This window comes from Lepus europaeus, chromosome 4 (assembly GCF_033115175.1).
Source record: "Lepus europaeus isolate LE1 chromosome 4, mLepTim1.pri, whole genome shotgun sequence".
In the NCBI taxonomy this organism is placed as follows: Eukaryota; Metazoa; Chordata; class Mammalia; order Lagomorpha; family Leporidae; genus Lepus; species Lepus europaeus.
The window spans coordinates 120246281-120372873 of record NC_084830.1 but is presented as its reverse complement, the minus strand read 5'-3'; the positions used below and the strand labels follow the sequence as shown (position 1 = coordinate 120372873).

At 45.4% G+C, this 126593-nt stretch overlaps 3 protein-coding genes across 5 annotated transcripts; all 3 read right to left on the bottom strand.

Moving 5' to 3' along the window:
* Positions 1-45760: 45760 nt before the first annotated feature.
* On the bottom strand, positions 45761-98070 carry C1QTNF2 (C1q and TNF related 2). Of its 3 annotated transcripts, none has more exons than XM_062188729.1 (3): positions 97991-98070; positions 50908-51160; positions 45761-46535 (listed from the first exon to the last, which is right to left on the bottom strand). In XM_062188729.1, exons 2-3 carry the CDS (start codon positions 51149-51151, stop codon positions 45922-45924), a joined length of 858 nt encoding a protein of 285 aa, XP_062044713.1. In that variant the 5' UTR covers positions 51152-51160; positions 97991-98070; the 3' UTR covers positions 45761-45921. The 3 variants fall into 3 exon arrangements, with proteins under 3 accessions (XP_062044713.1, XP_062044714.1, XP_062044712.1); XM_062188730.1 differs by lacking the exon at positions 97991-98070 and adding an exon at positions 65668-65731; XM_062188728.1 differs by lacking the exon at positions 97991-98070 and adding an exon at positions 58904-58978.
* On the bottom strand, positions 93577-98068 carry FAM200C (family with sequence similarity 200 member C). The gene is made up of 2 exons (XM_062188727.1): positions 97991-98068; positions 93577-95941 (listed from the first exon to the last, which is right to left on the bottom strand). The coding sequence occupies exon 2, from the start codon at positions 95890-95892 to the stop codon at positions 94114-94116; it is 1779 nt and encodes a 592-aa protein (XP_062044711.1). The 5' UTR covers positions 95893-95941; positions 97991-98068; the 3' UTR covers positions 93577-94113.
* Positions 98071-101906: 3836 nt separating the features above from the next.
* Positions 101907-120423, bottom strand: SLU7 (SLU7 homolog, splicing factor). Its single transcript, XM_062188726.1, has 16 exons — positions 120332-120423; positions 115330-115515; positions 114735-114888; positions 114248-114328; positions 113808-113972; positions 112596-112664; positions 108482-108529; positions 108189-108320; positions 107856-107953; positions 107626-107693; positions 107352-107491; positions 105219-105380; positions 104772-104876; positions 104545-104616; positions 104315-104431; positions 101907-103721 (listed from the first exon to the last, which is right to left on the bottom strand). Exons 2-16 carry the CDS (start codon positions 115497-115499, stop codon positions 103539-103541), a joined length of 1764 nt encoding a protein of 587 aa, XP_062044710.1. The 5' UTR covers positions 115500-115515; positions 120332-120423; the 3' UTR covers positions 101907-103538.
* Positions 120424-126593: the final 6170 nt, after the last annotated feature.

Sequence of the window (126593 nt, the reverse complement as noted above, 5' to 3'; positions counted from 1 at the left end):
CTGTGCAAAAGTTGCAGAGAAAGTTGCCTCCTCCGCCCGAAGCTGGGGCTCCTGCGGCGGCCACCCGCTTGCCCGTCCCGAACTCCTCCCCCGCCGCCCAGCCTTTGTCCTGCTCCCACATCCTGCCCTCCAGCCCGGGGCGAGACTCACGCATCCCTCTGCAGGCGTGGGGGGCTGTGGGCACCCAGCCCCTTCCGGGGCTGAGCCGGCTGTGCCCTCTGGCTTGGCTGCACGCGGCTGGACCCCGACCCAGCCCGCTCCGCGCTCTCGCCGGCCGCCTCCACAGCCCGGCTGGCCCCAGCCGCCGCGCCCCTGCGTGCGCTCGGGTCCCGCCGCGGCTCGCAGGATCCCGGCCGCCGGGGGCCTCCCTCCCTCGCTGGGGGAATTGGGGGCCGGGCCTCGCGCATGCGCCAGCGGCGCCCCGCGCCCCGCAGGGCGGGGGGCTGGGACTCGGAGTCTTTCTTTCCGCGGCTCTGGCCGGGCTTCCTGTCCGCCCTCCGCCGTCGCCTCCGCGGAAAGCTTTCTCTCACCTTCGCGGAGACTCGCCGGTGTGGGCGGGGAGTGGGCGGGGGCGCGCGGTGGAGGGGGGCGCAGGGCACGGCTCCACCTGCGCGCACCGCGCGAGACCACGCGGGAAGGATGCCCCCCAGAAAGTTCTGCCTCGCGCGCGCACCGCTCCAGCCCACGCTTGGGTTCCACCTGCTTTCCTTTCTTTCTTTCTGGACTTGTTCTGCCATGGGAAGTGGGATTCCAAACGGACCGTTCCCACGAATGCTCCAGGAAAGCCCTGATGGTAAAGGCGCAGAAGTCAGGGGTAGTAGTTGTGCCCCCTGGGAAGTATCGACCCACGCCTTACGTTGGGGGCAAACCCACCTACACGGGGAATGAAAAGCATTGTCTTTTTAATTTGATTGTTTTCCGAAAGGCGCTTTCTTGAATCACCCTGCTGAGCGCGCGGCTGGGAGCTGTCCTGGTTTTGGGGATATTTTTGGAGGTTCACTAGCTTGGGATCGAACCCCACCACCACCGGCCGCAGCTGGGTGATTTTTGCCAATCAGAGCCTGGGACCCCTGCGTGTAAACTGGGCATAAAAGTTGCCACAAGCTGCTGGAGATGTTTTATTAAATGATTTAATGCATGTAAAAGGGCAGTCACCATCCTGGGTTTAACCGAAAAACAACGGTTGCCGAAGAGCCTTGATTATCTGACCGATTTCCTCCCAAGTGAAGACCCATTTGGAAAAATTTTAAAGTTCACTATGATGAACTTTGAGCCTCGAAAAGCAGTTTTAATGTAAAAAACAAATGATAGAAAATCATGTAAAATACTTAGAAATAAACAATAAATGTTAAGGCTCTTAATGAAGATATTGTAAAGGTTGAAACATAGTAAGTCTTGAAAAAATAGCAGGAAGTAAAAATGCCTTTACCTATATTATTAATTCCAAAGGTTGTGGGTGACATTTTTTTTCATGTTAAAAATTGTGCAATGTCTATGAGAAAAGCTAAGACATTTTTATTTTAAAAATTTGTTAGACTTCTATTATAAATTTTAAAGCAAACAGCAAAGCTATAATCAAAACTGGTATTGACAGAGAACTGATGAAGTTATCAGCTGAATAATCCGAAGTCTAGAAACATTTGATATAATTAATTCACTGTAAGATAAAGACATTTCACTTTGGTTGGGGGAAGGATAAACTGATAAACTAAGTTGAAATTAATTTGGGAGAAAAAGTAAAACAGAATTTATTTAAAACATCATCAAAATAGATGTAGGAGAAGTAGAAGAAAACATAGGTGAGAGGAGGAAGGCCTAGCTGTTAAAGCAAAGGAAGATACCAAAAGCAAGGATGAGTTAGTAACTTTGAATAGATATGCAAAACCTATATACATTAAATGCCCTCACCAAAAAGGCAAATGACAAGTGAGGAAAGATGGTTTTAACAAACGTGACAACAGGTTGGTCTTCCTATATAAGCCACTTAGAAGTCCCTAAGTCAAACACTGATGCTGTGCACGTGGAAATGAAAAAGGACACGAACAGACTTGCCACCTAAGAAGAAATTGATGTGTGTAATGTCATTTTTTATATGCCTACATTCACAAGCAAACACATTAACTTTTTCTTCTTATAACAGGAGCGTATATCTTTGTCAAAGATGTTATAAAACTTAATACACAGGTTGTCAAACAGTGTTGTTGGAAAAATAATTTTGTTTGTGAAAGACACATAAATCAAAAAGTTGAAAAATGCGTTATCTGATCCAATTATTCTACCTCTGGGGATTTAATCTAAAATATATGAGCTGATAAGAGCAGACACTGATTTGCAAGGGGTTTCATCAACTTGTGTGTGTGTGTGTGTGTGTGGTGAAGTATTACATCAGGGGACTGATAAATAATGATTTGTCTCAAACATTTTCAAAAAGAATGCTAATATGTTGGGAAAGTGTTCATAATGTATTTAAAGATGAGAGGAGCCGCTGTGTGGCATAGTAACTTAAGCCACTGCCTGCAATGCCAGCATTCCACGTGAGAGTGGGTTCGAGTCCCAGCTGCTCCACTTCCCATCCATCTCCCTGCTAATGTCCCTGGGAAAGCAGTGGAGGATGGTCCAAGCGCTTGGGCTCCTGCCACTAACATGAGAGACCCATATGAAGCTCCTGGCTTGGGCCTAAAGAACATCTCTCTCTCCCTCTGTGACTTCTGCCTTTCGAATAAATAAAAAATAAAATCATTTACAAAATGAAAGGAGATTAAAGTATGATCCCAATTATGCTATATTCACACTCATACACACTCCCACACAGGTGAAAGAAATAGAAAAACATCCATGAAAGTAACTGTATAATCAGAGTGTTAGGATTATGAGAAACTTTTCCCTCTTTGCTGGTGTATTTTCTAAATTTTCCACGGGATACATGGATTACTTTTGTAACTTAGAAAAAAAGAGACTGTTACTTTAAAATAATCTCATGGTCTGTTTCCCCAAGGGCCTCCATTGACCAACAACCTGCACTGCTACCGCTTCGCTTTACTTTCTTTTTCATAGCAGTCATTTCTGTCTTTGTTGGGGCCACTGGAAAAAGAAAGGCCTTTGTTATTCTCTAGTCTGTGGACAGACCCCTCCCCTCAACTTCAGCTACCAGGAGTTATCAGTTATCAGCAGTTCTGATAACAGACAGGGAAGCTTTTCTCCAGGGTCCCTGTTAAGAGGATTCTAAACACACTCATTCCATTCTCCTTTGTGTACTGTTCTCAGGAGTCCCTCATTTCCCCAGTATCTCTGAAGAGTAACACCACATTGCGCCAATAAACTGATGGTTTTGGAGGTGAGTCACAGCCCACCGGGCCCTTTAGCTTCCTGTGCTGGACAGCAGGGGAGCAATGCCATCAGAGTTACTACCCCCACCCGCTGCATCAGCCAAGCCAAGAACTAGTCACTCATTCAGAAACTACGCTTTTAGTAAGTGCCTACCCTGAGTCAATGACCATCCTCGTGTGGCTGTAAGTCTCAGCTCTGCTCCAGGCTCCAGCTTCTTGCTAACGTACACCTGGGAGGCAGTGGACATGACTCAAGTAATTGGGTCCCTACCACCCACATCGGAGACTCAGCCTGGCCCAGACCCAAAGCTTGCAGGTATTTGAAGTGAATAGGGAGATCTCTGTTTTTCTCTCTCTCCCTCTTTTATTTGGTTCCTCTGTCTTTCAAATATATGAATTAAATTTTAAAAAATAAAAGCCAAAGTTTGGAGTGTGAGAATATTTCTAGCAAAGGCAGTGGTCTGAACAAAAATAGCTGGGAAACCACAATATCTTTTTTATTTTTAAAGATTTTTTTTTTTACAAACCCTTGTGTCGAGGGCTTTCAATAGATGGCAGCCAGGGAGCTGCTCTGCTACATATGAAACCCCGACCCAGAAGCAGGTCATCTACGAATGGTTTAGCGCCAGGTTCCCCACGAACGTGCGGTGCGTGACGGGCGAGAGGGTGGCCCCCTTTCCAGCCACACCCCATAAAGATTATTTATTTGAAAAGCAGAATTACAGGAAGGTGGAGAGAGAGAGGTCTTCCATCCATTGCTTCATTCCCCAAACAGCCAGAGCTGCACCGACCTGAAGCCAGGAGCCTCTTCCGAGTCTCCCACGCGCATGCAGGGGTGTGGGAGCAGCTCTCTTCTACCACTTTCCCAGGCATTAGCAGAGAGCTGAATCAGCTGTAGAGCAGCTGGGACTCAAACCGGCACCCTTATGGGATGCGGCACTGTAGGCGACTGCTTTACCCACTACACCACAACACCAGCCCACACAATATCATTTTAAAAAGATTTATTTATTTGAAAGGCAGAACAAGAGAGAGAAAAGGAGAGACAGACTTCCCATCCTCTGGTTAACTACCCAAATGGCTGCACAGCCAGGGCTGGGCCAGGCCAAAGTCAGGGGCCAAGAACTCCAACTGGATCTCCCATGTGGGCGGCAGGGCCTTAGCACTTGGGCGACCATCTTCTGCCTTCCCAGGTGCACATGTGACGTTTTGTCATTTTAGAAGAACAGTAGCACACTGTACACATCCTTCCACATTTCATTTTCTCCACTTGGTTGTTCCCTGGCATTGTCCACAGAGCTGCAATGTCTGCCACAGTCTTGTAGTGTGGATCCATCAGGGTGTATGTGACCAGTCTCCTTGGGCTGGATGCAGAGGCTCTGTCCAGTGACTATGATAAACAGGTGCCTCAGTGAGATCATTTCCTGCAATCCTCAGCTTTTCAAAGGAAATTGAGGCACATACTTTGTAGCGTTTCCTCAGGGTCCTAATGGTTTGCATTGCTCTATTAGTACCAACAGTGGGAAGAGTGGCTCGACTCAGAGAGACAGAAGGAACACTTCTGCCTTATTATCACTTTGCTCTTTAACCAAAAACCAAGCCAAGTAGCTGTGTGATCTACACAATCAAGACAGCATTTGCCAAATCCTTCATGATTCTTGCCTAGAAATATTTTTTTAAAGATTTATTTATTTGAAAGTCAGAGTTACACACACACACAGAGAGAGAGAGAGAGAGAGAAATCTTCTATCTGATGGTTCACTCCCCAATTGGCCACAATGGCCGGAGCTGTGCCGATCCGGAGCCAGGAGCCAGGAGCTTCTTCCGAGTCTCCCATGTGGGTGCAGGGGCCCAAAGACTTGAGCCATCTTCTACTGCTTTCCCAGGCCATAGTAGAGAGCTGGATCGGAAGTAGAGCAGCCAGGACTTGAACCGGCGCCCATATGGGATGCCAGTGCTTCAGGCCAGGGTGTTAACCTGCTGCGCCAGAGCGCCGGCCCCTAGAAATATTTTTTTAAAAAATATTTCTGTTTGAATGGTAGAGTTAGAGAGAGAGAGAAAGATGGAGGTGGGGGGGATAGAGAGAGAGAGAGAATCTTCCATGTGCTAGTTTGCCAGGTTTGATCAGGTTGAAGTCAGGAGCCTGGAACTCCATCTGGTTCCCAAGCACTTGGGTCATCTTCCACTGCTTTCCCAGGCACATTAACAGATATCTGGATCAGAAGTAGAGCAAGAGCCGGTGCTGTGACAGTAAATTAAGCCTCTGCCTTTGGTGCATGCATCCCATATGGGGTCTGGTTCAAGTCCTGGCTGCTCCACTTCCAATCCAGTTCTCTGCTATGGAATGGGGAAGCAGTAGAGGATGACCCACATCCTTGGGCCCCTGCACCCATGTGGAAGGCCCGGAAGAAGCTCCTGGCTTCTGGCTTCAGATCAGCCAAGCTCTTCTGTTGCCGTCATTTGGTGAGTGAACCAGTGGATGGAAGACCTCTCTCTCTGTTTTTCCCTCTCTCTGTCTCTCTTTCAAATAAATACATAAATCTTAAAAAAAAAAAAATTGAACAATTCTTTAAAAAATTTCAATGATTCCACATGTGAGTTAAATGTTCTATTTTTGCATTTGGGTGGGCATTTGGTACAGCAGCTAAGACACATCTAGGGATGTTTGCATCCCATATTCGAGCGCATAGGTTTGAATACTGACTTTCTGATCTAGCATTCTTGCTCATGGGTACCCTGGCCCAGCCCTGGCCATTGCAGCCATTTGAGAAGTGAACAGCAGATGGAAGATACCTCTCTGTCTCTCCAATTTTTCTGTAACTCTGCCTTTCAAATAAACAAATTTTGAAATTGTAAAGAAAAAAAACCAATTTTATTATTTGTGGCATTATTACAGTCCTTTTTAGTGTATTCTTTTTTTAAAGATTTATTTATTTTTATTTGAAAGAGTTACACATAGAGAGGAGAGGCAGAGAGAGAGCGGTCTTCCATATGATGGTTCACTCCCCAGATGGCCACAATGGCCGGAGCTGCGCCAGTCCGGAGCCAGGAGCCAGGAGCCAGGAGCCAGGAGCCAGGAGCTTCTTCCAGGTCTCCCACACGGGTGCAGGGGCCCAAAGACTTGGGCCATCTTCTGTTGCTTTCCCAGGCCATAGTGGAAAGTTGGATGGAAAGTGGAGCAGCCGGGTCTTGAACAGGCGGCCATATGGGATGCTGGCGCTTCAGGCCAGGGCCTTAACCCACTGCGCCACAGTGCCAGCCCCTAGTGTATTCATTAATAACTATGAGAACATCTACCACTGGTGGAGTGCTTGGCAGTGAACCAGTTGTCCAAGCAGCCACGGAGAGCAGGCATCCTGAAGAGTTACTCTCCATTCAACCTCACATGGTCTAGGCACCTTGAAAACAAAGGTCTTAAAGTGCCAGACAGCAAGTCATGTGACCCTAGACAAGCCACTTAGGCTCTTCAGAGCCCACTGGTCTAATTAGTCAAATGAAGGATCTACTGTCCGTAAAGAATTCTTGGGACAATGAGACAAAGAAACACGAGTGGAAGGGTACCTCCTTTGCTCTGCACTATGACTTGGCATTTGTAATTCTAACCAAACATGCTAGCACCTCCCTATGATGTTGCATTCCCTGTGGGACTTGAGCGAGCATTTACATGGGCTTCGCTTTCACTTTCTATGACAGGAGCCAGTAAAAATAGATCCCTGAGGGTCCTCACTCAGAGGGAGTAGAAGCTCAGAAGACAAGCAAGGTGAGAGGAGCTTGCTGGAGGAAAAGTCATACCACCCTCCTGGTCTGACTCCTACCCCTGCCCACCTTTGAAAGAGACAGGTGTCCGATGTTTAACCTGGCAGCCCAGGCACCTTATCAGTTGGAGTTCTGGCTCCAGCACCTGACTGCTGCGGGCTCTGGGGGGCGGCAGTGATGATTCAGAAACTAAGTTCCTGTCACCCACGTGGGTGACCTGGATTTGCATGCTAGGTGCTCAGGTTCAGTCTCTGCCCAGACGCAGCTATTATGGGCATTCGGGGAATGAACCAACTAACAGGAGCTCTCAGTCTCTCAATTTTTTTTTTTTTTTCTTAAAGGAGAGAAATAAAAGAAAAAACAAAGAGCCGTGTGGATAGAGATGGATTTCTCTTCGTGAGGAAATCAGCATAAGTGTGATGGTCAGTGGCAAAAAGCAGGATAGAGTGGTGGGCTCTGGGGGAAGCCAGGGTGTTGGGGCCACATCCAAGGTGAGGTCCCCTCTGTGTCCCTCAGTTTGTTCCAATTTGGGACCCCTATTTCTAGATAGACTTTTCAAAGAAAGAAGAAATCGAAGTATCTTCTGATTTTAAAATGAATTGATTTTTTTTTTTTTTTACGCCCCATGCAGGCCACACATAGCATCAGCCCTCATTTGGGAACCCTGGCACAGGTGTGCCTCGGAGCCTTCCAGTCTGACTAGGATTGCGGGAGGTACAATGGAACAAGACCCGAGACCGAGACCGCCTCAGACTCGGAGGAGGAAATGAGAGGAACCATTCACTTCAAAGCTGCCGAGCCTGCCAGACCTCCCCTCCTCAGACAGACAATGAGCAGGAAGGAGACTGAGCCCGGACAGTAAACAGTGACCCAACAAGCCCGCCCTGGCCAGGGCGACCCTCCAGCCGAGCAGGTCTGAACTCCCAGAAGCAGGCCACTGCTTTCTTTGGGCCACCAGATGCCATGCTATGAGGGGCTTCCAAAACTTTCCGGAGTGCAGAGACCCAACGAGAGCGACTGCTCGGTGGAGAAGACCGAGTCTGGATGCTGCCTGGCAGTCTTCTATTTTGGTATTTTTTGATCACACAGGCATTGCTCTCCTTGTAACACTGTTACAGTATGATTAAAATATTATTAAGATCTTCAACAACCCCCCATTCCCTCCTAGGTAACCACTGTGACACTGGAGTGCTGGCATCCTTGGCCGGGTACATGGACAGGTAAGGTCTGAGACTCCTATAAACACCCAGCCTAAAGAAGGCAGTGGCTTAGACCAAGTGGAAGTAGGAGAGGGGCCAGACTCTGAAAGGAGTTTCAAATAAAAGCTGACAGGGTCTGCTGATGGACTAGGGGACGGTGTGAGACAAAGAAGGGAATCTGCACGACCCCCAGTTTTGGTGCTGAGCATCTGAAATGTGAAGTTCAAAGTTACTGGGATGGGAACTTAACCCCATCTCACGGGACATTTTTGACACATTGTCCTCCTCCTGTCTTCCCACCATTCCTTCCCCATCCTGTCTGCCTGCCTCCTGCCTGTTTAGTGGTTAAAGCTAAGCCTACTGTAGGCATCCATCTTGGCCTTTTTTCTTTATGGCTGATGATCTCAGGCAAGTTACTTAGTCCCAGATTCCTTGCTTCAAAATGAGGATATAATAGTGCCTCCTTTATAGGAGTCTATGAGGATTACATGATAATAATGCCTCACACACAGATGGTATTGAATGACATGGGAGCCAAAATTACTATACAATCATTACATTGTCATATGTATTCATGGTTTGAGATCCTGTTATGTCTAAGTCTAACATGATCTCATGAGCCTTTTTCTAGAGATATCCTAAATGCATCTTTCGAAATTAACTTCATAGCTATATAATAGTCTACCATGTAGGTAGTTATTCATTTAACCAGTCTTCTGTTGTTATGACTATGCAATACACCAGCCACCGCATGCAACGCTACCATCTCATACCAGCGATGGTTTGAGTCCCGGCTGCTCCATTTTTGATCCAGCTCCCTTCTAAGGTGCCTGAGAAGGCAGCAGAAAACAGTCCAAGTGCTTAGGCTCCTGCTACCCCTGTGGAAGATCTGGATGGAGTCCCTGGCTCATGGCTTCAGTCTGGCTCAGCTCCTGCTGTTACAGCCATTTGGACAGTGAACCAAAGGATAGAGTTTCAATTTCTAAAAAACATTAAAAAGCAAAAACAAAATTGGCAAACTTCTGTTTGTGGAATTTGTTACACATGTCTTACTGTCTTTAAATTTGCTGTTGGATTTTTATGACCTACAGGACATGTGCAGTCAACCTCACTGTTTGTCCTTCTTGAGAGTATATGCCTCCAAAGCACATTGGTGCGGGTGCTCACGGGAACACAGGTGCCAGGCCTGCCTCTGCCCTAGCTTGCCGTCTAGCCATTGGCTCCTGACATCTCTCAGATCACAGCTTCTCCATCTGGCATTGGAGTGGAGTCAGTCAGACCTCTGAGCCTCCTTCCAGCATTGCTGGCATTCTGTGACTCTAGTTCCAGAGTTAGAAATGGGGCATGTTGACTCCAAGCTTATTTCCAGAAGCTGCTACTGCCTTCTACTAGGGCTCTTAACTGGTCTCCTGTTTGCTGTTGTTTCCGTTTTTAAAGATTTATTTATTTACCTGAAAGGCAGAGATACAGAGAGAGAAGGAGATACAGAGATACAAAGAGAGGGAGAGGGGAGGCAGGTGCTGTGGCTCGCTTGGTTAATCCTCTGCCTGTGGCGCCAGCATCCCATATGGGCACCGGGTTCTAGTCCCGGTTGCTCCTCTTTCAGTCCAGCTCTCTGCTGTGGTCCAGGAAGGCAGTGGAGGATGGCCCAGGTCCTTGGGCCCTGTACCCACATGGGAGACCAGGAAGAAGTACCTGGCTCCTTGCTTCGGATCAGCGCAGCACCGGCAGTAGTGGCCATTTGGGGGGTGAATCAACAGAAGGAAGACCTTTCTCTCTCTCTCTCTCTCACTGTATAACTCTGTCAAATAAATTTTTAAAAAGGGGGGGGTGGGGAGAGGGAGAGTCCATCTGCTGGTTTACTCCCCAAATGGCCATAATGTCCAGGACTGGGCCAGGCCAAAGCCTGGAGCCAGGAGCCTCCTATGGGTCTCCCACATGGCTGCAGAGGCCCAAGCATGTGGGCCATCCTCCACTGCTTTCCGAGGCACACCAGCAGGGAGTTGGATCCAAAGTGGAACAGCCTGGACTGGAACTGGTGTCCACACATGATGCCAACATTGCAGACAGAAGCCCAACCTGCTCCACCACAATGCCAGCCCAGGTCTCTGGTTTGTAGTCACTGCACGCCCTAATCTTTAATGGGCACTACCAACATCAGCCACTGTAAGGAGCAGTTCTGAGCATGCTCCTTAGACCAAACTTTGTCTTCCTTGACAGCATCCATCTATCTCCCTGCTTATCTAAACTGATTGCCTGCTGCCCTGGTCTAAGAGAATATTGTGGTTTCCCAAATATTTTTGCTCAGACCATGGCCTTTGTTAGGAATATTTCCAAACCCTAAACTTTACCTTTTATTGATTGAAAAAAAATTTTGTTTTATTTATTTGAAAAGCAGAGGCAGGGGAGAAGGAGAGAAGACAAACAGGGATCTCCCATTCATTGTTCACTCGCTGAATACTGGCAAGAGGTGGTGCTGGGCCTGGCTGAAGCCAGGCGCTGGGAACTCAATCCAGTCACTTCAGTCATGGTCATTGTCTCCCAGGGGGCACTGTCTCCAGGGAAGCTGGAATGTGGCAGACCTGAGACTCAAACCCAGGCACTGCAATGAGATGCGGGTATCCCAAGTAGCATCTTAACTGTCTCTCCAGACACCCACGCCTACCAAACCTTTAGGACCCAGCTCCCTGCCACCTCCCCTATAAAGCCTTTAGTGCTGCTCCTAGTCCAGAGAAATTTTTCTCTCTTGGAAGTATAATATTTTTCACATGCCCTTGGTAGTATGTTTGTGGAGACTTGTCTCCTTTTACTGATGAGAAGCATACACACCTTTCAGGTGATATGGCAGCCCCCTGAATCAGGAACTACAGGATGGCAGTGCAACTATCTTTTCAGAATTGGTAAATGGTACAAAAACACCAAGTTTCCATCTTCTCTTGCAAGACCAGAAGGTCTGTCCTACAATCCTAAATTAGGCAGGTGGGCATCAGCAAACTATAACTTGTCCCTGTTCTTATAAAGTTTTATTGGAACACAGCCATCTGCATTTTTCTATCTTTTCCAGAGCTGCTTTCCTACTACAGTGGCAGAGGCGAGCAGTTGCAACAGAGACTGCCCAGCCTGGAAAGCCCATTTATTATCCGGCCTCTACAAAGCCTGTTTATTATTCATGACCTCTTCTCTAAGCTGCCAACCGCATAGCTGGTAGAGGCTCCCTGTAATTGAAGCTTGTGCTCCACGACTACCCACGCCAACCCCATGCCGAACCTAGCCCATTGAGTGTTTATCCTGTCTTCCCGGGCCTTTGAACCATGAGTTTTTCATTCCTATTAGTTCTCTACATCACATTCTAGTACAGTATGAAAGCCATTATGCCATGTAAGCAAGGTAATCTCTGTACAAATACCAAGGCCATTATACACCTAATAAAAAGTTGATGATTATGCTAATAATATTCCCCAGTAATTATAGCTTCTGATGAAGGAGGGTTTTTTTGTTTGTTTGCTTGTTTTCAAGATTTATTTATTTGAAAGGCAGAATTACAGGGAGAGAGGGGAGACAGCGACCTTTCATCTGCTCCTTCATTCTCCAAATGGTCGTTAACAGCCAAGACTGAGTCAGGCTGGACCAGGCACCCAGAATGCCATCTGGGTCTCCCACGTGGGTGGTGGGAGTCCAAGCACATGGGCTATCTTCCACAGCTTTCCCAAGTGCATTAACAGAGAGCTGGATCAGAAGTGGACTGGTCACACACTCAGGATTCCAGCATTGCAGGTGACAACTTAACCTGCTGCATCAGAACACTGGCCCCAAAGCACATTCTTATAGTCCAAAGCTTGAGGTCTAAAGTCAGATCACCCAGGTTCATATTCCAGCTATGCCACTTGTATGAGTTAGGTGAGCCTAACAAACAAGACTTTTAGTTATCTTATTTAAAAATGAGGATGGGGTGGGCATTTGGTATAGCAGTTGACTCTGCATGGGGCACCCGCATCCCACATAGGAGTGCCTGGTTTGAATCCTAGCTGCTCCACTTCTGATCCACCTTCCTACTAGTGGGCACCCTGGAAAGCAGCAAGTGATGGCTCAAGTACTTGATCCCTGCTACCCATGTGGGAGACTCAGATTGAGTTCTTGGCTCTTGGTTTCAGCTTTGTCCACCCCAGTTGTCATGGGCATTTGGGGAGTGAACCATCAGATGGATTTCTTTGTTCCTTTTAAATAAAATAAAATGTAAAATTTTTTTTAAAAAATTGAAGATAGCAACAGTAGCTATCCCTGGATTGATGAAAGGATTATGTTTATCGATACCTACTGTGTGTCAGGGGCTACGCTAAACTCTTGGACAGGACTGATGGACAGAGCTGACAATGTCATCGCTGGTGCAGAGCTTACACTCTAACAGGGGAACGGATCTGGCAGCTGACACCACAAGTGGCTGCTGTCGGCTGCTGGGCCACCAGCGAGTTCCTCCACAGCTGTGGTGGGAAGCTCTGACTCCCTTCTAGCTGCCAGGGCCTTTTCCAATGCAGCAATGCAGCTGGACCTAGCTTGCTCCTCAGGCGAGCACAATCCACGATGGAGGAGATGAAAGCCTCAGAGGCAGTCCTCTGCCAGAGGGGACCAGGATTCCGTGATAAAGGCTTTGGCCTCCCATCTTTTCCAAGGAGGACTCTGGCAGGTCCTGCTTCGCTGCTCACAGTCCTGGTGGGGTAAAGTTCTCAAGTATAACAGTGAGGTTGGTAAGGAACCTTGACAGTGACTTTGCATGGTTCCTGTCTCTTTTTTCCTGTTTTCTAGAAACTTAACTTCTTCCAAGTAAGACTACTGGCATCCAAATCTTTTTTGCAGACTTTGCTTTGAAGGAAATTCATAGCAGAACAAATCACAGACAACAACCCAAAACAAGAAGATACAACAGAGTAGTAAGTACCAAGCAGAGAATTACAAAGGTGTGAACAAAGTGAGTGATCACAGGCCACATGACATTGGGACCGTGGAAGGTCTGTGCTGCGACCCTAGTGACAGGAAGAAGCTAGCCATGCACAGACCCAGAGGGCAAACAATGTAGGCCAAGGAAGAGCGGGTGCAAAGGCTCAAAGCAGGCGTGTGCCTGGCATGTTAGTGAAGAGAAAGGGCAGCAAGCCTGGGATTATGTGGGGGGAGAAATGAGAGGAGAGGAAGGCCGGATCATGAGGGACATTGCAATTCAGGTATTGTAACCTGGTACTTGGTTCTAAATGCCACAGACAAGAAGTCACTGGGAGTTTTTAAGCAAAGGAATAACACGGATTGCTCTGCAGTTCCAAAATATCCCCCTGGCTGCAGTGAGACAGAGGGTTGGAATGGGGAGAGGAAAAGGGGCCCATTAAGGAGGCTACTGCAGGGCTCCCAGTCAGCCATGACAGGGCTTGGACTAGCTCTTGGATGGCAAGAGCTGGTGTTGTGGTGCAGTGGGTAAACCGCTCCCTAGTTTGAGTCCTGGCTGCTCCACTTCCAATGCAGCTCCCCAGTGAAAGATGGCTCAAGTACTTGGGTCCCTGCCTGCCACGTGGGAGACCTGGATGGAGTTCCAGGCTCCAGCTTCAGCTAGGCCCAGCCCTGAGCTATTGAGGCCATTTGGGGAATGAACCAATGGATCAAAGATCTCTGTCTCTGCTTCTCTGTAATTCTGCCTTTCAAATACAAAAGTAAATCTTAAAAAAAGAATAATGAGGAGGCCGGTGCTGTGGTACAGTATGTTAATCCTCTGCCTACAGCACCGGTATCCCATATGGGTGCCAGTTCTAAGTCCTGGCTGCTCCACTGCCAGTCCAGCTCTCTGCAATGGCCTGGGAAAGCAGTAGAAGATGGCCCAAGTCCTTGGGCCTCTTCACCCACATGGGAGACAGGGAAGAAGCCTCAGATCAGCGCAGCTCCGGCCATAGTGGCCATTTGGGGAGTGAACCAACAGAAGGAAGACCTTTCTCTTTGTCTCTTCCTCTCACTGTCTATAACTCTACCTCTCAAATCAATAAATAAAATCTAAAAACAAAAATGAGAATGGAGAGAAGTACATTTGGGATACGTTTTATAAAGCACAATGCAAACACAAATAGGGCTTACTATATGCCAGGCATTCTTCTAGCATGGAGATGAATGAAATCATTTAATACTTATGAAGAGGCATACTTTTATTAGCCTCTTTTTAAACATGGGAAAGGAGCCAGTGCTGTGGCATAGAAGGTTAAGCCTCAACCTGCAGTGCTGGCATCCCAATGGGTACCGGTTTGAGTCTTAGCTGCTCCATTTGTGATACAGCTCCCTCTAATGTGCCTGAGAAAGCACATGGTTCAAGTGTTTGGGCCCCTTCACCCACGTGGGAGACCCTGAAGAAGCTCCAAGCTCCTAGCTCCAGCCTGGCCCAGCTTAGCCCCAGCCATGGCATCCATTTGGGGAGTGAACCAGCAGATAGGAGATCTCTCTATCTCTGCCTTTCAAATAAAAAGAAATAAATAAAAAGAAAAAACTAAACATGGGAAAACCGATGCACAGAAAGATTGAGTAACTTACCTAAGCTCACACAGAGCAGAGATTTGAACCAAGATCATCTGGCTCTACAATTCATTTCTTTCTTTTTTAATATTTATTTATTTAATTGACAGACAGAGTGACAGAGTGAGAGAAAGAGACAGATCTTCCATCCACTGGGTCACTCTCCAAATGGTTGCAACAGCTAGGAGCTAGGTACTTCATCCTGGTCTCCTGCATAGGTGGCAGAGGCCCAAGCACTTGGCCATCTTCTGCTGCCTTCCCAGGTACATTAACCGGAACCCAAATAGCTGGGACATGAATAGGTGCTCTGATATTGTGGCAGGGTGGCTTTAAGGTTAAGGTTTTCCCAGGGGACATAGCCTGCCCGGGTGGTTACATGTTATCTTGCTTGGTTGCTTCAGAGCAGGGACTGTTCCTTTGAGAGAAACAAGTTATAGTTATCAGTCTGCTCCTCCCGCTGTAACCGGCATATTTCTGGCTTCTGTACTCTGCTTGCTTGCTTGCTTGATAATGGCCAAGGCCACAAAAATGTAGTTTCTGCCTTAAAACCCCCCTGCCATTGCAATTCAGGACTGTCTTCTCTGGACTTACTCTGTTAGAGGGCAGTTGCCAGCTGGCTGATAAAGACTCCTAATGTGACCTCCAAAGTCTCGCTGTGTCTTTAATCTGTGCACCCCACAACATTTGGAGGCCCCAGCGAGATCTTCCCTGTCCCTCTTGAGACAGGTGGGCCAGCTCCGACAGACACTGTGGTGTAGCCCAAGGAGGAGGCTCGGGGGGCGGCTGCTGAGATGTCCCTCAGCCCCAGGCTGACATCTGGCACTTCGGCACAGTTTCTTGGACTCTTTGCTAAACTTTAATTAAAGGAGTCGTCTGATACCTCACCAGTGAGTAGAAATCATTTTTTTGATTTCCTCTGGTTTCTGGTCCATGGGTCGACCCGTCTGGGGTTGCTGGAAGGCTGGACTGGAAGGCTGGACGCAGCACTACTTCCACAACCAGGTCTGAGTTCAAGACGTCATCTCAGACCTCTGGTTTGGGTCCTCTGGCTTTGGTTAAGTCTTATTTGTGTAAGAGTCGTCTTTGTCTATTTGTTCACTGTATGTCTTGTGTGCTTGGTAGTCTACTTGTTAAGAAAATGGGACAGGGGTCTTCTCTTCCAGCCCACCCCCTGTTGGGTTTTTTCTGCAAAACTTCGATGAAGTCAAAAAGTATGCAATTGGATCTTTTGGATATGATATAAGTGCTCTTGATCTGCACCTTCTTTGTGAGCAGGAGTGGCCAACCTTTAATGTTGGGTGGCCACTGGAAGGAACCGCTAATCTCTTTATAGCTTTACAGGTTCAAAGGGTGATTTTTGGGAAACCAGGTCATCCTGACCAGGCCCCTTGTATTGCGGTCTGGATGGATTTTCTCATCAGCCCCTCAACATGGCTGAAAGCCAGACTAAAGAAACAGATAAGGTCATCAAAAGGAAAGAGTGTTTGGCAGCCAGAGGGAAGGATAAGTCACCCCCTCCGGTCATTCCAAGTCTGCCAGAGGATTCAGATGTCCTAGACTCTCCCCCATATGGGATCAAGCTAACGACCCCAGCTGCCCCTGACTCTTCCACTCCAGTGTCTCCTGCAGGCCTGTTGACACCTAAAACTCTGAGGACCTCAGAGCATCCTCAGTCGACTGATCAGGGTCAGGGGAAACTGGCCTCATTAGCCCTCCACACACGTAGAGTGGGCCAAGGTATCTGCTTTACCCACAGAGGCCGGAGGTTCCAGCTTCCATTCAATCCCTAGCTCCAGTCCTCTCTTTGCGTCAGGTCTTCTCCCCTATTGTCTATGTTCCATTTTCCACTAGCAATCTGTGTAACTGCAAATAGCAAAACCCTTCATTCTCGGAAAAACCACAGGGTCTAATTTCTCTTTTTGAGTCCATTTTCTTCACTCACCAATCTACTTGGGACGACTGCCAGCAGCTTCTTCAGACCCTTTTCACCCCAGAGGAGAGATCGCATCAGGCGAGAGGGCCAGAAACTGGTCTTGGGCCTTGACGGACAGCCTTCCTCTGAACCCATCAGACAGGAGAGAGTATTTCCCCTTGGCTGCCCTGATTGGGACCCAAATGATGATAGAGGTAAGGAGGCCCTTGACTGGTATCGCCAGATTCTCATACGAGGGTTTTGCGCAGCAGCTAAGGAGCCAACTAATTTATGCGAGGTAAGCAAGACCATCTAAAGGCCAGGTGAGTCCTCGGCAGCTTTTCTTGAATGGCTCTTTGAAGCACACTGTGTGTATACTCCCTTAGACCCAGAAGTCCCTGAGAATAGCCGCACCAATAATATGGCATCTATATCCAAGTCAGCCTCCGATACTAGATGTAAGTTACAAAGATTGGAAGGGTTTGAGGGAAAGCTCCTTTCTGAAGTGGTAGAGGTGGCTCCATGGGCCTATAATAATAGAGATGACCTTGTTACAGCCCAGACAAAAAAGATGGCCAGAATTATGGCGGTAGCCCTTAAAGGACAGAAACAAAACCCTGGAGGTCAGGCCAAACAAGGGCCCACTAAGGCAAGACCGCCCTTTAAGAAAAGATCAGTGTGCCTTTTACAAGGAAGATGGACATTAGAAAAATGAGTGCCCTAAAAGAAAACAAAGGGAGCACAGATCAGTCTGCCCCAATTTTGGTGGAAGAAGGTGTCTGACGGGGCCGAGTGTGGTGGAATGAGAAGGCCATGCCAAGATGGCCACTGGCAATGGAAACTGCCTGGCAACAGGCTGTGATTGGTTAGGGCATAGACTATCCCTGGACCAGATTGGCTGCCTTGGCTATTTAAGCTGCTGTACCAACTGAAAAAAAAAAAACGAGTCTGCGGGCTGCTCGCCTCTGGCCTGCTTTCATCCGACTCCGGGGGTCTGTGTGGTGACTCCACACCTCTTGCCCCCACCACGCTCCTCCTCTCAGAAGGAATCCACAGCAATAACCAGGGCTCCATATCTTTAAGCCCCCAGGAACCCATGATCATGTTAGATTTTTAGTAGACACTGGAGCAACTCATTCAGTGTTAGAAAAAGCAGAAGGACCAGTTATAGAGGAAAAGGCTCTTATCCAGGGGGCTACAGGAAAAAACAAAAAATACTCATGGACGAGGACTCAGATCACCAATCTGGGAAGGGGAACTACTATTCCTTATTGGTGATGCCGGATTGTCCCTATCCCTTGCTGGGGAGGGTCTTGCTCAGCAAACTGCAGGCTACCATATCTTTCCATGGAGACTCAGCTGAACTTTTTAAATTCAAGTCCACCCTCCATCTTGCTTACATGCCCGCTGTCTGAGGACTATCTTTTGATGACCAGAACTGAATCCATTTCACTAAACACTGAGTATCTCCAGAGATTAAAAAAAAAAAAAAAAAATCCCTGAGGTTTGGGCAAAGGACAATCTCCCTGGGCTGGCTTCCCACCGGCCCCTCGTTGTTGTCCAATTAACCAGCTCTGCTGAACCAATCCGGGTTTGGCAATACCCAATAAGCCTAAAGGCAAAGAGAGAAATAGCTGTTCACATTGACAGACTCCGGGAATCAGGCATCCTCATTCCCTGCCAGTCAGCATGGAATACAACTCTGTTACCCATCCAAAAGCCTGGGACTTCTGATTAGAGACCAGTACAAGATCTACAGGAAGTCAACAAATGGGTCAACACCATCCACCCAGGGGCCGGCACTTTGGCGTAGCGGGTAAGGCCGCCACCTGTAGTGACAGAATCCCATATGGACACCAGTTTGAGTCCTGGCTGCTCCACTTCCGATCCAGCTCTCTGCTGTGGTCTGGGAAAGCAGTGGAAGATGGCCCAAGTCCTTGGGCCCCTGCACCCACATGGGAGACCTGGAGGAAGTTCCTGGCTCCTGGCTTCAGATCGGCGCAGCTCCACTGTTGCAACCAACTGGAGAATGAACCAGCGGATGGAGGACTTCTTTCTCTCTGCCTCTCCTTCTCTGTGTAACTCTTTCAAGTAAATAAATAAATCTTAAAAAAAAAAAAAAAAAGACCACCCACCCCACAGTGCCTAACATGTACAAGCTTCAGAGCTTCTTGCCTCCTAGCCACCAGATGGACTCTGTCCTCAAACTTCTTGAGACATCCTTTAAATTCCTCCAGAGGAAGCTCTGGCCTCAGTAAGTCAACCTATTTTTGCCTTTGAGTGACAGATCCTGAAAAGGGTTCTTTGGGACAATTGACATGGACTAGATTACTACAGGGGTTTAAAAATTCTCCCACCCTATTTGATGAGGCTTTGAGCCAAGACCTGACCTGCTTCAGGCAACAATACCCGGAGGTTGTGTTGCTACAGTATGTAGATGACCTCAGCAAAAACTGAGGCCGAGTGCTCTCAGGCCACTAAGGAACTGCTCCAAGAACTGGCAGGCCTAGGATACTGCATATCTGCTCGAAAGGCTCAGCTCTGTATGCCCACAGCCACCCACTTGGGATATGAGCTAAAGAAAAGGAGGTCATTGTCTTCCAGCCCTCGTAGAGGCCATTCTCAAAATACCCCAACCAAAAATAAAACGTCAGGTCAGGGAATTCTTAGGGTCCTTAGGCTACTGTTGCCGTAGGATTTCAGGCTTTGCAGAAATAGCCCGACCCCTATATGCCAGCACCGGGAGATGAGAGGACACTCTCCAGTGGACTGAGACTGAGAGTGAGGCCTTCCAAGCCCTAAAATAAGGCTCTCATGAGTTCCAGGGCCTTATGCTCCCAGACTTGTCAAAGCCTTTTCAGTTGTATGTGGCAGAAGGTCGTGGTGTTACGAAGGGAGTCTTAACCCAAGCCTTGGGACCAGGGAAGAGGTGGCCAGGATGTTTAAGGGCTGTGGCAGCTACGGCTATCCTCACTAAGGAAGCCTCAAAGCTGACTCTGGGTCAAGACTTACAAATAGTGGCACCTTACCGGTGGAAGCTTTATTGCGGATCTCCCCATGGAGGCGGCTCTCTAATACAAGAATCACCTACTACCAGGTACTGCTCTTAGATCCACCAAGAATCAAATTCCTAAAAACTTCTGCTTTAAATCCTGCCACCTTGCTTCTTGATGATGACCTGTCAGAGCCCATCCACGATTGCAAGGAAGTGCTGGGGTCCTGACTGACACCCCACTGAAGGACCCAGATGCTGTTTTGTTCACCAACAGGAGCAGCTTTATCTCCAAAGGAGTAAGGTACATGGGTATAGTCGTAGTCACTTCCGCAGAAGTTCTTTGGGCTCAGGCACTGGGACATGGAACTTTCGCTCAGAAGGCTGAGTTAGTAGCACTAATTCAGGCCTTAAGATGGAGCAGGAAAAAATCTGTCAACATCTACACAGACAGCAGGTATGCTTTTGCCACTGCCCTGGTTCTGGGGCTCTGTATAAAGAGAGGGGCCCGTTAACATCTGGAGGAAAACAGATAAAGAATGTATCCAAAATCTTGGCCTGGTTGGAAGCAGTGTGGCTACCAAAAAAGGTAGCCAGCATTCACTGCAGGGGACATCAGAACTCAGAGTCCCTAGAGGCCCCCAAAAAATGCATTTGCAGATAAAACAGCCTGGGAAGTTGCCTTAAAACCAGTGGGGCCCCTCCAGATTCTCCCTGTTGTGCCCATCCAAATCTTGCCAAAGACCCCATCTATAAGAAAGAGGGAAAAATAAAAGGACAGTCACAGAGGGCTACAATTGACCATGAGGGATGGATGAGCAATCCTGATGGGAGGCAGCTCTTCCCAACGGCAGCTGGCCAAAGACTGATAGAACAAGTCCACCACAGCACCCATCTAGGAAGCACAAAATTAACTGAGTTACTATAATGTCACTATTACATTTCGGACTGGATCAGCAGACGTGCCAAGTCTTGTCCCGATGTCATATTTGCACCCAGGTAAACCTGGGACAAAGAGAGGAGTTGGTCCAAGGGATTCGACTGAGGGGAGAGGCCCCTGGAGAACACTGGGAAATGGACTTTACTGAGATATTACCTGGAAAATGTGGTTACTGTTACCTTCTGGTTTTTGTTGATACATTTTCTGGGTGGGTAGACGCCTACCCTACCAAAACAGAAACAGCCCAAGTAGTACTAAAGAAATTAATTTCTGAAATTGTCCCCAGATTCGGCCTCCTGCTAACAATGTGGTCCGACAATGATCCTGTGGTCATCACTCAGGTGACTCAATTACTAGCTAAGGTGTTAAATTGAAAGCTACGTTGTGCCTATAGACCATAGAGTTCGGGACAGGTAGAAAGAATGTGTAAGCCCCTAAAGGAAACTCCAACAAAATTAAAGTTAGAAGCTGGTGAGAACTGGGTAAGCCTCCTTCCTTTCGCTCTATTAAGGGCATGGCATACTCCCTACATAAAGTGTTGAACCCCTTATGAGACATTGTTTGGGAGACCGCCACCCCTACTCCCCAAACTAGGGGAGGAACGGCTGGCAGAATTGGATAATGACTCCCTTCTTAAGTCATTACAGGCTCTTCAGACGGTCCTTCAACAAGCCCATACCCTGATACCATACCACACGACCGGATCTTCCCCAATTGACCCCTGGTGCCAACGTCTGCAACTTTCAACCCAGAGAACTGGTGTAGATAAAGAAACACAACCCCTCAACCCTTGAGGCACGATGGACTGGACCCTTGCCTGTAATCTTGAGCATGCCAATGGCAGGCAAAGTAGTGGGAAAATATCGCTGGATCCTCCACACTCAAGTGAAGACAACCTCATCATCTGAAGCCCTGGAGCAATGGACTACCAGCCCTACAGGAGACCCCCTAAAGATAAGGCTTTCTCGAGTATTATAAGTATTTTGGTGTTTAATGTGCTAAAAACAGGGCAGAGTGTGGACACATCTCATCCACACCAATTGGTTAGCTATACCTGGGAGTTGTGTAGGACTGGGGATGCCACTGTCATTGTGAAAAACTCCCCCTTTGCACCTCCTTGGTTTCAACTTGACCTTTGTTCATTGTCTGGATCCAGTACTGAGAAATTTGCTATCACGAAAAAGGGGACCAAGCCTATGTTACTCAGCAGGGCCCTACCCGCCAGCTCCGCATTGTGGGGAAGCTTGAGTAGAACAAGATCTCTCAACAGACCGGTTCTATGTCTGTCCCCAAGGTTCTCTTGAGTGTGAGCGAACAGACCAATATCACTGTGCTAGCTCAGATTGTGAGACCATAACACACTGGACTAGTAAAGATCACTTTATAAGCCTCTCCTGAGCGCCAAAAAACAAAAACAAAAACAAAACAATGGTGCCAAAAGGGCTGGTGTACTCCCATTATCACAAAAGTAAAAGATGGACAGGGTAAGGGCAACTGGAGACACTTGGGGACTTAGACTGTATGTATTTGGCTATGACCCAGGAATAGAATTCACCATTCAACATTACCCCCCAAAGCAAAGCCTTAATCCCATCGGGCTGAGAAGGGAGACAATGCCACGGTTACCACCTGCAAGGCCCCCTCCTGCTCCCCAGCTCACACCAGGTAACTCTCTGGCCCTTCTGCCAACATCATCTTTAACATCTTTACAGAGAGGCCAACAAAGCAGAGTTAAATGCACCCCATCATCCACTATTGGACATGCTGACTTATGTTTTTACCTTCCTAAATGAAACTAATCCTAATGCCACCCAAGATTGTTGGCTATGTATAAACCCAGAACCCCCTTATTATGTAGGTGTGGGAACTAATGCTTCTGTGGGCATTAATTCTTCTGACATTCAGAACATCACTGCCAGTCAAATTATGAGTGCTCCGAACTCACTAAAACAACTAAGTCAGGACAAAGTAGAGCCTCAACGAGAGTCAGTGGTTTGACTCTTGAGTGAAACCAGTGGGGAATGCGACAGGGTGGCTTTAAGGTTAAGGTTTTCCCAGGGGACATGGCCTGCCCGGGTGGTTACAGGTTATCTTCCTTGGTTGCTTCAGAGCAGGGACTGTTCCTTTGAGAGAAACAAGTTATAGTTACCAGTCTGCTCCTCCCGCTGTAACCGGCATATTTCTGGCTTCTGTACTCTGCTTGCTTGCTTGATAATGGCCAAGGCCACAAAAATGTAGTTTCTGCCTTTAAAACCCCCTCCGTGGCAACTCAGGATGGCCTTCTTCAGACTTGCTCTGAGGTGGCAGTCGCCAGCTGGCTAATAAAGACTCCTAATGTGACCTCCAAAGTCTCGCTGTGTCTTTAATCTGTGTGCCCCACAACAACACAGGATGCCGGGATCCCAAGTGGTGGCTCAGCCTGCTCCACCAGGATGCCAGCCCCATAGTCTTCTACATTCCCTGCCTCACTAGAGCCCACCCATTTGATGAGGGTCAGTGCAGAGGGGTGGGTAAGGGCAAGCATAAACTAGGAGCCAAGCAAGAGCCCCAGGTACCGAGGTGTTCAATTAAAATTCACGGGAGGCGGCCGGCGCCACGGCTCACTAGGCTAATCCTCCACCTTGCGGCGCCGGCACACCGGGTTCTAGTCCCGGTCGGGGCACTGATCCTGTCCCGGTTGCCCCTCTTCCAGGCCAGCTCTCTGCTGTGGCTAGGGAGTGCAGTGGAGTATGGCCCAAAGTTCTTGGGCCCTGCACCCCATGGGAGACCAGGATAAGCACCTGGCTCCTGCCCTCGGATCAGCGCGGTGCGCCGGCCGCAGCGCGCCTACCGCGGCGGCCATTGGAGGGTGAACCAACTGCAAAAGGAAGACCTTTCTCTGTCTCTCTCTCACTGTCCACTCTGCCTGTCAAAAAAAAAAAAAAAAAAATTCACGGGAGGCCATCGTTTTAGACTAGCCTCCTGCACTAGTCCCAAGATACCACACCAAACCAGAAGGATGGCATTAGTGCTAGGGGACACATATTAGACACGGGCCACTTTTTCAGAAAAACAGGAGACAGCAATCAACACAGCGGCCCCGTCAGTTTTGACCAGCATACAGACAGCAGCACCTCTAGTCTTTAAGGAAAGCAAGTTTCAAGTGACCAATTTGCTTTCTGTTTGCTGCTTCTGCTTTCTTCAGCCTTTTTCTGCCCATAAAGCTGTCCTCGTCCCATCCCTGCTCCCAACCCCAGCTCAGCTCCTCAGAGCATCTTTCTGCTTTGTTGATTGGAAGCTGCCCATTGCATGAATTGCTCATCAGACCCGATTAGGTCTTGGTAAGTCAGTTTATTCTTTGACACAGGTGTTGGCCACCCCTAGGCCTCCATAGCTCCACTGCCTCTCCCCTACACTCACAGCCACGCCACCCCCATTGGCCCTGAGCCCCTGCTCCTGTCTGGGACTGCCAGCCCGACTCGATTCGCCATGCCCTCCATTCTCCCTGATTCTGATCCAGTCTCCTGGAACTCAGTGTGCTCTGCAGCAAGGCCTGTCTTTTCACTCGTCCTTTCTCCTTCTAGCTCTAGTCCCAGGCTGCACATTCAAACCACCTGGAGGGCTTCAGCACGTCCTGCAGCCCGGGGTTCTAACCAGAACAATCAGTCTTGAAACCTCCCACGTGTTTCTAATTTGCAGTCTGGTCGAGAACTTCAGACTGCACTGTCCCTGGCTCTCCCTGGCAGCTCAGCTTCTGCAGCAGCTACCTCCGGAGCTTGCTGGGTTCGCTCCCTGAGGCCTCAACTGTTGGACCCAGAAGTGGGATCACTGCCACTGTTCTCTGCATCGTTGTTCCTGTGAAACCTTCCAGCCTTGAACCTTATGTCACTGGGTGCACCTTCCACCACCTCTGTTGCCGTCACCTCCAGGCTACCAAGTAATTCCCTGCCCATTGCTTGGGGGATTCTAGCTCCTGGCTCCCTGTCTAACAATGCTCCTGTTTTAATGCTCCGTATTTTCTTCTTTTTTAATCTTTAGAATTGATTTGAGAGGCAGAGACTGTACTCGCATTCACTTATTCACTTCCAAATGGCTTGCAATGGCTGGGGTTAAGCCAGGCAGAAGCCAGGAATTAGAACCTCAGTTCAGGCCGGTGCCGTGGCTCACTAGGCCGATCCTCTGCCTGCAGCGCCGGCAACCCGGGTTCTAGTCCCGGTTGCTCCTCTTCCAGTCCAGCTCTCTGCTGTGGCCCAGGAGGGCAGTGGAGGATGGCCCAAGGGCTTGGGCCCTGCACCTGCATGGGAGACCAGGAGGAAGCACCTGGCTCCTGGCTTTGGATCAGTGCAGCGTGCTGGGCCGTAGCAGCCATTTGGGGGGTGAACCAACGGAAGGAAGACCTTTCTCTCTGTCTCTCTCTCTCTCTCTTTCTCTCACTGTCTAAATCTGCCTGACAAAAAATACCTCAGTTCAGTTGTCCCATATGGGTGGCAGGGAACCAAGTCCTTGAGGCATCACTGCTGACTGCCAGGGTCTGCATTAGCCGGAAGCTGAAGTCAGGAGCCTGAGCTGGGACTCAAACCCAGGTATGATCTTAACCAGCATCTTAACCACCAGGCTAAATATTTGCCTCACTTTGCAGGAGTTTCAATATTCGAACCAATAGATGGACCTTTCAAGACTGACCCCCTGTCTTCCACCACACCTCACGCTCCTAGCTATGGTCTCACCCCAATCACAATCTCAATTTCCAATCATTCTCTAACCACCAACTTCTACCTTCAAGCTCACTCCCTCCATGGCCCAGATTCCCAACATCCTTGAAGTCCTGGGTCCAGCTACCTTTCTACTGTGCCGACTCCTCTTGTCTCACCTTGTCCAGATTCGACTCCAGGGTCAACCAGTGAAATCACTGTGTCGCATCCATCCTTCACCCTCTTGCCTTTCTCCTGACTTGTAGCTCTCACTCGGCCAAACCTTCAGCCCACGGTAAACTCAGCTGCCCGCTTTCACCAGCTCCTGTGCAGCTGAGATTCACTGGACCAGGACACGGCCATGCTGATGACTTTCCAGGAAATTCACAATTAAGCACACAAAAGCTTTCCCTTCGGCCAGGCAAGCCTACCATTCTCTTGTTCCACGTGGGCGTGGGGTGGGAGTGTCCCTGGATCAGCAGCAGCGGCATCGTTGGGGAACTGTGCTCTCCTTGGACATATCCTTGACTCTGCTGCCCACTCAGGCTTTATGACTTTCACCTGCCCAGAGCCCTGCCCTGGCCAGCTCTCCAGACACTCAGCTGCTGCAGCACAAGGTGTGCTGATGGCCTCGCTTTCACTACAAGAGCTCCACCCGTTGTGTCCTCCACTATCTTAATAAGTCATTGAATGCTCACAGCAACCCTCTGAGAAACTATTATTATTTTTGAGATGAGAAAACTGAGGCTCTAGAAGGTTTGCCCAGGATTGAATAGCGAAAGAGGAGGAGTTAGAACAAAACTTGGCAACGTGCTCTGGAGTCTACACTAAGCAGCAGCCCGCATGCCCCTCCGGAGCCACGGGCTCCACACAGGTGCTGTCGGGCAGTTACCTCTCATTTCCTCGGGCCAGCCTTTGAGGGTGGCTGGCCCCACCTGGGTTTCTGAATCCATGACTAGAGAGCCTGGGCCTTCCCAACAGGTGCCCAGGTGATGCTGGTGTGCTGTTTGGGACCCACTTTGAGAACTGTGGCCTTAGTTCACGCCTTTTCTGAACCTCACACATCTTGTCCCTGTCCTCGCTTTTGACTGATGCCTTTGCTTCCCACCCCACTGAGAGAACAGGAGCAGATGGAAGACAGCTTCGGTGAGCTCCCCGTCCCATCTCCTCCCCTTTCTGTACCTGAGCCCCTGCTCTTACAGAAGCACTGCCTCTCTTCTGGATCCTTCCTTTTCCTATCTGAAAAATACCTCAAATTCCCCCTCCAGTTACTTCTTTCTGTTTGTAATGGAACTTCTCAGAAAAGTTGTCCGTACTGTTTCCAACTCCTTTTGTACAATTAAGGTTTTATTGTCATAGAACATGTGTAACATAAATATGTCTTTTAAGCCACTTTCTTTTTTTAAATTTAAAATGTCTCTTATTTGCAGTTATATATGAGCATTTAAATAATAAGAAACCAGTGTATAAAAGAAAGAGGAAAAGGGTAGTCTGAGCTGTCTGTAGACACAATACAATACAATACAATACAATGCAATACAATACAATATGTATTCTACGCACTTCATGATAGCAGTGGAATGCAGTGATTGGGCAGTGTGTTTTAATTCCTGCAACAAACTGTGGAAACAAACATACACTGAAACCAAAGTCAAAATTTCTGAAACAAGAGGAGAAAATGCACATCAAGGCTCAGGAAAAAGCAAAACATCATTATAACATTTAATTTCATTATGACACAATATTCAAGTTATGTAGACATCAAAAAATATCTATTAGAAAGTAAACGGCTTCATTTTCAAGAACTCTAAGTAACCAACCTGTTTAGCCTCTTGTGCGTCCTTCCAGTGTTTATGCAACTACATATCACTAAACACACATTTATTACTTTTCTCTCTTGTATGTGTAGTTGTTGGTGCACACTTAATAAACGTCTAAGAGCTTTGCATATCTCCATATGGAGAACTTCCTCATTCATTTTTATAGACATATAAGAAAGGACTGTGTTGACTACCACATTTTATGCAATTAAGCTACTACTAATGAACATTTGGAGTATTTTTCCAAGATTTTGCCATTACAATCACATCAAAAATGAATAAATAGACTTTCACTTTTGTGACTTCACATGTGAAGGTACAACTTTAGAATAAATTTCCAGAACTCAGATTGCATGGATCTATGATTTTAATAACCACTGCTAAAATATTGTTTCTATCCATTCAAAGCTATTTTGACAGTAATTTATTTGATAAGAATATAGAAAAGAGTTCTAAAGTTATATTCCAGTTCATATATTTCATATTTATAAAATCAAATTCCTCTCTGAAAGCTTGGGTACTTGAGTGACTCTCACAGAGTGATGGCGCAAATTATAATGGATGCTATCTTTGTTTATTCAGTTATTTAAATTGACAATAAAACTTGATGTAACTGAGAATAATATAACAGTTCATATCAAGAAACATGCAGCAATCATATTCTGTTATAAACAGTGTCCCCACCTAATTCCTACACTGGAGCCCCAAACCTCAATGTGACTGTGTTTGGAGATAGGGCTTTAACGACTGGAAAAAGAAAATGTGGTATATATACACTATGGAATATTACTCAGCCGTAATAGAGAAATCCTGCCTTTTGCAACAAAATGGATGTAACTGGAAACCATTATACTTAGTGAAATAAGCTACTCCCAAAAAGACAAATACCATATGCTTTCCCTGATCTTTGATAACTAAGAGTACAAAAAATGTAAAGTATTGCAATGCAAATTGCATAAAATTATTCCTGTGTATAATTGTTGAAAGGAAATGGCTTAAAGTCTAAATGAATTTATTATCTTATAACTATTCAGTAAATAGTAGATGTTATATTGTCATGGGTTCTATTTCATTGAAAGAAATTGCGAATGACTAATTGATAAAAACAAAACTATATGTGGTGGAATGCTCATTTTTCCATTTAATTATTGTTTATAGGCATTGTCTGTATTCCCACTAAACCAGGGTCTTTTTGCTGTTAAACTTATTTGGTGAATTACTAAGCCTTTTCACTGCAAAGTAAATTTATTTATTTATTTTTTGACAGAGTGGACAGTGAAAAAGAGACAGAGAGAAAGGTCTTCCTTTGCCGTTGGTTCACCCTCCAATGGCTGCCGCGGCCGGCACACCGCGCTGATCCAAAGCCAGGAGCCAGGTGCTTATCCTGGTCTCCCATGCGTGTGCAGGGCCCAAGCACTTGGGCCATCCTCCACTGCACTCCTGGGCCATAGCAGAGGGCTGGCCTGGAAGAGGGGCAACTGGGACAGAATCCGGCGCCCCGACCGGGACTAGAACCCGGGGTGCCAGCGCCACAAGGCGGAGGGCTAGCCTATTGAGCCTCGGTGCCAGCCAGCAAAGTAAATTTAAAATATGTTATCTCAAAAAATAAAAGAAACAAAGGTAGAAGGAAGGAGGATAGGAGGAAGGGAATGTCATTAAGTTCTTGGACTTGTATTTACAAACCTTACAGAATCTGTTAAAAATTAATTAACATTAAAATTTAAAAAAAGGTGAGGAATGAACAAGGGTGGGGCCCCAATCCAATAGCTCTGATAAACCACTTTCAATTGTACACTTTAGTGGCGATATCTTCAAAATGTGTGCTAGGTTCACCATTATTTCCAAATCCTTTCCTATACATAGAAAATTCTGAAGAATCCACAAGAAAGCTACCGGAGTTAAGGAATGAGTTCAGCAAAGCTGCAGTCTCCCATTGTCTATTGAACCTTTCTCAGTCATGTTTGTCTGCGTCCCTCCACCCAAAGTGCTCTTCCAAAGCCGTTTCTGAGCTCCACTTGCTAAAGGCAATAGTCAGTACTGGGTCCTTGTCTTCACTCTCCCATTGCATCACCAGTTATGGACGATCACTTCTTTCTTTTCTCCAGCAGGATCTCCCCTTGGAGAAGGACAAGGGCCACCTTGTCCTTCCTGCTTCTCTTCTACATCTGTAACCACAACCTCTCAGTTTCCCTGCTAGTTCCATAAGTACTAGAGTGTCCCATGACTCAGTGCTTGGATTCTCCTCTTACCTGCATTCACTCCCCTGGGAGTTTCTTCTAAAGCCATGGCTTGAAAGTTGGAGGTGGGGAGGTAGATCTTCTATATGCTGGTTCATGCCCCAGATGTCCAGAGGTAGGGCTGGGCCGGGCCAAAGCCAGGAGCCAGGAACTCCATCAAGTGTTTCTCATGTGAGTGGCAGGGATCCAACTACTTGAACCGTCAGCTGCTGCCTCCCAGGGTGTGCATTAGCAGGAAACTGGGTTGGAAGTGGAGGCAGAGTTCCATTCCACACACTTGCTAAGGCATGCAGGCATCTCAAGTGGCAACTTCACTTGTTGCACCACAACGCCCACTCCAAGACCATAGCTTTAAAGACCATTTATATGTGGCTAACAGGTACAGGAGTGCAGCAGGACAAGAGAAATAACCTCCAATGTTCTATAGCATAGTGGGGTAGCCATAGCTGATGACAATTGTATTTCAAAATAGTTATCTAATAGAAAGGATTTTTTAATGTTCCCAACACAAAGAAATCATAGATGTTTGAGGTGATGGATATGCCAATCACCCTAATTTGATCATTACATATTGTATACATATATTGAAATACTGTACTCCATGAATGCATGTTAACTTAAAAAATCATCTATAGACAGAAGACTTGTAAATTTATATTGTCAGGCAAGGTTTCTCTTCTGAGTTCCAGAATCATATACAGATTATTTCAGGGGCTGGTGCTGTGGCGTAGTGGGTAAAGCTACTGCCTGCAGTGTCGGCATCCTATATGGGCGCTGGTTCATGTCCCAGCTACTCCACTTCCGATCCAGCTCTCTGCTATGGCCTGGGAAAGCCCTTGGGTCCCTGCACTGGCATGGGAGACCTGGAGGAAGCTCCTAGCTTCTGGCTTCAGATCGGCACAGCTCTGGCCCTTGCGGCCATCTGAAGAGTGAACCAGCGGATGGAAAACCTCTCTCTCTCTCTCTCTCTGCTTTTCCTTCTCTCTCTCTGTAACTCTGACTTTCAAATAAAAAATAAATAAATCAAAAATTATTAAAAAAAGATTATTTCAAATAGTTCAGAGCAAAATGGAATTAAAATTTAGGTTTATTTTGGTGCAAAATATTTTTAAATCCATGCATAGTTTTTAAAAAATATTTATTTATTTATTTATTTGAAAGAATTACACAGAGAGAGGAGAGGCAGAGAGAGAGAGGGAGGGAGGTCTTCCATTGGCTGGTTCACTCCCCAATTGGCAGCAACGGCTGGAGCTGCACCAATCCAAAGCCGGGAGCCAGGAGCTTCTTTCAGGTCTCCCATATGGGTGCAGGGGCACAAGGACTTGGGCCATCTTCTACTACTTTCCCAGGCCATAGCAGAGAGCTGGATAGGAAGTGGAGCAGCCAAGAATCGAACCGGCGCCCATATTGAATGCCAGCACTGCAGGCGGCAGCTTTACTTGCTACTCCACAGCACCGGCCCCCCATATATAGTTTTTTAAAAGTTTTTAAAAATTTTTTAAAATAAATTTATTTGATATAGTGTTCCTATCTACTACTTCACTCCCCAAATGCCAGCCATGGCTCTGGGGAGAGGGATTGGGGGCTGAAGTTGGGAGCCCGGAACTCAATACAGGTCTCCAATGTGTAAAAGACAGGGACTCAATTACTCGAGCCATCAACACCATTTCTGAGGGCCCACATTAGGGGGAAGGTGGAGTCAGGAGCCAGATTTGAGTACTAAATCCAGACATTTTGATGTGAGATGTGGGCTTCCTCATTAGCATCTTAGCTGCTAAGCCAAACACCCAACTCCATAACTTTTTCCCAATATATGTTTTTGATTAATTTTTTCAAGAGCCCTCATATATACAACTACCCATTTGCCATTATAACTTGGATGTTGATGATATCGGTGATGCCCCCACAAAAAGATGTCTGCAGAAAATCTCTAGCACCTGTGAATCTGACCCTATTTGGAGAAAAGACCTTTGCAGGTTTATTGAAGGATCTTGAGATGAGGTGATCTCGAAGGTGGGCCCTAAATCAAATATAAGTGTCCTCATAAGAAATACACAGGAGACCATGTAACCAACGAGGCTGAGATTGGAATGATGCAGCCACCAGTCAAGGAAAGTTCACGGCCGCCAGAAGCCAGAAGAGGAAAAGAACCAATTCTCCCTGGGGCCTGCAGAGTGAGCACAGCCCTGCTGACACTTAGCTTTCAAACCTGTCTTCTGGAACTGTGAGAGAATCAACTTCTGTTGTTTGAAGCCAAAGTGGCAAGTTGCTATGGCCGCCCTGGAAACTAACACAGATGTCTAATAGACATGGGCAACTCAACATATTTAAGACAAACTCTCAATTGACTCACTTCCCACTCCCAGCCCTGAACTTGCTCCTCCTAGGGGTTTATTTTACCCATGCTGGTAAAAGGCAAGTCAAGTCTTAAAGTAGCTCAGGTCAAAACCCTGATGCCATTGTTGACCCTTGACTCTCCATCAAACTCCACATCCAATCATCAGCAGAGCCTTTTGGAGCTGTGTTCAAAAACAGCTAAAATCACATCACTTCTCACCTCATGTCCTGCAAACACCTGGGTCCAGACCATTATTACCTCTTGTATGAATTATGGCAATACTCTGTCTCCTGCTTTTGTGCTTGTCCCTAACGGTCTGTCTGCAAACCAACATCTGGAGTGCTGCATTATACTCTCAGCTCAAAGCCCCTCCTAGGAGCCCCCAACCTACTCAGTATAAAAGCCAAGTCCTTGCAAAGTCCTACAGGGGCCTACAGGATCTGGACACTTGTAACCTCTGATGTCATTTCCTTCCACTCTGTCATCTCTACCAGTCAGCTCCCGGAAGCAACCGCATGGTTTCCCTTCTCACGGATTTTCCAAGGAGAATGTTGGGAGTTTGAGAGGGATTTGGTAGGAAGAGCAGGTAACGTTTTGTGCCATTTAATATGTGTAGACATGAATTTAAAGTTATCCCATTCAGCACAATTGAGTGTTCTCAACGCTGGTTGGGAATTAGTGAACAGAAAAGAAAAGTTACACTTGCCCTGATCAAGGTTTTGTTTGAGAAGAGGGATGGAGAAGGGTAAGGACATTAAGGCCATTTGTATAAAGGAGTGATTGTCATGTTGGACCACAAGATCTCCTTGGAATATGAAGGAATTAAGTTACATCATGTATATAAAACACTACACAGCCTGGTACATTGTAAAGGCTCAATAAGCATGAGCTGTTATTAACGCAATAATTTATTCTAACACTGCAAGTATTCTTAAGCAAAAAAAAAAAAAAACAAAAAACAAAAAACAAAACAAACAAACAAACAAAAACCTGGTAGAATTAGCTTTAATACCAAACGGTAGCCTCACACTTGTAATTGAACCTCAATCCCTATAAACAAGAGATGGCTCTGAAGATAGAGCAATAAGATCCAAGATAAGGATGACATTTAAGAAATATATATATTAGGTATAAATAATAAAATAAGTAAAAGATATAATTTGGACTTCACTACTACCAGAATGAACATTCTTTGTTGCTTTCAACTGAAGAATTTATAATAACATGCCAAAAATGCATCTGAACACATTCTTTAACTTTAATACATAAAGATTTACTTACTTTCCAAATTTTCCAGCCTGATAATACTGTGGTTTTCTTGTAGACGTATGCCCCCTTTTGCAAATCTGCAATGACTTGCTTTCAGTTATACATTAATACTGACACTGAAAGCACTTTTTTGTCTGTTGCCCATATCTGCCAAGTAGCAAGCTGTGGTTGACTAATTGGAAACACACAACCAAATGGATCAACTTTATCAGTATGTTCCAGGTACCCAAGGCCATGGCCCAATTCCTTCATGCTTCAATATTTTTCAAAGATTTGGCTAAGAAAAATATTTTCTCTTCATGTTCATACAAATAGAGATGTTAATAAGTAGAATGTCAAAATCACATATATTTTAGAGATTAAAACATATCAGCAAAATTCAGGAGCTTGGCCATGGAGCAAGAAATCAACAGATGGGAGTTGTAGCAGGAGGCTCCATCTGCTGATTCAAGGTCCTGCTAATTTAGAATTTAGACAAAGCTTTTGTGACAACACTGCTGTGGAGGGAACAGTCTCTGCAGTTTTGAGCTGAGCACCTGGGTGGATAGGGTGGCCAATTTTGAAGTGGCTGGGGCTGGAACAAATTGCTGTAGGTTCAAGTCTGTGAGTGTTTATTTTTAAACATGGGAGCTTCAATTTCATTGTCTCTGAAATGGATGTAAGAATGAAAATTTACTGAATTCTATCATTTGCTTTTTGACATTTCTGTTACTAAGAATGATCTTTTAAAAATGTATTTATTGGGTCCACTATTGTGGTGCTTCAGGTTAAGCTACCACCTGCACACCATCATCCCATATCAGACTGCTGGTCTGAGTCCCTGCTGCTTTGCTTCCGATTCAGCTCTATGCTAATGCAGCTGAGAAAGCAATGTGGGTAAGATGACCCAAGTATGTCCATGGAGTTCCAGGTTCCTTGCTTTGGTCTGGCCTGGACCTGGTTGTTTGGCCATTTGGGGAGTGAATCAGTGGATGAAAGATCTCTTTCTGTCTCTCCTCTCTATCACTCTACTACTCTACTTTTCAAATAAATAAATCTTTAAAAATATTTATTTGAAGGGTAGGGGGAGAGAGAGAGAGAAGCTCACATCTTCTGATTCACTCCTTGAATACCTGCAACCCCTGGGACTGAGCCAGGTCAGAATCAGGACCTGGGTCAACTGAGTCTCCCATGTGGTGGCAGGGACTCAAATACTTGAGCCATCACCTGTTGCGTCCCAGGGTGCACATTCTCAGGAAGTTAGACTCTGAAACAAAGCGGGGTCTTGAACCCAGGCACTCTGATATGGAATGCCAGTATCCCGAGCAGTGCCTTAACCACCGTGCCAAAACTGAGAATGCATCTTAAAATTAGTCAGTTTGAAGAGGCAGTGTTTGTCTATTAATGGAGAAACTTAAAATTGAAGGCATTTCTTTTTCATGGCTTGATAAAATGTAATAGGTAGTGAGATCCCAGCTCATCAGGTTTTGTGAGGATTAAACTTGTTGAAAGGAGTGGTTGTTTGGAAAGCACTTAGGAGAGTGCTTGGAACCCGGGTTCAGGGGAGGAAGAGGGTAATGGCTGCCACCTGAGGACACCCCCCTCCCCAGGCCCACGTGCTGCCAGGTTTCCGTTGTCCGTTCATCAGAGCACAGCAGAAGGAGAGGGAAGACATGCCCACCTGCTCTTCAGGATTTTTTCTTATCTGTCCTGCTGTAATCACCAAGGGATGTGCATTTCCTACTGGGCTCCTGCCTGTTCGCCTGCCAGGTTAATCACTGTGAAAGCTACTTCAGAACAATGTGGGATTCCAGCCTATCCTCTCTGCATTTCTGCAGGGGGATTTGGGGCTAGCATTCATTTCCTGTTTACATGTGGGTCCTTTATTTAAAACCATTGTTCAAAACACTTCATGGGCCAATGTCAGGCCAATGGTCCACAAGGCCCCTGAGTGTCAACTCCAGCCATGGTGGTCTCTTGACTGTTTGTCTCGCACCCTTGGCATGGTCCTGTTTTGGGTTGGGCTGTGTCGTTTAATGTTTGCTCTGTCTGCAACAGTCCCTGCTGACCTCACCCCTGTACATACCCTCCCTTACTCTAATCTGACCTTCTTTTTTTAATTTTAATTTTTATTTAGTAAATATAAATTTCCAAAGTGCACTTTATGGATTACAATGGCTTCCCTGCCCCCATAATTTCCCTCCCACTCGTGCCCCTCCCATCCCCCACTCCCTCTCCCATTCCATTCACATCAAGATTCATTTTCAATTATCTTTATATACAGAAGATCGTCTAATCTGACCTTCTAGAAGCTCTCACCTTACTCAGACATCACCCTCACAGGAACACTTCTCTGACCCACCCTACACAAAGTTGAAACCCGCCCCCAACGGGCCCCCTGTTCTCTTCCCTGCTATACAGTGCTTTGGTATGGTTTGCATGTTGGAAGCTTGGTCCAACGCGTAGACGTACTGAGAAACCACGTGGAACCTTTAGGAGGCAGTGCATACTGCCCCAGAAAGGAATTGATGTGGTTCTCAAGGGACCATGTTCGGTTCTCCAGAGAGGGTTGTTGTGAAAGAGCAAGAGCAGGACCAGATTGAACCCCTCCTGCTCTCACCCTATGATCTCTTGCTCTCACAGGCGCTCCCACCACAGATGCCTCCTGCCATCATGTGATGTATCCGAGCGGAGCCCTCACCAGAGCCCATGCTTGCTGTTTGGACTTTCAACCTCCAAAACTGTGAGCTCAATAAGCTTCTTTTCTTTATAAAGTACTGGGCCTCTGCTCTTTTGTTATCAATGGAAGTAAACGAATATGTTTACTTTACTTCTCTCCATAGCATTTTTAACCTTTTAAGGTGGTGTTTTATCTGTTGACCTGGTTTATTGCCTATGACCCTATTAGACTAAGTTCGCAAAGACAGGAAGCTCTCTCCATTTTACTCACTGCTTTGTCCCCAGTACCCAGAGCACAGCCTTGCACAGTTAGGTGCTCAGTAAGCATTTATTTCAGCAACTAGTCTGTATGCATTTTGCATTTCCCTTCTTTATGTTGGGTCTTTGGGCCAAAAAGATGAAATTTTTTTTGACAGTTCTTCATCTGGGTTGTTACACACATCAGTGGTTTGTTCCTCTTTATTGCTGAGTAGTATTTCATGGTTTGGTTGCTCCACACTTGTTCAACCATCCTCTCATTAAAGAACATCTGGGTTGTTTTATTTTGGAGCTATTGTGAATAAAGCTGTTAGAGACAGTTGTGTATGGGTTTTTGTGGGAATTCAAGTCTTCACTTCTCTGAGATAAATGCCTAAGAGTATAATTGTGAGCTGATTGGTAATTGTGTGTTTAGATATTTTAGCAAACTACCAAAGAGCTTTCCAGAGGGTCTGTCCCATTTCACATCTCCACCAGCAATGTTTAAGTGATCCAGTTTCTCAGAGTCCTTGCTAGAATTCGATATGGTCACTATGTTGATAGGTGTGTGGTTAAACTGTGATTTTAATTACATTTCTCTAACGGAAAATGACCTCGAACATCTTTTATATGCTCATTTGTCAGAAGATTTTTGCCACCTGTATATCTTTTTCATTGAAATGTCTCTTCATATCTTGGCTACATGGTCCGACTGGATTGTTTGCTTTTATACTGCTGAGTTTTGAAAGTTCTTCATTGACACTAGTCCTTTGTTGGATGTGTGGCTTGCAAATATGTTCTCATACTCTGCAGGAGTCTTGTTCAGGATGAGATTATCTTCTCATTTTTTTTTTTTAAGATTTTATTTATTTATTTGACAGGTAGAATTACAGAAGGTGAGAGAGAAAGAAAGGTCTTCCTTCCATTGGTTCACTCTCCAAATGGCTGCAATGGCTGGAGCAGTGCCGATCCGAAGCCAGGAGCCAGGTGCTTCTTCCTGGTCTCCCATGCGGGTGTAGGGACCCAAATACTTGGGCCATCTTCTACTGCTTTCCCAGGCTACAGCAGAGAGCTGGATTGGAAGAGGAGCAACTGGGACCAGAACCGGTGCTCATATGGGATGCCGGTGCCGCAGGCAGAGGATTAACCAAGTGAGCATGGCACTGGCCCCCTCATTCTTTTTTTTTTTTTTTTAAGAGATTTATTTATTTATTTGAAAGGCAGAGTTACAGAGAGGAGAGAGAGAGAGAGAGAGAAGAGAGAGAGAGAGGAAAGAGAGAGAGAGAGAGAGAGGAGAGAGAGAGAGAGAGAGAGAGAGAGAGATCTTCCATTGGCTGCTTCACTCCCCAAATGGCTGCAACAACTGGGGCCAGGCTGGGCCAAAGCCAGGATCCAGGAGCTTCATGCGAGTCTCCATAAATCTTTGGCTTGTTCAAGTAACAGCAAATTGCCGTGACTAGAGAGAGGGAAAGGTCAAGGTCATACATCCCCTGCATGCTCTGAGCAGCAGGCACAAGAAGCCATAGAGAACCAGGAGCAGGTGAGAGGGGTTCCCTTGGGTTCTTTTTACTACTGAGCCCTGAGACATGGTCACCCTTGACCTTTGCGGGGACTTGGCCTTGGGAGGAGTCCCCTACCTTCCACAATCCCAGATCTTCTCACAAGAAAGGGTCAGTTCCCGGCCAGCAGCACCATGCTGGCTTCATTTCTTCTCCCCTCAGCTTGCAGCAAGCTGGGTCTCGGCCAGAGGGAAGACACTGGCAGGGCTCAGAGACGAAGTCGTGAGGACTTGGCTCTCCCTGCCCAGCCATCAGAGCCAGCACAGTGTTACCCAGGTCCCTCAGCCTCCATCTGTCGGTTCCAGAAACCCAGTCACCTTTGGGGGACGCCTTCTGGCAGCAGAGCTGCTGAATCAAATGCCCAGAAGGTCTGAGCCGACAGGAAGCTCGGAGGTCACCTAGTCCAGCCCGAGAGGGGGCTCTTTGCGGAAGGAGCTGCGGGCCAGAGGGTCTCCACCTGGCGGCACAGCAGACCTGTGGCGTTCCCCACATTCCCGGAGTCCAGGCTGCACTCCAGTGAATTCCATCAGCAGCTCTTGGTGGTGGTGGGTGGGGCGGGGGTGGGCTGGACAGGGCTGGAATTTGTAGCACCCCCAACATGAGGCCCTCCTGGCTGTCACTACAACTGGGGCCTGCAGGGCCAGACAGACTTGGATTTGAGCTTCTGCTCTGCAATGAGCCCCTGTGTGCTTCCTCCCCACCTGCAGACAGTGCAGCAGAGTAAGCCCCTACCTTCCGTGCTGTTCTCAAGGCCAGAGGGGAGAAGCCACGAGCAGCACAGGGCACAGTGGCTGCTTCAGTCCGTAAGAGCCCAGTAAGGTCAGCTTTCCTTGCCATTGCTTTCCCAGGTCAAGCATTCCATTCATAAGCTGAAATATTCTTACAACTACAAAATCGATCTTTTCTTTTTTTTCTTTCAATTTTAAAATCTTCATTAATTTGAAAGGCATAGTGACCGAGAGAGATCTTTCATCTACTGGGTCATTCCCGAAATGACTGCAAGAGCCAGGACCGGGTCAGGCCAAAGCCAGGAGCTTAGAATTCCATCCAGGTCTCCCATGTGGGTGCCATAGGCCCAAGCATTTGAACTATCTTTCGCTGTTTTCCTAGGTGCATTATCAGAGAGCTGGATCGGAAGTAGAGCAGCCTGCACTTGAACTGGCAGCCATATGGAATGCCAGCATGGTAGGCAGCAGGTTAACCTTCTGCACCATGGCACCAGCCCCAAGAGTGGTAGTTTCAGATGCCAAGTCTGCCCACTTAAAATCATTTTGTGGTTTTCCTTTATTCTTGGGGTCAAGAGAGAGGACTTTAGTTTGATTCATTAGCCTTCTCATCTTGTCTTGCCCAGCAGCCCTCCAGGTCTGGACTCACCCTTTCCCACCATGATCAAGGGGATGGGGCTTCTTTGACCCCTCTACCATGCTTTGGCTGACCACAGGGTCTTTGCCTATGATGCCCCCTTCCCTGGCATTCCCTCTCTATCCAACTTGCCCTGGGCAACTCTACTCAACCTCTAATGATCTGTGTTTGTCACCACACCAGCAACATTCTCTCTGACACAGCTCCCAAGGGCACTCCAAACTTGCCACTCTCATGGCATCATGCCCTTGATTTACATGGGCATTTGTCCATGCAAATAAAAGGACAGAGACTATCTCTGCATCTTTGCTCATCCCCATGTTCCCAGCGCCTGTTCAATGCTTGACATATTGGTAGGTTCTATAAGTATTTGCTGCATAAACAAACCGGCCGCACGAGCCTCTGGATGGCGTCCCCCAGGTGCTTGGGTCCTCCTCTCTGGAGTCCCTTGAAGCAGTCAGAACTTGCTTATACCAAAGATCACCCTGCCGGGATGGACAGATGCCCTCGGGACCCTCCCTCTCTACCCAAGGCTGAAGAGCCATGGTTCCTCTGTCAGGTAACCCTGCTACACCCTCACACCCTCCTCCGGCCAGGTGCAGACTGTAGAACGCCTGGAACAGGACTCCACACTGGAGCGGGGAATTTTTCTAAAGCGATCTTCCTGTACAGTTCTGCCGAGGGTCGGGGCAGCTGTGATGGGGTTCAGGATGCGTAGCCTTGTTACTCTTTCACTCCAGAGGCCCTTGATCTGCACGGATTTAAGCTCATCCATTACAGGGACTCATCCATTACATTTCTGGACTTGGGGAGGCCCAAGTGGAATATAGATGTTTCCGGCCGGCGCCGTGGCTTAACAGGCTAATCCTCCGCCTTGCGGCGCCGGCACACCGGGTTCTAGTCCTGGATGGGGAGCCGGATTCTGTCCCGGTTGCCTCTCTTCCAGGCCAGCTCTCTGCTGTGGCCCGGGAGTGCAGTGGAGGTTGGCCCCAGTGCTTGGGCCCTTGCTACCCCATGGGAGACCAGGAGAAGCACCTGGCTCCTGCCTTCGGATCAGCGAGATGCGCTGGCCGCAGCGGCCATTGGAGGGTGAACCAGCGGCAAAAAGGAAGACCTTTCTCTCTGTCTTTCTCTCTCACTATCCACTCTGCCTGTCAAAAAAAAAAAAAAAAAAAAGGAATATAGATGTTTCCCACCAGGAAACCGTTTGGAGCATTGTCAGCTGTGGCTTGCACACCACGTGAGGCAGGGATGGAAGGGTTCGAGTATTTATAAAGGGATCATCACAAAGACTTTCCAGGGCTGAAATTGAACTTTTCTGCTTTCAAGTCAGGGCTTCACTGGGCAACATCATAAAGGAGATGTAGAATTCTTTCTTTCTTTATATTTTAATAAAAATGCTATTAGCTCGGAGTCAGCTCCGCATGCCTGGAGATTGTCTTGGAGCCTGTGTCTCTGTCCCAGGAGAGGGAGTGGCTGCGGGTTCCACAGAGGTGGAGCAGTGCACAGCCACCACCTCCTCTCTCCATCCCTGAGGCGTCTTCATTGCCACCCTTAGAGCTGAGGCCTCAGAGTTTACTTAGACCCAAGGACAGCTGTGGAAGTGACACCAGGAAGGAGAAGCAGAAGGCACACGGATGTCCCGCCCCCTGCTGTAGAACAAAAAGGGAGTCCTTCCTGTTTTAGTGTCCTGCAGGCTGGGCCAGGCATCAGCAAGGCTGGCTGCACTTTAGGGTTGGGGAAGAGCTTGTAAAAGGCCTGGGCTCACAGGGCCACCATGCAAACTGTGGGGCCACAGGAAGCACAGCCGCCCCTCTGGAGAGTCAGCTCTGGCTGTCCTGTTCAGTTGCAGGACCGGGTAGACTGTGGCCCCTCACCCGGCTTGGGGACCGTGGAAGCATTCCCGGGCTCACCACAGTGTCTAGGAGATGCCTGCTGAACCAAAAGGAAACCTGCCATGTGTTGGACAGGAGCCTGCGTTGGGAGGGGAAATGCTTTGAATTCAATCTCCTTACATTCAGGAGGACCTCAGAGTCAGTGCACTTCTCATTTCTCTGCCTCCAGACATGGGCCAGCTCCTGGCTATTGTCACTCCAAGTGCAGTTTGTGGACTACAGAGTGCCCAGTTCTGGGACCGGCGCTGTGGCGAAGCAGGTAAAGCCCCTGTTTCTGATGCCGGCATCCCATATGGGTGCCAGTTTGAGACCTGGCTGCTTCACTTCTGATCCAGCTCCTTGTTAAAGTGCCTGGGAAAACAGCAGGAGGTGGCCCAAGTGCTTGGGCTCCTGCACCCACGTGGGAGACTTGGAGGAAGTTCTGGGCTCCTAGCTTTGGCCTGGCCTGGTCCTGGCCGTTGCAGCCATTTGGGGAGTGAACCAGCGCATGGAAGATCTCTCTCTCTTTCTCTCTCTCTCTCTATTTTAAAAAAGTGCCCCGTTCTAGTCCTGGCTATGCTACTTACCAGCCAGGTGACCTTTGGCAGTGAACTTGCCTTTCTAGAACTGCACCTGTGGAGAGAGGACACACCTGCTTCCGGGGATGCTGGGAAGGTGGGAAGTCGATGCTTGTGAAGTGCAGCCTGTGGCTAACGGTCAATGAAAGCACCTCGTGGGCTTCAGCTCAGGAAGCCTGGTAGCAGCGGCTGCTGAGTCGTCTCTGGAACAGTGGAAGCAGAAGGTCCACGGAGAACACCCAGCCCTTCAGAGCAGGCTGCACTGTGCGTGTAGCTTAGTTCAGTTGTGTCTTCGGAGTCTTAGGCTCCTTTTCTGGATCTGCTTTGGGTTTGGAGATTATCTAGCCCAGCCCTTCCTTTTATGGGTGGGAAGCTGAGGGCGCCAGCTGTTCCATGATGTGGTCAAAGTCACCCAAGGAATCTGACGACAGAGCAGGTTTGGAGCCCAGCTTTCTAGCTTCCTGCCCACCAGCAGCTGTATCCCTGTGCTAGCCCAGGCTGCCTGAGCATTTGACAGTTAAATCTGGCCGCATGAGGAGCAGGTGCACCTCTTGCTTCCTTAGTCCTTTCCTTTTTTCCAGCTCAGCGCCATGTCCACAGAGTACTGTGGGCCTGGATCTCTCGTTTTTGTCTTTGAAAGCAGAAATCAGTCTGCCTAGGAGACTAGGGAAATCTTCCAGCCTCGGTGCCTCTGGGCTGGCGCTTAGAGCAGTAGACGTTCTCCCCCTAGTGGCACCACAGAATATGACAGGCAGGGTGAAGATGAGCATCTCCCTCTCCAGTCTAATCCCAGCCTTGTCGGATCCTGTCTTCACTTAAAATTCTGATGTGTTTGTCCATCATTGAACCTGCTGCCGTTACTTTTACCTGTGAAAGTACTGAGTTCAATATTATTTATATAGATGACTGTGCGTGTTGGGTGTGTCTCCCAGTCACGATTCTGATGCTGAGGTCAGCACATGGAGACCCCCTAGGTAGATGGAGTGCACCTCCCTCACCTGTCAGGTGGGCCCTGAGGTCCAGGGAGGGGCAGGGCAGGCTGTGGTAGCTCAGTGTGGGTCTGGTGCTTTGTGCACTGTAGGAGCCAGTGGGGCAGGGTTTCCAGAATTTCTCCGGAAGGGGACAGCGGCCTCTCAGAGGGTCACGAATGAGAACAGATGTTTTGGTCAGGGTGCTTTTACTGCCCAGTGAAGCCCTGGGCTCTGTGTCCTCATCATTGGCTCTACCTGTGAAGGCTGAAAGCCAGCTTGGCTGCTGAGGCCCACAGGAAGTGGCCAGAGGGGGCAGGGGCCCCAGGCGCCTGGCAAAGCCACCTTCTTGGGACACTTGCCTCATTGGGCCTCCATTTGGTATCATCGGCCTGAGTACTCCAGATGGCCCCCCAAGGCCAAGGAGGTGGCCACCCTTGGGTGTGCTAGGCGGTAAACGAGGGCCCAGCCTTGCCATCAGCACAATACCAGAGTCCCCTCAATGTCATCACCCACTTCTGCTGCAAACCCGCCATGTCCAGCAGCCCCGGACTGTATCCAAGGACACCTGACCCCAGCCCCGGGCCCTGTACACTCTCTGCCTCGGCCTGCCCCACCCCACGTAAAGTGCTGGGCACCCCCCACCCTCCATCCCTCTCCCTGAGTGTTCTCGGAGGCTGTCACGGGTGGCCCGACTTTGGAGGCCAAGCCCAGTAGTGCAATTACAAAGCTTCAGGGGCCCCTCCAACTTGTTCAGGCTGAATTTATTACCCAGGCTACAAAGGGTTAAATTGACTGCCTCCAAATAGGAACAAGGAAGAGAAAGTGCTAAGGGCACTCTTAAAAACTTTTTTTTTTTTTAAGGGAGAGAAAGGGAAAGAAAAAAAAAAAATCTGTTCACAAAGGTGCCTCTCCGTCTCAGAGGCCGACTCCTTCTGGCAGGGGCTTGGGGGCTCGGGGCAGGACCCCAACACACACATTGATCCCCCTGGGCCCCAAACTCCTGCCTGGGCATCTCAGATTCATTCTGTTCTGATCCTGTTTGTGGCCCAGTGAGAGCGGAGTTATTTGAAATAAATCCCATCTTACTTACGTTGTGCTCTGCTGTTTCCAGGACCACCCTGAGCAGTGTCCCCCATCCCTGGGGGGTCAATCAGGAGTGGCCAGGGAAGTGCCACTGCGGCAGCTGCCCTGTGGGGCTCTGGCAGCACCAGCCACTGTATGGTGGCTTCGTTGGCCCTCACATCGCTGCACGCTGCAAAGGAGTGGGCCGGGAGCGAGACTGCCTTGTGTGCGATCCCCATTCCTGCTTTCTTGGGGCCGCGGTTCTCGCGTGAGCATGAATACCCTCAGTGAGAAGCAGGCCTCCAGGTGACCTGTGACTACCAGTGAAGTGTTCACGCCTGTGATGGGCAACTCGCGCTGTGCCTGGGCTTCAAGGTTATCCCCAATCGATGCCACGCTCACTCTTGTATTCTCTCGAGTGCCATGAACTCTGCCGTGGCCTGTGAGGTTCTGGTTCACCTTGCAGCCTCACATTGCCTTTCTGTTTCTCATCTTGCCCCTCGCTCTGCCCTCAGTCACTTATTTCTTGTGTTGAGGCCTCTGCACTTGCTGCTCCATTGGCCAGAAGACCCCTTCCCTAGCCCTTCTCAATGCTGTGTCCTGCTTCAGGACTCCACTTAAAAGTTCACCTCTTCCTGGGACAGATGGATCCCTGGTGTAGGATGGTTTGACTTACAATTCTTATGTCTTATTTTATGATGATGCAAGAACAACATGCATTCAGTAAAAGCTGTATTTCATGGGTGGGTGTGGGGCCCAGCTGTTAGGAAGTCCACATCCCATATCAGCGTGCCTGGGTTCCATATCCCACTCTAGCTTCATGCTAAGGTGAACTCTGTAAGGCAGTGGTGCTGATCCCTCAAGTAGCTGGGTTCCGGCCAGACCTGGATTGCATACCTGGTCCGGTCCCAACTATTGTGAGCATCTGAGTAGCAAACCAGCAGATAGGAGTCTCTCTCTCTCTCTCTCTCTCTCTCTCTGTCTCTCATTACAAATTTATTTTATCTTTTTAAAAGATTGATTTATTTATTTGAAAGAGTTACACAGAGAGAGAAGGAGAGGCAGAGAGAGAGAGAAAGAAGTCTTCCATCTGCTGGTCCACTCCCAATTGGCCAGAATGGCCGGAGCTGCGCTGATCTGAAACCAGGAGCCAGGATCTTCCTCGGGGTCTCCCAAGTGGGTACAGGGGCCCAAGGACTTGTGCCATCCTCTAATGCTTTCCTAGGCCACAGCAGAGAGCCTGATGGGAAGTGGAGCAGCCAGGACCCAAACCGGCGTCCATATGGGATGCCAGCACTGCAGGCGGTGGCCCTGCCCGCTACACCACAGCGACAGCTCCTCATAACTACAAATTAAAATATAAAAAGTATCCTTGTGTTCAGATGGTTTAAGGAGAAAAAAACGAGTGGGCATCATGGGGCAGTGGGTTCAGCTGCTGCTTGGGATGTCCACATCCAGTCCTGGAGAGCCTGGGTTTAAGTCCCAGCCCCTCCGCCTGCAGTCCAGCTTCCTGCTAACAACTTGGGAGGCAGCAGATGATGGCCAAATTGCTTGGGCCCCTGCTACCCACATGGGAGACCCAGATGGAGTTCAAGGCCTCTGGCTTTGGCCTGGCTGAGCCCAGGATCTTGTGGGCACTTGTCTTTGAAGTGGATGAAATAAATAAAATATACATTAAAAACCCTGTACTTTATGTGTTGAATTTTGGTCCTTTCCTGGGCTAGTGAGAAGTTGTTGTATGCTACTGTTGGTATCAGACGGCGGCAGTCAGTTCCACGATCACAAGAGGAAGGAACCAATGCTCCAGGTACACTGTGTTGCTGAACAAGGATGTTCAGCAGGTTAGGTGTATAAATGCATGCTAAACATATTTATTTATTCACTTGAAAGGCAGAGCAATGGAGAGAGAGAGAGTAATAGAGGACTTCTGTCCACTGGTACATTCGCCAAATGGCCACAACATCCAGGGCTGATCCAGCCTGAAGCCAGGAGCCAGGAACTCCATCTGGATCTCCCACATAGGTGGCAGGGGCCCAAGAACTTGGGCCACCTTCTGCTGCTTTCCCAAGCACATTAGCTGGGAGCTGGATCAGGAATGGAGCAGCATTCCAATATAGCATGCTAGCACTGCAAGGCTGGAAATAGTTTGCTCTTTAGCTACAAGGCAGTTACAAGGTGTGCACATGAAAATTTGCAGACTCACTGTAAGTGAGAAAAAAAATTAGCTTCTTCCCTGTCTCCTGTTATTGCTGTTACTGTCAACCATGGCGTGTTCATCCCCATCCTGGCATAATAGTTGTGTTGGTTGCTTGTTTATTGATAAATTGGATCTCCCCCTAGAGGGGGAGCCCCACAGAGACAGAGACAGTCTGTCCTGCTCACCACATATTTTCCAGAGTATAGCACAGTGCCTGTTACACCGTAGACACACACACACACAAAATGAATGAACGGATGGATGGATGAATAAAAAGGCTTGGATTTAATGATGAAGGCAAAAGAAGTAGAGGTCAGCCTGAGGCTAGAAGCCCCCGTGCCTCCCAGCCCCCAGCCCCCAGTTTGGGGGTTTTGCTCGGTCAGCACAAGTCCTGATGCTGTCCCCTGCCAGGAGGCCCAGCACTGCCCGTCTACACCTCATTGGGGTTGTCCTGGTCAGCGTAGATGAGGAAGCCTGTGAAGAGGCTGTCGGTCCAGTACGGGTCGTAGAAGAGTCCATTCTGCTCTGAGTAGAAGATTTGCAGCCAGACCTCATCACCCTGCTTGAGAGCAAGGATGGTGGAGCCCGAGGCCACGTCGTGGTTGCCGGTGTTGGCGTCAAAGGTCCGGATGCGGTATTGGCCGTTGTGTACCAGGCCGATGGCCAGGTGCTTATTGGCCAGCGTGATGTCATAGGTGAAGTAGTAGATCCCTGGCACGCCGCAGACGAACTTGCCGCTGGATGCATTGTAGTGGCCACCCTCGTTCATCAGAATCTTGTCAAACTTGATGGGCAGCCGCTCCCGTGGGTAGCTCTTGGTCACTGCCACCGAGAAGGCCGACTTGGCACGGCCACTGCCGCAGCTGCAGGGGCCTGGGAGGCCCGGCTCCCCCTTCTTGCCCTTGGGCCCCTTCTTGCCTGGTGTGCCATGCTTCCCGGGGGCACCACTGACCCCCTTGGGGCCGCGAGGGCCAGCCCGCCCAATGGCCCCGGCTTTGCCCTTTGGTCCTGGCTTTCCCCGGTTACCTGTCCGGCCAGGTGGACCTGGAAGACAGAGCAGCTGGTGTTATGGAGGGGCCCTCACAGGCCCAGACACAAGCTGTGGGCCTTGGCCTTCCATCCTTGGTGCAGGAGCCTCTGGGTAATGGAAAAAACAAGAAGGCTTTGGAGTCACTCAGAAATGGGTGCACATCTCGATGGTGTAACCTGGGCCACTCTCAGTCTGATCTGGAAAATGGTAACACTAATACTTATGTGGCAGAGTTGTCGCGGATGGAGGCAAAAAGAACGGCTCATTACAATTTGCAGAGTCTGCTTTGTCTGCCGGATCAGTCCTCCCGGGGACTGTGCTAGTTGAGAAGGGAATGGGAGGACTCTCTTGGCTTCAATGTATCGATCTTGGTACAATCCCTGCCTGGTGCACAAGTGTCTGCACGATGTGCACAGGGTTTTTACTGCAGCCTTGTCACAGTAGCAAGACAGAACAACAGGGAGCAGGTGTTTGACCCAATGGGTAAGGCACCTGCACCCCAGATTGGAGTACCTGGATTCAGTTTCTGACTCCAGCTTCTTGCCAGTGCAGACCCTGGGAGGCAGCAGCGATGGCTCAAGTAATTGAGTTCCTGCTTCCCAAATGGCAGAGCTGAATTGAATTTCCAGCTTTGGCACTGGCCCAGCGTCAGCCATTGTAGACATTTGAGGATTGAACTGGAGGAGAGAACAACTAAATGCCTACCTGGAGGAAGTGATTGAAGAATTATGTTCTATGCTGTGGAATTCTATGCAGGAGTTTAAAAAATGAGGTAGATTTTCACACACTATGGGAAGCTTTCTTTATAATATAATATACTGTTAGGAGGAAATAGCAGGTGGCTGAACTCTATGTTGAAAGGAAACCACAATGCTAAATACTTCTATACCCATGTAGATGTGTAGAAGAGTGCCTGGCCTGGGGTAAACACTCACTGAGTCACAGATGGCACGTCCTACAGAACATCTGTTCCACAGTGTTTTCCTGTAGAATACCTTTGCTTTTTCATGTTCTTTTTGCATAAAATGTAGGTTTCTCTCAATGCAACATTTTTGGCCATTGGTTATATAGAGGACATTATATTTGTGACCTCTCAACGTAATATTTTATTTTAAATATTTATTTATTTTGGAAGAGTTGCAGAGAGAAAGGGAGAGACAGACAACGATCTATCTACTGATCCATTCTCCAAGTGGCTGCAGTGCTGGGCCAGGCCAAAACCAGGATCCAGGCGTTTCATCCAGGTCTCCTATGTGGGTGGCAGGAACCCAAACACTTGGGCCATCTTTCACTGCTTTTTGCAGGCCATTATCAGGGAGCTGGATTAGAAGTGGAGCAGCTAGGATGTGAAATAGTACCCATATGTGATGCTGGTATCATAGGCAGCAGCTTTATCTGCTATGCTACAATGCCAGTCCCAATATAACATTTTAAACCAAAAAATATATAAGGATTTGCATTACATCTGAATACAGTTGCACACATGGTAGAATGGCAGAATTGGGTGTAGATGTTTTGAGAAGCAGGCTGGCTGCCAAGGCAGGCTGCTCTGGAAGCTTGCTGGAGCTGCCAGCCTCCCACTGTCACTGGACAGGAGGCAACTGCTAGTTACCACCACATGGGGGATCAAGGAGCGATATTTGAGGCATTTTACATCCTAAAACACTGCTTTTTTTTCTTACTTGTATTATAAGGCACTTCAAAATGTTTGTAGAAAACAGAATTAAAGATAGGTTCATTTTGCTGGAAAAATTTAGAAATCCTTGCATACACAGCATCTTAAAAAAGCTCAAGAAAAATGCATATTATGAAAAAACTGTGCATGGATTTCAAAATGTGCACAAAAAATTTCAATTTTTTTGTTGTAATTATTTGAAAAGGGGAGAGAGAGAGAGACAGAAAGGCAGAGATCTCATTTCCTGTTTTATTTCCCCAAAGCTTGCAATAGCCCAGGTTAGACCAGGCTGAAGCCAGGAGGCAGGAACTCAATGCAGGTCTCTCAGATGGGTAGCAGGGACGCAACCCGAGTCATCAGTGCTGCTTCCCAGGGTGTAGCAGGGAGCAGAGCCAGGACTAAACCCAAGCATCCCAGTATGGGATTCGGGCATCGCAACAATGTCTTGACCACTGCACCAAATGCTGGCTCTTAAAATTATTTTTAATTCCATTTGTTCTTGAGCTTAGTGAAGTACCCTTATGTGAAGGCATTGCATGGATTTTAGAGTTTGAGGTTAATATGTAATGCATGTAAATATTTCCTATTTTAAATAATTGGAGAAATTGGCTTCCAAATGGTGTTTTCTTACTGAACATCTAATGGTCAGGGGCGGAGTTCTTAGGTTGAGTGCCTGGCAACAACTGGGGTTTTATACCCATTTGTGTGTGCACAAAGGATGACCACATCTAACCCTTTACTCGTGGCTGCCTCTGCAGGCTGCAGGGAGAATGGCAAGGGGTAGTAATTAGAAAGGACCTTAGCTTGGTTTGCACTGTTTGAACAGATTACAGCGAGAGTGCTTTTGTGCATTACTTGCATAATTAAAAATCAATGTAAAGAATGGGGACAAAACAGAAGGAAAAGGTCACACAGTTGTTCCTGGAAAACAAGGAACACCAAAAGGTGGGAGAAGGCGTCGCGAGAAAAGAAGGAGTAGAGACAGTGTGGTACTGGGCTGGGGATTTGGAGGGAGACAAATGGAAAAGGATGAGCTGGAAGCTCTCCACGGCTCCCTCCTGTGGCCAGCATCTTTCTGGATCCCCCCTGCCAGAGGCTTCAGGAAGAAGACTTCCCTTTCCAAGCCCTGTCTGGAGATGGAGGTGGGCTTGCATGTGTGTGTGTGTGGTGCTGGAGGGTGGGTGCATGTCATCCTGAGCCGGCCCCAAGGGCCCGCCTTTCTCTGGGTTACATGTCAGGACTCCCCATCTCTCAACACTGCTCGCCTTGGAGTGTTCACATGGCAGGAGAAGGGGACAGACGCAGTCCAAACGCACATCCTTGGAGCTGCTGACCCAGTGGGAAAAGTCGTTAGTGGAGCCCCACTCCCTTGGGATGCATAAGACAGATCTCGGGGAACATCTACTGTGGATTCTGTGGACATGGACTTGAGTTTCATTGACACACAGTGTGTGGCGCACTTGACCTCTGTGAGTCAAAGCCATCGTCATGGTTTTACAGATTTTCTTCTGGCCAAGAGGTACTTTTGGAAGAGTTAGTTTGGTATAGCAGGTGAAGGCCAGGTTAGGGTCTGCCCACAGCCTGTTATGGGAGCTTGGTAAGTTGGCGATGGAGTAACCAGCACTGATGGATGCCTACTCGGAGACTGATAACTTCATGTACTGTTTCATTTCCTTACAACCCTGTGAGGCAGGTGCCATTATTATCCCTGTTTTAGAGATGAGAACACTGAGGTTTAGAGAGAGGTCAAGGCATTTGCTGAGCTGATATCCAGCCTTATTTCCAAAGCTAAGTTCCTGCAGTTATGACACGCTGTTCTCAGTGTAATCGTGTGGCTCTGCTCACGTGCAGTGTGAGAACATAGAATACCTCTTTTACAGCTATTGCTGGGCAGAAGAGCAACCTTTCAAAAGTGCTTGGCCACTATTACATTGCCATGCAGATAAAGCCATGGAATCTTTGCTACTGCTTGAAATATTTCCTGGGGGATGCCACTGAACCTGAAAAGTGCTTGGTGAAAGTTCAGAGAGGCGAAGAACATCAAAGCCCAAGCGCCCATGGGAGCACCCACCTAATTGCTGTGTGCCCTTAGGGGAACTGCCCTTCACTACTTCAAGGTCACCAATCACTGTGGCCACCTGTCCTCACCACCTGTCCTAGCAAATGGTGGTACCCCACTTCCATGATCAAAGACATTGGTCCAGAAAACACATGTGGCCAAGAAGAACGTGTCATCCTGAGATAGTCTCTGTGGATCAAGGCCATGAGAACACGGGCTTGACCCCACCAGTTGCCATTTCAGACATTCCAGCCTTTGTGAGAGGGTAGTTAATACACACAGAGAAACAGAGCCCTGACAAGGGTATTTAGCTCCTAGATCTAGCCTTTCCTGAAGCTTGGCTCTTGGATTTCCCAGTTTCATGAGTCAATAAATTCTAGTTGGGGCTATCAATTGGGCCTCTGTCATTTGCAACCAAAAGTTCTGAATAATGTGTCAAAGTCACTTAGCAAACCCAAGGTGCAGCAGGGGCAGGACAGAAGGTTTGATACTCACTGTTTTCTCAGAAAACACTGCTCTGTTTATAGAGACATATTGCATTTGTTTGCAATGGAAGGGATTAATACCAGTTTTAGTAATTTCACAACACCTGCCATACCAGATGCAGTCAACCTTGGGTGGAGATAGTAGGGGCAGGTGCAGGGCTTCTTACCTTCCTCTCCGCTGTCCCCCCGGTCCCCGTCCTGGCCATCCTGGCCGTCTTTGCCAGGAAAGCCCATTCTTCCCACCATTCCTGAGGGCCCTGGGGCTCCTGGGGGGCCAGGTGGACCCTGAGGGCCCGGCAGGCTGCAGACAAGCTGAGGGGAGCCCTTCTGGAAGTCCCTGCGTGCGAAGGCACCGAGCAGTGGGTCAGCAGCACAGGGAAAGGCACAGGCCAAGAGCACCCAGGGGATCATGGTGGCCACCTGTGGGAGGCAAAGAGTAGTGGCAGGTGAGGGTGGCCGTCAGGAGGAGGAGGCAGCTGGCACAGCAGTTGTATTTGTGACCTTTGCTGTTTCCTGCATCACGTGCTAGCTGGTCATTGGTGTCCTGTCTTGGGGACACACTGGGTGAGCTGAGTCATGTGCCCAAAACACAGTGTGGAGCAGTCTTGACAGTGAGGCCCTCAGCATCACCTTGTCCTGTGGGGTGGACAAAAGGGAAGCCGGACCAGGGGGAAGGCAGGACTGTGGCTGGAAAGGATCATTGCATTCATTCCCATATGTGGCATACACGGAAAGTCACAAGGGCAGAGATACTTAAAATTGTAAGGGGTGGTTTGCAACGAGGCTGCTTCTCCTGGGGTACTCAGGTTGCAGGTGAGGAGAGCTGAGGCTTATGTTGCCACATGCATGTGGACCATCACCTGTGTGGCGCTGGCCAGCCTTGGCACCAGCTGCTCTTCCCAGTGCTTCCTGTGTGCCAGCTCCATACTCTGAGCTCTCCACACATTGCTCCGTCGTCACAATACTCCTAGGGAGAGGTGAGGCCGTGGTGTCTCAGGCAGGGTGAGCAGCGTGTCCAAGTGATGCTACTAGCAGGTGCCAGGGCTGGGGTTTGGACAAAGCCATCCAGAACCAGAGCCTGTGTCCGCCTGCCCCAGGCTAGGCTGTGCCCTTAAGGCTCTTGGCAACAATAGCACGAGCTCACTGGAGATCATGTGTAAGGATCACAGAGATCATCTCCTCCCAGCCCTCCTCCACTCTGTTGCTCTGCCTTATAAATAACAGATAAATGAAATTGTAAAAAGAACACTATATGTGCAAATTAATTCCTGAGAATAAGGCACCTCACCAATAGCAGAAAGTTGAATTTTACCATCATATTAAGGGGAGACAATAGCAAAGGGAGGTAGGAATGTAAACTGGTACAGCAGCGGTGGAAAACAGTATTGCAGTTCCTTAAACCTTTCAAAATAGGAAGCTGCCAGGATGCAGCAATCCCAGGTCTGGGTATGTATCCAAAAGAACTGAAGTCAGGATCTCAAAGAGACACCTGCATTCTCCTGTTCACAGAAGCACTGATCACAATAGTCAAGATAAAGAAAATGCAGTCAATATCCACAGTGGAATATTATTGAGCCTTTAAAACAGGGAATTTTTTTCCTTTTTTTAAAGATTTATTCATTTAGATTGGAAGAGAGGGAGAGAGAGAGATCTTCTATCTGCTGGTTTACTCCCCAAATGGCTACAACAGCAGAAGCTGAGCCAGGCCACAGCCAGGAGCCAGGAGCCAGAAGCTTCATCCAGGTGTCCCACGTGGATACAGGGGCTCACACACTTAGCCATCCTCTGTTGCTTTCCCAGGCTATTAGCAGGGAGCTAGATCCGAAGTGGAGCAGTTGGGATTCAAACAGGCACCCATATGGGATGCTGGCGTTGCAGGTGGTGACTTAACCCGTTATGCCACAATATTGGCCCTTAAAATAGGACATCTTTTTTTGTTGTTAGACTTATTTATTTATTTGAAAGCCAGATTCACACGCGCGCACACACACACACACACACACACACACTTTCCATCTTCTGATTCACTTCCCAAATGGCTGCAATGGTTGGGGCTGGCCCCCTGGACAAAGCCAGGAGTCTGGAGCTCCATCTGGGTCTATGTGGGTGGCAGGGGCCATTTCCACTGCTTTCCCAGGCACATTAGCAGGGAGCTGGATTGGAATTAGAGCAGCTGGGACTTGATCTGGCAGCCAGTATGGAATGCTGGCACTGTAGGTGGTAGTTTACCTCACTGTGCCATAACACCAGCCCCCAAAAAAGTTCTGCCATTTGTAACGACATCTCTAAACCTAGAGGACATTATGCTAAGTGAAATAAGCCAGGCACCAACGAAATCCTGTATGAGTCTAATAGTCAAACTCATGCGTTTATATTTTTCACTGATGAAGGTGAGTGGTGACAAAAGACCCTTGTGTTTGCGGGAACTGTCCAGCAGAGAGCAGGATCGTGACTGGGAGGGTGGCAGTTCTGCCAGGAGTGCTGCTGGGTCCCCTGTGGAACCTGCCTTTGTTTTGCAATCTGCTGCATGGCTGAGGGCTCACTCTACACATGGTGTGCAGCTCCCACAGATGTACCTTTGGACCTTAGCTCCCAGACAGGAACACAGAGCCAGGGCCAGAGCTGCTACCAGGGGCAAAGAAGGCCCATAACATCATGTAAAGAGAGATTCAGCAGCAGAGTGATGTGTTGGCTTTGGTGTTTCAAAAGGATGACTTAGTGGGTGAACGCAGGAGGATCTTGAACTGAGAGAGAGAGAGAGAGAGAGAGAGAGAGAGAGAATACTGCTGCTCTGTGGAAGGGGATGGGTACCCCTGTGCCCCGCCCCCATCGTCGGTGTAAAGTCCCAGAGAGACATCCTGCCTGTGGTAGGAGTTGGCCTGGGTCAGAGGAGTCCTGATAGGCAGTGGAGACCACAGTATTGATAACCATCCTGGATGAACACCAGCAAGCCCCTGATGTGGCCCAGGGGAGCCCTCCCCTTATCAGTGAAAGGACAATGTGTATCACCCATATCACAGGCCAAATGTGGTGACCCCCAAAGGACTGGCCACGAGAACAGCCCCCCACAAGAGCAGCTGTACACATCTACCAGGCCCAGAGATGCAGGGTGGTGAGGCCCCCGGCCCAGCCACAAGATGGCAGGAATCCTCCCACGGCCCCTCACCTCTCCTCCCTTAAACCTGGACAGAGGTGAGCTGAGAAGGGCACAGCTGGCCTTGCCAGCTTCACACCTTTGCTGAGGAGCAAAGACTTCAACCAGGGGGAAGAGACTGGCTCCCTTCCACTAGATAAATTATAAAGGGGCCAAGGGAGGCAAAAAAGGGAGGCAGTTTGATTATATTTCTGATGTTGCACTTGCTGCACGTAAGTTTCATGGATAACAGAAGAGGCGGCAGGCAGTCCTGGCAAACCTCATGGTAATGTCACCCAGATGACAGGTGCTCCCAGGACACTGGGACACTTCCCAGACCCCGTGAACCCACCTCTCCTGGGCTGCTTGATGAGAGTCTTGGAATCTGGTTGCCGTTAATTTTGGGCGGTGGCATAGCTGAACCCTCCAGAATAGAAACCAAAATTTCAAAGCAGGTTTGAAAGTGTCTGGAGGGGGCCCGGCCATGGCTCAATGGGCTAATCCTCCACCTGCGGCGCCAGCACACCAGGTTCTAGTCCCAGTAGGGGCGCTGGATTCTGTCCCAGTTGCTCCTCTTCCAGTCCAGCTCTCTGCTGTGGCCAGGGAGTGCAGTGGAGGATGGCCCAGGTCCTTGGGCCCTGCACCTGCATGGGAGACCAGGAGAAGCACCTGGCTCCTGGCTTCGGGTCAGCGTGGTGCGCCAGCTGCAGCTGCCATTGGGGGGTGAACCAACAGAAAAAGGAAGACCTTTCTCTCTGTCTCTCTCTCTCACTGTCCATTCTGCCTGTCCAAAAAAAAAATTTTTTTTTTTAAAAGAAAGGGTCTGGAAAGTTCCCACCTGCAAGCATTTGCAGGTGAGGATTCTGCAAAGAAATGAACAGGCGGGAAGGAGGCCCCTGGATGGAGGGAGGCAGGAGACAGGAAGCATCTGCCACAGCTGCAGACCCCTCTGTCTTTGGGCCTCCCAGCCACACACTCCCCAGAGAGGAGGAGGCTGTGTTGTCCAGAGGGTCTCGGTGACCGCTGCCTGGGTAGGCCCCAGTGCCCTTTGCCTACCCTGCTGTACTTGAGGTTTCCCGTAAACCCTGTAAAGGCACATGCTTACCCCTCCGTTTCTCAGAGGAGGAAAGCAGAGACAACGCCTGGACTCCTGTCTGAGTGTCGCTGAAGACCGTGCGGCCCCTGCACCTTGCTCCTCCCCTGCTGCTTCTCCTCTTTCACTGAGGAGGGAGCTGAGACTCAGGAGAACTTGCTCACGTTGGCACAACTAGTCAGCGGCAGAAGTCACAGGTGAACTGGGACTTGGCCATGCCCAGTGCCCAAATGCTTTCCACGATGTCAGCATTTCCTAGATTCTTTTCCTCTCAAACAGCCCAAATTACAGAAGAGGCCTTGAAGCATATGCCAGTGCCATCCCCAGCAACAGAAACTTCTCAGTTATCTGTATTTTATTTTACACACACACACACACACCATGAAAATGCGAGAGGGCAGCTTTTCCTCCGTCAGCTTCCTTGATGCTTGAGAAAGCTCCTGTCCTTCAAGAAGTCTACTTTTCGCTTAGCCAAGGTGACGGGGCCAGGAAGCCCCCTAGGCTAACTCCCCACCACAAGCCCCTTTGGGTGTTAGTGGGGGTGTCCCCAAGGGCTGAGCCACAAGATCAGGGTGCACGAAGCGTGCCCCAGTGCACATTCCCTGGTTGGCCCTTATAAGAGCCCCCTCCCTGGGCTCCCTGCCCCGTGCACCTCCTTGTGTGCCCCATGTTTAAAAACACAGATCAGCCACATCTCCCCTCAGATCCTTGAGTAGCCACTGACTGCACATAGCAGACGCCGGGACCCATGTCACGGCCCACAAGCCCCTACGTGCCTGGCCCTGAGCTCCTTCCCTCGGCTCTCCCTGCCTAGCTGTCTGGGCCTGCGAGCTCCCATGGCCTCAGTTAATTCTCATTCTTCTCTTGATTTTTCTAACCCAAACCAGACCTCAGCCCTCCTTCCTTTTGACTTCCTGGAGTACGGGAGGAGGACGAGGGCTGAGTTCACAGAACAACCCTACACAGCTGATGCTCCGCACTAGTGTCCAGTCCTCGCTTGTCTTTAAAACACCTGTCCTAGTCCCTAAGTTGTTGTCTCTGCAAGTGGAAAGGTGAGAGGTGAATGGAGAAGGTTTCATTAAGTCTTCCTGCTGAAGGGGGACATGGTAGGTGGGGGCTGGGTGTAGGACCTGGGGGCTCAGGCGCTGGCTGGGACACCTGCGTCTCGTGTCAGTGCCCAGCTCCGGCTTCGGATGGCAGCTTCCTACCAGTGCTGACTCTGGGAGGCACTGGTGATGCCTCTCCCATGGAAGACCTGGATTGATTTCCCAGCTCCCAGGTGCAGCTCTGGCCCACTGGGGAGTGAACCAGCAGAAGGGAACTGGCTGATTGTCTCTGTCCCTCTGCCTCTTGAATAAATAAGTAGAAATAGAAGTTTAGAAAGAAAGACGGTTAAACTTTAGAAATAGAATCACAAGGTGCCAAACTTGAATGTGTTCTGGTCTGGCTTTGATTTTCTCAGTCCTGGGCTTCTCATCTCTGGGTTAAGCAGCTAAGGATTCCTAGGTACGCATGCTCTAGGAAAATCCTAGGAGCTTGAGTGCCGCAGCCTCAAGTCCACAGCCTTCTTCCTCCTCCTCCCCTTTGTCCCTGGCCCACAGCACACAGCCCCCTGATTGCTTCCTAAGAGCCTTCTGCCCAGACCAGGTTGCAAGATGGGCCAGGGTGTTGATCTTTCACTGATCCTCTCAGAGCGAGGTTTGCCAGTGGGAGCTCCAGGGACACTTGTCTGGGCCTTGAGCAAGGCTGCTAAGCCTGACAGTGCAACAGTCTCCCCTTGGAGAATGGAATATATTAATTATGCCCCCAAAAATTCAACCTGTTGGTTCTCAGGTACTGACCTGTTGATGGGTAGGGTGGTGTTTAACTCGGTGGTGGACAGTCATGGGAAACCCAGCCACCTGCTTTCCTGAATTCTCAGTGGAAAGAATGGTCTGCTTAGCTCGGGGAAGAGGTGATGCTTGCAAAGTCCTCCTCCTCCGCTGTGTGTGGCACTGACAGTGGAGGGGACACCACTAGCAATGCTGATCCCAAGCTTCTCAGAAGCCTTCAGACAGGTGCTGACTCCTCCTTCCAGCCCCACGTGTCATGCCCCAGGGAGGCCTGCCCCGTCACAAGGTCCAAAATGTCCCACCCAACCCTGCTCTCGTACGCCCCTGTTCTTCCATTCAAAGCACTTGACCCCTGGTGTGATTATGTGTGCGTCTTTCCTTGACATAACTGTCTCTTAGCCATGGAAGGTTCTAGAAGACCCAGGAATGTGGAGGCTCTGCCTGTCACTCTGTTGTACCAGCAGAACTGAGCACAGTGCCCGTATACAGCAAGTACTCAACACATAGTTGTTGAACAGCCTTAAATGAAGTGTCATTCTGATAATCTGTAACATACCCTAGGCCCCCAAGGATTCTGATAAACTTGTGTATGACAAAGCCACACTTGGCTACAGTGGAAAACCAGTGAGATGACTGGTCTTGGATTCCTAACACCAGGGTCCCCATCCTGGTTTTATAACTTACGGGTCACCTTGTCTTATCTGGGCCTGTTTCCCAACCTGTTAAATTAGATACAGTGACACTTGCCCACTGTGTCTGATGGGGTTGTTCTGAGAATCCAGCAATAGATAGAAAGTAGAACGTGACACAAAAGCGAGAGGTTTGTTCAAACTGTAATTGCCATGCACTGCGGCTCCACTAAGGGATGTGTCCTGACCTCCCACTGGGAGCCCCTGGAGTGTTCCTGGGTACACCTCGTCCTGCACGGAGGACATCTGAACCTGATCCAGCAGCGTTTGGAGTTGAAAGGGTCCCGGCTGGTGTTTGGAATGGAGCAGAGCTTGCTTGTGGATGAAGTTCACTAAAAATCCGCTTTGAAGGGAGTGAGAATTCTCTAATGAGAAACACCCCATGCCCTCCCTGAATTCCAGGAAGTAAATTGGAAACAGCCCTTTCCAGCGTCTCTGAAAAGCTAAAGGGACTGAGCTGGGAAGAAAGAGGCAGGCTGCAGCTCCTCACACAGTGCTCACGCAGTGTCTCTCTCCTGGGATCTCCCGATCAATGCCCATTTGGAACTGCTCCAGCAGCCGGAGTCTAAATACAGAGGATTACAAACCACAGGGCCCACTGCCCAGGAGGCCCCAGAAAATATGTGACCCGCTGTTTTCTCTCTATTTCTGGCTCAGCCTAGAAAAAGAGGTCCAAGGACAAATCACGACCAAGATCTCCAGGGGCTTGTCCCAGCAAACATTCCTGAAAACACACCAGAAGTCAGTCTGGCTATGAAAGCTGAAGAGTGAGACCTCAGATAGGTGCACTTCAAGCCCTTACACTTCAATGAACATAGCATACAAGGAGGTGGGCAGTGGGCCCACCCTCTGGGCCTTGGGATGACTCCCCTGTACAAGGAGGGCCAGGCTCAAGGCTGCCTGAAGCCAAAGCCATTAAACTTGGGATCTGCCCATGACTGTTTTCCACCACGAGGAGGCCAAGGACTGCAGTGAGAAGAGAACGCGGCTGCTGTGCTGATGGGTGGGAAGGAAGCCCCAGGGTTTCCAGATTCCCGTATGCAGCCTCCACGTGGCAGGCTGGCGCCATACAAGACTGTGTTTGAGCAGCACTGCCTGATAGGAAAATGATGCAAGCCACATTAAGTCATTTTAAATTGCCCCATTGCTACATTAAAAAAGCAAAAAAGCAGGTGAGATTAATCTTAGCCCAGTATATCCCAAATATCATCATGTCAACTTGTAATCACTGCAAACACTATTAATGAGATATTTTGCATTCTCTAACGAGCACTGAGTCTTTGAAAGTCAGTGATGGACTGTATACCTGCAGCACGCCTCACTGGGGACTGGCTGCACTGCAAGTGCTCGATAGTCCCACCTGGCTACTGTACGAGCTCTGGTGTGCTTGCTGGAGTTCAAATCCCAGGAACTTACTGCGGGACCTTTGACAAATGACTTCTCTCTCAGCCTCCTCTTCTCCAAAGTGGGGAACATAATAACATAAGAGTGCTTCCGAACGTTCATAGAAAACAGAATGAAAATATAAATTATTTTTAATGCAAAAAACTTTGAAATCCATGCATATATATTTATAATGCACATTTGCCATAAAGTTTTTCAAGACTCCTAAAAAGGGCTAGTGCTTAGGTGCAGCGGCATAAGCCATGGCCTGTAGTGCTGGCATCCCACATGGGTGCTGGTTCGAGTCCCAGCTGCTCTACTTCTGAACCAGCTCCTGGCTAACGTGCCTGGGAAAGCAGCAGAGGATGGTTCAAGTCCCTGGCTCCCTGCACCCACATGGGAGCCTGAGAAGAAGCTGCTGGCTCCTGACTTCAGCCTGGCCCAGCCTCAGTCATTGCGGCCTTTTGGGGAGTGAACCAGAGGATGGAAGATTTCTCTCTCTCTGTCTTCCTTCTTTGTCTCTGTAACTGTACCTTTCAAAAAATAAATAAATCTTTTTTAAAAAGACTGCTAGTAGTTCCTACTTTGGAAGGATGTAATGAGGACTTAGTATTCTAGAATACAGCCTGACACATGGTAAGAGCTATAAAGCATTCACTGTTATGATTTTATGATTTCCTGTCTTTTTGAAAATCAAAAAGGATAGTGGATATTGAAAATAAAACATGGTACAAAAAATGATAAAACCTTGCTTAAAAACCGTAATTGTCACCAGCTGCAGCTGAACAAACAGTCCTGACTTCCCACCTGTGGGATTTGAGCTGGAGGCCCCTGTATTGTCCAATAGTTTCCCATTTCACTTCAGTGACCTTGAGCGAGTTCTTTAACCTCTTTAGGCTTCAGCCTCCTTGCCTGTAGAACAAGAAAATCAATACTATATGGTTGGGGCCGGTGCTGTGGGGCAGCGGGTTAACACCCTGGCCTGAAGCGCCGGCATCCCATATGGCGCCGGTTTGAGACCCGGCTGCTCCACTTCTGATCCAGCTCTCTGCTATGGCCTGGGAAAGCAAGCAGCAGAGGATGGCCTAGGCCCTTGGGCCCCTGCACCCATGTGGGAGACCCAAAGAAGCTCCTGGCTCTTGGCTTCGGATTGGCACAGCTCTGGCTGTTGCGGCCTATTGGGGAGTGAACCAGCAGATGAAAGACCTCTCTCTCGCTCGCTCTCTCTGTCTCTGTCTCTCCTCTCTCTGTGGAACTCTGACTTTCAAATAAATAAATAAATCTTTAAAAAATACTCTATGGTTTCATTTGAAGTGTCTGAATTTGAAATAACATGATGTAAAACTGTGTACTGCTTCACTTTATGTGTGGAATCTGAAATAACCACAAATTTCCAAATAAAAAGTTCACAAAGAACCTTTGTAAGGTGAGTGGATTGTGAGTTACACATTGTATTTATGTTACAGTCACACGATCATAATCACAATATTCTTTTTTAAAATAATTATTTAAGTAATATTTTATTGGAAAATCATTTCTCAATCTTGTGAGTGGAGTGTGTGGGTTTTTTTTTTTTTTTAGATTTATTTACATGTAAAGCAGAATTACCAAGAAATAGAGGGAGAGAGTGAGCAAGAGAGACAGAGACAGAGAGACAGAGACAGAGAGAGAGAGAGAATGTTCCATCTGCTAGTTTACTCCCCCAGGTGGCCTCAATGGCTTGGATTGGGCCAGGCTGAAGCCAGGAGCCAGAAGCTTCATCCAGTTCTCCCATGTGGATGCAGGGACCCAAGCTCTTGGGTCATCCTGCTTTGCTTTCCCAGGCAAATTAGCAGGGAGCTAGATTGGAAGTAGAGTAACTGTGACTTGAACTGGCACCTATATGGGATGACACTGTCACATGTGGTGGCTTAACACATTATGCCACAATGCCAGCCCCTGTGATCTCATTATTCTAACAGGTAAACAAATGTCTGCCACCCTTCAGCAAGTGCGTTTTAAATTGTACCAATTCTGAATTATTTGGGATCTTCAGGAATGTCTTTCTTGGAATAATTTGATTGTACCTCTTTTAAAAAGTTACTGTGACTGCAGGCCAGCATTGTGGCGCAGTGGGTTAAAGCCCCAGCCTGCAGCGCTGGCATCCTATGTGGGCGCTGGTTCGAGTCCCAGCTGCTCCATTTCTAATCAAGCTCCCTACTAATGTACCTAGGAGAGCAGTGGAGGGTGGCCCAAGTGCTTGGGCCCCTGTATCCACATGGGAGACCCAGAAGAAGCTCCTGGCTCCTGGCTTTGGATTGGCCCTGCTCTGGCCTTTGTGGCCATTTGGGGAGTGAACTAGCAAATGGAAGACCTCTCTCTCTCTCTCTTTCTCTGTTTCTCCCTGTAACTCTGCCTTTCAAATAAATAAAAATAAATCTTAAAAAAAGTTACAGTGACTATTAAATGACATAATGCAGTAACCAGCCCACAGCAAGCACTCAGGAGCAGTTGTGTTATTCTGACAGAATACTCATTTGGGAGAACTGAGGACAGAAGTGACATCAGGGCGAAGGTTGCTGCCATGTGTGGATGACCAAGCGGACTGGGTCTGCTGTTGCCTCCTCTGTGCACTGCGGCAAAAGTGAGCCTGCGAGGAGGTGAACAGCTGGAAGCGGTGGCATCAATGCCAATGAAGGCAGCTGATGCTCTTTTGTAGCACGGGATGAATGCAAAGCTGCGGAATTTCTATAGCTGTGCTCTACTTTATTTTTTTTTTTAAGATTTATTTATTTATTTGAAAGTCAGGGTTATACAGTGAGAAAAGGAGAGGTAGAGAAAGAGAGAGAGGTCTTCCATCCGCTGGTTCACTCCCCAGTTGGCCATTATGGCCGAGCTGTGCCAATCCAAAGCCAGGAGCCGGGAGCTTCTTCCAGGTCTCCCATGCAGGTGCAGGGGCCCAAGGACTTGGGCCATTTTCTACTGCTTTCCCAGGCCACAGCAGAGAGCTGGATTGGAAGTGGAGCAGCTGGGACTTGAACTGGAGCCCATATGGGATGCCGACAGTGCAGGCGGGGGCTTTACCTGCTACGGCACAGTGTCAGCCCCATGCTCTACTTTCAACAAGGGTGTTTAGGGGCCCACTTTGTGGTGCAGTGGGTTAAGCTGCCACTTGCAATGCACACCAGCATCCCCTATTGGAGTGCTTGTTCAGGTCCTGGCAGCTCCACTTCCCATCCAGCTTCTTGCTAATATGCCTAGAAAGATAGTGGAAGATGGCCCAAGTACTTGGGCCCTTGCCACCCATGTGGGAGACATGGATGGAATTCCTGGCTCCTGGCTTCGATCTAGTCTAGATCTTACTGTGTGGCTATTTGACGGGCTGAGAAAGATTAGAAAGCTGCAGGACGTGGCCCTGCCATTGGGGAAATGACAATCCAGACAACAGGGGATCCTCTGGCTTATCTGTAGGCCACAGGCTACACTGTGCTTTTTGGTTTTGTTTTGAAATATTGCCAGTGTAAAACTTGGGGGGTTTTATATCAGAATGAAGGTTTCGGCTTTTATTTGAGAACCTGGAAGATCTGGCAAGGCTGATTCTGCCTTTTGGCTGGGTACGCTTGAGATGGGCTGAATTATGTGTTCAGAAAGTTCATATGTTGAAGTCCTAGCCCCTAGAATCTCAGAATGGAACTGTGTTTGGAGACAGAATCTTTTAAGAAGGTGATTAGGGTAAAATGAGTTGTTGTGGATGTCCTTATTTGAAGGAGAGAGTAGGAATCAGACCCTAGGAAGACACAACAGGGAGGAGGCTGCCACCTGCAAGCCAAGGAGAGAGGCCTTGCCAGAAACCAAACCTGCCAGTACCTTGACTGTGGACTTCCAGTGTCCAGAGCTATGAGAATTGAGCATGTGTTGGCCCAGCGCCCGGTCTGTGGTAGTCTGTTGTGGAGATGCAAGCGCAGGCATAGGGCCTGCATTCCTCAGTGCCCACAGTGCCGCCACCCGCAGAGGTCCCACATCCCCAGCATGGGCACGGCGTGCACGGCCCCTGTCAGCATCCGAGTCTGCAGCCTCTGCTCTAGAGGAACAGAGTCAGAGTCTGCTGTGTGCTCTTATTTCAAAGCTTTGGTGTTTGTGTTTCCTTTCATTTCTCCCCACAGTTCTAAGAGGCTGATACAATCAGCAGCACTTGGCAGATGAGAAAACAGAGCTCAGAAAAGTGAAAAGAAAAAGTAGAACCCAGGCTTGCTGACCTGGAGCCCAGGGCTCATGTCCCACTTCCACGGCCCCTCTGCTAGCAGGAGAGTTACTGATGGGGCAGCGCTGCGTGTGTGTGCGTGTATGTGAGTTATAAAGTAGGCCATTTATAGAAATGAGCAAATCCAGGCGAGGGCTAGTGTCTGCAAAGAATATTTGGATTAGAATTCCTTTCAAAAGTAAACAAAGAGGGGCTCGTGCTGTGGCATAGTGTGCTAAGCCTCCATCTGTGGCACTGGCATCCCATATGGCATCCCATACGGCTGCTCTACTTCCAATCCAACTCTCTGCTGAGGCCTGGGAAAGCACTGGAAGATGGCCCAAGTGCTTAGGCCCTTGTACCTGTGTGGGAGACCTGGAAGAAGCTCCTGGCTCCTGGTTTTGGATCAGCCCAGCTCCAGCCATTGCTGTCATTGTGGCCAGTTGGGGAGTGAACCAGTGGATGAAGGACCTTTCTCTCTGTCTCTCCCTCTCTGTAACTCTACCTCTCAAGCAAATAAATAAAAAAAAAATCTTTAAAAAGAAGTAAAGATAGAATGGGACTTGATGAACAGAAATCTGATTTCTGCAGGAGATCATGTCATGTCACGGAGGCAAAGAAGGCCTTTGACCTGGAGGAAGGAGCAGGGGCCACTTTGAGTGTGGAAGAAGGCTCATACCCTACAAGGAGCATCTGGGCATGGAAACCAGCAGAGGTTGGGCCTGCAGGAAATCACGTCCAATAGGCGGGGTCAGGACAAAAGAAGGAACAGCAGGACAGGGAAGACGGGGGCTTTGCAGAGAAAGAGAAGTGCTGACTGTGATGGAAGCAGAATGGTTTCAAAGATGACCCCAAACTTGGGAAAAATAATCTCCATTCATTCCTACAGTGACATGCTATGGCATCATCTTAGGAACAAACTTGGTCTATAAGGTAGACATGTGAGCATGCTCAAGATACACTGTTACATGGGGAAAAAAAGCAAGCTCCAGCATAGACTGTAAAGTATGTTCTCTTGGGTTAAAAACGCTGGGCCCACAAATATATAGAGAAGTATATATAAGTATATATAAAGTTCGTGGAAAATAGCACTAAAAGATAATACCGGGGCTTGTGCTGAGGCATAGCAGGTAAAGCAGCTGCCTGCAGTGCCAGCATCCCATATGAGCCCTGGTTCAAGACCTGGCCGTTCCACTTCTGATCCAGCTCCCTGCTATGGCCTGGGAAAGCAATAGAAGGTGGCCAGGTCTTTGGGCCCCTGCATCTGCTTAGGAGACCTGGAAGAAGCTCCTGGCTCCTGGCTTCAGATCAGCTCCGCTCTGGCCATTGCGGTCATTTGGGGAGTGAACCAGCAGGATGGAGAACTTCTCTCTCTCTCTCTCTCTCTCTCTCTCTCTCTCTCTGGCTCTACCTCTTTCTGTAACTCTTTCAAATAAATAAAATATTTCTTTATAAAAAAACAAAGGTAACCCTAAGGGGTGAGGACTGGAGGAAGGGGAAGAATGGTAACTCTGCTAAGAGGAGAGAAGTCGGATGTTTGGGAAGAAACTTGGCAGTGCCCATGATAGGTGAGGAGGGGAAATGGTGACAGCGTGGCCTGAGGAGGTGGCGGCTGCAAGCAGGAGGAATGGACGTAACTATCAGGGGACAGAGTAGGGAGAGAAGGGTGCAGGTGGGGAGGCAGGGGCAGGGACTGCTCACTGTGCATACGCCTGGGGCTGACCTTTATAGGACATTGTCACTGCCACCACTGCTCTTCGGCATGGCAGAAACCCGGGGTCCCTGGGAGAGGGCCTATTCTAAGGAAGGGACCCTAGAAGGGCTCCACAAAGGCTAGGTGTGTGGTCAAAGAGCAGAGGAGGGTCACACGGAGGACGTGCAAAGGACCCTTGGTATTAGGGGAGAGACCTGGGCTGCAGTAGCGCAGCTGGCAGCCGAGGTGCTTGGAAAGAGTAGGAGGAGTGGGGCTGGAGACACCAGACCAAAGTGAATTAGGAAGAGGCACGCAGACCAGTGCCTTGGGGGAGGAGGTGGAGGGGAGGGAGCCCTGAGGAATTTGTGAGGAATGGGTGCAGATCCCTGCCTGCCGCTTCGGAGCCGGAGCCGTTTGCCTGCTTAATGCATTTAATTAAAGAAATGTGAAGAGTACATGAGATCATGCACTTGATAAACGTTAACTAGGACTGTTAGTAAGCTCCGACCCTGGATTCAGGCGCCCAGCGTTCCAGTCCCATTACAGTCAGTTACTAGCTGTGCAGCCCTGAGCAAGTCGTGAAGGTCTCTGAGCCTGGTCCCTGCCTTGCGGTTGAGGAGAACGGGTGGTCACGAACCCAGGGAGCGCATGCAGAGGGCCCCAGGGCTTGGCACAGAGTAGGCGCTGCATAACCAGCAGGCAGAGCACAGGCCCTGGCACGCCCTGAGCCCTCCACGAGTGGTCACTCCCAGTACAGACTTCAGGCAGCCGCGACGAGGGGCGCGCGCAGCACTCTCCCAGCCGCGCCCTCCCGTCCGCTTCCCGGTCCCCGAGAACCTCCCCGGCCGACAGCCCGACTGCCTGCCCGCGCTGCGGGACACTCACCCGCGCAGCCGCCGGCCACGTCCACGGGCGTCCGGACCGAGGGAGCGCTCCGCCGTGCTCCGCGTCCCCGCCTCCCTCGGCAGCCAGGCCCGAAGCCGGCCCCAGGCATAGTTTTCCCATCCCGTCATGGGCGGGAGCGCCTGCCTCCTGGTCACGTGGGCTGGCCCGTGCCTCTTCTTCCCATGGGTTTGGAAAGAACCGGGAGCGCTGGTGCGTGTTTGGGTGTGTCGCTGCGTCTGTGTGTGTGTGTGAAGAACTTGTCTCTGTCCGTGAACGTCTGGGACGTGAGCGATTGTTATTTGCAAGGGGGAGTTAAGGACAGTGCACGTGTCCGAGGAGACAGGCACGTGAGCGTTCATCCCTCTGTGCACTCGTCGTCGGGGCTGTGAGCCTGAGAGCTTACATCCAGAGTACATTTCCTTGGGTTCTGAGTTATGAACCCCAGCGTGTGCTTAGGTGTGTTTGTGTGTGCGTGCACAAATGCATTGTCCAGGTGTGCATGAGGGCCTGTATGTGTGCTTCTGTGTGCACCTGTTGAAGACTGCAGCTTGGTGTGTAACCCGAGTGTCGTTCATTGGCTGGGTGTACACAGCAGGGGCTGGGTGGGGCTGGATGTCTGTGTGTCAGGTTAAATATGTTAAATATGTAATGTGCATAAGCATATGTTGCTGTGTATGTGCATAATATGCGGGTGGCACCACTGAATGTGCAATGGCTCTTTCCTGGTGTGTGGAAATACTTATATGCCTCCGTGGGGATTTTGTCTGGCTGTGCATGCATTTAAATAGTGTGCCTGGGCCCCTGTGTCCCAGCCCTCTTTTCTCTCTTCCCCACAGGTGAGTCTTCCCTGGACTTCCTCACTCTCTAGTTGCTGATAGCAGGTCTGCCTTGCACAGCGATTCTGTTTCGGTAGCAAATAGACAATGGAGAAAAGAAAAATCATCAGAGGCCTGGCTTTTGCTGCTCCCTGTTCCTTCCACTGCCCTCTTCCCCTTGCTACCATTATTTCATTCCACTGCTGGAGCATCTGGTTAACAGCTGGTTTCACCACACATGGTTTACAGTCAGAATTTTAATGCAGATTTCCATTCAAATTCTAATGCTGGTTCCATGCCTCAGACAAGTTAGTTAAACTTGTGTTTTATTTTCTAAAAAGAGAGGATAAAACTATATTAGTTGTACTATCTTTTCTACCACACGTGTTTGGGAAGCCATCAAGCTATGTAGAAAATTATTATTGGTGTTGGAGCTGTGGCAAAGTGGGTAAAGCTGCGCCTGCAGTGCCAGCATCCCATATAGGCACCGGTTTGAGTCCTGGCTGCTCCTCTTCCTATCCAGTTCTCTGCTATGGCCTGGGAAAGCAGTGGACGGTGGTCCAAGTGCTTGGCCCTGGCACCGACATGGGAGACCCAGAAGAACCTCCTGGCTTCTGGCTTCCTATCAGCCCAGCTCTGGTCATTGCAGCAATTTGGGGAGTGAACCAGTGGGTGGAAGACCTCTCTCTGTCTCTCCCTCTTTCTCTCTGTAACTCTACCTCTCAAATAAATAAAGAAAAATTTTTTTAAAAAAAGGAATAAAAATTATTATTACTATATAACTTAGTGGGCTCAACAAACATTAGTTCAACAAATTGCTCATCAATATCTTTTATGTGCCAGTCCCCAAGCTAGGTACTGGGGATATGAAGGGAAAGTAAAAGGCTTGGGGCCTGCTCTCAGAGAACTTGGGGTACAGTGGGGATGATGCAAGCGGCTACAAGTGAAATGGGTGTTACATAGAAGAAAAACAGAGTATGCAACCCCTTGGTTGGGGAAGGTCTAGGGAACTGAAGTTTCTGTTTTCACTCTTTTTAAAAGATTTATTTATTTTATTTGAAAGGCAGAGTTACGGAGAGACACAGAGAGATATTCTATCCTCAGGTTCACTCCCCAAATGGCTGTAATAGCCAGGAGTGGGCCAGGCCAAAGCCAGGAGTCTGGAACTTCATCCGGGTCTCCCACATAGGTGTGGTGGTCCAAAGTCTTGGGCCATCTCCCTCTGCTTTCCCAGGCACGTTAGCAGGGAGTTGGGTTGGAAGTCAAGCCACAGAGACGTGAACTGGTGCCCATGTGGGATGCTGGTACCACAGGCAGCAGCTTAACCCTCTGCACCACACACCACCCCCACGGGAAGTGATGTTGCAAGTGCACCCTGGGAGGTGAGACTGAGACTCATCTGGGAGTGGAGGAGCTCTGAGCCATACACAGGAAGGAAAGCTGAAGTGAAGTAGAGTTGAGGCTGTTCCCAGATGGGTCAGGATGGCAAAGGTGAGGGAAGTCTGCCTGCAATGCCTGGAAGCCATTTAGAATCTGAAGGGCTTAACAAAGTTCCCTTGCTAGGGCCAAGTAGGGATCTGTGTGTGTTGCCCACGTGGCTCCTGAGGCTGGTTGCAATCACTGGCCTTCTGTTGTTGGTAAGGAAATAGATAATGAGAGCCCGGGAAAAGGTACTGTTACCACACAGGAAATCATTTAATAAATACCGACTGAATGCATAGGAGGAGACCTACAACCCAGCTCTGCTGAGACCTCATAGAGTCCTGGAGGCTTTGTGCTGTGAGTCCCAACAGTGATGATGGGTGGCGTCTCCAGAATATTTGTTAAATGGCAGTTCCAGGGGCTGCAAAAATTGCTGTAAGCCAGGACAGGGCTCGAAATTTCCTCCCCCTTGTCTGTTTCTGTCTTTAATTTATCTGCAAACATCTATCATCTATTGTGAGTGTGAAGACAGGGTGATGAACCACTGAATGAGAACACACGTTACTCTTAAGTGACAAAATGTGATAAGTGCCATAGGCAGGCAAGCAAGTGTTGTAAGCAATGAGGAGGGGTTTCCCCTTAGACTCTGCTCAGTCCATTTCAAGTTGATTCATGTCTAGAGAACATGCCTAGCATCAAACTGGGGAAGATGAGTGGCATCATGACAGTGATGAGTGCAGAGAGATTACAGTCCCACGGGGCAGCCGTGTATGTCCCACACTTGTCCAAAGTTCTCTGTGTGTGCTTTCCTATACGACAGCAGCTGGAAACCTCAAATCCTGGTTCCTACACTCCTTGCTGCAAGGTTCCTGGTACAATTTAGGTTTAGTCACTTCAATGCACCTGTGCAGGCCCTGAATTAAACAGTGAATTAAAGGAGGGAAATTGGGTTAGGTGGGAAGAAGCTAGCAGCCTGCGAGAATCAATTTTTCCGGTGCTGACCTGGAAGGCATAGGGTGGCTCTGGGGTCCTGGTCGTTCCTGGTCGCCAGGTCACACTGCGCAGGGTGTGTTCCTCTAGCCAGACATCAGGTCAGGGGTTCACTTCCTGACTGTAGCATAAGGAATCCATCCCTTCCTGTGGGGATGTCATCAGTGCTCTGGTGAGTTCTGGGGAGCATTCTTGGAGGCCCAGGCTAGAACTTGCTCTGCAATGATTGTGAATTCATTTGATTCTTTTTCTTGAGTCTGTGTCTGCTTAAAAGAACGGAAAGGGTTTCTGCAAGGTTTGTGCAGCTTGAGTTCCTGAGTTATGATTTACAGGTGGGGGGGAGATGCGTGAGGATCAGACCAAGCAGACAGTCACCCAAACATTGCCTCCCCGTCCTCTTTCTGGCCGCCTCCTAGGACCAACCCCACTTCAGCTCCGTCACCAACATTCACAGTAATTAACTAAGTATCAAACAACTAACCTGCACAAGGCACTCTGCTTGATGTTGGGGTTTGTGATGAACAAATAAGTAAGGTCTCTGACACCACAGAAATTATGAGGAGACAGGTGTTAAACGAGCACTTAAAAACGTAACTCAAAATTGCAGCAAGACTTATGAAGGGGGGCTGGAGCTGTGGCATAGTAGGTAAAGCCACCGCCTGCAGTGCTGGCATCCCATGTGGGCACTGGTTCGTGTCCAAGCTGCTCCACTTCTGATACAGTTTTCTGCTATGGCCTGGGGAAGCAGTGGAAGATGGCTCAAGTGTTTGTGCCCCTGCACCTACGTGTGAGACCTGGAGGAAGCTCCTGGCTCCTGGCTTCGGATCGGTGCAACTCCGGCCATTGCAGCCATCTGGAGAGTGAACCATCGGATAGAAGACCTCTCTCTCTCTTACCTCTGCCTCTCTGTAACTCTGCCTTTCAAATAAATAATTTAATCTTTAAAAACAAAAACAAAAGAGATTTATGAAGGAAAAGAAGCTTTTTTTTTTTTTTTAAAAAAAAGATTTATTTATTTATTTAAAAGGCAGACACAGAGAGAGAAGGATATATATATATTCCATCCACTGGTTCATCCCCTAATTGGCTGCAACAATCAGGGCTGGGCCAGGCCGAAGCCAGGAGACAGGAACTTCATCTGGGGCTCCCATGTGGGTACAGGGGTCCAAGCACTTATGCTATCTTCTGCTGCTTTCCCAGGAACATTAGCAGGGAGTGAGGTCAGAAGTGGAGTAGCCAGGACTTGAGCTGGAACCCATATGGGATGCCGACACTGCAGGTGGAGGGCTAACCTTCTAGGCCACAGCGCCAGCCCAAAAAGCTTTTTGACAGTATGGAGTCTGCAAGATAGAGTAGTTTGCTTGTGATGTCTGTGGAAAGCTCTTCAATAGATGTCATTTAATCTGAGTCCCAAAGGATCAAGCAGGGCTGTTCATGAAAAGGCGGCAGAGGAGGCACAGTATGTAAGAGCCACATTAGCCTTTTTAAACATCTTTCTAACACTCCCCTGTGTAGCAGAGGATAAAGCCTAAAGTTCTGACCCTTTTTTAAATAGCAATTTTTAATTCTTGTACTTTTAAAAAAATATTCATTTATTTGAAAGTAAGAGTTACACAGAGAGAGAAGGAGATGGAGAGAGAGAGAGAGAGAGAGAGAGAGAGAGAGAGAGAGAGGTCTTCCATCCATTGGTTCACTCCCCAATTGGCTGCAACAGCTGAAGATGTGCCGATCCAAAACCAGGAGCCAGGAGCTTCTTCCGGATCTCCCACATGGGTGCAGGGGCCTAAGGACTTGGGCCATCTTCTACTGTTTTCCCAGGCCATAGCAGGGAGCTGGATTGGAAGTAGAGCAGCCGGGACTCGAACTGGTGCCTATATGGCATGCTGGCATGGCAGGCAGTGGCTTTACCCGCTACACCACAGTGCCAGCCCCAAGTTCTCACCTTTTTATGTTGTGGGGGCTTTCCTGGGTGCTATAGGACTTTTAGCAGGATCTTCGATCTCTACCCACCAGATACAACCATGCCTCCAACCCCAGCTAAAAGCCAAAATATTTCCAGACATTTCCAAATGTTCCCAATGGGGCAAAACTGCCCTCCCTGGAGAACCACTGTCCTGTGGGCAGCCCTGCTCTGGTCATGGTGGTCTTCCTGACTCCCAAAGGCACCTTCAAGGTTTCTGTTTTGGTGCCTGCCCTTACAAGATTCCTTCTAGTTAGTATCTGCTCTTCTGTCTCTCCACAAGGCCTTACCCATATATCTTACGTCTACTAGAAATTCCTGGTTTTCATCTGCCCAGCATTCCTTGTCCTCTGGGGACTGTCATGTATTTGAGTAGTAGGGAGAGTGGTCCATCCTGTGCTCTGCCTGCTCTCTGGCTGCAGAGGCCTGTGCATTTGGTACTCTTTCCTTTTGTGCCTAGGTAAAAGACTAAGTGGTGGACATGAAACCCAAATGAGATTTTTTTAAAAAGATTTACTTATTTATTAAGTTTTACGGGAGGGAGGGAGGGAGAGTGAGAGAGAGAGAGGGAGAGAGAGAGAGAGAGAGAGAGAGAGAATCTTCCATCTACTGGTTCACTCCCCAAATGGCTGCAATAGCTGGAGCTGGGCATATCTGAAGCCAGGAGCCAGGAGCTTCATCCAGGTCTCCCACACAGGTACAGGGGCACAAATACTTGGGCCATCTTCTGATGCTTTCTCAAGCACATTATCAAGGAGCTTGATTGGAAGTGGAGCAGCCAGGAGGGAGTCTAAAAGTTGCCGTATGGGATGCTGGCGGCACAGGGGGCGGCTTTACCCACTAAGCTGCAGCGCTGGTCCCCGAAATGAGTTTCTCCCATGTGATCTCCACTGCTCTTCTTCTGAATTGTTAACTACAAAGATACAGTCCTGAGATACCACCAGCTGCATTTCCCTGCCCCTTAGACACAGCCTACTAGTGGCAGGAGACATTGCCATCAGCACACAATTAGAAGCCATCAACACATAATTAGATTGAAGAAGAATTGGAAGGTATCTTGCTGTGACTATATTACTAAAGCCTTTTGTTCAGATACTTGGGCTGAGTCACATTCTCATTTTTTTTTCTTTTTTGATTATTTGAGACACACATAGCAAGAAAGCACTCCCATCCACTGATTCACCCCCTAAATGTCCACAACAGCTGGGGGTAGGCCAGATCAGTGCCAGGAGGCAGGATTGTAGTCTAGGTCTTCCACTTGGGAGGTAGAAACCCAATGACTTGAGACATTGCACTAGCAGGAGGCTGGAATCAGGACCTAGGGCCCAGACTTCAACCTGGGTACTTTGATGTAAAGCACAGGCATCTTAAACAGTGTCCTAATGTTAAGCCAAATGCCAGCCCCAATTCTCTTTGTTCAAACAACTTTATTTCTGTCAGTTCTTGTAGAAAGAGTCCCCATGCAGTATCCTTCAATATCTGCTTTATTTTTTTCAATACCTACTTTAAATATTTTCTCTTTCATAAAGTCCTCCCAACTCAGAATAGTATGATTAAAATGCTTTCTTTGTATTCCTTTCTTTGTATATAAATTTATTTGAAGGGCACAGTGACCCAGAAAGCTCTTCCATCTGCTGGATCACTCCTCAAATGTCTATAGCAGCTAGGGCTGGACAAGGCAGAATCCACAAGGAATCTGAGCCATCATCTGCTTCCTCCCGGGTACATTAGCAGGAAGCTGGATTGCATTCCAGAGTAGCCAGGACTCAAACCAGGTGCTCTCATTTGGGATGCAGAAATCCCAAGTAGCAGCTTAACTCACTTCACCACAACACCCTCTCCATTTCTTCGAATTCTTAACTGGTGGTTTGCTGGATCCCAGCAGTCAATTTTGAGCATCTCTTTGCAAGTCTGAGTTTAGTGGTCTCTTGTTAGTCTTAAATTGTGACTTTAGGAGTAATTACACGATGGAAGTCAGCAAATGCTATACATCAGGGCTCTCTGTCCTCTACACTGGCCTCTGGCCTGTCCAGCAGTACCATTGTCTATTTCCCTTCTCACTTCTACCAGCCATTTGGGTGATAGTCATGTACTGATGTGTACCATCTCTTACTTTCTGCAAACAGTGAGACTGGGAGGACAAATACTCCCAACCTGTGTTTTGCCTGAATCTTCAGACTCTGAGACAATGAAATGTCCAGAGACATACTTGATTCACGGTCCTCATTTCAATTACAAAGAGCCCCAGAGACCCTCAATGAATTGACAGTGTGCAGCTAGGATGAAAAAGAAGTTCAAAATTGTTTGACTTACACCTGTTATTAAAATGTGGTGTTCTCTTTGCATTTGTTCAACCGTTTCCTTTCTCCAATCTTGGTAGGGAATATTGAAAAGCTATTTTTAAGCCTTATTTTTATTTATTTATTTATTTATTTATTTATTTATTTTGGACAGGCAGAGTGGACAGTGAGAGAGAGAGAGACAGACAGAAAGGTCTTCCTTTTGCCGTTGGTTCACCCTCCAATCGCCGCTGCGGCCGGCACATTGCGCTGATCGGAAGCCAGGAGCCAGGTGCTTCTCCTGGTCTCCCTTGCGGGTGCAGGTCCCAAGCACTTGGGCCATCCTCCACTGCCTTCCCGGGCCATAGCAGAGAGCTGGCCTGGAAGAGGGGCAACTGGGACAGAATCCGGCGCCCAGACCGGGACTAGAACCTGGTGTGCCTGTGCCGCAAGGCAGAGGATTAGCCTATTGAGCCACGGTGCCGGCTTTATTTATTATTTTTAAAAGATTTTATTTTATTTATTGAAAGGCAGAGGAAGAGAGAGAGAGAGGTTTTCCATCCACTGGTTCACTCCCCAGATGGCTGCAACAGCTGGAGCTGGGCAGACCCCAAGCCAGGAGCCTGGTGCTACTTCCAGGTCTCCCATGTGGGTTCAGGGGCCCAAGGACCTGGGCCATCTGGCCATCTTCTACTGTTTTACCAGGCCATAGCAGAGAGTGGAGCAGCTGAGACTCGAACTGGCGCCCATATGGGATGACGGCACTGCAGGCGGCAGCTTTACCAGCTACACCACAGCGCCAGCCCCAAGATTTATTTTAATTTTTATTTATTTGAAAGGCAGAATTACAAAGAGATAGGCAGAGACAGAGAAAAAGAGGTCTTCTATCCACTGATTCATTCCCCAAATGGCCACAGTGAACAGCACAGGGCCAGACTGAAGCCAGGAACCAGGAGCTTCTTCTGGGTATCTCTCGTGGGTACAGGGGCCCAAGCACTGGGGCCATCTTCCACTGCTTTTCCAGGCTCATTAGCAGGGAGCTGGATTGCAAATAGAGCAGCTGGGACTTGAACTGCCACCCATATGGGATGCCAATGCTGCTGGCGGCGGCTTAACCGGCTATAGCACAATGCCGACCCCAAAAGCTATTGTTGAATGATTCAAAACAGCTCAGCTGATGGCCAAGAGTTGTCAGATGCTTACCTTTAATGAGGAGCTTTGGGGCTGTGAAGTTCTCCTAAATGAAATCACTGCAGATGGGTCTCATGAATATGGCAGGGCCAGAGAGATAGCTGTCCACAGAGAAGACTTGCTGCCATTCCACAGACTTTTTAAAGATTTACTTATTTATTTGAAAGATAAAGCATCAGAGACAGAGGAACAGATGCATGTGGGCACATGCAAGCACGTGCGTGTGCACACACACACACACACCCCATCTATCCACTAGGTCAGAGCTGGGTCAGGCTGAAACCAGAAGCCAGGAACCCCATCCAGGTCTCCCATGTGGGTGGCAGACATCCAAGTACTTGGATCACCACTTGTTGCCTCCCAGGTGCATTAGCAGGGAGCTGGATCAGAAGCAGAGTAGCTGGGATTCAGACCAGTGCTCTGATGTAGGGTGCCATTGTCTCATAGCTTCAGTATAAAGACTGTGATGTGGAAGTGAATGTCGGCTGCTCTGTGTTTTATGTCACTTTGAATGATACAATAGTTCTGCCCCAAGGAAGGCTTGCATGTTTATAAAAATTAAAAGTATATTACTTATTTCTTTATTTAACGATTTATTTATTTATTTGAAAGTCAGAGTTACATAGAGAGAGAAGGAGAAGAGAGAGAGAGAGAGAGAGAGAGAGAGAGAGAGAGAGAGAGAAAGTCTTCCATCTGTTGGTTCATTCCCCAGTTGGCCGCAATGGCCAGAACGGCCGGAACTCTTTCAAATAAAAAAACTTTCAAATAAAATAAAGGCTATGGCTTTACCTGCTATGCCACAGCGCTGACCCCATAATTTATTTATTTTTAAAGATTTATTTTATTTATTTGAAAGAGAGAGAAAGAGAATCTTCCATCCACTGGTTTACTCCCCAATGGCCTGAATGGCTGGGCTGGACTGGGCTGAAGTCAGGAGCGTGTAACTCCTTTGGGGTCTCCCACATGAGTAGCAGGGTCCCAGGTACTTGGGGCATTTTCCATTGCTTTTCCAGGCACTTTGGTGGGAGTTGTATTGCAAGCAGAGCAGCCAGCACTTGAACCTGACACATTGCAGGCAGCGGCTTAACTGTTGTACCATAATATTGGCCCCATAATTTATTTATTTATTTTAAACATTTATTTATTTTATTTGAAAGAGTTACACAGAGAGAGAAGGAGAGGCAGAGAGAGAGAGAGAGAGGTCTTCCACTTGCTGGTTCACTCCCCAATTGGCAGCAATGGCTGGAGCTGCGCCCATCTGAAGACAGGAGCCAGGAGCTTCTTCCAGGTCTCCCATGTGGGGGCAGGGGCCCAAGGACTTAGGCCATCTTCTACTGATTTCCCAGGCCATAGCAGAGAGCCAGATTGGAAGTGGAACAGCCAGAACACAAACCGGCGCCCATATGGGATGCCGGCACTGCAGGCAGCAGCTTTACCCGCTATGCCACAGTACTGACCCCATAATTTATTTTTTAACATAGCAGATCTGTTTCCAGGAACTCATTCTGGAAGTGTGCCTACAGTTACTCTCTGCACACTTATGTGAGGTAATAGACTGGAGACCATCTACATGCACAGCAAGAGGGAACTGATTAGATAAATCATTACACATAAACAAATAGATAATTTCTATATGGTGTCATCTCCAAGATACTCTGTGAGAAAAATAAGGAGCACCACAGTGTTTACAGTTTGCTACCATTCAAGTTCAAAAAGGAAAAGACGAGGAAAACAAACATGAGTTTAAAAGCACAAGCTATTTATAGAAGGGCGAATAAATTCTAATGCATGCAGTTGTCTCTGGATGGGGGAGCTAGAAACTGTTGAGAAGAATACTTATTTTTCACTCTATGTCTTTCAGAACAATTTGATTTTTAAAACCATGGGAAGGTTCAACAACTTCCTCCAATAAATAAATTAAAAAAAAAAAAACATTTTGGAAATTCTTACTTTACTCTTAAGGGTGGCCAAGATTTGGGGATGGGCAGAGAGTTTGGAAAGTTGAGAGCAGTAAGTTCTCCACAATTATTTACTTAAAAAACATTTAAAGTATTTGTTCTAGGTTTGGAGCAAACATTTTCCCCATTGTGCAGTGGAAGGCAGTGAGGCCCAGTGGCAGGCCATCATCTGCAGGTCACACCAGGAGGGTAGGGGGTGTAAAGGAGGGCCAGCTAGATCTTGGCAGTCAGTCCCAAGGTTCTTCTGGCCAACCAGAGGTGGCGGGGCAGAGGACTTCAGCAAGCAGAGTGGTTTTCATGGGGACGAAAAGAAGATCCAGAGAGTTCTGAGGACTCTCCTGGCTGTGGATTTTAGGAAAGTTTAAAGTCCAAGACAGCTAGAGTCCCAGCACAAATGAAATCGGAACGAAGTAGACGCCAGTTAGATTCAACAGGAAGTGACCCAGAAAAGCTCCAAGTGGTTTCCAGATGTAACTGGAAGGGCCTTGGCGGCAGAGATTCGTGGAATGTGCTGCCAGAAGTTCTGGAAGTTTCTCAACTGAGTGCATGGATCAGAGACATTGTATTTAAAGAAACACATCACCAAGAAATTCTGGAGCCTTCTGCATTGTAGAATCAAGCTTTGCCAAAGCAGCCTATGAATGAGTCTTAAACGGGTTTTACCACCTTTGCCAGCATCATTTTGGGAAGGAATATGAGAAACTAAGGATCCACCTCTGCCTTTTGGCTGGGAAGAGAAGTAGATGTCCCAGACCAAGGAAACAAGCATGATTGAACTGAATAAATGAGATTTTGCTAGAGGTTGGAATTTTGTTTTTTTAACCTATAGGTGTTGTGAAGTCAGAGACTAATTTCTCATCTAAATCTTGTTTTTCAAAGATTTCAAGAAAATTCTTTGAAATAACATTCAGAGGACACTTAGTGCTACATGACTCATCCATTCAATGTACATCCAGTAAATTAATTTTATTTTGTTCAGAGTAAATTAAAAATGTACAAGAGTGTGTCTAGTGTTCCATTTAAGAAAAACGGGTGACATATACTTGTTCTTGTGTAAACATCTCTTTAAAGATACATAACGTTGTATGTAATATAGTGGCTGCCCCTGGAGAAAACTATGGTGCTGGGAGCTGGGGGCTGGGAGTCACAGCTTTAATAGGACTGTGGCAATCCACCACATGTATGCAACACATATTAAAAGTAAAACAGTCTCAAAAAAAAAAAGATCAAAGGGAAAACATTCCTTTATAATGGAGAGATTTGACAGCTACAACTTTAACAATAACAAGGATATAATAACTTGATAGGGCACATATACCCACTAATATGATACTAATCCTCATCTAATCAAGCCTTTACACTTAATCTCTGATTAGCAAAAACCATATGGAAAGAACTGTTTAGATGGCATACAAGAAAACAATTGGGGCTGATGTTGTGGTAAAGCAGGTTAAGCCACTGCTTTTGGTGTCTTCACCCTTTTTCAGAGTGCTGGTTTGAATGCCAGTTGCTCTGCTTCCCATCCAGCTTTCTGCTAATGTACCTGGGAAAGCAATAGAAGATGCTTCAAGTACTTGGGCTGCTGCTACACACTGCAGGGACCAGGATGGAGTTCCTGGCTCCTGGCTTCAGCCTGGTCTAGACCTTGATGTTGTAGCCATTTGGGTAGTGAACCAGTGGATGGGAGTGCTTGTTTGTGAGCTCCCTCTCTCTCTTTCTCCCTCTCTCTCTTCCTGTCTTTCTGTATCTCTTCCTTTCAAATAAATGAATAGATCAGAAAACAGGGCTTTTTCATAAGGTTAATGTCGTGACAAATTATGGTTAAAAATCAGGAATAAATAGTATTTTGGGGACAATTGGAAGAGCTTTGAAGATGGTCTGAGACAGGCAATATTAAGGGATGATTGCTAACTTTTTAAGATGTAAACAATGGTTTGTGGTTATATTAGATGTTGTTTTTAGGAGATGCATGCTAAAGAATGTAAGGGTGAAGAGACATATTGCTGGGAAATCTAAAATGGGTCAGGACACACACACGCTGTTAATTACCAAGCTGCAGTCTCAGCTTCAAACGTGGCTGTGTGATGTTAGGGCTGGGGCTCTCCAAGTCACATTTCTATGAATCTGCAAACAAGGCACTGGGAGGGAACTGATTCTAGAGGAGCGGTAAGGAGTTGGTCCTTTTTGTTTTGCTCCTGTTACTGTTGCTGTCACCAAGCAACAGCTCCTCGCCCAGGCAATGACAGTTATTTCTCCTAGGAGCAGCTGGTTCAAGTTTACATTTTTTTCCTGTAGTTCCAGAACTAGCCTCATAATGCTTCCTCAGAGAACCAATGGCAGCTGGAGGCTGTCCTCTCTGTCTCAAGTCCATGGGGCCCTTCATCTCAAGCGTTTACCTATACATTTTAATAATCCCATTATTTTCCATGTTTTCCGAGCTGCAGAGCTGGTATAAGCTTTGTGCATTTATTACCTTGACTTGAGAGTCAGTTCTCCAAATACTTGGTAAATACTTCTTTTTATTAAATTATGTCTGTAAAAGTAATTGTGTAAAAAAAAAAGTAATTTGTGTCTCCTTCTTGGATTCTGACACAGACATTGGTATTAGGAGTCCTAAAAAACAGACTCTCAATAACAAATTTTTTTAAAAAAGATTTATATATTTATTCAAAAAGCAGAGTGACAGAGAGAAGGAAAGAGAGAGAACATGTGCACTCTCTTCCATCTTTCTCCAAATGACCACAACCATCAAGTCACAGTCAGGAGCAAGGAACTCCATGCTGGTCTCCCACATGGGTGGCAGGAGTCCTAGTACTTGGACCATCTTCCAGGGCACATTAGGAGGAAGCTGAATCAGAAGCAGAGCAGCTGGGATTCTAACTGACACTCTGATATGGGATGCAGGCATGGCAATCAGTGGCCTAACCTGCTGCACCACGATGCTGGTCCCTCAAAGACAATTTTTGAGACATTTGGAATTGTCTTTGGATTCAAATGCAACGTTGAACTCCATAGTATAGAAATGGGATGCTGGTAATCCGTGGCATGGAGTGACACTGATTATTCACATTATTGGCTAAGATTATTACAGTACAGAACACTCTGAAGCCAGTGCCTTTGGGGTCTAAGTGGCTGTCGGGGTCAATGTTGACTACAAGGACTTACGGGCAGGATTCCTTCTTATGAATGTACTGGACTGCTTACAGAAAGAAAATGTCACCCTTAGCTGTTTAAAATCTCAGCTGAAATCTTTGCACTTGATACCCAGGAGAGTGTCTATGGCAGTCCTAAAAGTTTCTCAAATCCCTTGTAGCTACAAAAACAATCTTACTGAAATTCAGATACAGTGTTTAATTGTGAGGGTTGCAGAATGAAATGTAAGCTGAATCTGTAGTCCACACTTATCTGTAAAAGCCACAGTGAAGATAGATTGGGAAAGGGTCCCTAAGAATTGGAAAGGGGATATCCATGGTCACTGCATAAAGTTGAAGACTTTAGCCCTTAAGTCATTCTGAGTCTTTCTTTCCTTCACCCTCCATGTCTGAAGTTAGCCTCCCTTTGCTTGAAGACCCTGTAACAATTGCATCTGAGGCAGGTGCCTTTCAGGGAAATGCCTATTTTCTTTAAGACTAGAGCATGAAAAAGCTTTGCAGCAAGTCCAGGCCATAACGCTAGCTTCTCTGCTACCTGGTGCTGAAGACTCAGCAGATCCAATGACACCTGAGTATGGCAAATGGAGATTCTGTATGGAGCCATTGGCCACTAGACCCATAATGTGGGAGCAGATCCAGCATATTCTAATGGAACAAGTACAACATCTGATCCTGAAGAAAAGATTTTATAATTTGAGAAAACTGTAAGGTTTTTTTCTAATTTATATAGTTAGGAAACTGGCAAATATGTCTAGGAATGAGATTCCTGAAGCATTAGGTCAAATAAAACAGAATAGAAAAAGCAAAATTATTGATATGAGTGTACTTCTCAGGGATTCTAGATTTAATGTGTTAACTTGTATTAAGAATTTACTTACTTGGTGACACAAACTTGGACCAAACAACAACCTACATATGAGTTTGAAATCTCAGAACTTCCTGGAATAATATAGAGAAAAAAATTCCAAAGAATTGGAGTCTTATTAATCAAGAAAATGCTGCTGCTATACCAATATTCAGTAACCACTAGAAGCAGTTTGCTTTTACCTGGTAGAGCCACAACACTCTCATAACAGACTCCCTTCAGGCTACATCACCTCACTGCCTGCCATAATATAGTCTTCACAGAGATTTTAGTTACTTGCCATTTTAGAGCATCATACTGGTTGACAGCTTATGACATTATGCATAGAGGAGATGAATACCATAGAAATACAGGGACTTATAACCTTAGTGAAGTTTTCTGATTTGCTAATTACCAGGAGCATGTTGCAATATTCCTTTGAAGGTGAAAGACAAGTTGTTCTACATCGTATTATCTACCACCCCAACAGAGGCACAGGGCTTGATGGGCCTTTGGCCTTTTTGAGGTGACATGTATCTGAGCAATGTTTCCATAACTCATTTACTAAGAAATTCATTTTGAGTGGAGACCAGAGCATGAAAAAGCTTTGTAGTAAGTCTGTGTTGTAATGCAGCTACTCTACTGCTTGGTGCTGAACACTCAGCAGCAGATCCATTGACACTTGAATATGGCAAATGGGGATTCTCTATGGAGCCACTGGCAGATGCCAACAGGAGAACTAAAATATAGACCTGTAGGGTTTTGGAGAAAATTCATATCCTCTTTGGAACATAATTAATCTTTTGAGAAATAGCTCCTGGTTTTCCAGTAGACTCCATTAAGACTGAACAGTTTTCCATGGAGCTGGGTGCAATTTGGTCCAGTAAGCTGTAAATTAGAGTTCTGCACAGCAATAATGTATCACCAAGTGGAAATGGTACAGAAGAGACAGGATTAAACAGATACGGAAGGCACAAGCAAGGGGCCTGGAGAAGTGGCTCAACTTGCTGCAAGGTTTTCTTTTTTTTCCCCCTCAATCCATAACTTTTGCTGCATCTGGATTTCCTTATGACCAGTTGACAAAGAAGAAGAAACTCAAATCCTGGTTTCCAGTTTATTCTGACCAATATGCTAACACCAGCTTGTTGCTGCAAAAACTGTTGCAGCTTTACAACTTCAATCAAGCATGTCTCTGAAAGGTCCTATGATGGGAAATGTTCCCAGGGAGACTTTTTTTTTTTTTAAGATTTATTTATTTACTTGAAAGTCAGAGTTACACAGTTACACAGAGAGAGAGAGAGAGAGAGAGAGTTCTTCCATCTGCTGGTTCACTCCCCAGTTGGCCACAACGGCTGGACCTGCGCTGATCCGAAGCCAGGAGCCAGGAGCTTCTTCCAGGTCTCCCACGCGGGTGCAGGAGCCCAAGGACTTGAGTCATCTTCTACTGCTTTCCCAGGCCATAGCAGGGAGCTGGATTGGAAGTGGAGCATCCGAGTCTCCAACTGGCGCCCATATGGATGCTGGCACTGCAGGCCAGGGCATTAACCCACTGTGCCACAGTGCTAGCCCCCCTGGGAGACTTTTGAACAGTACATTTGATTGTCCACTATGGCTGAAATGAGCAATATCCAGAATTATGGATTGCAACTTTAGTAGTCAAGGGAGCTACTAATTGTCTGATCGATGGTCAAGGAGTTGGAAGGAATAGATTTAGAAGTGACAAGAAGATCTGGTGAAATGCATGTGCACGGACTCTCAGACTTAAAGATATTTGGGCTTCAAGTGAATGTTCACCAAAGGACATTGTGTGGCCATGAGGGTGAACTTTGCATATATACGACTACAGGGAACATGATTAATGGAAGGCCCCAGAGGCTGCACTTTGAAACTCATTACTGCGCATGTGCCAGTTCATACACCCAAGGAGCTACTCCCAGCAAATGACTGAGCATAGTAGGAGTATGAAGACATGCCAATTTGTTGGGATAGATGGGTCTCCTGTGACAGCTGACTTTGACTTGAGGACTTCCCAATGGCCTTGCTAAAGCTAAATGAAGTGATCCACTGCAGAGGAGGCTGTCAGCAGTCAGTAGGACAAGACAACAGACTTTGTGGATATTGGTCAGCTTCTTTCCCCAGCCATTCCAGTGATTTCCCAATGGGCTCATGTACCAGGGCAAGATGGGAGTTTATACCCACGCTCCACAATGCAGACTTCCCTTCACTAAGACTGACCTGCTGAAGGCTGACATTCCAGCAGTGGACACCGACAATATGCCCCTGATGTTGATACTTTGTGGCTGGTCAATTACATTGAACACTTTCCACCATGGAAGGGGTAGTTATTTACTCTTATTGGAAAAGATAAATATTATAAACATGGTTGTGCCTTTAGCTGCTGTCAGCCTTATTAACTGTCATGATACCCTGTGCCCCATTGCTCCTTGCCAATGATTAGCAAAGGGGTGTGTATTACTCTGCTTGGGCTGCCATAACAGCACACTATAGCCTGAATGGCTTAAACAACAGAAATTAATTTCTCAGTTTTGGAGGCTTTGAATTCCAAGACTGAGTTTCATTCTTTTTATTTATTTATTTTTAAAAACTTATTTTTATTAATTTGAAAGGCAGAGAGAGAGACAGAGAGATGGAGGGAGGTGGGGAGGGAGGGAGGGAGAGAAAGGGAGGGAGGGAGGGAGGGAGAGAGAGAGAGATCTTCCATCTGTTGGTTCACTTCCCAAATGGCTGCAACAGCTGGGGCTGAGCCAGGCCAAAGCCAGGAGCCTGGAACTCCATCCAGGCCTCCCATATGGGTGGCAGGGGCCAAATACTTAGGTCATCTTCCACTGCTTTCTTAGGCACATTAGCAGGAAGCTGAACTGGAAGCAGAGAAGCCAAGACCCAACCTGATACTCATATGGGATGCCAGTATCACAGGCAGCAGCTTAACCTGCTGGCCCCAGAGTTTCATTCTGAGGCCTCTTCCTTGGTTTGTAGGCAGCTTCTATGGCTCTCTTACACAAACCACTTTGTGCTCTGGTGTCTCTTAGAAGGGTACTGGTCCTATCAGACCATAGTCCTGCCACTATGACCTTATCTAACCCTAATTACCTCCCAAAGCCCCAACTCCAAATTATGCCACATTGATTGGGAGTTAGGACATTAACAATTGAATTTGGGGGAATACAAATATTTAGTCCACAACAGCATATGGCCACAGACTGTTGCCCACTGAATGTATTGTTTTTTTTCCAATAAAAATACTGCATGAACCAGAAGCAGTTGGTCTGATAGAATAATGGAATGATCTACTTAAGATTCATTTACTTGCAAATGAATGAAAATAACCTGGCAGCAAGAAGTCCTACTTAACAACATGTAGTATGTGTTTTGAAAGGGTAACCAACATGGGACTGGTACTGTCACATAGAAGGTTAAGACTATGCCTGCAGTATCCCATATGGGCATTGATTTGAATCCTGATTGCTCCACTTCTGATCCTGTTCTCTGCTAATGCCTGGGAAAACTTAGGCCCCTGCTCCCATGTAAGAGACCTGGAAGAAGCTCCTGGATCCTGGCTTTGACCTGGCTCAGCCCTGGCCATTGCAACCAGTGGACAGAAGCGTGCTCGCTCGCTCTCTCTCTCTCATTTCTGCCTTTCAAATAAATTAATAAATCTTGAAAAAAAATCAATTGATAACCAATAAATATGCTCCCCTCCTCTTAAAGGCCAGAATACATTGGTCCAGGAATTAAGAGGTGAAAGTGGGAGTGGCTAATCTTACTATTGCACCTATAACTCACAGAATTTTTGCTTCCTATTGCTAAAACTGTAAGATCTGTGATTTTGGAGGTCTTTTTTTTCCCAAAGGAGGAATGTTTCCACCAAAGGACATAACAGTGATTCTACTGAAGTTATGATTGCCACCAGCCATTTTGGGCTTATGCTGTGAGGGTACAGTGGGCCTGAAATTCACCTGATTGCACAGAAACTACTGGTCAGGCATAATAGATCCTGATTAATTATGTTATTTTGTAATAAGGCTTTGAGGAGTTTCAGAGTGGTTTATACAGGTTTCCAACCCCGTTCATTGTAATAGTGAGCTGAATGGTTTACGTCTGGAGATCTTCACCCATCACTCCCCTAGGCCACAAAAACTTGGTTTTGGGGCTTATTATATAGCAAGAATGTGTGTATGTGACCAGCAGAATGTAAGAAACCTCAGATGAGATTCCACATGTCCTTCCTGCTTCCAAGATGGCCCATGCTCATGTTGGTAGTTTTCTATTGGAGAGTGTACAATAGTTTCCCATTGTGCTGTTAACACTTTCATTACAAAATTAGTCACTTAAAGGTCCATATATTTATTACCTTAAAGTTCTGGAGATCAGAAGCTCCAAATCAGTCTTTGGGCTAAATTCAAGGTGTGAGCAGCACTGGTTCCTTCTGGAAGTTCAAGATGGGAATCTATAACCTTGCCTTTTCCAACTGCTAGCCTGCCTGTACTTCTTGGCTCATGGTCCTTTCCTCCATCTTTAAAGCCAGAAGAGCATTATCTGCAAGTTTCTCCCTGTTCCTGACCTTTGCTTCTGTTCTCACATTTCTTTCCCTGACCTTCCTATCTTGCCTCCCTCTTAAAACCCTGTTGATACAATGGGTTTACTGAATAATTTATCCATTTCAAGGTCCTTCACTTAATCTGCAAAGTCCCTTTCATCATATATAAAGTAACAAGCCACAGGTTTCAGGAATTATGACACCACATCTTTAGGTGATTGTTATTTTGGCTGCAACAGGCCCTGATATGGGGAGGAAATTAGGTTACACCTGTCTTCTCCAGGCCTCTTCACATGGGCAGCCTTTGGTTATTATGCATATCCTTATTTTAATTTTATTACTATATTGTAACAAACTACAGATTTACTAGCTTTGTCATTTTAGGTCTATTTCAGTGTTTCTTTTGCAGTGCAGAATCTTCTCAACTTGATGTAATCCCATTTGTCAATTTTCACTTTGATTGTGCCTCTGGGGTCTTTTCCAAGAACTCTTTGCCTATGCCAATGTCTTGAGGGTTTCCCCAATGTTCTCTAATACTTTGATGGCATTGGGCCATAGATTGAGGTCTTTGATCCATTTTGAGTTGATTTTTGTGTAAGGTGTAAGGTAGGGGTCTTGCCTCATACTTCTGCAAGTGGAGATCCAGTTTCCCCAGCACCATTTGTTGAAGAGACTGTCCTTGTTCCAGGGATTGACTGTAGCTCCACTGTCAAAGATAAGTTGGTTGTGGATGCATGGGTTGATTTCTGGTGTTTCTATTCTGTTCCATTGGTCTATATCTGTTTTTGTGCCAGCACCAGGCTGTTTTGATTATAACTGCCCTGTAGTATGTCTTGAAATCTGGTATTGTGATGCCTCCAGCTTTGTTTTTGTTGTATAAAATTAATTTAGCCATTTGGGGTCTCTTGTGTTTCCATATGAATTTCAGCATTATTTTTTCTATTTCTGAGAAGACTGTCCTTGGTATTTTGATTGGTATCACATTAAATCTATAAATTGCTTTTGGTAGTATAGACATTTTGATAATATTGGTTTTTCCAATCCATGAACATAGAAGATTTTTCCATTTTTGTGTCTTCTTATATTTCTTTCTTTAATGTTTTATAATTTTCATCATAGAGATCTTTGATATCCTTGGTTAAATTTATTCCAAGGTATTTAATTTTTTTTTTGTAGCTGTTGTGAATGGGATCGATCTTAGAAGTTCTTGGTCATTAGGCCAGCGCCGTGGCTCACTTGGCTAATCCTCCTCCTGTGGCGCTGGCAACCTGGGCTCTAGTCCCGGTTGGGGCGCCGGATTCTGTCCCGGTTGCTCCTCTTCCAGTCTAGCTCTCTGCTGTGGCCCGGGAGGGCAGTGGAGGATGGCCCAAGTGCTTGGGCCCTGCACCTGCATGGGAGACCAGGAGGAAGCACCTGGCTTCTGGCTTTGGATTGGCACAGCGCGCCAGCTGCAGCGTGCTGGGTTGTAGCGGCCATTTGGTGGGTGAACCAATGGAAAGGAAGACCTTTCTCTCTGTCTGTCTCTCTCTCACTGTCTAAATCTGCCTGTCCAAAAAAAAAAAAAAAAAAAAGTTCTTGGTCATTAATGGCATTGTCTGTGTACAAAAAGGTTATTGATTTTTGTGTTAATTTTATATCCTGCCACTTTACCAAGTTCTTCTATGAGTTCCAGTAGTTTTAGTGGAGTCTTTTGGATCCCCTATATATAGAATCATGTCACTTGCAAATAGAGATAGTTTGACTTCCTCCTTTCCAATTTGTATCCCTTTGATTTCTTTTTCTTGCCTAATGGCTCTGGCTAAAACTTTGAGGACTATATTGAATAGCAGTGGTAACAGTGGGCATCCTTGTCTGGTTCTAGATCTCAGTGGGAATGCTTCCAAATTTTCCCCTTTCTATAGGATGCTGGTCATGGGTTTGTCAGAAATTGCCTTGATTGTGTTGAGGGATGTTCCTTCTATACCCAATTTGCTTAAGGTTTTCATCTATTAAAGGATGTTGTATTTTATCAAGTGCTTTCTCTGCATCTATTGAGATAACCACATGTTTTTTTTTCTTCAGTTTGTTAACGTGCTATATCACATTGATTGATTTATAAATGTTGAACCATCCCTGCATACCAGGGATAGATTCCACTTGATGTGGGTGGATGATCTTTCTGAGGTGTTGTTGGATTCAATTGGCTAGCATTTTGTTTAGGATTTTTGTGTCTATGTTCATTAGGGAAATTCTTCTGTAATTCTTTTTCTCTGTTGTTATCTTTTTCTGGTTTAGGAATCAGGATGATGCTGGCTTCACAGAAAGAGTTTGAGAGGATAACTTTTTTTTTTTTTTAAAGATTTTTTATTTACTTCAGAGGCAGAGTTACAGAGAGGAGACACGGGAGCTGGGCGGAGGTCTTCCATCCACTGATTGATTACCTAAGTGGTTGTAATGGCCAGAACTAGGCTGATGCAAAGCCAGGAGCCAGGTGTTTCCTCTGGGTCTCCCACATGAGTAAAGGGGCCAAAGCACTTGGGCCATCCTCTAATGCTTTCCCAGACCACCAACAGGGAGCTGGATCAGAAGTGGAGTAGCCGGGACTTGAACTGGTGCCCATATTGGATGCCAGAGCCCAGGTGAATGCTTAATCCACTTTGCCACAGCACCAGCCCTGTTGTATAATCTTTTTAAAAATATGTTTCTGGGTTTAATTCACTAGTATTTTGTTGAGGAATTTTATGACATATTCATTCTTCACTTTTTGTGAAGAATTTGAAGAATTGGTATTTTTAAAGTTTGACAGAATTCACTAGATGACAGTGAACCCATCTGACCCTGGGCTCTGATTATTGGGCTTGTGGGGATATTGACTCAATGTTTTTAGCTGTTATAGGTTGACTCAGATTTCCTATTACTTTTGGGAATCTGTCTTTTTAGAGATTTTCCATTTCATTCAAGCTATCCAATTTATTGCTAGACAACTCATAATATTTGCTAGACAACTGCTCATATTTCCTTATTAAGCATTTTCGTATCTGTAAGGTAGGTAGCAAAGTCCCCTTTTTCATTCCAAATTTTGAGTCATCTTTTTTCCTATGAAAAACAGGTTTGTTGATTTTGTTGATCTTTTCAAAGAACCAATTCTTGGTTTCATTGATTTTTCTCTATTTTGTTTATTTATTCTAACCTTTTTAAAAGATTTAAAGGTACAGCAGGAGCGAGAGTAAGAGGGAAAGGGAGAGGGAGAGGGAGAGGGAGAGGGAGAGAGAGAGTCCTCCAACTGCTGGTTCACTTCACAAAGAGCTGCAACAACCAAGTCGGGGCCAGGTTTGTAGGGGAGAAAACTGACACTGAGGACTGGAAAGAGGTATCCAAAATCATATCATTAGTGAGACACAAACTTTCCTATTACTCACTCATAGTAAGATTGGAAACAAAGATTGGGAACCAAGTATACAAGGCAGGTATCCTGATTGTACGTGGCAGGAAATGAATAGGTTTAAGCATAAAGGGGAATTTTCCAGCCCATGTAACTGAAACAATAAAATATTATGACTTCATTCAGGGGCCGAAATCATGTCGTGAGGAATTTTTAAGATGTATTTATTTGAAAAGGAAAGTGATCCCCTACTCAGTGGTTCACTCCCCAAATGCTCATAATGGCCAGGGCTGGGTCAGGCCAAAGCCAGGAGCCTAGAATGCCATTTAGGTCTCCCATGTATGGCAAGCACCAAGTACTTGAGCCATCATCATCATCTGTTGTCCTTCCAGGCACATCAGCAGGAAAGTAGATGGGAAGCAGAGTAGCTGGAGTAGCAGGGACTTGAACTGGCATTCTGATACAGGATTTGAGCATCCCAAGTGGTGGCTTAACCTGTCGTGCTACAATGCCTGTTCACTGAGAAACTTCTTCCTTTTCTTGGATTCCCTGTTGGCTTCACCATCTGTTGGCTTCTTCTGTATAAGGTAGCAAAATTGATCACTGGAAGATCCAGATATATCCTGTTTAGTTTAGCAATGTAGCATCATCCCATAAGTTCCAGTGAAAGTATTGCAGTTGACTAATCAGCCAGGATAAGGTCATTTGGACTGACAGTGAGGAAAGAACAACTCCCTAAAGACAAATCAGGGTGTTCATATTGAAAGAAGTGAATGAATCAATCTTGAGTAGGTCAAACTGAGATGATCAGTCTGCCAGACCTTTTGATTCTGGAATCCTGAAAGCTTAAACACTTAATAAGCAGCTGAGCTAGGAGCCTAATCTATTCCTGAATTACAGTAAGATTTGTATCAACTTTGTAAAACAGAAGGAAAACAAGCTTAATGTCTCTCTTTAATCTCAGAAGACAAATTACAACATACAATGAATAGTCATATGCTACTTTAAATTACTTTGAAAATTTCCTATTTGACTTTTCCAAATGCTTAGTGAATAGTACTCTCATAATATTTGAATTATTCAGTGCTAGAAAGATTCTATACTATAAATATTCAGAATCTGCACTTAAAAAGTGGAGATATAATTCAAATATCATCAGAGTTAACTTTTAAAACAGTACCTATTTGGTTTTAATCATCACTGGATCATATCTGCAATGCTGACCTATACACCTATTTTAAGCAGCTTTTGGAGGCTCAGAAAAGCAACCAATATGTAAAAAACACACATGCTAAAATTAGTTTTTTAGAAAAGCCATTTCTGTCTTCTCCATTTCCCAATGACTTTGTGCAGTATGATAGTTACAGCTCAACTTGAGTTCTGGCTGCCAATTTTGAACCCACAGAGGCTCAGGTGGGGGCATTTTTAATGGGTCACTAATATCTTTAAGAGTTGTTGAAAATTAGATTTGTCAGAACCTTCAATACTGTTTTCTTCGAACAAAACCTGCATAGAGAGTGACATCTGCTGGTGATAAAGATTATATCTTTATCCTGTTTTAATTATTTTTTGAGATTTATCAATGGCCTTAAATGTATAGCAAAAATGAAAGAAATTTATTCCTTAGAAAACACAAACACATATGACATATATATACACCAATATATATGTATATATTTTAAAAAAAGATTTATTTATTTACTTGAGAGGTAGAGTTACAGAGAAAGGGAGAGACAGAGAGAGAGAGTTCTTCCATCTGCTGGTTCACTTCCCAAATGGCCACAACAGCCAGGGCTGGGCCAGGTTGAAGCCTGGATCCAGAAGCTTCTTCCAGGTCCCCTACATGGGTGTGGGGCCTAACTACTTAGACCATCTTCTGCTGCTTTCCCAGGCCATTAGCAGAGACCTGGATCAGAAGAGAAGCAGCTGGGACACGAACTGGCACCCACATGAGTTGCCAGTGCCACAGGTGGAGGCTTAACCTGTTATGCCATAGCACCAACCCCAACACACATATTCTTGTAAGAAATATCTGAGAGGCAGAGACAGCAAGTTCATATCCACTGGTTCACTTCACAAATGCTCCCCATGACTAGGGCTGGGCTTGGGCCGGTATCCAGAAACTCAATAAAGGGCTCCCACATGGGCAGCAGCAACCCAATTACTTGATCATTACAGCCTACCAAGGATCTGCATTAGCAGGAAGCTGGAATCAGGAGCTGGAGCCAGTAATTGAATCCAGATAGTATTATGTAGCACATAGGCAGTCTAACCACTATCTTAATGGCTAGGCCAAACACCTGCTTTGGGATTTTTTTTTTTTTTAATATTTATTTGACTGCTATGGCCCGGGAAGGCAGTGGAGGATGGCCCAAGTGCTTGGGCCCTGCACTCGCAAGGGAGACCAGGAGAAGCACCTGGCTCCTGGCTTCGGATCAGCGAGATACGCTGTCCGTAGCGGCCATTGGAGGGTGAACCAACGGCAAAAAGGAAGACCTTCCTCTCTGTCTCTCTCTCTCACTATCCACTCTGCCTGTCAAAAAAAAAAATTTTATTTGAAAAACAGTTACAGAGAGAGAGAAGAAGGAGAGAGAAGAGAGAAGAGAGGGGAGAGGGGAGAGGGGAGAGGGGAGAGAGAGGAGAGAAGGGAAAGGGGAGAGAGGAGAAGGCAGGGGGAAGAGGGGAGGGGGAGAGGGAAGGGGGAGGGGGTAGAGTGCAGAGGGTAGAGTGGAGAGGGGAGGAGGGAGAGGGGAGAGAGAAGAGAGATCTTCCATCTTCTGGTTCACTCCCTAGATGGCCCCAATGGCCAGGGCTGGGCCAATCTGAAGCCAGGAGCCAGGACTTCCTCTGGGTCTCCCCGGTCAGTGTAGGTCTCAAGTATTTGGGCCATCCTCTGCTGCTTTCCCACGTGTCTTACCAGGGAGTTGAATCAGAAGTGGAGCAGCTGGGACTCAAAATGGCACCCATATGAGATGCCAGTGCCCTAGGACATTTTTTAAATAAGAAATCTAAGTTACTTCTTCATTTAGCAAACACTGCAGTCTTTTTCATTTGATCAAGGAAAACTGAAGTATAGAATATGAAAATGAATTTAAAAGCCTACTTGGACATTTCCTTAAAAATGTCTATTGGGGCCCCGGTGCTGTGGTGCAGTGGGTTGAACAGCTGCCTACAGTGCTGGCATCCCATATAGGCCCCAGTTCAAGTCCTGGATACTCCACTTCTGATCCAGCTCCCTGCTAATGTGCTAAGGAAAGCAGCAGAAGATGGCCCAAGTACTTGGGCCCCTGTACCCATGTGCGAGACCCAGATGAAGCTCCTGGTTCTGTCTTCAGCCTGGCCCAGCCTTAGCCATTATGGCCATTTGGGGACTAAACTAGCAGATGGAAGATCTCTCTTTGCCTTTCCCTCTCTGTAACTTTGCATTTAAATGTCATTTGGGTTTTCATTTAAGAGCAGCAATTTTTTTTTTTTTGAGAATTCTAGTAGACTTAATGAAATCCTGATTATCAATGATCCTTTCACCCTAATCCTCCTATTGTATTCTCTCAGGTTCCAGGCTTCATACATACCCCTTTCCCCATCCGTACTTCCTTCCTAGCTTTAGAACTTCATAAAACATATCTAGAAATATTCCTGTATTACTTTGGAAAATTTTTCCAATGCTCTTGATGTTAGACCATAATAAGAAAAATGAGGACTTATACTCTGTGACATTTTAAATGAAAGAAGGCATGCATTTGTATTTACTGATAAAAGCATTTTCAGTGATAACACTGAATAGTGTACAAAATATAAACTTCAATTTGTAGTACACAGGTATCATCATTGGTGGTCAGGTTCTATTATTTTTTTTTCCATCAAATTTTCACTACTATAAAAATGCTCTGATTATTTGCCTTATAAACATGTGGGCTAGGCACTCACCATAGTGGTTAGATTGCCTGCATCCCACATCAGAGTGCCTGGGTTTAATACTTGGCTCCATGTCCTACTCCAGCTTCCTGTCAATGCAGACTCTGAAAGGTATCAGTGATGGCTCAGGTGACTGGATTCCTGCCACTCACATGGGAGACCTAGAAGGAGATTCTGGCTTTCAGCTTCAGCCGTGGCCTAGTGCCAGCCACTGCAAGCATTTGAGAAGTGAATCAGGAGATGGGAGTTCTCTCAAATATATTAATGAAAATTTAAAATAAATAAAATGTTAGTAGACATCCCTGATTTTTTCTGTGTAATGAATTTCTATAGGGAAAAAGTCATTAAAGGGCTATGAATAACTAATAAAAATTTAAATTAGTGCAATAATAGAAAATTGGTAAAGTAGTGAGATGGATTTTTATAAATTTAACTCTTATTATATTTGGGATAATTGTGAGATATTATGTGTTACTTCTACAGAAGCTGAGAAATCAAAACTGCCATATGTACTTGCTGAGAAGATATTACTAGGAGATATAGCTGAAATCACAAGATGTTAAAATAGAAATGGTTAAAGTATTTGGGTAGCAAGGGGATCTCTCTATATCATTTCCCTACCAGCCATGAGCATGTGATACTTTGGTCAAACACTAAGGAATTTTTTTTTAGTTATTATTTTTCATTTTTTATTTTAGAAAGTTTATTTTCACCTCCCTTAAAAGGCAGAACAACACAGAGAAATTATGTTTCATCTGCAGGTTCACTCCCCAAATGCCAGCAATAGTCAGAGCTAGGGTGCAGATGCCAGGAGCCCAGAACTCTATCTGGGTCTTCCATGGGTCTAAGCACTTGAGCCATCATGTACTGTCTGCAATAGCAGAAGATGGCCTGGAAGTGAAGTAGATGGGACTTGAATCAGCACTCCAGTACGGCGGAATCTGAGTGTCCCAAGCAGCAGCTTAACCTGCTACATCACAATGGCTGTCCCAAACAGTAAGATTTTAAACTAAAAAATGGAAGAGGAGGTATGTGGCACAGTGCTTAAGATGCCCTTTGGGATGATTGCATCTGGTATCTCAGTGCCCTGGTTTAAGTCCCAGCCCTGCTTCCAATCCACTTGCCAGCTAATGCACACCTTGGGAGGCAGCAGATGATGTCTAGAGTAGTTGAGTCTCTGTTACCCACATGGGAGAGCTGGACTGAGTTCCAGGCTGCTGGTTTCAGTCTGGCCCAGCCAAGCTCTTGTGGGTTTTTGGGGAAAAAACTAGTGGAGGGGAGATCTCTGCCTGTTTCTCTTTGCCTTCCAAATAAAATGAAAATATATAAAAATTCACAGGATTCAATGGATAAGGATCCTTAACCTTATTGCAGACCTGCCCAACTGGGAACCCTAGAGTACGGCCCAGGAATCTTCTTTTCAGCAGCCTTGATGACTTGGTATCCTGAAGTAATCTGAAAGTAGACAAAGACTTACATGATATTAGGATATTTATTAATACCATGTTACTCAGAGCATGGGAGCTAGGGACATTGTCAGAGTTCATTTATAAATAAGCTAGAACAGCCCTCTCTATTATATTTCCTAATCTTCTGACTTCATTGATGTCCCCTTAACTCTAACAGATGGGAGGACTTAGGCTGTCATTTTTTTCCTTTGATTTTTGGGAAGTCTTCTCTTTTTTTCTCGGCTCAGTCCCTAGCCAGTGATACCAATTAGCTGGGCATTCTAGCGCTTTGGAACCCTTTTCATCTACTGCATCAACAGGTGAAACATATTCAGGATCAGAAAAATACTATGTATTGACTAGGCACTGGGACACTGCCGTGTTCTTATTCTCAATGCTCATTTTCACACGCCTCATTAAAAGTTAAAGTTGCTAAAATTTTTAAACATAGAATTCAGTATACCATAAATATAAAAGAAACAGAATTGCAGCTTAATTTTACAATGCTATTAAGAATATATTAGAAAATTATACATTCCAAAAGTGTATCAGCTTATAATGACTTCTGCGGTAGCTTTTGTTTAATGATGTCTGAGAAACGAGGAACTTTTTTTGAAATAGCCACACGGATGTCTTCACTCATATTAAAGCAACTTCTTGACTTTGTTTTAAAATGTAAAAGTGATGAAAATCCCAACTCACAAAGGTAGGTAGTTGCAAATGGCAGGAGGATTTCTAGAGCCGTCTTTGCCAAGTTTGGAAACACTGTGAACTGAGCACACCAGAAATCCTCTAGTTTCATTGTCTCAAATTCCATTAGGATTTGGCCACTAGCTCGTAATTCGGCAAGGTCATTTTTCATTAAATAGCCATCATCAACAAAATCAAGGTTAAAAAGAAATGGATCCAGTACCCACTTGCTTGCCTCATCGAGATTTCCAATGGAAAAATACCCATGGAAGGAACTGCTCAGCTGCTGCAGATGCAGTGTTATTTCAGCTGCAATGCGTACACCTTCGTTATCTGAAATAATTATTTCTTCAAGAAAAGGAAAGTTGGTAAAATTTCTTTTCTCAATTCGTTTTTGCCAGAAAGGAAATTTCCTAACAAAAGCAGATAACTTCTCTCTAGCTGACACTGTATTCATCCCAGTTCTTTGCATAGATGCACTAAGTTCATTTAGGTGTTTGAATAAATCTGCAACGTATGCCAGGTGAATTTTAAACTCTTTATTTTCAAAGTCATCAACTAAATTACTGCTTTGGTGGTGAAGAAACTGATTTACTCCTTCATACATTTCAAAAATATGAGTTAGTATCTGGCCTCTGGAAAGCCATCTCATTTCAGTATGAAAAAGGAGGACACTATATTCTATACCAATTTCTTCAAAGAAAGCCTGAAACAGACGATGATTTGGAGCTCGTCCTTTGATAAAATTTATTACTCTCACCACAGTAAACAGAGCTTCCCTCAGTTTTGTTGGCAACGTCTTTGTGACAAGCGTATGAGGGTTCAACAAACAATGTGTGATCACAATATGAGGTAGCTCTTTTTTCATACAGGCAACAAATTCTGAATTTCCTCCTAGCATAGAGGATGCACCATCAGTACAAACAGAGCCACATACATCAAGTGCTATCTCATGCTTCACAAAGAAGTCTCTGAAGAGGTTGAACACGTCTGTTCCTTTCGTGGTTATCTGCAATGGTTCACAGAATAGGAACTCCTCTAAAATCTCTCTTTCCTTTATATATCGCACAAATGCCATGAGCTGACTGCAGTCATCCATGTCAGTTGTCTCAGCAAGTTGAATACCCACTTTAAGAGGACTTGCTTTGATATCTTCTAGAACTTGCTCTAAGATATCTTGGCTCATTTCTTCAATTCTAGAATGGATCACATCATCTGATAAGGGTACCTGCTGAAGCTTCTTTTGTGCATCTGGTCCCAAAACTATTTGTGCTATTTCTAGCGCACAAGGTTTCACCAACTTTTCAGCAATTGTATGAGGATTCTTCTCCTTGGCACACAAATATGCAAACTGGTATGATGCTTGCAATAAGGCATCCTCATGAGATGCAACACCAAATGCTTTCAAGGTTTCACTCTGATCAGATGGCGTTGGTATACGCTTCAAGCTACTCAAATCATGCCCAGCCACACCGCCATGCTGTCTGTTAAAATGGTCTGACAGTTTTGATGGTCTGAGGTCAGCATTTGAAAATACTGAGTTACACAACACACACTGTGGGCGTTGAGTTCCGTCAACTTCTGTTGTACAGGTGAACCAGTAACGAACATAGTCATCATCCCATTTGCGTTTCTTTGACATGGCACACAAAAATTCTCAGGTAGTATTTCAGAGATGCCACAGAATTTTGCTTTGGAAGTAAAATGTAATCCACACATTAAAAACCAGTGGATAACCAAATAAAACAAAGCTACATCACATGTTATTCCATACATGTCAAAGAAATATCCTGCAACATGTCAGTTCAAAGTAAACCATGACAGCCTGGCGCTGTGGCATAGCGGTTAAAGCCCCAGCCTGCAGCACCAGCATCCCTTATGCTCCACATTCAATCCAGCTCCCTGCTAATGAGCCTGGGAAAGCAGCAGAGGATTGCCCAAGCCCTTGGGCCCCTGCACGCACATGGGAGGCAGGAAGAAGCTCCTGGCTTCAGGCCATTGTGGCCATTTGGGGAATGAACCAGCGGATAGAAGACCTTTCTCTCTCTCTCTCTCTCCCTCCCTCTCTCTCTGTCTCTATCTTTCTCTGTAACCCCACTGCCATCTCTTTCCATCCTGCCCCAAAGACATGCACACCCTCAGTTAAGAAAGACTGAATAGAAGACAATAATACACTCTAAAGAAGTGCAGATTTTAACATAGTGGCCAGTTTTTTATTTTTATTCATTTTTTACTAGTTAAGGATTAAACAGACGTGTAAAACTATTTGATCTCTGAGCAGCTTTAATTCCATCTTAAGCAGAGAATTCCACATCAGTCTTGAATTTGGATTAAGCCACCCTTGGTATAGGGTAGGATCCAATTTGGCTCAGAATTTCCTTGCTAAGTGTAACAAACTAGCAGTCCATGATTCATATTGCACATATATAACAGCAAAACAACCTGCAGGAGAAATACAATTATTCTTGTCATCCAGAACTAAGAAAATTTCCTCTCATACAAGGATGCTCTGAACTGCCAATAAGGCATTTCATGATGCTTTTTCATATAACTACCCTTCAGTAAAAGCAGTCAAGAAAAAAAAGCCAAAACAACAGAATGAAAATAAGAAGCATTCCTAAGGTTTGCATTAACGTAAGAACAAGATTTGGAGGGCAGTGGTTCTCCGGTTTAGTAAATGAGTCTCCTGCTAAAATTCAGATTCCTGAGCCCTATTTCTAGAGATTCTGATTCTCTAGCTCTGGAGTAGGGGCCTAGAATGCATACTGTAAATTAGTATTTTAGATAACTCTTATGAGCAGTACCTAGAATAATGATCTGTAACAAGACATACCTATTACCATCACTGGGCAGCCTTTTTGAAAGTACACATGTCCCTGTACTGTTTTAGATAAATAAATCCTCTTCTCCAGAAGCAGGACAAAAGAATATGAAATAAAAATTGTCTGGGTGATCCAGATAAAAATTCTGGTAAGTAGCCAGATTTAGATATATGAAAAATTACCCTTTAATTCCTAGCTTGCAGATATTCTAGGTTGCCAAGAGAACAGTACAAATGCTTTGATAGGCATTTACTTTGCTAAGTTGATGACAACCTTCTATGAGAGTTGAGAGACCTAAGACAGCGAGCCATTTCTTTTCTCTTTGTCCTTAGCAAACAGCAAAGGTATATATAACCCACAGGTCTCAGAAACACACCTTAGAAAACAATTCTAAGACAAAAAAGTGATCCCCAAAGTTTTCAAAGTTCTATGCCATACAACATGGCTGAAATAATTTAACAGGGGCAAATGTAAATCCAAATGTCCACTTTGGTCATTGAATAAAAAGTTCATAGTAAGTTAAATCAAGCACATCTACTTAAAGTTCTAGATTTTGAGTGGATCTGTCAAAACCTACTTGTGAAATGCACTGTTGTCTAACTAATAAGCTGGCCTGTTACATTGTTGTTACAAACCAGTTAAAAACTGGAGGATGTCCGCTAATCAAAAAAGATCTGAAGTTTAAAGAGTTGATCTTAAGTCTTTTGTCTTCAAGTAATGAGATGATTGGCCTCTTGTTTAGAACCACTTCTAATTAATGGCAATAAAACTGTGATATCAGCATAAAAAATGCTGATATTACGTATACTTACAAGATATATTTGAGACAGAGGGATGAAGGAAAAAGCTTTGCTTTAGTTTCCTTGGAAATGCTCACAGAACCTTTTAAGAGTTCATTCTTAACTACCATATGCTTACCGCCCAGCAGGCTTTCCCGTGTTATAGAACCTCGCAAGTTTCACTGGCTCCTTAGTGATATCTAGGAATTACAGTATCCTAAAAAATATAAACAGTAAAAAAAGGGTCATTATGATAAGGAACTATTGTTAAACAGGAGTGCTATAGGTTTTATGGTTGCATTAAAGTCCTGTTTTGTCAGAGACAATTATTTACAAGTGAAATGATATCCGACTTCCACTGAAATGGTGTACTTTAGCTCACACACACACAGAAGCCAGGTGGAGGAAAGTGAACTGGACTTGAGTTGGTTAAGTCTTGAGGCTGGATAACAGGTATACACTATGAAGCTATTCTCAAGTACAGCTGGAAGTTTTCCGTTAAGAAAAAGTAAACAAAAAGCATTATCCTAAGATACAAATTCACTTGGAGGTAAGATGGGAAATGAAATGTTTTTGCAAGTTTACGAGGGGCAGATATGAAAGAGTACCCAAACTGACCAGTCAAAGTGAATACTGACTGATTTATGCAATGCTTAAATATATGTAAAAGAAAGCTCCAACCACACACAACTAAACTTACATCCAGACACTGCCCGGGTAAGTTCCGGATGGCACGGGTGTTTGGGGACGCGGAGGCTGCGACCTTACAGCGACCACCAACAGCTGGGAGAGGGGGCGAGGATGCGGTCGGTGGGCAGGGGCTCCGGGGGCGCTCCGCCTCTCGGCTTGGTCACTCGCAGGCTGGGACCCTTCCAACCTTCAGTTCTTCAAGCGGGGATGGGAACAGTACCTACCTCATCGGGCTGCTGGGCAGTTTGTGAGAACGCATGCCAAGAACACGCGGCTCTGAACTGCCAGGACCTGACGCCGCTAAGAATGGAGAGCTTTAGAGGCAGCCAGTGCGAGAGAGGGCGCCGGCGCCGAGCCACGACTCGGCTGTCTCCACCCGCTCCTCTCCGAGCCTGCGCCGCAGGCCAGAGGATGCTCCGGCTTCTCTAAGCGCCCGTTTCAGGCTGCGGCTCCGCTCTGCGCTCGGGCAGGGTCCCCAGCCTAGGCGCGGTTCCTCAGGTCAGAGCCCCCGGAGCAGGAGTTTGAGTAGCGCAGAGACAGAAGCATCCACAGCAACCTCCGCCCCCGGGCCAGCATTCCATCCGGGTTCCGTGCTTAGCTTCCAGCCCGCACACTGGGCGCAGCGGCTCCCCGAACGCAGGCGCAGTATCAGAGGGCTGAGGGAAACGTTGCCTTGGTAGGGAGCATGCGCGGTGCTGAGCCCCCCCCCCCTTTTTTTTTTAATATTGTATACATGGAGCTGGAAATTTTGTTTAATGTGTCTGCCACAAAGGATGAATTGTGGAATATCAGGAAAATGATGAGAAGTCCACACAGCATGACTTTTTAAGGATTTATTTATTTATTTGAAAGAGTTACACAGAAAGAGGAGAGAGGCAGAGAGAGAGGTCTTCCATCTGATGGTTCACTCCCCAGAAGGCCCCAACAGCCTGAGCTGCGCCGATCCAAAACCAGGAGCCAAGAGCTTCTTTCAGGTTTCCCACGCGGGTGCAGGGGCCCAAGGACTTGGGCCATCCTCTACTGCTTTCCCGGGCCATAGCAGAGAGCTGGATCAGAAGAGGAGCAGCCAGGTCTTGGACCGGTGCCCATGTGGGATGCCAGGGCTTTAACCTACTGTGCCACAGCGCCGGCCTCACACAGCATTACTTTTTAACTTTCGGATCACTGGAAATAAAACCGTACACTGTGATGATAAACCTCCAGTCCATGTGAAATCAGTGAGGAAAAAGGGAAGCTCTTTGTACTCTGGAATCAAACATTCTGGCAAGTGGGGCACGGTTTAAAATTCACTGCGATCCAGTGGAGGAGGGCTTCTCCAGCGTGTCCGGTTCCCCATTTAGGCCAGCTCTGCTGTCTATCAATTACTGCATGCAGATGAATTTTCTAAGAATCTTCATTCCATCTTAGGGTAAGATTGTAAATTTTCTTTTTTTCTATATATATTTTTAAAGATTTATTTATTTATTTGAAGGGCAGAGTTATAGAGAGGCAGAGGCAGAGAGAGAAGTCTTTCATCTGCTGGTTTACCCTCCAAAGCTGAGCCCATCCAGAGCCAGGAGCCTGGAGCTTCTTCCAGGTCCCCCACGCAGGTGCAGGGGCCCAAGCACCTGAACCATCTTCCACTGCTTCTTCCAGGCCACAGATGAGAGCTGGATCAGAAGCAGCGCAGCCGGTGCCTATATGGGATGCTGCACTGCAGGCCAGGGCTTTTACCCACTGTGCCACAGTGCTGGCCCCCTAAATTTTCTTTAAAATTCATTTTAGCAACAGGATTTTAAATAAACCCATATTAGAAAGGCTTTACAGAAAAACCTCAAAGTATAGACAAGAAAACACGGTGTTAAAGAAAAAACCCCAATATAACCCTGCTATTTTGAGGTCTTCCCTAAAACTTTTAAAATTAATGCTTGGGGCCTGTGCTGTGGCGCAGCGGGTACACTGCCTGCAGTGCCGGAATCCCATATGGGAGTCAGTTCGAGTCCCGGCTGCTCTACTTCCAATCCAGCTCTCCGCTTTGGCTTGTGAAAGCAGAAAAAGATGGCTCAAATCCTTGGGCCCCTGCACCCGCATGGGAGACCCAGAAGCAGCTCCCGGCTCCTGGCTCCGGATAGGTCCAGCTCTGGCTGTTGCAGCCAACTGGGGAGTGAACCAGCAGATAAGACCTCTCTCTCTCTCTGCATCTCCTTCTCTCTGTGTAACTCTTTCAAATAAATAAATAAATAAATCTTTTTAAAAAATTAATGTTTATTCATTGTTGAACAGTCAGATTTTTTTTCAAATATTTGAGAGATTGAGATTTCTCCCATCTGCTAGCTCACTGCCAGCAATAGCTCTGAGACAGGAAGAAGCTGGGATAGTCTTCTTTAAGCTTTTATGTATTTGTTTTCATTTTATTTGAAAGGCACAGACAGCAGGGCCAGGGCCAGATCTTCCATCTGCTAGCTCACTCCCCAGATGTCTGCAATAGCCAGGGCTGGGCCCGGAGCCTGAAACTCAGTCTGGATCTTCATGTGGGTGGCAGGGACTCAAGTACCAGCTTTGATCTGTTGATTTCCAGAATGCACATTAGCAGGGAGCTGGAATCAGAAGCAAGCCAGGACATGAACCCAGGCACTCCAGTACGGGAGGTGAGCATCCCAAGCAGTACCTTAACTGCTGTGCCAAACACCTGCTTTAGTCTGCTTTGAGGAATTCCACAAAGCTGGTACATGTGAGGGGGAGCGTCTGGAGAGAAGGCAAGGAGTGTGTGACTCGTGCCTTATTTTTAGGTATTGAGGAAGAACCCAGTAAACACTGAAAGCCTGTTTCAGGTTTCTGCTGGAAGAAACTGCAACAAACTAGCCTTCCTGGTCCAGAAACCAGGACCTTAAAATACAAAGAGGTAGGTTTTATAAGCAGAGACACCTAACTTATGAACAGGGCAAGCTACTTAGGGTCATTAAGTTTGTGTGTGTATTGTAACACATGGATATTTTCTTATGTATCACCCATTACTTATTCCATAAAGTTCTTTTGGGGACTGAGATAACATATGAAAATTATAACAGTTCTAGCATCCAAAGGCAGCTATTTTGGGATAAGAAAATCAAAGCTCATATCTGAGTAATGTTCTAGGCATTACCTGTTTTCCAAAATGAAACTGAAGTAAGAAGTGATTTTGGATATTATAGAATTCTCCCTACAATGAGAGTAAATTAGGCCTCACCAGAGGAACAGAGGCCCAAAGGGTAGACAACATGTCAAGTGAGTTTAAAGAGGCTGTGATTTTCCTAATAAAAACTCACAGAAGCTACCTTCGGCCCTCGCTGGTTAACCCACCTCCTATCAAATATTTGAAATAATGCTACGAGCCACTCACAGTTAAATATCCTTAATTATATATCTTTAGTAGATACCAATGTCAGACTTTATTTGAACCATCCTGTGTTAAAGTAGCAATAGGAAAACAAATTTTTGACATTCTTAAATGAAATTTGCATTGCTATTTTAATTTCATACCACTCTTAATACAGACAGCACGTTTATCCATAGTGCTTGATAATTTGACTCCCTTACTCTCCTACCACCACTATTTCTGAGATGCTGACAATGCAGTATCCTACAACTGATTTTTGGTAACTTAGAAAACGATTAAAATTAAGGTACTCATGTGAGGGTTTTTTTTAACAGGCTGTTTTCACTGACCCCACTTTATCACTATTATCTTCACAATGTTCACAGAAGCTGCTTCAGGATCATGGTAGTTACTAATAACCCTGGAAGCCATCCTTGTAATTCTTTGGAGAAACCTCCAACTTCAGGTTTTGCTCTCTACAAATTTTACAAAGTGATACCTGCTGGCTGGGAAGATTAGGTAGTGTACCTATTAGGTATTAGGTATAAGGCATATATATTATTAGACATCAGGTGGTCTACAATCTTTTAAAATCTAATATTCATGATTGTTACAGAAAGGCAATCACAAAACAACAATCTGTATCCCAAACCATGTCCTACACAAGTATGATTAAGAATGGATTTCTCAGTTTGTGTCCCAGCTGCTCCACTTCTGATTCAGATCCCTGCTAACCCACATGGGAAAGCAATGAAAGGTGGCCCAAGTGCTTGGGCCCCTGGACCCACATGGGAGGCAGGAAGAAGCTCCTGGCTTCAGATCAGCTCAGCTCCTGCTGATGTGGCCATTTGGGAAGTAAACAAGCGATGGAAGATATTCTCTCTCTCTCTCTCTCTCTGTGACTCTGCCTTTCAAATAAATAAATGTCTTAAAAATAAAGAAAGGAAGGATTTCTGTATCTAAAATCTCATGTCCAGAATGATAAAACAACTAGTACTGACTGGTTAATACTGACTGAAGGATGAGGAAAAAGCACTGTTTTTCCATTAAAACCACCACAAATTTAGTTCTGGATATACAAGGAAATGCATTAAAAATCAAAATGTAATAACCAAATTCACAGATTGACATAGGCGATAAGGTTATTTATATTTTCTCTGGATTTGCTTTCAGTTCTTGAAGACCAGTGTTGAATAACGTTTTTAGCTTCAGACAAGGAAAACCTTAGAAGGCAGAAACAAATGATCATTTAATAACCACAATTATAGGTACTAATAGTTTAAAAGAATGTAGCCATGGCTTACAGAAAGAGAAACTAATCTACCTTCAAAATGTGTAGTAGTGCATTTGATAAAGTACCACATAAATTGAGGAAATTTTAGGCTCAAATGTTGACAAGGAGACACTGTTGACAGGTAGTGAACCAAGGTTTCTTTTGTATCACTGATATAAAATTGGGAAATTAAAATGTTAATCTATACTTAATGTACCCCTTCTTTTTCTTCATTTCTTCAGTGTGGAAAAGAAGTAATTTACTTTGAGATATCTCAAAGCTTTATCAAAGTCAGGCAACAAGAGGAGATAGGATTTTTCTATGCAGTTACCAGCAAGAATGGAAAAGAACCTATTTGTTTTGTCTGTGTTGATACCCTTCTCTGACGAGTTACTGCTGTCCAAGGAAAGAGGCCATGGGGTCATCCGGCCTCTGACGTTTCATTCTGTAGGCCTCCATTTCCTCTTCAGTGGGTTCTCGAGTCTCATAGATGCTATTGTAAGGCCGCTTCCTCTCATCGATCTGCATGATCTCCTTGACCTGAAGGAGGCGGGCTTCCTCTGCATTGAGTGCCTGCAGTGAGAGGAAAAACTTTAGTATCACGGCTCCACATCATATTTCTTTTGTTCAGAAGCAGAAGAGTACCTGAAGACTCTGTGGAATGTGAAGTGCTTTTATCAAAAACTACTTTGCCTGAAAAAGCTCAGGAGTCAGTCCTTCCACTGTCAAGCTAAGACTAAACACTATTTGGTTCATCTATTTTCATAGAACAAAAAGCATTCTACATTTTGAGTGTTACAAAAATTTTATTTAATAAAAAAATTGAATGAGGGTAATGTCAATGACATAAGTTCAAAACTGATACCTTTGGTGGAGGGTACAATTCAAACTCTGCCAAGGGCTTATTGAAACTGAAAATTATGGAGCTATAAGCTAGAAAGCTTCACTCCACGCAACATGTCTGAAACTCTAATATAACCACTAGTACAAGGAGATGGCATACTTATACCCACAAAATCTCTACTAATGTGACGTGGGAAAATAACTCAGACTCTAGGCTCATCTCCTCATATTTAAAAAAAGCCCTCAGACAGGACCAGATCATTCCCTAAGGTCCCTACAAAGAATCCTGTTGTTACTTTTGCTACATAGACTTTACAAAGTACCTTTTTCAATTTCTCATGTTTCTTTTCTTCATCATCACTATCTGAACTGCTCTTGCGATGCTTCTTCTTCTTTTTCTTTTTCTTCTTTTTCTCTTCTTTCATTTTCTCCTGATGCATCTGAGAGGGGGATTGAAATATAGTGTTGTTAATATGCCAACAAAGCCCTAAAGCATATTTCAAACTTCTCTCTCCAAGACTTAAACATTTAGGACAAATGAGAATAGACTTACTTCCATGAGAGTTTGTGGCTTTTTTGCAGACTCTTCTCCACCTGTATCATTTATAATACATTCCTCGGAATTCTGTGTGAAAACATGTAAAGTGTATTGAGTATCATAGTTACCAACCATCTAATAAAAAGCAAAACTCTGAAACCTGGGAGATTTGTTTTACACAGAGCGTGATTTAAGAACTTTGGCTGCTTTACACCTTTAAGGACTAGACAATGATTACTTACGGCAGTCTCCTTCCCAGCTTCTCCAGTACAATAGGAATACTTGAAAAAAGAGTGGCAGCACTTGTATCCCCATCGGCCTTCTTTCCAGTAAGATCCCCAGATATGCTGCAGAGACAGAGAGGTTACTTAAGAAGACACTGCCATCAGGGACTTTCAAATACTGTTGATAGGGAGCTTAAAATAATACAACCCTTTCAAAGACAGCTTGAAAGAAAAATTTTATGGATTCCACAGCTGATGAACAGTGGTCAACCTGAAGTGTGAGAAGTTGGCATGACAGTTAAAATGTTATTCAATTCAGTACTGCTGCTGTAGCACAGCAGGTTAAGGTGCCACCTTTGACACTGGCATCCCATAATGAACATTGGTTCAAGTCCCAATAATAACAGAAAATGTAATCCAGAAAAAACTAACAAGGACACAAAATGATTCCCATTCAACACATACTGTGTGATTATTGATCTTCACATCCTCCTCATACTTGGAGCAGGCAACTGCCCGCTCCTGTCCTTTGATGACTGTTCCATGTCTTGAGTACTCCACGTAGTCTTCAGTTTGGGCTAAAAGCAATTCAGCTGGGGGAGCATCCAGGTGTTCTTGGCCACCATACTAAAAGACATTGGACATTATTAAATACAATTTACAATGAAGATTTGCATTCAAATCTCTATGGTAGGATTTATTTTCATTCAGAAAGATTAATGGGACATTCTTTACTGGGCTTAGTTATAGGAAATAGTGAAAAGGTTGCTACCCACGCAGAAACACAAAGTGTAAAAATACTGTTTCAGTACTAGTTATAGCATCACTGCACATTAAACAACACATTAAGGACAGATCCCACATGGGATGTAAGTACACAGTGACTTCTGTTGCTGACTTAACAATTTGACACTCCTGTTCATGGTGTCAGTAATCTCCCTAGGCTCTAGTCATGAGTTGCCAGGGCTATGGAAGCCTTTAGAGTTCGCTGACTTTGATCTTATTCTGATAGGGTCATAGTCAAAGTGGAAGTTCTCTCCTCCCTTCAGAGAAAGGTACCTCCTTCTTTGATGGCCCCGTTCTTTCCACTGGGATCTCACTCACAGAGATCTTTCATTTAGGTTTTCTTTTTTTCTTTTCCATGGTATCTTGGCTTTCCATGCCTACAATAGTCTCATGGGCTCTTCAGCCAGATCCGAATGCCTTAAGGGCTGATTCTGAGGCCAGAGTGTTGTTTAGGACGTCTGCCATTCTATGAGTCTGCTGTGTATCCCACTTCCCATGTTGGATCTTTCTCTCCCTTTTTGATTCTATCAGTTAGTATTAGCAGACACTTGTCTTGTTTGTGTGATCCCTTTGATTCTTAGACCTATCAGAGCCATAGAATGTGAACTGAAATTGATCACTTGGACTAGTGAAACAGTATTTTTACACTTTGTGTTTCTGCGTGGGTACAAACTGATGAGATCTTTACTAATTATATACTGAATCGATCTTCTGTATATAAAGATAATTGGAAATGAAAAAAAAAAAAAAAAAAAAACCTTGGTGTTAAATTGGAAATGGCATAGAAAATTAATTAATTTTTAAAAAAAAAATATTATGTAGGATCTCTGTCTTTAATGTGCTGTACACTCTTATTTAATGCTATAACTAGTACTCCAACAGTATTTTTTTTCACTTTGTATTGCTATGTGGGGGCAAACTGTTGAAATTGTTGCCTAATATATACTAAACTGATCTTCTGTATATAAAGAGAATTGAAAATGAATCATGATGTGATTGGAAGGGGAGAGGGAGCGGGAGGGGGGAGGGTTGTGGGTGGGAGGGAAGTTTTGGGAGGGGGAAGCCATTGTAACCCATAAGCTGTACTTTGGAAACTTATATTCATTAAATAAAAGTTTAATTAAAAAAATATAGTAAATAAAAAAAGAACCATGAAAAATATTAAAAATTGCTACTAATTATAAAAAAAAAAAAAAAAGAAAAGGTTGCTACCAAGTTTCCACAGGCCAATAAAAGATGTCTCAGTCGTTATTTATCTGTTGAGAATGGTAGATTACAAAATGGTCATCAATTCCCCTTTTCCTTGCATACCTGCCTTCTACCACATGACTTTGCTGGTCTTCCCATCATAAGGAGTCTGTTTCTCCATCCCTTGAATCTGGGTTTGACTCTGTTACTTGTTTTGCCCAATGGGAAGTTGGCAAATGGGGTGCAAGCAAAGGCACATGTGTAACGTGGCTTATTTTTTGTTATTCTCTGAAACCCCAAGAATGCCATTTGTCCCATATGAGGCTCCCTTGGACAATCAGCCTGCTAACTGTTAAGATGACAAGTGAGGCTATATTAGAGCATCCGGCCTCAGCTGGGCAGACCCTGACAAGTGGATGCAGCTGAGACACAGAATGCTAAGAAGCTACTAAGTTTTGACATGGCATGTTTTGCTGCAAAAACTCATTAACACAAAAAGTGTACACTAATTAAGTCGATGGGTGGGAAGAACTCTTCTTTGTATTCCAAGTGTAAAACAAGTGTCTATTAACTAGTAACTTCTCTTTAAGGCAAATTCTTCTTTCATATTTTGAACAAAATTACCTTTTCCAGGATGCTTTCTTTCTGCTGCTCTTTGAAGTCTTCTTTTTTGACTTTGAAGGACTTATACAACAGTTCTAGTTTTGTGGGATCTGCCTGCAGATGCACTTCGGATCCTTTGTCATATGCCTCCCAAGCAAACACTGGAGTAATTCAAAACATCTTAATGAGAAACCAGCTACATTTACTGCATGCTTCTTGAAAACAAGCTTTAAAACACAATTCTTGATTTCACATGAGCTGATATTAAATGCTTTCAAGTACAGCAAACACTTACACTGTGTCTGAGCCATTGAAATGGTATCTCCTGTGTATCTAACGAAGTTATCGCCTGCATAGCTCACTCTGCAAAATAAAAAAATAAATAGTTGTTCCAGAAATTTGTTTCTTCTAGGGCAGACTAATTCATAAAACTGAATCTGAATTAAAATGAACACCATCTATGGTCGAATCAAAAAAATTAACTTTCTCTTATCCTGAAATTTGTAAATTTAACTTGGTACTTACTCATCTGGATTCTTTCCTGCATTGGCATAAGGATTCTCTCTCATTGCTCTAGTTTTTGGATCATAGTAGGCAGAATTTGGATCTAAATTTCTCAAATACTAGAAGAAAAACGGTTAAAGACTGAATTAATATTTACAGTAAAAAAATATTTCAGCAGGTAGGAGTTAATCATAATCAATCACATGTGTGTGTGCATTTCTAGGGTCCAGGTGAAGAGAAAATACAGAATGATACCTTTTTCTTGAAATTACTGATATTATCCACATACTGCCCAGATACTACGTGAGTAGATAAAATTTAGGGAAGACACATATTGTTCACGTTAAGACTTACTTTTGCAATATCTTCTCGAATTCTGAGATTCCGAACAGTAATTCGTCTTTTAGAGTCAAAATTCTGCCCAGGCATGTCAATGTCATCTGCATATTTATCTTCATCTTCATCTTCACTATTATGATCTTTTTCCTGAAAGAGTGAGAGGAAAGAAATAAAAGTAAAAAAAAAAAAAAAGCAGTATCTAGGTTCCTATTCACACTTGTCTTCTTTTAAAGCTATTATTATTACTAATATTAACCACTGAAAACTGAAAAAGAAATGTATAACTAGATACAGCAAATATTCATTACCGTCTGAGAATTTGGTTCTTCTTCTCCCCACTGGTGTTTTGGAGAATTCTGCATCATGAAAAAAGGAAAAGAATTTCTAATTGTATTCCATTTAATCCTCTGATTCTTTAATGCTGTTAATACACATTTAACATAACTAACTTTTAGCTAGACAAATGGCCTTATTTCTCACTTGCAAGGAGTACAGATATTCTGAAGACATGTATGTCACTGTGAATAACTTTTAAGGAATCTACAAAGCCAGACATTCTCTGGAGAATTACCATTGATATACCATTATAATCACAGAGGAAGATTAAGATGATCAAGGTCCCCAATACATATTAATTTCCTTATATGTTTGCTATCAGACCTATCTTGTTATCAAACCTCATCAGTGTTCTATCAAGTCCAAAAAGAAAATGTTACCAGGATCATGAAGTAAGAATTCTCAGACCCAAAACAGCCTTTGTAATATTGTGATTTAAGGAGTACAAAATCCTTGTCACAAAGACATTCTTTTCTTCACCAGCAATTGGTCAGGATACTCTAACTCCACAAAATGCCTGCAGCAAAGTGGTCAGTACACCATTATGTCCCTTTAAAAAGCCTCCAAAGATAACTTTGTGCAGCCTCTCTGAATAATAGTAAAGTGATATATCATCAAAATTTTAAAAACAGACTTACTGCATCAATAATTACACTTCCAGGAATTTATCCTAAGGAAGTAATATGTCAATTGTTTAAAGGTGTATGTATAAATGTGACTTGCAATTGGCAGTTAGTATCAAAAAAATAGGAAAAAGGAAAATTAGTTGATTGTTTATATCATTTACTACACTCATTGGAGCACTGAACTTCAAACCATTAACAGAGACTCTATCCAAGGTGTAGGAAAATATGTATAATTTGCTAACTTTTTTTAAAAAAAATTATTTATTTGAAAGAGTTTTAAAGAGAGAGAGAGACAGACAGACAGATAGACAGACCAAGACAGAGAACTTCCATTCACTGGTTCACTCCCCAGCTGGCTGCAATGGCCAGCACTGTGCAAGGCTGAAGCCAAAAGCCAAGAGCTTCTTCCAGTTCTCCTCTGTGGGTAGCAGGCACCCAAATACTTGGAACATCTGCTGTTTTTCCCAGGCTGTTAGCAGGTAGATGGATCAGAAGTGCAGCAGCTGGGACTCAAACTGGCACTCATATAGGATACCAGCATCACAGCTGGAGGCATTACCTGCTATGCCGTAACACTAATTTGCTAACTTTTCATGTGTATGTGAAAATTGGGCAAGTTTTTTTTTTTTTTTTTTTTTTGCTTGTTTGTTTCTGTGTGGGAAAACAATGGTTAAGATGTTCATAGGCAAAACTGGTGTGCTTGGACTGTTACCCAGCTGCTGCTCCTGAGTCTCGCTTCCTACTAACACAGACACTGACAAGCAGCAGTGATGGCTTGAGGGACTGGGTTCTCTGCTATCCAGAGGGAAAGCAAGATTGAGTTCCTTGCCACAGCCAGGGGATGGAAGCTCTCTTTCTCTGCCTCTGAAATGTGTAATTTTTTAATTAAAAAAATAAAATGATCATGGGCAATAGGGTTTAGAAATAGGGTAGATGGATGCAGGGGTAAGAGGTGGTTTTTTTTTTAAGATTTATTTTTATTTATTTGAAAGAGTTACAAAGAGATGTAGACAGAGACACAGACACAGACAGACAGACAGACACACACACACACAGATCTTCCATCTGCTGGTTCACTCCCCAAATGGCTGCAATAGCTGGAGTTGATCCAATTTGAAGCCAGGAGCCAGGAGCTTTTTCTGGGTCTCCCGCTTGGGTGCAGAGGCCCAAGGACTTGGGCCATCCTCAGCTTTTTTCATAGGTGCATTAACAGGGAGCTGTATCAGAAATGGAGCAGCTAGGACTCGAACCAGTGCCCATATGGGATTTCAGAGTTGCAAGCTGGGGCTTTAACCTGCTGTGCCACAGCACTGGCTCTGGGGTGAGAGATTTTTACTGCATTCTCTTTTTAAATTGTTTTGATTTTGAGCCATGTGGATTTATGTAAAAACAAATGGTGTTCAATATTTACATTTAATCACTTAAGAAAGAAGTCTTCATTATGCTATATATTATTAAATTAAAAGAATATGTAAAAATGAATCCATCTTAAAAAATTTGTAGTATAATCACACATATTATATGGATATTTCCATATTTTATGGATTATATGGATATGTCAGAGAAGTGGGAACCCTGGAAAGACCTACTTCCAAATGTTAATAGGTAGCACAGGGGGCATTTATTTTCTTTTTAATTTCTTAATTTCTTTTTTCATAATATATGTTACTTTAAAATCAGAAATACAAATGTTTTAAAAATAATTTTTTCAGAGTTCCCACTAGTTGTTGGTTCAGCAAAGGACATTTATATTGCTACGGAGACAGCCAAGTCTTAGTTGAGACTTCTTTACTATATGCAATTTATCTTGATATCACAGCATCTAAGAGGGCAAAAATCATTAGTCTTTACATACATTTAAGTATCCTTACCAGGAAACAAATCACATTATGTTTATGACAACAGAGAATATATTTGTTAGAGCAAGAGAAACAGGCTCGTACCTATTTCTTAGCATGGGTAATAATGACAACAGCAGCTACCAATTATGAAGTATTTACTCAGTAACATACCTGCTAAGCACTAGGGTGGAAGGAGGGGGTATTGTCCTCTCTATTCAACTGAAGCTCAGAGAGGCAGATTAATCACATAGCTAGCCAGGACAAAGCTGGATTTTACCCACCTATCTGGAGGCCTACTATGCCTCAGAAACTATTTCCTCGATAATTACTTTCTGAGTTCCACATGGTTCCTAACTCATACATGCTATGTGATCTTTTTAGAAATTTAAAATCAAGGTGCTGGCTTTGTGGCAGAGCGGGTTAAGTCACCACTGTCTGTGATGCTGGCATCCCATACTGAAGTGCTGGTTCAAGTTCCTGCTGCTCCATTTCTGATGCAGCTACCTGCTAATGTGCTTGGGAAAGCAGTGGAAGATCATCTGAGTGCTTGGGCCCCTGCCATCCAGAACTGGATGGAGTTCTTGGCTCTTGGCATGGCCCTCACCCAGCCCCAATCATGTGGCAACTTGGGGAGTGAACCAGTGGGTAAAGATCTCTCTCCCTCTCTCTTTATAACTGCCTTTCAAATAAAACTTTTATAACTCTTACAGGATATATTTACTAGTTGAGATGAATAAAAAAGAAAAAGAAAAAAAAATTGGTTACAATATACCTTATAGAGAATTTTTAGGGTAAAAATTTTTAGGGTAAAAGAATCCACTAATTACATTCTAGTATTTTTTCTGTATGATATTCTATTTTTTTCATATATCATTAAAATATAAGTGTTACTGAGTATTGTTAACAAAGTGTTAACATGCCATTTTAAAAGCTATACAGGGCTGTGCATTTGGTATAGTGGTTAAGACACTGTTTGGGCTGGATGCACCCATAACAGAGTGCCTGGGTTAGAATTCTGGCTCTGCTCCAGACTCTAGTTTCTGTTAATGCATACCCTGAGAGGCAGCAGGCAATAGCTTGAATACTTGAGTGCTTTGCCACCCACAGAGGGGCCCAGATTGAATTTCTAGCCTCTGGCTCAGCCCCAGTTGTTGAAGGCATTTAGGGAATAAACCAACAGATGAGAGATTTCTCTTTCATATAAAATAAATAAAAAATTATATAAATAAAAGCTATGCAACATTCTATCATGTGATACACAATAATTACTTAACCAATTGTCTGTTCCTGGGACATTTAAGCTATTTCAATTTCTTACTGTTGTGAAAAATGTTATAATAAACATCTTTGGCAATAACAATTTTTTGGATTCTAGAAAAATTCCTTAGGATGGATGATTTACTAATGATGAAAGGTCTATGAATATTTTATGGCAATATTCTTTCCAAAACAATTGTATAAATTTCCATTCCCAAGAACAGTATAAAAAATATCAGTTTTACTCATTCATTAGTATTTTTGACTCAAATCTCTTCTAACTGGAGAGACCTATAAAATGAATTTTTGTTTTAATTTTCATTTCTTTTGAAAGAGTCTGAATATATTTTATTATTACTTACAGCTTGTTCTACTAATTTTCCTGAGGCCAGTTCTTCCTGGAGTTTTTGGGCTTTCAATGTTCGTTTTGCCTAAAAAGAAAAGAGAAACATTGAAATGTTACTTAGAAAGTTCAAATGTTCATTTAATTTTTCTATATTTAAAATTATTACCATTATTGTTTCCAGAAAAAAAAAATCATGGAACAAGGCAGGCTATCTGTCTGAGGCTTCTGGCAGCTCTTGAGCTATGACTCCCTAAGAAACAGGAGTTACAAACTCCTGCTCGAACCAGGCATTAATGTTGATGGAGACAGATGGCACAAGTGGCAAACTGCAGGAAACAAGCCCTGACGAAAAAAGGCAGTGCCAGGTCGATTGCAAATGACTGACTCTTGCCAGGCAGGCCCAAGGTTACCAAATATTTCACTGTTAAGAAAAGATTAAATCAGACTTTTCTATGAAATCTCAGGATCTTTAAATGTCACCTGTAATTTTAAAAGGAAGGTATTGTTGACTATGGTTTTGATAGAATGAAGGTGAAGTGAAACCAAACAGAAAAAAACCCAAGACCGAATTAAAATAAAATTCAGTTTCCCGAATCAAGTTATCTCTTCTCCTTCCACCACCTCCAAATACTATGCAAGACAATTATAAAAATGCACCACAAACAAGCTACCACCTGGGAGCCAAGAGTTTAGAATATCAAAAAGTCAAAAGCTTTGGAGATGATGTCTTTTCATGTTTTCAGTCTCTTTTGGAAATCAGAAGTAAAGGACAATAAAAGAATCATGTAAGACATTGCTGACAGGGGCCAGCATTGTGGTGCAGCGAGTTAATGCCCTGGCCTGAAGCGCCGGCACCCACATGGGCCCCTGCACCCACATGGGAGACCTGGAGGAAGCTCCTGGCTCCTTGCTTTGCATCAGCGCAGATCTGGCCATTGCAGTCATCTGGGGAGTGAGCCGGCAGATGGAAGACCTTTCTCTCTGTCTCTACCTCTCTCTGTAACTCTTTCAAATAAATAAATCTTTAAAAAAAAAAAAAAAAAAAAAGACATTGCTGACAAACAGTGCCATCACACTGTTTATTTTCACTACTCATCTGGGTCTTCTACTACTATTATGAAAATGGTATCAGTTTTATAATTAAGAACTGAAAACTGGAGTTGCTAAATTAGAGATACAGTAAGATGTATTCTTTCAGGACAGTAGAAAAGCAGAGAATTTTGCTCACCAGATCAACTTTGGCATACTCTTCTACAATTTTCATGTGTTCTTCTGGATTGTAGCCATTCCATCGGTCCCTCTTCCCATCGTAGTCAAACATCAGTTGAGGCTGGATATGTTCATCTGGAGCGATATTAGTACCTGTAAATTTGGCTCCAACTCGTCTGGGTCTCTGGGATACAAAACATTTAAACGTTTCCTAAGTACCAGTAGCCCAGAGGAAAATCACCTAAAACCGTTGCAGAGTGTGATGGCTCCATGGAATGGTACGGTCTATGCAACGATCAGTCTTCCTGCAGAATATTTTGATGTTGCTGCTAATCTCATTCAAATTAATTTTTAATTACCTTGTATCTAAATATAGGTAACTTTAGGAAAACAGAGGTAAACTCTCAGGCAAGAAAAGACACTCTGACCAGTTTCCAAAATTCTCAAAAGTGAACTCACCTCAAAGCAGTCTTTCTTTTTGTGTGTCATGGCCCCACAATTTTCACAGGCTCCTTTGCGGTACTTCGTAGTTATGGAATTCTGTAAGTAATATAAAGACAAAGAAAACATTTTAGTTATCTGAATCCTTTAGAAATAACTTTGGTTGTCATTATTACTTTATTTAGTGAAAAGATTTGTTTATTAAGAAGAAAACAAGTTGCAGACTCTACACATTTGAAAACCAGAATGTTCAAGGACTTCAGCAATATAAAATTTATATTAGTAAAGAAGTAACATATAAAGTGATATATACTATGAATTTCAATACCATATAACATTTATATTTAAAAAATAGAAGCTAAAGAAGTATGTATTGCAACTCTGAATATCATATAAAGGATTATATAATTTGTTTCTACTTTATACTGTATCATTAACGTTCTTATATTAAGTTCTTGTAATAAGAGCTCCATGTCCACAGGATATATACAGACTGTCTGTGTACCTCTTTCACACCCCTCTTGTACCATTCTCCAGATGAACTGAATTGCTTCTGCTTCTCTGGCTGTGGTCTCTGATGCTTTAAAGTAGGTCTTTTCGATGGATCAATATACCACGGTACTGATGAGATATACTGAGGAATATGAGGGTTGATGTCTCTGAAGTAAAATTTTAAAAAGTTTTTTAAGAATAAAGTTTGAAATTATTGATTTAATTAAAAAGGTAACCAATACAGAATCTAAAAACAGAAATATTGTAGAAGAGGGGAGAGAATATAGTTGTTATCTCTATAATCTAATAAATTACAACCAAAATAAAGTACTTTATATTATAGAGAAAAAATTTCCAATCAAGAAGCTAAGACAGTGATATGACTGGAGAGGGGAGAAAGAAAGGAAGACAGGAATGGATGTTAATGAGCTAAATCTTCTATCAGACCAAGAAGTTAACAGATAATCTTATGCATATAGCTTGATAAAATAAAAAAAATGCAAATCATAAAGATAACTTCCTGTCAAGGCAAAGGTTGAGCAACTGATAAAGTCAGTGGATGTGAATTTGAATTCTGAATGAAAAGAGTATGCAAAAAAAGTACTTACTTCCCTTCTTCATCAACTTCAGCAGGAGCATTACCCAGTTTTCGCTGTTCTTCTAGCTCCTTCTTCTTCCTCCAGTCCTCTCTAGTCATCTTCTTTGGTTCCTCCAAACTCATTTCTTTGGACCCCGATAGGGGTGCAGCATTAACTGCGTCCACAGCTGCTGCTGACATGGTGATGTGGACTCCGCTAAAGAAGGGAAGAAAGAAGTCATTTGTAGTACACAGGGCAGGACTTCATGAGTTCATCCCAGAAAACTACCAGAAGTACACCCTGAAACAGAACTGTCGTCTACATATGTCTCCTATGTTCTCCCACAGTGCCTGTAAGGAAGGGTCTCCTTCCCCTTGCAGAGATCTCTAGGGATGGTTAGCACAGTTTCTCCCTCAACTCTAATTTACAAGTGGAGAAAGACAGACACACATGTATTTAAACTTTCACAGGACTTTTTCTCTTATATTCCTGGCTTCTTCTTTCTTTGTATGTTTCAAACTTGTCCACCACAGTACCCTTAATGAGAGCAAATAAGTTCTCTCTCTTCCTTTAAGACTGAATGCCAGCCGGTGCCACGGCTCAATAGGCTAATCCTCTGCCTTGCGGCGCCGGCACACTGGGTTCTAGTCCCGGTTGGGGCGCCGGATTCTGTCCCGGTTGCCCCTCTTCCAGGCCAGCTCTCTGCTATGGCCCAGGAGTGCAGAGGGGGATGGCTCAAGTGCTTGGGCCCTGCACCCGCATAGGAGACCAGGAGAAACACCTGGCTCCTGGCTTCGGATCAGCGCAGTGCGCCGGCTGCAGCGTGCTGGCCGCAGCGGCCATTGAAGGGTGAACCAAAGGCAAAAAGGAAGACCTTTCTCTCTGTCTCTCTCTCTCTCTCTCACTGTCCACTCTACCTGTTAAAAAAAAAAAAAAAAGACTGAATGCCTTGGGGCTGACACTGTGGCACAGTAGGTTAATCCTCTGCCTGAAGCGCCAGCATCCCATACGAGCACTGGTTCTAGTCCCGGCTGTTCCTCTTCTGATCCAGAGCTCTGCTATGGCCTGGGAAAGCAGTGGAAGATGGCCCCACTGCTTGGCCCCTGTACCCATGTGGGAGACCCGAAGAAGCTCCTGGCTCCTTGCTGTGGTCTGGCCCAGCCCTGGGCGTTGCGGCCATTTGGGGAGTGAACCAGCAAATGGGAGACCTCTCTTTGTCTTTCCCTCTCATTGTCTGTAACTCTGTCTCTCAAATAAATAAATAAAATATGTTAAAAAATTATCTGCATGAGAGTAAGTATTTTAAATGTTTGTGGAAAATGGAATTAAAACAATTTTATTTTGGTACAAGAAATTTTTGAAATCTATGCAAAGATTTTTCATAATATGTATTTTTCAAATTTTTTGAAGATCCTTTGTATGCATGGGTTTCAAAGCTTTTTTGCACTAAGCTTTCTTCCATGAACCTTCTGAAGTACTTATATTCATTGTCTTTTTTCCCTCATCTTCTGCTTCCCTTCTCAGTCACAGGATTTAGCTTCCACATTTGGCCACTTCAAATAGTTACCACTAAGTTTTCGATATCAATGTGCTAAATCAATTGTACATTTTTCAGTTCTCTTCCTTCCCCTTTTGATATATTCTTATCCCTTGGTTTGCAAAGCTCTACATTTTGTTGGCTTTTCCTGTACCTCTTGCTGCTCCTCCTGTCTGTTTTTGCAGGTTCATCCATTTCTGCCATTACTTTTCTTTTTCTAAATTTTTATTATTTTTTAAAATTTTTATTTATTGAGAGGCAGAGGCAGAGAAAGAGAGATCTTCCATCTGCTGGTTCACTCCCCTAGACGGCTGCAATGGCCGGAGCTGCACCGATCCGAAGCCAGGAGCCAGGAGCTTCTAGGTCTCCCACGTGGGTGCAAGGGCCCAAGGATTTGGGCCATCTTCCACAGCTTTCCCAGGCCATAGCAGAGAGCTGGATCAGAAGTGGAGCAGCTAGGTCTCAAACCAACACCCATATGAGATGCTGGTGCTGCAGAAGACGGCTCAACCCACTATGCCACAGCGCCGGCCCTACTTCTGCAATTATTTAATGTTCGACTTCTCAAAGCTCTTTCAGTACTCTGAACTCCAGAAGTGGACAAGCTCATCCATTTCTAAGGCTTCAATAGCCACAATATACCACTGTTAAGTTCTCTAATTTGTTTCTCTATCGCACTTTGCATTTGAGCTACAGGTACATACACCCACTTACTTACTTGATCTCTCTACTTAGCAGCCTCTACTTAGACACCTAAACTGAACACATGTTAATTCAAATTCACGATCATCCCACTGAAATCTAGGTTCCTTTTACTGCTCTGTCTCAACGAAAAACACCATCCACTTCTTTACATAAGTGTTCCAGATTATCGCCATATCTATTTCATCACTAAGGACTGTTATTTTCACCTTTTGAATATCAGAGAAATTCATTTACTTCTTTCCATCTTTCCATTCTTTTGCTACCACCTAGAAGAAAATTAATTCTTTTTCCTACCTACTGGTCTCCTGGGATTCCCTCTAATATAGTCTCTACACCACACACCATTAACTGTTCAAAACCACAAATTTAATCATGTCATGTCACACTGGCCAAAGTTAAAGCCCTCCATTGCAGCACCATGCGAGTCATGTAACGCCAGTCATACATTTAACTTTGTGTTCAGTAGCCATATTTTTTTCAAAAAAGGAAACAGGCAAAATTACTTTTACAAGATTGTATTTAACTCAATATATCCAATTTCAAATACTAACCTACATAAAGAAGTCAATCAGTTGTTAAAAGCTAAAATGAGGCCGGCGCCGTGGCTTAACAGGCTAATCCTCCGCCTTGTGGCGCCGGCACACCGGGTTCTAGTCCTGGTTGGGGCGCCAGATTCTATCCCGGTTGCCCCTCTTCCAGGCCAGCTCTCTGCTATGGCCCGGGAAGGCAGTGGAGGATGGCCCAAGTCCTTGGGCCCTGCACCCGCATGGGAGACCAGGAGAAGCACCTGGCTCCTGGCTTCGGATCAGCGAGATGCGCCAGCCACAGCGGCCATTGGAGGGTGAACCAACGGCAAAAAGGAAGACCTTTGTCTCTCTCTCTCACTATCCACTCTGCCTGTCAAAAAACAAAAAACAAAACAAACAAACAAACAAAAAAAAAACACCAAAGACAACTATGTTCCTAAGCGAAATTAAATATAAAAAAAAAAAAAGCTAACATGAAGGGGCCGGCACCATGGCTCACTTGGTTAATCCTCCGCCTGTGGTGCCAGCATCCCATATGAATGCCGGGTTCTAGTCCCAGTTGCTTCTCTTCCCATCCAGCTCTCTGCTGTGGCCCAGGAGGGCAGTGGAGGATGGTCCAAGTGCTTGGGCCCTGCACCCACATGGGAGACCAGGAGGAAGCACCTGGCTCCTGGCTTCGGATCTGCGTAGCGCCAGCCGTGGCAGCCATCTGGGGAGTGAACCAATGGAAGTAAGACCTTTCTCTCTGCCTCTCTCTCACTGTCTATACTCTACCTGTCAAATAAATAAAAATAAACAAAAAATTAAAAAGCTAACATGAATATTACTCTTAGCTGACCCAGTGTCCAGCCACAAGTGGCTAGTAATTAGCATAATGGACAGTGCAGCTCCGGTGGGTCTTTTATTCTTACTCTAAAAGCCTCCATCTTTTCAACTCATTTACATGCTCCACCACGATCTGGCACCCGCCTACCTTCCAGCCTGGCCATAACTACTCCCCCTTTCCTTCTGTACCAAATGCACAGACCTCCTCCTGGTTCCTCTGGCACACCATGCTTCCGGTAGACAAGCTGTCCCTTCATAGCCAGAAAGTGATGCTGCTGCTTCTGTGTGTTCTCTTCTGTGTCGATCTACAGAAAACCTCTACAACTGTTCTGTAATATGATGATGTTCTAAGTATACTGTGAGGTCAAAGATGACAAGGGTAGACTGAATTATCTTCACTTTAACATTGCTTGAACCTACCATGCAAGATCTTATTTAATCTTTGTAACCACCCCTTTAAGAGGTGGTTAAGATTTTTTTAAATTTATTTGACTGGTAGAGTTACGGACAGTGAGAGAGAGAGAGACAGAGAGAAAGGTCTTCCTTCCTTTGGTTCACTCCCCCAAATGGCCACTATGGCTGGCGCTGCGCTGATCTGAAGCCAGGAGCCAAGTGCTTCTTCCTAGTCTCCCATGCGGGTGCAGGGCCCAAGCACTTGGGCCATCCTCCACTGCACTCCCGGGCCACAGCAGAGAGCTGGCCTGGAAGAGGGGCAATCGGGGCACAGACTGGTGCCAATATGGGATGCCAGTGCCACTGACGGAGGAGTAGACAAGTGAGCCACGGCGCCGACCCCGGTTAAATCTTTAGACAAGGAGGCATGCTAGTTAAGAGACAAAACCGTCAAAGCCAAGCCTGACTCCAAAGCTAATTCTTTAAGTAACTGCACTGTACTCCGTAGGATATTGGTTTCTGGGCCTGCACTAAAAAAAACTAAAACCGAATAAAGTACTGTAGCCACCAAGTTGTATTCATTAGAGTCCCTCGCCGTGGAGGGACCTACTTTCCTCTGGTAAAAACGATGATCGCTCCCACTTGGTAGTTTTTCAAAGACACTCAGTGAGCTACACGGACAATACCATTTAACATTCGTGACACTTTAGTGAAACAGGATTATCCCTATGAGAAAACGGCAGCTCAAAGAAAATTCTTCTGGAAAGGAAACGAAGTCTGCCAACCCGGGTACGGAGCCGCTCAGAATCTCTGAACCACCGCGACCAAAAGGCACACTACAATTTGACAGATTCTTTCCCGGAAGACGCAGGTTTGGTTTGGAAGCGAACGAGTAGCAAGCCTGCGTCCCAGACAGCGGCTTCCTCTTCGGTTTCTGGTCCTTGTTCCTCAAACTGCAGTTCACCACCCAGTGAGGATCTATCTATATTCTGAGGTTCCCCAGCTCCCCCGCCACTCTCCGCAAATTCTCAGAATGTTTTCTTACCCACTCCGGCGGCCACAAGATCACTCGAAAACCATCCGATCAAAAACGAAGCCAAACGCGTAATGTTTACTTCCGCCCTCTCCCGGCAGCCCCTGCGGTAGCTTCCGGGTGGCCGACACATGCGCACTAACCACCCTTTGATCTCCGGCGTTCTCGCTCCACCTGTCTCGCGAGATACTGCATTATCGCTCTCTCCCTGTTGACTCGGGGTGGCAGGGGTTAAATTTGGGTGCGTCATTTTTGCCTTTGCTTTGGGGACGTGTGTTTCGTTCTGAATCTTAAAATTGAAGAGGAGGAAGAAAGAAGCAGAGATCCAGAATAGACAAGGGCTTAATTAAACGTTCACGATCTATTAAGCCACGCTGTTAAAATTAGGATTAATTAGTGCCCGGGCTGTGTGACACGCTGGGGATGTGAACGCAGAATGTCTTTCTCTCCTTGAAATTTCATTAGAAGGAATGAAAAAGATAGTAAAAGTAATTATTCAAATAATTTATAGTTTTAAGTCTCTATGAAAGGGATACAAGGTGCTATGAGAACATAAGGCACTTGTTGTTTTAAAGATTTATTTATTTATTTGAAAGAGTTAGAGAGAGAGAGAGAGAGAGAGAGAGAGCTCCTCCATCCACTAGTTCACGCCCCAAATTGGCTGCAATGGCTGGAGCTGATCCGAAGCAAGGAGTCTGGAGCATCTTCCGAGTCTCCCACGAGGGTGCAGGGACCAAGGACTTGGAGCATCTTCTACTGCTTTCCCAGGCCATAGCAGAGAGCTGGATTGGAAGTGTAGCAGCCGGGACATAAACCTGTACCCATATGGGATGCAGGCAATGCAGGCAGCGGCTTTACCTGCTATGCCACAGCACTGGCCCCCATAAGTTTCTTAATTGTAAATTAGGAAAAATCCAAATTGTAAATTAGGAAAAAAAAATTTATTGACAGTGTTATATGTAGAGTATGTGATTCTGTATGTATGATGCAGTTCCTGCCTTCTGGCTTTGTTCTATCCCAGACCTGGCTGTTGTAGCCATTTGAAGTGTGAACCAGCAGATGGAAGCTCCCTCCCTCTCTATCTCTCTTTACCCCACTTTGCACTGCCTTTCAAGTAAATAATGTTTTAAAAATGTATATACAAGGCTAGCGCTGTGGCTTACTAGGCTAATCCTCCGCCTGCGGCGCCGTTACCCTGGGTTCTAGTCCCGATCGGGGAGCCGGATTCTGTCCCGGTTGCTCCTCTTCCAGGCCAGCTCTCTGCTGTGGCCAGGGAAGGCAGTGGAGGATGGCCCAAGTGCTTGGGCCCTGCACCCACATGGGAGACCAGGAGAAGCACCTGGCTCCTGGCTTCGGATCGGCACAGCGCCCCGGCCGTAGCGGCCATTTGGGGGGATGAACCAATGGAAGGAAGACCTTTCTGTCTCTCTCTCTCTCTCACTGTCTAACTCTGCCTGTCAAAAAAAAAAAAAAAGTATATATAAAACTCTACAAAATAAATGTTATTCTCTTTTTTATCAGCACAATCATCAGAACAAAAACCTTTGCTCATATCACTTCACAAAAAATTTTCTAAAGCTACAAGGGGAAATTTTGGTCCAGTGCTTTTTTCTTCAGGTGAAATTCATCTAACACACACTTTGGCATGTTAAAGTGTATGACTGAGCAGTATTTAGTACTTTAGTATTTAGTAGTGTGTGTGTGTGTGTGTGTGTTAGCAACATTGTGTTAGTTTTTTACTGTGCTAGTTTATTACTGTTAATATTCTTAAGTACTTAGTATTTGCCTGACCATTTTATCAGCTTGCAAAGATAATACTATTTTTATTCTCACTTTTCCAAGGAGGAAACTGAAGAATGAAGAGGGGACAATAGCTTAAAGTGATGGAGTCCAGAATGGAGCCCAGTTGTGTTTAACTAGAAGACATGTTTTAAACAAATAACGTATACTTTTTTACATTTGAAATTATATAGCTTCTTATTTTAATAAATCTTTATTATGTTATCCTGTTATCAAACCAGGAGGTTAGAAGTCAGATTTTTCAGGGCAGGCATTGTGGTGTGTTGGGTTAAGCTGCCACCTGCATGACCCTCAGCCCAAATGGGAGCCAGCCAATTCAAGTCCCAAGTCCTGGCTGCTCTGCTTCCAATCCAGCTCCCTGCTAATGTGCCTGGGAAAACAGCAGAAGATGGCCTAGGTTCTTGGGCCCCTGCACCCATGTGGGAGATACAAAAGCAGTTCCTGGCTCTTGGTTTCAGCCTGGCCCAGCTCTGGCTGTTGCAGCCATTTGGGGAGTAAACCAGCAGATGGAAGATCTCTCTCTGCAACCCTGTCTTTCAAATAAATAAATCTTAGAAAAAAAGTCAGATTTTTCTAGAACTTTGAGGAAGTATGCCAGCTCTATCTCCCCTCATGTCTGAACTTATTTTAAGATTATTTTGCTCAGTTTAGTTTTTCTAAGATTTGAGTAATTTAGTCTGCCAGATATTAAGGATATGCATTAGATAGCCTATTTTATCCCCTTAAAGAGAAAGCTTATGCATTAGAAAGCCAATTTTATACTTTAAAGGTCATTACTTAAGTCTTATATATTTGAGGTCTAATATAACTCATCACTATTCAATGTAATGCCAATTATGCAATCTCCTAATCAGCCTATAAAACTCATGCTTCATTGTGCATCAGATTTACCTGTCCCTTTTTGAAACATAGAGATGCTTGACCTACTTCTCAATCCCAAATTCAGAATCAGAATCTCTGGGGATGAGGCCTATAGATCTGTATGAGTGTCCTTAACAAGTTCTCCATCTGATTCAGATGCACAGCAATGCTAGAAAATATTATCACACTCAATTGTGCCTCAGAAAGTCAGTTTCTAAATCAAATGTTCGATGTCAATGGTGTTTATTTCGATTTGGGAATTAACATAAATATAGAGGAAAATTGTGTTAAAAGAAGGCAATCAATAACAAAAGGTTAAAAACATCAGAACCCACTAAAGCAAGGAAGTATTATGAATGTTATTTGTAGACTTTTGCTCAATTCTAAGTGAAAATATTTTGTTCTAGATTGAATTGTTTTCTACTCTCCTGCCCACTACCTCAGAATTTGATTCTGTGTGTAGACAGGACCTTTACTGAGATAACTGAATTACAGCTCTTAAGGTAGGTCCCAACCCAATCTGAATGGAGTCCTTAAAAGTGAGATGAGGACATAGAGTTAAGAGGGATTTTGCATGCACAGAGGAAAGATCATGCCAGGATACAGTGAGCAGCTAGCCAACTCCAAGCCAAAGAGAGAAGCCCCAGAAGAAGCCAACCTTGCCACACCTTGATCTTGGACTTGCAGCCTTCAGAATTGTGAGGAAATAAGCTCTCTTGTTACAGCCACTCAGTCTGTGGTGCTTTGTTATGATAGCCCTAGAGATGAATAACTTTATCTCCTTTAGGGGCTTTAAATGTCATAGCCTCATGTTCAGCTTTGCCCCATGATGAATCCTACAACACCTATGCTAATTTTATGATTAGAAAGGTAACAGATATTTATTTCCTTGAAAAAATTTTAGTATCCATCTTACATGTTTTTTTCCTGATCTAGTTTGTATAGAATTGAGATTTTGTTGTTGTTGTCCCCCTTTCTGTCAAGCTAAAGAAAAAAGAATTTGGATCATAGAAATAGATGCTTGATATCCAAGTGTCACAATCCATACCTTTAATTTCTTTTCTTTTCTTTTTTTATTTATTTGAAAGACAGTTACAGAGAAAGGTAGAGACAGAGAGAGGGGTCTTCAAACCGCTGGTTCACTCCCCAGATGACCGCAACGGCCGGAAATGCACAGATCTGAAGCTGGAAGCCAGGAGCTTCTTCCAGGTCTCCCACGTGGGTGCAGGGGCCCAAGGACTTGGGCCATCTTGTACTACTTTCCCAGGCCACAGCTGGGAGCTGGATCAGAAGTGGAGCAGCCAGGACTAGAACCGGCGCCTATATGGGATGCCTGCGCTTCAGGCCAGGGCTTTAACTTACTGCGCCACAGTGCTGACCCCTATATACCTTTAATTTCAGTAGAAAAATAAAACTCTATTTGACTTGAGAAGCAAGGTTTACTTTGAGGTGCACTTCCCTTTCTACCTCATTTAAAGTTTATGACTCATAATATTTGGACCAGGCAGGGCCTGGATGACAGCCCTAGGCCACTTGCTTGTTTGACTATGTTGGACTGAGTTCTTGCTCAACCCACTGCTGCCATGAACATTCAATAGAATTTTAAAGGGCAAGAGGAGAAAAAAAATCTTTCCTGTTTTCAAAAAATGGGAGGTGGTGGTTGGACTGGCATAGATTAAGCTACCAATTGCAATGCTAGCATCTCAAATGTGCATTATTGTTTGAGTCAGGGATGCTCTACTTCTCATCCAGCTCCTTGCTAATGTTCTAGGAAAACAATGGAAGATGGCCCAAGTCCTTAAATCCCTGAACCCAAGTGGGAGATCCAGATGGAGTTCCAGGCTACTGGCCTAGCCCTGGCTATTATGACTATTGGGGAGTGAAACAGTGGATGGAAAATCTCTTGCTTTCTCTCTGTCGCTCTCTCTGTAACTCTGCCTTTCAAATAAATAAATAAATCTATCTTTTTAGTTAAAAAAAACACTGTCAAAGTTCACTTCAGTGTTAATTTGCCTTTCCAAATTTCTTTGTTTAAATAGGCTATATTTTGAATTTATACTTTACAGCGCAATTTAGCAAAAAGTAAAGAGCTTCCATATACCTTCTCGCTCCCCACCCCCAGAGCTTCCCCCACTATCCTGTTCCACTCCTGAGTGGCACATTGGTTATAACCAGTGAACCACACATGCGTATCTCTGTCTCCCAAAGTCCATGGTTTACAACAGCATTCATTCTTAGTGACGTGTGTCCTATGGGCTTGGACAAATGCTTAATGGCATGTATCCATGATTATGCTATCATACAGAATGGTTCCTTCTGTGCTCCATGTTTTCATATTTCCCTTCTTCTAACCTTTGCTGTTTTGCTTTTTCTAGAATGTCATATATTTGGATTCATATTTTATGTAGCCTTTACTGATTGTCTTATTTCAATTAGTAATATGCACCTAAGATCTGCCATGTATCAGAGAAAATAAAAGAATAACCATGACAAAATGAACCTCCATGTCTTTTAGTGCTTAGTAATATGCTATTGCCAGGACATACTGCAGTTTATCCATTTATCTACTAATGGATATATTGGTTGCTTCCAAGGTTTGGCACGTGTGACTAAAGCTGTTATAAACAACCATTTGCATTTTGTGTGCACATAAGTTTTCTTTTAAAATATTTACTTATTTGGAAGAGTTATATACTGAGAGGGAGAGACAAGGTGGGGGGCGGAGAGAGAGGTATCATCCATCCACTGATTCATTCCCCAGATGGCCACAATGGCCAGGGCTCAGCCAGGCCAAAGCCAGGAAGCCAGAAGCTTCTTCTAGATCTTCCATGTGGGTGCAGGGGTCCAAGCACTTGGGTCATCTTCCACTGTTTTTCCCAGGCCATTAACAGGAAGCTGGACTGAAGTGGAGCAGTCAGGACACAAACTAGTGCCCATATGGGATGCCAGCATTGCAGACAGAGGCTTTACACATTACCCCACAATGCCAGTCCTTGGATATAGTTTTCAATTGAACACATTTTTGTAAATTTGAAAGAAGCTGAAGGCAGGGTCATATGGTAAAAGTGTGTTTGCATTGTAAGAAACTGCCAGACTATCTTCCCAAACTAGCTGTAAAATTTTGTATTTCCATCAGCAGTGAATTCCTGTTGTTCTACACTTTCAACAGTAATTGGTATTCCCGGTGTTTTGGATGTTGGCCATTCTGAGTAAGTGTAGTGACATCTATATTTTCCTACATTTACTTGCCATCTGTGTATCTTCTATGTGAGGTGTCCAGGTCTTTCCCCTGTTTTTAATAGGGTTGTTTGTTTTCTTATTGTTGAATTTTAAGAGTTCTTTGTATATTTTAGGTAACATAATGTCATCAAATGTATCTTTGGAAATATATCATTTTCTTTTCTTATTTCTATTTTTAAAAAATCTTACTAGTAAAAGGAAGACCTTTCTCTCTCTCTCTCTTTCTCTCTCTCTCTCTCTCTCTCTCTCTGTCCACTCTGCCTGTCAAAAAAAAAATCTTACTGATATTTAAAATTTTGACTGATAATGTGTTTGATGGTACATGAGCTATACATGATAAAGTAAAAATTAGTACAAAAATATACAATAAATA

Bases quoted from the DNA above. Each gene is read 5' to 3' on its own strand.
- C1QTNF2 (XM_062188728.1), bottom strand. From the start codon at position 58,963: ATGTTCCCCACTTTGGAGAAGAGGAGGCTGAGAGAGAAGTCATTTGTC. The intron at 51,161-58,903 runs GTAAGTTCCTGG...TGCCTCCCACAG, and splicing joins CATTTGTCAAAGGTCCCGCA to GTGGCCACCATGATCCCCTG. The intron at 46,536-50,907 runs GTAAGAAGCCCT...TCTGTCTTCCAG, and splicing joins GGGGGACAGCGGAGAGGAAG to GTCCACCTGGCCGGACAGGT.
- FAM200C (XM_062188727.1), bottom strand. From the start codon at position 95,892: ATGTCAAAGAAACGCAAATGGGATGATGACTATGTTCGTTACTGGTTC.
- SLU7 (XM_062188726.1), bottom strand. From the start codon at position 115,499: ATGTCAGCAGCAGCTGTGGACGCAGTTAATGCTGCACCCCTATCGGGG. The intron at 108,530-112,595 runs GTAAGTAATAAT...TTCATGATGCAG, and splicing joins GAAAATTAGTAGAACAAGCT to AATTCTCCAAAACACCAGTG. The intron at 103,722-104,314 runs GTACTTTGTAAA...CTCTCACTGCAG, and splicing joins AACATGAGAAATTGAAAAAG to GCACTCAATGCAGAGGAAGC.